Source organism: Eubalaena glacialis, chromosome 4 (genome assembly GCF_028564815.1).
Source record: "Eubalaena glacialis isolate mEubGla1 chromosome 4, mEubGla1.1.hap2.+ XY, whole genome shotgun sequence".
Classification (NCBI taxonomy): Eukaryota; Metazoa; Chordata; class Mammalia; order Artiodactyla; family Balaenidae; genus Eubalaena; species Eubalaena glacialis.
Window position 1 is genome coordinate 175,733,922 of NC_083719.1, and position 142,555 is coordinate 175,876,476.

General features: G+C 46.3%; 4 protein-coding genes and 4 pseudogenes across 7 annotated transcripts; 3 read left to right on the plus strand and 5 right to left on the minus strand.

Moving 5' to 3' along the window:
• The first annotated feature begins 733 nt into the window (after nt 1-733).
• On the plus strand, nt 734-6,500 carry CIB3 (calcium and integrin binding family member 3). 2 transcript variants are annotated; one of them, XM_061188691.1, is made up of 6 exons: nt 734-784; nt 1,000-1,034; nt 2,975-3,086; nt 4,083-4,230; nt 5,058-5,253; nt 6,479-6,500. In XM_061188691.1, exons 1-6 carry the CDS (start codon nt 734-736, stop codon nt 6,498-6,500), a joined length of 564 nt encoding a protein of 187 aa, XP_061044674.1. The 2 variants fall into 2 exon arrangements, with proteins under 2 accessions (XP_061044674.1, XP_061044675.1); XM_061188692.1 differs by lacking the exons at nt 1,000-1,034; nt 2,975-3,086.
• Nucleotides 6,501-8,301: 1,801 nt separating this feature from the next.
• HSH2D (hematopoietic SH2 domain containing) lies at nt 8,302-14,902 on the minus strand. Of its 2 annotated transcripts, none has more exons than XM_061188694.1 (5): nt 14,853-14,902; nt 12,940-13,029; nt 11,802-11,967; nt 11,137-11,271; nt 8,302-8,957 (listed from the first exon to the last, which is right to left on the minus strand). In XM_061188694.1, the coding sequence occupies exons 1-5, from the start codon at nt 14,900-14,902 to the stop codon at nt 8,391-8,393; spliced, it is 1,008 nt and encodes a 335-aa protein (XP_061044677.1). In that variant the 3' UTR covers nt 8,302-8,390. The 2 variants fall into 2 exon arrangements, with proteins under 2 accessions (XP_061044677.1, XP_061044676.1); XM_061188693.1 differs by having other exon boundaries at nt 14,778-14,902.
• A 5,598-nt stretch (nt 14,903-20,500) lies between these two features.
• Nucleotides 20,501-39,133, minus strand: RAB8A (RAB8A, member RAS oncogene family). Its single transcript, XM_061188696.1, has 8 exons — nt 38,797-39,133; nt 34,047-34,107; nt 32,098-32,158; nt 27,951-28,028; nt 26,352-26,441; nt 25,709-25,774; nt 24,132-24,182; nt 20,501-21,869 (listed from the first exon to the last, which is right to left on the minus strand). Exons 1-8 carry the CDS (start codon nt 39,131-39,133, stop codon nt 21,777-21,779), a joined length of 837 nt encoding a protein of 278 aa, XP_061044679.1. The 3' UTR covers nt 20,501-21,776.
• A 3,899-nt stretch (nt 39,134-43,032) lies between these two features.
• TPM4 (tropomyosin 4) lies at nt 43,033-65,014 on the minus strand. 2 transcript variants are annotated; one of them, XM_061190307.1, is made up of 9 exons: nt 64,832-65,014; nt 59,713-59,838; nt 54,954-55,087; nt 52,255-52,372; nt 51,620-51,690; nt 50,606-50,681; nt 48,741-48,803; nt 48,585-48,654; nt 43,033-44,473 (listed from the first exon to the last, which is right to left on the minus strand). In XM_061190307.1, the coding sequence occupies exons 1-9, from the start codon at nt 64,943-64,945 to the stop codon at nt 44,391-44,393; spliced, it is 855 nt and encodes a 284-aa protein (XP_061046290.1). In that variant the 5' UTR covers nt 64,946-65,014; the 3' UTR covers nt 43,033-44,390. The 2 variants fall into 2 exon arrangements, with proteins under 2 accessions (XP_061046290.1, XP_061046291.1); XM_061190308.1 differs by lacking the exons at nt 59,713-59,838; nt 64,832-65,014 and adding an exon at nt 59,172-59,463.
• Nucleotides 65,015-72,359: 7,345 nt separating this feature from the next.
• LOC133090672 (small nuclear ribonucleoprotein E-like) lies at nt 72,360-73,016 on the plus strand (annotated as a pseudogene).
• Nucleotides 73,017-81,752: 8,736 nt separating this feature from the next.
• Nucleotides 81,753-82,693, minus strand: LOC133090321 (olfactory receptor 1361-like; annotated as a pseudogene).
• Nucleotides 82,694-106,582: 23,889 nt separating this feature from the next.
• On the minus strand, nt 106,583-107,387 carry LOC133090322 (large ribosomal subunit protein uL18-like; annotated as a pseudogene).
• A 24,955-nt stretch (nt 107,388-132,342) lies between these two features.
• Nucleotides 132,343-133,273, plus strand: LOC133090323 (olfactory receptor 10H1-like; annotated as a pseudogene).
• The last annotated feature ends 9,282 nt before the right edge of the window (nt 133,274-142,555 follow it).

Here is a 142,555-nt window from a genome sequence, read left to right on the forward strand (position 1 = left end):
CATTGTATTTACCCCTTGAGGATGCATGGGGCACACTAACATATTAAAGCCTCTGACAAGTCCTGCAATAAAGAACTCTGGCGTTATTTAACCCAAACGTAGACATTGGATTGCTTTTCTCAAGCCATAGCATCATCCTCACCATCACCTCCAATGCAGACCTCATCTAGCTTGTTTACCATTATGTGCCTAGAACTTGCTTGTATCCAGTGGTCAAATATTTTTTGGGGGGTTGTATTAATGATCTCATTAGATCTTCAGAACAACTCTATGAGGTAGGTACTAATATAATTTCCATCTTACAAACAAGGCTCAGAGAGGCCAGATGACTTGCCGAAGGCCACACAACTAGTGGGTAAAGAGCTGGAATTTGACCTGGGGTGTGCTGGCAGCCTCTCCACCACCCTGCCCATCTCTCAAAGGTGCCCCATACCCCCGGTCTCACCTGGTGGTGGCAGGTGTGCTCTCCCCACTGAAGGCTACCCTGTGACCTCCCAAAGCCCTTCTCCTTGCTCTGGTGGCCGTGGACATACTCAGGCTGTTGCCCAGAGAGCTCGGCTGTAACTTGAGTCTCACCCAGGCTGGGGGTGATGAGGAGGGTGGGCAGGTGACAACCAGGGCAGGGAGATTTGCCCAGACACTGGTAAGCAGCAGCCTGCCCTGCCGACGTGTGGCCCCGAGGAGTTTGGGGGCTTTGGGAGCTTGTTCCAGAGTCCTGGCAGTGGTCTTCACCATGGGCAACAAGCAAACAGTCTTTACTCATGAGCAGCTGGAAGCATATCAGGTAGGGGTGATGGGCCGGGCCCTCGGTGGGTTTGGCAGCCTTGGTTTCCTGGCCCAAGAAATGGGAACAGCATCCCTTTGTCCTGGGTGTGCAGTCAGCAAGCGTTCTGGGGCGGCTCTGTGTGTGGCTTCAGGCAGCGATGGGCGCGGGCTTGTGGGAGAGGAAGGAGGCCCCCCCAGGCAGGGTCTGGGTCAAGCCAACATCTCTCTCCGCAGGACTGCACCTTCTTCACGAGGAAGGAAATCATGAGGTCAGTCTAGGGAGGAGGGAGGAAGAGCTGGAAACTTTCTATACGTTGCTTGATTTGCAATTTGACCACACTCAATGCTTCATAAGGGTTAAAGCACTAATGGGGGGATTGCGTGCATGGTCGGTGGATGCATGCAGAGACGGGAAGGCTGAGAAGTCACATCTGGTCCTGTTGTCATGTCTCTAGGCTGACAAGCTTGGGCTTTCTCCCAACGGTGGCGGGGAGCCATAGAGAGTGTGTGAGCGTGGGAGATGCAGATCAGCATGTTAGAAAGATCCCCCTGAGGCCAGTGTGAAGAGGCTGGGAGGCCAGGGGCAGAGTCTAGAGCCAGTTCTGGGCTGTGGGGTTGACATCAATGTTAGAGAGTGAGAAGGTGGCCCCAGGCTGCTGCAGGTCCCTGGTGTGAGCGAGACAGGCATAGATGGGTATTCTACATCATCACTCATCCCATGGAGCTGTTATCCAGAGGCCCCAACCCATGAGCTTGGAGCTGTGAAACCGAAGCTGGCTGGGGTTTGGCTGCAGAGTGATCGGGGCCAAGGCCCCAGCTGTGTGGGCACAGGACATCCATTATTGATGGACACACCTTTCACCAGTGAGCCCCATTGTCTGGGTGAGGACAGCTTGCAAGGTCACCCTGGTCATCACGATTGGATTACTGATGGGGAAACTGAGGCTCAGACAGGGGAGGTTGACCCCAGGCCCCTGGGTAGATGGGTAGAGCCTCAAGGAGTTCGAGACTAACATTTTGTCTGCCTCAAGCTTCTCGCTTGTCAGACACACCTACTGAGGGGAAAGGGGGTCGAGGGGAAGAGGGACTTACTCAAGGCCATACAGAAGCCCAAACCCAAGCCCAGGCTATTCTCTGAAGGAAGCCAGGACTGAAGTTCCAGATATCTCCTCCTTGAGTTCCTAGCCATTATGTGACCGAGGGGCTCCTGTCCCCCTCAGAGACAGTCCCTAGCAACTTGGGGACCTCTGACTCATCAAGGATGGTCTCTACAAGGCTACTGCTCAGCATGCTTCAATGATGGTATGGTGTCACCAGGTGAGGGCATTAGGGTGGAGAGCTGGCTCTACCATCTAGATAGTGTGTACGGCATTTGGTGTTTTGCAAAATGTCTTTCATTTACCCTTTTGAAAAACCTGAATATTAGATTTTTGTGTTTCCTCCGCCCCATTGAGAGAACCCTGCCCCCCCATTATGAAGGGAGAGAAGGAAAGTGTGAGGATGTGGGCCTTTAGAGACCTTGTCAATGATGTGATAATGTCCAGAGATACATAGATTGGCTCAGATTCTCTGAATGCTAAATGTGAATGCTATTTCTCTCCTAGCATGGAGCAACGCTGTTTAATTTTTTGTTCTTTCATCTGCTTACTTCTTATTGGCTTTCTCTCTGAGAAGACCCAAGGGCAGTGACAGTGTCTGTTTTGTTCACCATCTGTCTCTGTGCCTGGCACATAGTAGGTACTCAGTAAATACTTGTTGAATGAATGAATGAATGAATGAAAATTTATCACAGTGCCTGGCACACTGTAGGCACTCAATAAATACTTGTTGAAAGAGGGAATGAATGAATGACCTTGCCTTAAACACTTTCCCTTTGTCAACCCCATCTGCTTGGTAAGCTCCTACTCATGCTTCAAAACCCAGCATCAATGCCCCCTCCCCCAGGAAGAATTTCCTCCTCCCTGGCTTGCTTCCCGCACTCTAGTTTTCCCTAGCTCTGGAGTCCTCTCTTTACCTTGGCCTTGTCCCCAGGGCGATAGAGGCACCTGTGTCTGGCTTTGTGTGTGTGAGGCTTGGGCCCAGGGCTAATGGCTCTTGGGGACTCAGCATCTTTCAGTGTAGAGTAAGCAGCTGCAAGAGTGAGAGAGTAGGGACAAGGCCACACACACCCATCTCCCAGACCTTCTCGTTGTTTCTGTCCCCACACCAGGCTCTTCTATCGCTACCAGGACCTTGCCCCCCAGCTTGTCCCTCTCGACTATACCAGCTACCCTCATGTGAAGGTTCCCTACGAGCTCATTGGCAGCATGCCTGAGCTGAAGGTATGCCTGGGCCATGGGGCAGGCAGGGAAAAAATAGTAGGGATGTCCCTCGCTGCATTCCTATGAGGTGAGTACTGTGATGATTTCCATTTTACATATGAAGAAACTGAATTTCAGAGAGGTTAAGACACGTGTTCATAATCACACAGCTAGGACATGACATAGACAGGATTTAAACCCTGGGTTGTTGGGAAGATGAGATGAGATAATGCAGGTAAAGAGCTCTGTACAGGGCCTGTGACATGGCAAGTACTCAGGGAACATTAATTTTTCTTTTCATAGTAGGAGCTATTAAATGTGGGTTCTTCTCAGCTGGATGTTTGACCCATAGTTTGTGACTCTGGAGGGGACTTGTGGGGTGAGGGACTATGAATAGAGATTATTTTATCACAGGGGACAGAAACCTCATTCAAGAGGGACAGAATGGGTTGGATCACATGAACAAAAAATGCAGGGAGAGGCCTAGCATCACATACAGCTGGAACCAGGGTCTCTGAGGATATGCTTGGGAATCTCCCTCCATCTTTCAGCTTCTCCCAGGAAGAGGCTTCAGTCTCAGGCAGCCTGTTCTCTTGAGGTAGTGAAGGGAAACACCAGCTGCCTCAGATTTCCTCCCATAAGCTCTGCAACAAGCAGAAATAAGGTTCCTCCACCCCAACTTTTCAGCAACTCTCCCAGGGCAGCCTCTGATTGGCAAGTTTGAGTCATATGCTCATCCCAGAGGCAATCACGGTTGCCAGGTGAATGGAAATCCCTGACTGGCCTCATCCGGGTCACGTGACTGCCTCTGAAGCTGGAAATGGGGTTAACGACACCCAGACTACTGGGGTGGAGATTGGAGTTGCCTGAAGTCCTCTCCAGGGATCATGGGAGGAAGAGAGTCTTGGTGAGGGGTACTTGGAGGTTCCCAGGAAGGTGGATGTTGAGAGTGAAACCATGCGGAGCCCTCCCCCCAAGGTCCTGGTCAGGGATTGGCTCCCTGCTTCCTGTCTCTAGGACAACCCTTTCCGTCAGAGGATCGCCCAGGTCTTCTCCGAGGATGGGGATGGCCACATGACCTTGGACAACTTCTTGGACATGTTTTCTGTGATGAGTGAAATGGCTCCCCGCGACCTCAAAGCCTACTACGCTTTTAAAATTTATGGTGTGTGCAGGGCCCCCGGGGTGGGGAAGCGGGAATGAGACCGGGTCGGGCCAGGGGCTGCCCTGCCATCACAAATGTCTCCCCAAGGGCTCCGAGGCCCTGCGTGGCCCTGTCCTTCACCTCACCCTGGTACCTCCCCACCCCATCCGTTTACTGACTCCATTCCAGCCACAATGGCCTGGCTCTTTCCCCAACACACCAAACTCTTTCTGCCTCTAGGTCTTTGCCTCTGTTGTGCCCTCGTCTAGAATACCTTTCCCCTGGCTCCTTCTTACCTTGAAATTTTGGTGAAAAGTAACCCCTGCCCCCAAGTTACTCTCCATGCCACAGCCTATTTCTCTCCTTGCATGGAGCAATGCTGCTTAATTTCTTGTTCATTCATCTGTTCACTCCTTACTGACTTTCTCTCTGAGGAGACACAAGGGCAGTGACAGTGTCTTTTTGGTTCACCATCTGTCTCTGTGCCTGGCACATAGTAGGTACTCAGTAAATACTTGCTGAATGAATGAATGAATGAAAATTTATCACAGTGCCTGGCACACAGTAGGCACTCAATAAATACTTGTTGAAAGAGGGAATGAATAACAATTATCACACGTCTGACACATAGTAGGTGCTCAATAAATACTTGAGTGACTGAATGACCTCCCAGGAGTTCCAGGCCCAATTCCAAAGCAAGATCCAGCTATTACCCTAGGGTCTTGGGTTCCCTCCAGTGGCTCAGTTTCCTCCTCTGTAAGACAGGGACAAGATGTGCCCATGACTGGCCCAGCCTGCCTGCCCCTGTGTCCCCTCACCACCACATCCCCACCTGTTCTGCTGTGCAGACTTTAACAACGACGACTACATCTGTGTGTGGGACCTGGAGCAGACAGTGACCCAGCTAACGCGGGGAGAGCTGAGCGCTGAGGAGGTGAGCCTGGTGTGTGAGAAGGTGCTGGATGAGGCCGATGGGGACCACGACGGGCGACTGTCCCTGGAAGACTTCCAGAACATGATCCTGCGGGCGCCGGACTTCCTCAGGTGACATTCCTCTCCACCCTGCACAATCCATTCCCATGTATGAGAGAGGCTCTTATGGAACAGGTTCATAGACTCCCTTTGTGAAAATCCCCCTGTTCATTCATTTGTGACCTTGGGGAATTTTCCCGACCTCCCTAGCCTCAGTCCCTGTGTCTTTAAAATGGGGATAATTAGAGACCCTGTGAATACCTCCTCTGGGTGGACACAGCTCTTTGGGTGAGTGGAATATGGTTGGACTTCAGCCCTCAGTTGCTTGAACATTTTGTAGTGAACAGACTCTACAATAGCACTTGGCAGCCCTGGGGAGAATCAGTGCTCCCACCGTAGGGCGGATAGCATGGGTTAAATGAGTTAATACAGGGGGTGGCCCACCACCTGTTTTTGTACCTCCCGTGAGCTAAGAATGGTTTTTACATTTTTAAATGGTTGGGGGAGAAAATAAAAGAATAATCATACTCCGTGACACATGAAAGCCATATGAAATTCAAATTTCCGTGTCCATTGCTAGTTTTATTGGCACACAGCCATGCCTGTTTGTGTACATAGTGTCTACGGCTACTTTTGAGCTACATGGTGGCGCTGAGTCATTGTGAAAAGTTGAAAATATCAACTATTTGGCCCTTTGCAGAGAAAAGTTGAGTGACCTCTGAGCTAGTATATGGAAAGAATTTAGAGCAGTGCCTGGAATACAGTAGGTGCTCAATAACTGTGCTTTATGGTTGCTGTTGTGGCTGTTATCGTTGGTGGTATCCTTTCATGACCAGAGGGCCTCCTTCCTCTACCCTGGATAAGCAAAGCTGGTCTCCTGCCACAGAGACATGAATAATGACACCAGGATGAATCCCTTGCTACTAACTGAGCACCTACTGTATGTCCCGCGCTGTACATTCGCCTCTTTTTAGGCCTTATTACAGCACAGTGAAGGAGGGACAGCTATTATCCCCATTTTACAGGGGAGTAAACTGAGACCCAGAGAGGAGTAGCCACGCACTTAGAGTCTGGGGCAGAGTCAGGATGTAAACTCTGATCCAAAGTGATGTGCTCTCAACCCCTGTGGGGGTCAGGAGGGCCACGGCCTGGGGTTTATTGAGGGGGTCCATCTCCCCTGCACCCCGCACCGTGGCTCCTTGCATGCCTCGGGGACTCCCAGTGGGAGTGCTGGGGAGAAGGACGAAGGAAGGGTACCCTCTGCCTGCTGACAGACTCCTTTTCTCTTTGCACCCAGCACCTTCCACATCCGCATCTGAGGGTACCGCGGAGGAGGAGCCGGGCCAGAGGAAGGCAGGGCGACCCCTCATCTCACTGTAGAATCTGGTCTCCCTGGGCTCCGGGAATAAACACACATCACTGAGTCACAGCTGCTCCGAAAACATGTTTCCCAACTTAAACCTGGCACACAAGAGGGAGGCGGCCAAGGATCTAACCTCTGTCCTCACCATGTGATCCTGGGTGTGGCTGCACCCTCTCTGGGCCACAATCTCCGCATTTGTACAAGGAAAGGGGTGACTTCTGGATGTCTCTCCACTGAGAGGGCTGGAAGTGCCTCACTGCGGGTCTCGGTGGGCAGAGGCGAGGTGTGGAGATCAGGCCCGTGCTGTCCCAGCTCAGGGCCTCCCAAGGCCCAACCCTACCCTCGACTGCTCAAGTCGCCTTTTTCCCCCCTCAATCCCTGAATTCCTCAAGGGAACTAAAGCTTCACCTCCGCATTGATTCATTAGAACCGCCAGAGGAGGCCTCTGGAGAGGGTGTGGTGGCAGGAATGTCATTCACTGAGGCTGGCACAGTGCTTTACAGTTCATGAAACACCTGCCATTCTTTCATCACATTGGCTGCCTGTGACATCCCAGCAGGGTTGGCTGAGGAGAACTCACACTTCATTCAGAGGCAACGGGGTGACTTGCCCAAGGCCACTCCTGAAGTCATCTGCAGAGGTGGACTTGAACCCAGGCCCACTTCACTCCAGATCCCAGACCTCTACATCTTGCAGATTTGGGAAGCCCCATACCCAGCCCACCTATGGTCAGCCTGGGGGCCCATTCCATGCCCCCGGTCAATCCAAGGAGTGGTCATTCCTGCAACAGAGACCAGCCCCCCAGGGACCCTCCCAGACACCTCCACTGTGTATCATTTCTAGGGTGCCCACTCCCACCCTAACCCCCATTTATTAAGCACCTACTGTGCACTAAAGCCCTAGGTTTTATTCGAATTCTGCTGGTTCATCCTGAGAAAGAGGGACTGCTCTTCTCCCGGTTTTCCAGATGAGGAAACAGGCCCAGAGATGTCTAGTGACTCACCAAAGGTCACACAGCCCCACAACCCAAGATTCCCTCCAGAGCCCATCCCCATCCACAGCCCTAGGCTGCCTCTCCCTTTTTAAAGGAAAGGGCCTCTTATGCTTCTCCTAAAGCTGCCGTTGATGTCAGGAGTGCTTACTGTGTGCCAAGCCCTCCACAAGTTTCATCTCCTCCATTTGCACAAGAACCCTGAGAGGAAGGCATGAACAGCCCTGTTACAGACAAGGATGTACTCTATGAGTTGTGCCTAGGTTACGTGGGGAAAGGGCTCAAAACTGACCTGGCTTCGAATCCTGGTGCTGACACCCCAGCCATGTGACCTTGGCCACACCTCTTCTCCTCTCTGAACCTGGCTCTTCTTTATTTTTTTTAGTTTTAATTTAATTTAATTAATTTAATCGTTTTGGCCGCGTCGCGCAGCTTGTGGGATCTTAGTTCCCTGACGAGGGATCGAACCCAGGCCCTTGACAATGAGAGCACGGAGCCCTAACCACTGGACCGCCAGGGAAATTCCTGTCTCTTCTTTAAAATGTACAGAATGAGCCTACCCGATGGGCCTGCACAGAGGCACAAAAGAAATAATGAACATGGAGGGTCTGGTGTGAGGCCAGGCACAGAGTCGGTGTCCTAGACGCCACTGCTGTAACATTGTTATTATTATTAGTAGTATTACTAATTATTATTAAAATGACCAGGTCACCCTACTGGCAATCGCAGGACCAGACCCAAGCAATGTCTTTATTACATTCTTCAGGTCCCTGAGGGCTAGTGGGTCATGGCAGAGAGCAAAAGGTCCAGGTGTGAACGGCCCCCGGCAGAGAGGGTCCCAGAGCCGGGGCGCACCTAGCGGTACCCGGGGGCGAAGGGTGGCGGTGAGCGGTACTCTTCAGGGAGACAGTCCTGTGGTTCTTTCAAGCCCCTTGGCTCCGGTTTGGACGCCTGTGAGGACAGGGCCCTCACTACTGCCTGGCGCCAGTCCCTGACCCTCGAGGTTGTCTCGCTCCAGCTGGTCGACCTTGAGGCTTTCCTGGAGGGCTCATCTCTGTTTCTTGGAGCTTGGGGCTGTGAGGGGCTTGTGAGGGACGTGGCCACAAAGGGGTCTGTGTAGACGTTATTTTTCCAGGCTGAGTCTCCTGCTCCAGCTCCAGAGCCATGGGTCACCACCAATGGCCTGGGGTCCCAGAGCGATGAGGAGCTTGCAGCCACCAGCTGGGATTTCAGCTGCCGCTGGACCTTCTTGCCCATCTCGGGGAGCATCTTGAGATTCCTCCAGATTTTCTGGCGGGCCTCCTCAAGAGGAGCTTTCGAGGAAGCTTCCTCCGAAGTAGCTTCCTCCGTGGACGCCCCGTCCGGCTCTGCTAACGGCTTCCTTTCTTTTCGCCGATGTAGCAGGACTGGGTCTGTGAAGGCCTGAAACCGAGAGCAGGTGAGACCTGGGGCCACCCCGCCTACCACAGCTCTGAATCTGCCCCAGAAATTGGGATCTGGGTTCCACCCAGACGTCCTGGGGTCAAGAAGGTCCCAATGAAAACCCCCAAACCTGATCCCACGCCCCACCCTTCCTGTCTCAGTAAAGGGCTTCACTGTCTCCCTCAGTGGTTGGCAAACTTTTTCTGTACGGGGTCAGAGAGGAAATGTTTTCAGCTTTGCAGGTCAGTCTATGTTTCATTACTCATCTCTGCTGTTGTAGGGCCAAAGCAGCCAGAGATCATACGTCAGTGAGCGAGCGTGCCTGTGTCCCTATAATACTTTATGGACACGGAAATGTGGGTTTCATCTGATTTTCAAGGGTCATGAAATACTATTTTTCTTTTGATTTCTTTCAGCCATTCAAAAACATAAAAGTCATGCTTAGCTCACGGGCCATACAGAAGGAGGCAGTGGGCCAGATGTGGCCCTTGGGCAGTAGTTTGCCAACCCCTGATCTACCAGGTTGTTCAGGCCCCAAACTTGGGTGTCATTTGTGGTAGATGCTGTCAATGCCCCATCCACATCCCTTTGTCCTGAGCATTTTGGTGCCCCCAGCTCCACTCCCAAACGCCAGCAGTGGGGACTCCGCCTTGGGGACTTCTTTGGCCACTTTGCAGACCAGAGGTACCAGAGAATTAAAACCTCCCAGAGACAGCGCTTGACTAATGACTGATGGAAGGGAGGATCAGTACCACAGCTCCTTGCCCCTAAGGTGGGGTAACTGAAGTGCGTGTTCCACAGGGTCCACAGGGGTAACCTGCTCACTACAGCACCCTCCTTTGGTGGCCCTCTCTCTCCTGACCCACTTTCCTGCTCCCCTCATGGCACCTCCTGGGATCACCTCCCAAATAATGGATGACCGGGGGACTCAAACCATGACAATGACCCTCTTCCCCTCACCCTCCGCCTCCAAGCCATCAGCAAGATCCACCTTTAGGGCTCCCTTTCTAGTTTCTCCCATGTGGATACTGTCCCTGCCTCCTTCCCGCCCCCAGACAGCCCCTTCTGCAGCCGGCAGCCACAGGGAACACCATCAATCCCACCATGCTCAAGCTCTCTCATGGCTCCCCAGCACACCTGGAATAGATCCCAGATCCTCACCCTGGCCCCAAGACCCTGCATGATTGACCCCTGCCGACTCTGGCCCCTCACCTCCCAACAATGTCCCTTTTGCTCACTCCACTCTGTTCACACATTGGCTTTTGTTGTTCTTCTGTTTTTCACGCTGAGCCTCAGGACATTTGCATGTGCTGTTTCCTCTGTCTGGAATGCCCTCCCTGCATCTCTGTGTGTGGTTGGCTCCTCCTCATCCTGAATGTCCCAGCTCTATGCCACCTACTCCAGGAAGCCTTCCCTGACTGTTCCCCCACCCTCACCTGCAAACCCACTGATGTGCCAGGTCCTCTCTGAGGGACAGGAGAAGCAGTGGTGAACAAGCCAGATTCCCAGGCCTCCCAAAGCTCACAGTTTGATGGGAGAGGCAGGCAGGAAACATGAAAACTCATAAATAAACAAGACTTTTCAAATTTTACAGACTGCTCTGCTGCAAATAAACAGGATGATGTGATGGAGAAGGCAAAGGGGCTACTTTAGGTCTGGAGACTGGGGAGAGAGATACTTGAAGAAGTGATGAAAGAAACCAGGCATGGGAAATCTGGGGGCAGAGCACACAGCACATGCAAAGGCCCTGAGGTTAGCTTGATGTGTCAGAACAGCAGAAGGGTTGGCAGAGGGGCTGAAGTTGGGCTGGTGATGGGTAGTGGGACCGGAGATCATAGTTGGGATTTTAATCTCAGTGCCTTGGGAAATCACTGAAAAGTTTTTTGTTTGTTTGTTTGTTTTTGTTTTTTTGGGTTTTTTTTTGCCACACCCCACGTGGCATGTGGGATCTTTGTTCCCTGACCAGGGATCAAACCCATGCCCCGTGCATTGGAAGTACAGAGTCTTGACCACTGGACTGCCAGGGAAGTCTCCCTGAAAAGTTTTGAGCTTGGAGCTACGGGATCTAATCTTCATTCTAGAAAGTCTCCTCTGGCAGCTGTTGGCCACCTCTGCTCCTGCACCCCCCTGCCCCACCTCCCACCTTCCAGATTGAAGGTGCCAGTTTTCTGTCACATACCTCCTCAAGAGGGGCCATGGGACAAGAGGAGGGATTCTGATGTTTGCTGAGGCCAAGAGCAGAGCTGGTGGCTTCCTCAGCCAATGCGTTGGAGAAAAGGAAGAGATCCTTATAATCCGCATTCGCTGGATCCTTCTGCGGGGCAGAGGGGACATGCAGCTTAGTCCCAAGGAGGGTACAGGGATGGGGCTGTGGTCCCAGATGCTGGAAATGGGGGCTCAGAGGTTGCCCCATCCACAAACCTTGTAAGGAAGAATGCCCCTCCCACAGCAGCTCCTGAGGGCTAGGCCCTGCCCTCTGGGCCTTATAAGGAATATGCCACACTCACAGCCCCTTCTGAGGGCCTAGGCCATGCCCATCAATCCTTATAAGGAGATATGCCCCTCCCACAGCAGCTTGTGAGGGCTGGGCCCCACCCACTGAGTCTTATAAGGAAATATGCTATTCCTGTAGATCAGTCAAGGTTATACCTGGCACATGAATTCCTGTAAAAAAATCAGCCTGCGGGCCAGGGAACAAGGACCAGGAGGGGCGGGGCCACAAGGGAAACGGGGACCGCAAGAATGACAGAATCACAAGAGGCTGAGGGGGCTGAGGGAGCAAAAGAGTCTGGGGGGCTTGGCCCTTGGGAGGGCGCTATGGCCCTTGGGTGTCCCAACCCTCACCTGCTGGCTGGGCTGCGTCAGCAGATCCCCATGTGGCCGCAACGGCTGCTGCTGATGGAAGGTGACCAAGGCATGTAGAGAGGCATGGGCTCTCTCTTCCCCAGGGATGATGAAGCTCCCATCGTCCAAAAGTTTCACCATGAAGTGGCGGCAGCAGTTCTGAGCTCTGCGGAGACACTGCCATCGCATTCCCCATCATTCTGTCCCCACCCCCCAGCCCTTGACCTGGCAGCATCATGGCTACAGCCCAACTGCCTAGATTCCCTTGTAGGCTCCTCCACTCACTAGCCATGTGACACTTGGCAGGTGACTGCACTGTGCCTCAGTTTCCCCCTTTATAACATGGGGCTACTAAGGCTGACCTCAGGACTTCTTGTGAAGATGGAACAAGCTACTGCAGGTAAAAGCTTAGCTCCGTGCCTGGCAAGGGGTAAATGATCAATAGATATGACAACAATGAAAACTGGTACAGGTACTCAATAAATGCTCCATTATTAATGAACGGATGCATTTATTAATGGCCCACACTACGTGCTTACTACGTCTCATTTAATCCTCCCATCATGACTCTGAATTAATTTTAGCATTCTTATGTTAGAGATGAGGACTTTGAGGGAGGCACAGAAAGGGTGAGTAACTTGTCCAAGATCACACAGCGTCTTAAGTGGCAGAGCCAAGCCTTGGACTGTGTGACTAAAGGCCTAAGCTTTTCCCTCTATGGGTAACTCTGTAATAGGTCCATTTTAAAAATTCCTTTGGCCTGGAATCCTTTCGACAAGTAGTTTGTGCTGCTGAATCCTCTAACTGAGATGCTGGATCAGGCATCGAGAACTTAAGGAGCTGGGCTGCCCTGGTTTCCCCTAACATGTCCCCCTGGGTGAAGTCAGGGAGTTGACATTTAAATGGTGGGGGAGAGGGGTAGTAAGGGGAAATGCAGCTGCCACTCTTGGGTCCCCAGCAGTTCCTGTTCTCAGACACACAGTCTCAGTTACCGCCAGGCCCAAGTCTGCTGGTTACAGCCAGACCTGCAGCTGCCTACTCTTCAGTTAGATCTGGCCAGACCCTCGCACTGGTTGCTCACTGAGAAGTTGTTGTAGAGCCCTCCTGTCTCTGCCCTGGTCCCTAGCCCAGGCCTTACTTGTAAGACAGCGTGTAGCCCACGTGGCTGTGACTGACCCTGATGAGGAAGGATCCCAGTGGCTGTGACTCCAGCAAGTTCTCGGCATCCCTGGAAGGGCAAATACAGGAGAGAGATGGCTAAGCATACTGGCCAGACATCCGGTATACCAGTCATCCCAGTACTGGTGCCCCCTGAGCCAGAGAGGCCTGTACTTTTCTGTTTTCTAAGTGAACAAACAGCCTAAAACTCCTTCTTTTCTTGGTTATTTCAGACCTTGGGATATTCAGGGACAGGGGTGTTCTCCCAGAGGTGGCAGGAAGCCTCTGATGACCTTGACCATCTCTCAGAGCCCCTGCTTGCCTTCCCAATGCCTGGAAGGCACCCCCCAGAGGTACCTTTGGGTAGATCAAGGTGTCACAGGTAATAAAGCAGGAGCTGCTCTTAGATGCATTTGATTTGAAAATCCAGCACTGATTTTCATTAGCTGTGTGACCCCTGGTGAGGGTCAGTCCCTTTCTGACCTTCAGCTTCCTTAAGGCGAAAGTAAACTCTTACTCGCAGGGCCCCACTTGAGGACAGATGACGTGCATGCAGCGTGAGTGTGGGAACTGCCAGCTGGTAAGAACACACAAAGATGCTCACTACAGTAACTCCCCTACATACGAACCTTCAAGATGCGAACTTTCAAAGATGCGAACGTATCATAAACCTCTTACAGTACAGTACTGTTGGGTTGGCCAATAGTACTGTTGGGGTTGGCCAAAAAGTTCGTTCAGGTTTTCCATAACATCTTATGGAAAAACCCGAACGTACTTTTTGGCCAACCCAATATATAGCCAATTGTGTTAGCTGGGTACCTAGGCTAACTTTGTTGGACTTACGAACAAATTGGACTTCCGAACACGCTATCAGAATGGAACTCACTCGTATGTAGGGGACTTAGTGTATTCTTGTTACTATTATCCCGGGTTCACAAAGAGTAATGTGGCCTTCTAGGAGACAGAATGGGGATTTTGGACCCGAGCTGTCTAATACAAAGGCCACTGGCCATGTGTGGCTGCTGAGCCCTTGAAATGTGACTGGTGGGAATCGAGATGTGCTTTTAGCATATAATACGTGCTGGATTTTGAGGACTTAGTGCCGATTACATGTTGAAATGAGAATATCTTGGATATACTGGGTTAAATAAAAAATATGATAAAAATTAATTCCACCTGTTTCTTTTCACTTCTTTTAACAAAGCTACTAAAAAGATTTAAAATTGCAATGTGTGGCTCACATTGTATTTCTTTTGGTGCACCCCAGAACTCAGACACCATGCCCAGTTCCTCCTCTCTGTGGCTTTCACAGTTTCCTCAACTTCCTGCATGCAGAATGTAGCAATAAATGTTCTTTCCGCCATTTATTTAGAGCCAGCCCCTAGGGGTGACTAGGTGGATTTGTTCATGTCCTCAGAGCTCAGTCTGATGTAGGAAGTGCATGTTGGGAATGAGAGCAGCTGTTTGGGGAACTGTGTTAAGAAAGATTCTGAGGCTGCATTCCGCCATCATTGACTGGTGAGGTTGCATCCCCACCTGGGTGAGGTGGGGGGCGGGGGCCTGTCAGGTCCCTGGCAGTACTGGTCTGGTGGCCACTTGTATAGAGAAAGCTGAGAACCCGTAGCTTGCTCAAGGTCACGTAGTGAGTCCATGCAGGAGGCAGGATTCAAGTCTGGGACTCCAGAGCTCTTTTCACCCACCCTCTTAACACACTTAGCTGAGCTAAGCCCAGAATTCTGCAGTAAAAGCCTGCCTAGAGTTGGGGCAGACAAGGGAAGAGGGTGAAGGGCAGGGTGGAAGGTGTGGGTGTGTCCTTACTCTCTCGAGATAGCACCATGGAACCACTCAGGGACCCCTCCACAGGTCAGCTGGTCCACCTGAGTCTGCACGAACCAGTCCAGTCTTGGAGGCAGTGGTGGGGGCAGCTTTCTGGCCTCTGTCATGGCTTCCAGGGGTGAGGGGTGACCTGGGAATGGGAGGGAGGAAAGAGAGTCAAGCCTGGTCCACCTCGCACCTTTGCTCTATTCATGCAGCTCGTGGTGTTTCCTCCTTTAAGAAGTCCTCCAGGCTGGACAGAGCAACAGGATTGAAGTTGGCTTGAGTTTCTTGAGTACCTACTATGTGCTGGCACTTTATGCACATTCATTCATCGACTTGTCCCAAAACACCCCCCCGCAAGGATTTTTCCTTTTCCTTTTATTCTTATTATGTCATTACTACAAGTATTAGAAAGTCCCTTTTAAAAATATATGTATTTAAGAACTGAGTTTATTTAAATATTAAGTAAATATCACTGTCCTGGGAGGGACGTGGAGATGGCAAAATGATAAGTGAATGAATGAAACAGCAGGTACACAGTGGGTACCATAAAAGGTTGCCATGGTTTCATTAAACACTGCAGAGATGTGGCCCCAAACAGTTGCTTCTGCCACCATCGTCACCACAAGTGGTGGCTACAGATGGCACACCTATAACTTGTCAGGTGCATGGTTAATTCACACTCATTCTCAGCAGTTTTAAGCTCAGGTACCACAGGACTTTGTGAGCCAATACAGAGAAAACAGAGCTGGAAAACAGAAAGAAAACAGCAGCAATTTGCAAAACAGTATTAAGTCAGTGAAAAACCAGCAAAAGGGTTGTGCCCTGCTGGGTTGTCCACACGTGACCCCTCACTTTTACCCTTAATTCTGTCCCCAAACTGCAACTCGCCCCTTCTCCTCCCACCCACTGGTCTAACTTTTCAGTATCTCAGAAGGTCTTTGTTACCAAGCTGTTTCCACAGGGAGGGGATGTGTTTATCAACCCAGTCAATATTGACTTCCTCCTGCCAGAAGACAGACACCAAGCACACCCTCTGGGGAAGGACCCAAAGGAATTCTGCAGCAAGTGAAATTAAATAGATCCATTAAGAAATGTTAAATGAAGCAGGGTGACAAATCAGTTGAGCCCAATCAGAGGCAGACCACCTGGGTTCAAACCCCAGCTCCCTCACTTAGCTGCTGTGTGACCTTGAGCAAGTCACTTAACCTCTCTGTGCCTGAATTTTCATCTGCAATTTGGGGCTAATGATGGCAATTACCTGAGAGGGTACAGTTGGCACAGCGGTAAGCACTGTATGTATATAATGAACATTCATGAAACCAGTAGTGACCAAGCATGAAGTAATGTTTACAAGCTTGTTCCTTTTTTCTACCTGGAAGAACTCTTACTTATCCTTCAAGAGTCAGCAAAAATATCCCTCCTCCAGGCAGCTTTCTTGCCTCTTCTCTAAGACAAAGCCTTGGGCATCCCTCTCTGTCCCTCACCTTCCCCACCATTCTGGTCTAGCCTTGCCTCATGGAGCTGGAGTGTCTCTGTCTGGCTCTGTCTCCCCCATATTAGGAGCTCTTGAGGATTGGGTCCAGGGCTAGGTTCTTTTGGATTTTTCTGGGTCCCCAGCATCACCTGGCACTGGGTGGGCACAGAGGAGGGTGCAGGGCTGTTGGCTGATGAATGAAGTCATACTGTTTTAAACTTCTGACCCTGGCATTGAGGCCTCCCCCACCTCCTCATCCCCACATCCTTGCTCTACCCAAAACTGATCAAGCTGTCTCTCCTCTCCATGTCTTTGCCCATGCTGTGCCCCTGCCAGGAATGTTCTTTCCCTAATTCCAGCTCTATTTCCCAATGGTCACCTACCAGTGCCCCCAGAAAATTCCTCCTGCCTCTCTGGACCCCGCCAGCCCTGTCCCTCCTTCTGGCCCAGCCTGGCCCCCATGTGCTATCTTCTCAAGGGTGGAGATGAGGCTGAGGCTCTGGGGGCCCCAGTCTCACCCACCATGGGGTGGGCACAGAAATAGGCACGTACCTGGGAGAACCCTGGCGGGGGCCCGAGGCCCTCACTCTGGCTGTGCCCCGGCACCTGCAGGAGCCTGGGTTTCTGTTCAGGGACTGCACGTCAGCGGGGTGGGGCGTTGCCCCAAGTGGTTCCTGTTTCCTTAAGTAGGTGAGCCCTGGGCGGGGACTAGGACACCCCGACCCCCTCCCCGCCCCGTCTGCAGTCTGACCGAGCTGCTGAGCTGCATGCAGGTGGATAGACACCCTTGCTCCATCCAGACCTCGACAAGCCTTTATTGAGCACCTATTGTGTGCCAGATCCTCAGGGAACAAAAGAGGTGACCCCAAGACAGGCATAGGTCCTGCCCTCCCAGCATCTATAACCTGGTGAGAAACGAAGAGAAGTGAGAAATGATTAATGTCATTGTTTCAAAGTGGACAGCCTGTCAGGAAGGGGCAACTGGAGTTGCAAGAACCCCGCAGAGGGGGGCCTAACTGATCTGGAGGAAAGGGCTTGCTGGGGGGACAGGTAGGAGTCAACTTGATTGCCGGGTTGTTGCACAGAAAGAGTGCTCTAGGGGGAGGGAACAGCACGAGCAAAATCCCTGAGGCAGGATTGAGCCTGGACAGGCTGAGGCCCCACTGGGTGCCACAGGGCTACATTATGACTTGCTCTGTAAGAAAACAAACAAAAAAAAGAACACACCCATTTAAAATTATATTTTACAACCGCCTTGATATCAAGACCAGCGTACCCTGGGCTGGATTTATTTTATATATTCATTATTATTGTATCCATTTTTTTCTCCTGATTTTAAAACACTAAAACATTTTGGGGGCCCCTACACACATTGTGGGCCCTGAGCATGGGAACCCCTGCCTAACAGATCAGCTAGCCCCAGATGCGTGCTGGCTGCCTCACCCGTCCCCGGCACACAGGCAAAACCACTTCCTCCTCCCTTTTCAGAGAGAAACGGCCCAGATCCTTGTGGCTGAGCTGGGGGCCTCCCTGCGGACCTATCACCCTGGTGCAGCTGGTCTAGATAGCCCCCTCACTGCAGGCTCAAGCTGGATGCCATCACCATCCCCTGCTCCTGGGGCTGTTGACGGGGGTTGGGGGGGGTGGTGCTGGCCTTGTCTGGAGCCTGCGGGTCAGTAAGGCTCAAACAGGCGACACATGGAACCTGGTTTCTCACTCACTCACTGTGCGGCTTTGGGTGAGTCACTCAAACTCTTCTGGGCCTCAGTTTCCTCATCTGTGAAGTGGGCACGAAGATAGCCCTCCTTAGTCACTCGACAACGATTAGGCAAGACAACCTTCAAGCATGCAGCATGGGGCTCAGTTAAGAGCAATATTAGGACTCTTCCCTGTGACTTAAGCTGATACCTTTGTGCCTGGCTGGGGTAGATGCAAGTTTGGCCTCCAGATCTCACAAGCTGGGCTGCCTTGGGCAACTCATTTCACCTCTCTGATCCTCCATGCCTTCCACGGCCCAGTGGACCGGGTCCCAACCTCGAGGAGAGGAGCAATGCTTTGGGCAGGGGATCAGAATTGTCCAAGAGACCCTTGTCACTTAGAAAGTCTGGCCATCGGGGATCTCATTTACATAGAGTTCAGTCTCCAGAAACATGAGGTGTTTCAGTTCACCTCCAGCCCGTCCCCCTGAGTACCCATCACAGAGGGCACCGCCCTGATTACCCTGACCTGCCTGGGGGGGATGTGGTCTTTCCCAAACTAATGTCCTCCCCTGAGACTGTCACAACAGAATCATCCCCCATCTCTTGGTGGCCACAGTCTTTGAACATGGCCCTCAGAGGAACATTCCAGAAGGGGACCAGCAGGGAGATGGTGGGGCTGGGAGACTCCAAGGCCCCTGCCCCTCTGAAGTCAGCCCCTTACCCTTCCAAAGTCAGGTCTGGGCTTCTCATTGGAGGCCCCAGCTGGTGAGTGGGACATTCACTGGCCCCCCTGTGGGGTGGCTCTCGGGATAGGTGGCCACAGTGGTGTCTCAGCCCAGGGATATGCTGGGGCTGTCGATGTCAGGGGTGGGGAAGCCCTTAGGCTCTGTCAACTCTGGGCTTGACGCAATTTCACAGTTCTCTCATTCTCCAATGCCTCCATTCTATTCATTCATTCCACAAAAAATGACTGAGCCCCAACTGTGGGCACCATGTTAGGTGTTGGGGATGAAGCAGAAGACAAAACAGGCCCTGTCCATGTCATGCTGGAGCTCACACTCCACGGGGAGACTCACGCCACAGAAGTCCACATGCAGGAGAGGCTGGCAGAAGAGGAGACAGCAGGGGCAAAGGCCCTGGGATAGGAACAAACTTGGCACACTTGAGAAGCAGACAATAGGCAAAGTGTCCAAAAGGTGGAGACAACCCAAACGTCCATCAGTGGATGAACACATAAACGATATGGTCCATCCACACGATGGAATACTATGCAGCCATAAAAAGGGATGAAGCTCATGACTGATCTCTAAAACTTTATGCTGAGTGCAAGAAGCCAGATGCAAAAGGCCACATAGTGTGCGATTCTATTTATACGAAACGTCCAGAACAGGCAAATCCATAGACAGAAAGTAGATTAGTGGTTGCCAGGGACTGAGGGAGGGAGGATGGGGAGTGACCGCTAATGGGTATTGAGTGATAAAAATGTTCTAAAATTGACTCTGGTGATGGTTGCACAATGCTGTGACTATAGTAAAGACTACTGAATTGCACACTTCTGTGGGTGAATTGTATGGTGTGTGAATTACGTCTCAATAAATCTGTTATTAGAAAAAGAGCCAATGTGTCATCTGTCTCGGTACAAGAGGATGGTAGCTGAGGAGCCGCTTCCCCACCTGCCACCCCATCAAAGTCTTTAGACACAAGGAATAGTAATGATTCTCTGAGCAAGAGGTTGGTACAAGGTCGGACTGAGGAGTCCAAGGATGCCACCTGACCTGGTTGGGGGGGGGCACTGGTGGAAATTTGGGGCATTATGGGGCAAATACTTACAGCTCAAAAGCTGTAAGCTACTTGGATGACTTGTTCCCCATTAAAGACAGGGTGTAAAAAGAGGTGAGCTTTTCTCTTGGGGCACAAGACAAATAATGATGCTAATGATAATGGATATGAATATGATGACACAATGTGATAGCAGTTAGCTTGGGATGCGCCCTCTCGCGGGCTCTTCATAGTCATCCTATGAGGTGGGAGCTATGATCTTGCCCAACTGAGGTTCAGCCCCTGGTTGTGCCGCGGGTCTGAAGCACGATCATGGGGAGGAGACTTCCTGAGAGGTGGGGGGGGGGGGGGCTCAGAGTGGAGCGCTCAACTTGGCAAAACGGGTGCAGTAGGGACCAAGACGAGAGAAACTTGGTGGCATGATGGGGACTGATGTGGACCGAGCGGGTTAAGACGGGGGTGTGGTGTACGAAGTGGTGCTGCGGGGAGGGACACCTCCTCGTTTTCCTGTGCTGAGTGTGTTTGGGGAAGGGGGCAGGTTGGGAAGCTTATTTCCCCAAGTCAGTCTTTTGATAATGGTGTCACCTCCTCAGAGCTTGGGGTGACCTTCTCCTCCAGCCTGGGGTAACCTGCCACCTCTACTTTGATCTTGTCCAGACCTGAGGCCCCTGCTGACCTGGGCTGTGTTTTAAATAGCGGGCATCCTGTGAACCCAACATCTGGCCACATCTGTGTACCTACACAGAGAATGTGGACATAAAAATCCGTTAACTTTAAAATGAGCTTTAATTTGTTTTCCTTAAGTGCATTTATCGATGTAAACAGAGCATGTTAAGAGATACCAAGGGGAGAGCAGACGATTGCTGGTATGTTGGTTTTAATTCAAAAAAAAAGAAAAAGAAAGGCTCCCTGGTGACACCCCCCCCGACCTGGTTACCTGGTCCCGACTGCAGTCTCTACGGGAAGGCAGAGCTGTCAAAACAGAACTGAGCAACGGCAGTTAAAAACCCACCCAGACTGCTCTGCAGTCGGGCCCCGCAGGCCACCCGCACTCTCAGCCATGTCCCAGAGGTTGGGGGAGCGGGGGGGTGCGTGTGTTCCCGATCACCTGGGTCTGCTGTTGGAAATCAAGGACAGAATCACCTCCTGACACTACAGATCTGGAAAAATAAAAATCTCTAGAAAGAACGTCCGATTTGGAGACAGCGGGAGGACGAAGAGGAGTAGGTGCCCCAATCGAGGGTGGGCCGTGTGTGATTGCATTTTGGGCTCACCCGTGGCATGCACGGAGACCCCTCAGTGCTCAGGTGGGGACTGTGGAGGGACCTACTGGCCATGCCCAAGGCCCGGCTGGACCACAGGACCAAACCTGGCTGTAAACAGGAAAGGCCACTCCATGCTTCTTTCCTCAGGATTTCCTTAATTTGTGCTTCCCTTTGGTTTGACAGTTAACATGGGGGTGGCGGGGGGGGAGCCGGGGGGGAGCCGGGGGGGGGCAGGGAGTAGATAACGGTTTCTGTCACTTGTCCAAAAACTGAGAGAAGACGTGAAAGCGGGCGTTGGACTGGTTGGGCAGACGCTTCCTGGGCCTGACGTGAGTTGCCTCGCCCAGGGTGCAGAGCCCGGCTCCCCCGGAGCTATCACTGGCCTTTGGGGGCCTCGCTTCTGTCGCGGGGGACATGCACGGGCTTTCCGGCGGGGCTCTAGCTATGTCGAGGCCCAGAGATGGAGGCCTGCCGTGTGGGCTGCTACTGACGGCCGTGCCGCGGCGCCACCTCTCTCTCTAGCTTTACACGGTGCGTGGACCCATTCAGTGGATGTCGCAGGAAAGGTAGCAGATTCTTAGCTTCTTCCGTCTCCAGAGTTGAAAAAGATCAGTTACTAAAATAAACAATTTCTCGATTGTGTTCTGGCGGCCACAGGCCCGGTGGCCGCGGCGTGGCGGGGAGTGGTGAGGGGGGAGGGCCCCGGCTGAGTGAGGGGCTCACTCAGGACAGGCACAGTCAGCTCGGCTGAGCGAGGCTCAGGGTAAGGCGGCATTCCTCACAGAAGAACACATCGGAAAAAGCTGCTCCTCTTCTGCTGGTCCGGTGTGATTTTGACTCCCTGGTTGCTCCCCTGGGGGCTGTTGCCTTCCTGAAATCACAGGAGGTTTTCTGAGGTTATGGCTGAGCAACATGAGCTCTATGTCTCTTAACCAACCAGCCAGTCAACTAATGAACTAACCAACCAACCAACCGCCAGCCTATGTATCCATCTGTCACCTTCCAACCAACCATCCATCCATCCCCCTCCATCCAACCACCCATCCCCTCCCATCCATCATCCATCCATCCCCTTCCAACCATCCACCCATCCATCCAGCTGTCCCCTCCAACTAACAATTCATCTTTCACAGACCCATAGATCTGCTTTTTATCTACTACCCATCACTCCTTCCAACAATTCATTCCTTTAATCACTCATTCACGTACCTATCCACCCCTTTCCATTCACCCTTCTCAACATCTTTCCAACCACTTATTTACCCATCTCACTCTCTTCTTTCCCTATTTCCTTCTTTCCGTTCACCCACCCCTCCCTCTTTCCCATCCATCTACCCATCTGTGCCGAGCACCTATCAGCGAGGCAGCTGAGGGCAGCAGAAAGGCACTCTCTCTTGGGATTTGGAAGGGCTGGGTTCAAGGTCCCAGGGCCACTCACTCACCCGGCTGGTCTCCCTGCCCCTGTGCCAAGGCTCTGGCTCCCCACCTCTCCCCACAGTTCACCCTCCACCCTGCTGCAGGTGAGGTAAGCCCTAAACTCAGGCCCTGTTGAAAATCCATCAGTGCTGTCGCCCGGCATTTGAAGCCTCTTGTTCTGGTCCCTGCCTACCCTGGGAACTGAAATCCTATTTTCTCTCACGTCACCATGTTTGGAAAGGTTCAGCCCTGTTTCTTTGACTAATTCCTTCTCATCTTTCAGCTCTCGGATAAAACCTGAATTTATTCAACAGTAACTGCTGAATGCCTACACGGTGCCAAATTTACACAATGTCCTATGTCAATTACATTAAAAAAAAAAAAAGAAGACTGATAGAAGTGGTATGGGGTTGCAACTCTGAACATAAACAAAGGTGGTAGGAAATGAATAGAATTTAACTGTTGGTGATTTGCAACTTAGTTAAGAAAAAAAAAGAAACTGCAAGGATTATGGTGAACATCAGCACTTCACAATCTATGCCTTGGAAGGACATGGCACATTCTGGAAGCAATCAACAGGCTGGTATCAAAAGCACAGGCAAAGTGTTGCCGTGAGGCTCAGTGGAACTCCCGGTGGGCATGAGTGAGTCAGTAGGATCGTTAAAAATCAAAATTTTACTGTTATATTGAAGAGAAAAGAATTCTAAGAAAATTACAATTGTAAGAAAATTCTTCTCAAAGTACAGTGGTTTACACAGACTCTTTTCTGTTTTGGCTAAACAGCTGCTACTAAATTGATCGTGTGCCTTGCAATTCAATTCACAGCATCTTAGAATTATGGAAATGACACTCATTTTAAGTCAGATGTGAACTACTTGAATGGCGTTTTGTATTGTGTGTGCAGTCCTATATGCACAGACATAGAACAGGTCACAAATAGAGTGCGTCATGCTCTCGTATCAGACAACAGGGAGCATCACTTGGCGGGAAGAGTGGTCGCTGGGACAGAGGCTTTGGAGTAAGACTCACGACAGCGTTTAGCCGCTAACATGCCCAAAATATAGTTCAGCGTTCAGACCCTACCAAGAAAGCACTAGTTATGCTGCATGCTGGGGACTGTGAAACTGCTCATGCGCTAAACAGAAAAGCTAGAAATGAACGAAAGGGTGGATGCGGAGGGATTCAGGCAGGACCTCCTGGAGGCCTCAGGGCCCCGGCACCCACTGAAGGTGGTCACAACCTGCAGAATTTGGGGCTGGAAGGAGGAAAAAGGCTATCGACCTGCCGGACTCATCAGGATGGAAAGCCGGCAGCTGTCAGACACGAGCCTTGCTTGGGGGCCTTGTTACGGGGTGGACCGTGGTTCTGGGCCTGCCGGGGGGGCTTTTCTGCAGGAGGCCCTCTACCTTCGTGCAGGCTTGGCTCCCAAGAGGGACAGAAAGGGTTCGGTGTGCCCAGCTAGCCTGTGTGCTTAGTGAGCAGCGCCTGGTACTGAGCAGCTGCGGGCCACAGAGGAAAGATGAAGTTGAGAGGCATGTTCAGGGTGGACGTCCTCACCACACCTGATAACGCTACCCCCCTTCCTAGAGATGCCCTACTAGATGCACCTGGGCCCTGAGAAGCAGGATCTGCCCGGGGATGCATGACACCACTGAGAGCGATGCCAGCCAGCTCCAACAGGGATGCATGTGGGGATCCGGGGAGGACACACACTCACCAATTTTTTATCCATTTTTGCTTTGATGTCTCTGGCGAGAGTGAAAAATGCCTGTGGAATAAGCACGTAGTTAGTAGCCCAGGAGTGGGAAGCAGGTGGGGGCCTGCTGGTTCCTGGACGCTGCCACACAGAGGGCGTGGCTCAACAGCAGGGCCAGTGGGGGGAACAGTGTTAGGACAGAGACCTGGGCATGGGTCTCACCTGTTCAGCCCCATCTCCTGCCCCTACAGGGATACCCCCACCCACCTGGACCGCCACTTCCCCTAAACCAATGACCCTGGAAGGTGGGATCACCCTTGACGGGTCAGAGAGGAAGCTGAGGCTTGGAGAGGGGGTGCCCAAGCGACTTGTCTCAAGGCACTCAGTGGCTAACTGACTGATCGAGCTCTCCGTCCCCGACCCCTGTGCTGTATCTGCCCACTCTGCCCCGCTTCTAACAGTCAGGGGCAGGGCAGAAAGACAAGTGGCTCCTTGGCCAAATGAGCTTCATTCTGGGTCCTCGCCCAGTAAGAAGACCTGGTAGGTAGGGTGAAAGGTTCATCTTCCAAGGGTTGGCGAAGGCCTGACCCCAGGCTGCTGCCTCTGTCACAGGCTCCTGACCGTTTCTTCCCCTCCGCCATCTGGACAACACTTATAAACCCCACTCTGGCACCAACCCTGCTCCGGGCCTTATACAGAGATGAGTTGGCCTCAGCATTTGCAGTCGAGGGGCTCCTGGTTTGGTGAGAAGCAGAGTCCTAGCAAACAACCATGTGACGTGGAAAGTTCTGTCGCGGAGGGTGTCTCGGGGTGCTGGGGATGCCTAAAGTGGTGAGCCTCAGGGCCTGGGGAACGGCAGAGGCCTCCTCGGGAAGGGGCCACTTGGGCTGGTCCCTGATGGGAAGGGGGGGTGCGTGGGGACTGTGGCAAAGGCCTGGAGGAAGGTGAGGCACATGCGGCCAGGGATGGAGAGTGGTGGGCGAGGCCTGAGCTGTGGGTGGCACACACTGGCCGGGGCCAGCTAGGGAGGGCCTTCTGTGCCTCGCGCAGGGGCTGAGGTTGGGAGTGGCGTGGAAGATCCATTTTGGAAAGATCACAGGAGTGGCGGAACGGAGGAGAAGGCAGGTGAGCTGCAGGGCTGGCGTTGCTGGTGGACAGTAGAAGGAGGCCTGGGCCAAGGCTCGGTCAGGGTGCCCTACTCTGTATGGGCTTGTGACCCTGTCTGAGCGGGTGGTGTGAATGAAAGCACAAACCCGGAGGCAGGCCTGGGCGCCAGCCAGTGCAGAGACTCTCTGAGCCTCGGTTTCCCCACCTGCAAAACTGCGCCTGCTCCCCAGGGCTGCGCGAGAGCCAGTGAGATCATGTCCTAGGTGCCCAGCTGGGGCCGGCACCTGCTGATGTCAGAACATGGGGGCGGTTCCCCCAGGCCCCCTGGGCCTTGCAAGAGGCCTGGCACACGGTGCCGCCCAAGAAGTGCCTCTCAGCCGTCTGTCCAAGAGGCAGCCGAAGCTGTGACCAGTCCCTGTGACAGAGCCTCCCTGGAGGGTGCAGCCCGACCCTTAGCCCTAATGGGCCGGTGCTGTGGGCCCGGGACTCACGTTCTCCACGTTGATGTTGGCCTTCGCGCTGGTCTCCATAAACTTGATTCCATAGTCCAGGGCCAGCTGCGAGGGAGGGAGAAAAACATGCGAACATCAGCCACCAGGCACCCAGACCTCTGCACAGCGCCCTGAGGGGGGCCGAGACAGACAGACAGAGTGCGGCCTGCTCCCTCAAGCCACCAGTGGAGAGCAGGTGGTGAATGTCCCTGGCAAGAGGGTGGAGGGGGCCTGGCTCATACCACGGCTCTGTTCTCCGCCCCCTGTGGCCTCGACGGGTCCCACGAGGCGCTGTGCGGAAGCAAGCAGAGCACACCCAGAAGCCCTTGCTGCTTTCAGTCTTTAGCCTGAAGCTCGGCTGGGCGTGTGCTTTCCACCTTCCCTTCCCATGGCATGTGCCCCACTGGGACAACCGACTCATCTGTGTGCCCAGCCAAGCCCTGCATCCCAGAAGATGGGTCATCTTATGCTCAGAAAGATTGTAAGGGAGTCTCCCCAAAAGCCCAGGCTCGCCATCAGTGAGCAATCGGGGGCCCTCTGGGGCAGGGCAGGGCTGGCCTCCATGCAGGGAACCCCAGACGCTGAGGTCCCTCTGCCCCGAGGTGTCTGGCAGTGCCAGGCCCAAGCCGGCCACCATGCCCACCTTTTCTCCCCGTTCCTTGGAAACTTGTCTCTTGTCGTTCACGTCACACTTGTTCCCAAGTATCATCTTTTCGACGTCTGCAGAGGCGTGCTGGAGGGGAGGGGCAGATGGGGGAGGTGAGAGGTAAGGTCACACTGGACTACCAACCAACTGGTAGCCCATCCCCCAAGATCAGAGTGATGGGGTCAGGGCTGCTAGGCACACCCTGCACAGATGACAAACTGAAGCTCAGAGAGGCTGAGAGGCCTGTCCTATGTCACTGAGCCAGTGCCAGGACGGAGTTCAGGGTTCTGGCTGCTACCCTGACCAAGCGTACGCCTTCTGGCTGCCAAGGACAGCTTCTCTATGGGCCACGCCAACTAGGCTACCATGACTGTCCTTGGACTCCTGGCCAGGTCTGGCCTATGGGAGGCAAGTGGGGCTGGGGTATTGACCCCTGCTCGCCTCCCTCCTTCCCCGGCTCCTCTGCTGGAGACCCCAGCTGCTGTCCTGGGACCTTCTGCCCTGCTCCAGCGTTCCTGTTCTGGGCTCCAGAAACAGGCTGTGCCGGGGGTGGGCGCAGACCTCGGCTGCCACCAGCCCTTTGTGCTTTGCCATCCCCTGGAGTTCCCTTAACTCTGCCTTCATGCCTGAAAACGGTCCCTTCCTCCAACCCGCCCCCACATTCCAACCCAGTGGGCCTCGCTTCTTGAAGGACTGGACCATCAGAAAGACCCTTCTCGCTGCAGCTCAGATCTGGTCTCAGGGAAACGCGCTCCTGTGCTCCCTAACTTCCTGCTAACTGGAAGGCTCTCTCGCCTACCGGCCGGAACACAAAAGTTCCCCAGAGACCAGTGTGAGGCGCCCCTCCTCAGGCCAGGCGCAGCCTCCTGCCAGGAAATCCGGGGTCATCGGGAGGTGGCCCAGTGCAACCGCTCACAGGTGCCAGCTGTGATGTGACCTTCTGCCGTGTCTTCATGGGTGGGCAAAGTTCTCAGACCCGAACCCCACCTGGTGACTCATCACACGCCACAAGCACCTTGTCCAGGGAGGCTCTGGGGGTGAGGGTGAGCTCTGTGGAGAGCGGGGAGGTGACGACACTGGCTTTGGGACAGGGAGGCGGCGCTGGCCGCCTCCTCTTCCCTCGGGGCTCAAGGTCTCCTTCCACAGGCAGCTGCCTGCTGCTGGCCTGAGCATGGGCACAGAGAGCTCATACCAGCTCAATCCCTGCTCCGCTGCAGTTCAAAGTGCAACCTGACACATGCCCTCACCACACCCACCAAATACAAAGGTCATGCCAACTCTAGAACCTTCCTTCTCTAGAAAGCACCAAATGCTCACAGTGACTGGATATCCCTCTTCCTTGACCTCGATGTCGCCCAAACCCGACAGCCCGGCTGGGGAAATGGGCTCTCGGGGTTGCTCTGTGATGAGGCCGGGCCAGCGTGTTCTCCAGGGTTGACTGCGTGGGTTCCCGTCTCCCTGACTCTGTTCCCAGCGAGTTACTTCTAGGTGCCTCTGGGCTCAGTGATCTCATGTGTAAACCAGGAAGCTCCGGGGTGAGGGCTGAGGAGAGGACGCGGGAGGTTCCTGTGCATGGGAGGGGTCCCCAAGCCTTACCTCCTCAATGTTCCGAATCCAGTTCCGGATGTTGTCGAAGGACTTCTCGTTGGTGATGTCGTAGACCAGCATGATGCCCTAATAAGCAGGGGGAGACAGAGACACGCGCTCTGGACAAGCCGCGAGCACTCTGAGGGGGAGGCCCCAGCAAGGTGGGCAGCAGGGACCCCGCCAGGACACCATCCCCGGGACCCTTCCTTCTGCTGGGCTCCACCACTAGCCTCTCTCTGGTGTCCCAGGCTCCAGTCCCCTACTCCTCGGCCACTGATGTGACCCTTCACCGCGCAGACCAGATCCTACCACACCTGTGCTTACAAAGGAGCCCTGCTGTTTCCCCACTACTGGCAGGATGAGTACGGCCCGTGTGCCTCGGCAGCCAGCGAGGTCCCAGCGGCCAACCTCTCAGCCTCGCATCCTGCAGCCCCTGCTCTACAGTCTGTATTCCATGGCCCTGATGCCCACTGGGCTCCCCCTCTTGCCAACCCTTGGCTATGCTCAGCCTCTTCCACACCCTCACTCGTCCCCCATCCTGCCCTGAGTCAGCTCCTGGTCTCAGCCAGGGCCGCCTCCACTGGTTGCCCCAGCTTCACCCCTCATCTGGTGCCTACCATGAGCCAGGTACTGCGACTGGGTCTCCCTGAGCCTCACAGGCTTGGGTCGGGTGGTCCCACTGTCTGCACTGTGAGAACGAGGAACCTGAGCCTGGGGCGTGGGGGGCTAGGTCCCTGTCCCCAGTCACACGAGAGAGAGTAAAGGACGCAACTGGGGTCTAAGCCCGGGGGGACACACCCTAATGCCCACGTGCCTTCCAACAACCCCACCGGAGTCGGGGCTGGCTTCAAGCACTGGGGCAGGCAATGCTGAGGCCTCTGTGATTCCATAACCAATGCGTGAGCAGCTGGGAGACGGTCCATGGGTTCTGAAATAGCTGCAAAGTGAACCCGTCTCTGCTTGAGCCCACAATCTTGCCACTGCCGAGAAGAAAGGCAAATATCCCCACTTGAAAAAAGGGGAAACTGAGGTGCAGAAAGAGGTAACCTTTAAGATTCTAGCCCAGCTCTAAAGGAGCTGATGACACTGGCTCCCGTTAGGAATCTCCCTGGGTCCTCATCAGGATCAAGCAACGCTCAGGGCCACCCTGAGACAGTCCCCGTGTTGCCCTGGACATCCTCGCAGGGCACGCGTGGTGAGCCAGCCTGCAGCAATACTATCGCCAGCCCCCGTGCGGCTCAGCCCCGGGGTGCCAAGGCCCCAGCTGTCCTGCCCAGGCCCGGCTCACTCCATTCCCTCACTCTACTCCAAGGGCCTAGCCCTCCATCCACAAGCTCTGGTGCTGGCCAAGACGTCTCTGAGGCTGCCTGAATTTGCAGAGTAAGAACTCGGGCCCTGTGTGCTGGGCAGATAACCGCAGGGGCGAGGGTGTGTGACAAAACCACACAGACAGGGCAAGCGAGCCGCTGCAATTCCAAATCCCCGCTGTGACCTTGGGGATACGCACAGCGGCCTTAGAGCCTGCTACAGCCACAACCCCTCAAAAATGCCATCTGGGAACCCTCATTCAGTGGTCTCTTGGGGAGACTGAATAGAGACTGCTGACGGGAGGACATGGAGGAGCTTTTAGTGGCCGTGATGTGTGACATGCTCCAGCCAAGGCCAAAGTGAGTACAGACACTGGTGGATGGACTCTGTGAGCTGAGCATCACTGGGGCCTCTGCGCAGCAGCTGGCCTCCCACTGTCAGGGGCAAGAAATGCCACAGGGCTCCGAGGGCTTTTTGCCCCTTGATCCAGGGACCGGCCCTTTTGATGGCCCAGGATTCTGCCACCACCGCCACTAGGCTGGCACCACGTATGCAAGATTACAAGGTCCCAGATTTTTACCTATGCGGTGTCGGGGGCAGTGAATAGAGCTATCAGGAAAGAGCAGAAGTCCCTGGAAAACATAGTGTCACCCTATTCCAGGTTCTCCATGAAGCTCCCCTCGGGGCTCCAAGTGACCATTTTCCTGGCCCCAGTCTGGGCACAGCTCCCCATATCTGTTTGCAAGCTCACAACAGGACACCAGACATCCGATGCTCCCCAAATCTGGGATCCAAGGGTCCACTGCCACAAGGACAAAGATGATGACGGGGCTGCAACGTTGCCAATGTTCTCTGTGCTGTCCTATATGGTCTTCACTGGCTGCACATGGCTCCGGGGCACCTGAAATGCAGCCAGTGCGACCGAGGGGCTGGATTTCCTACTTTTACTGATTTGGATTCACATAGCCACACACAGCCAGCGGCTTCTGTATGGGTTAGCGCAGGTCTAGGAGGATACAATCATCTTGGGGCTGGACAAGGTCTTACAGATGGCTCAGTCCAGCCTCGTCAGGGGCTGGCTGAAATGTGGGGGCTGGAAAGGGCCAGTCACTACTGGCCCAGACATTTACCCTATGTGTGAATTTAAGCAGGGCCTGGAATGGTGCCGAGCCTCAGGCTCCTCATCTGTAAAATAGGGATAATATGGCACCCACACTCAGGGGTTTATGGCCAAGACCTGGGGCCACTGCCTGCTGGAGGGAAAGGCTTGGTGAATGGGGCAGGGGGTGCTATTTCAACCCAGAGAGGGATGGGGCCTACCTGAGGCCATACAGCAGAAGCTCCCCCAGGACCCCAGTGCCCCAAGGCCCCCCGCCCCACCAGAGCAAAGCAAGGTGAGGGGAAAATTAGTAAATTAATTTTAATGAGGAGCACTAAGGTTGCAACCCACATGATTGAGTTTCTATTATGTTCAGACGCTGTGTGGGATGCTCTAAATACTTAATGCCTCTATTCATTTCTGCCATTCACCAGTATTTCCTGAGCTCCTACCGCATACTCAGCATGGTCCCAGGCACCGTGCATGTGGCAGGGACCAAGAGGTGGCCCAGCCCTCCTGGAGCTAACGGCCTAGTGGAGGAAACGGGTCTATAGCTGATTGATGGGGTGCATCATGGAAAGGATGGGGTGCAGTGGGAGCTGGAAATGGGGAGCTGGCCATCTATCCTCACAGCTGCCTGAAACATACTCCTGTTCTGTGTTCCACTTTCCAAGTAAGGAGACCGAGCTCAGAGGGTGACCCAGGGGGCTGAACGAGGTCCTGGGGATCTGCCTCCCGCTCCCCACGGCCCCCAAGCACTCCGCTTTGTATACCCCTCGCAGGTGCATGACCAGCTCAGGGCTCTCGAGGACAGGACCCTGGCCCAATCCAGGTTGCCCTCTGCATCTAGTTCGGCCTGGCCTGGAGAAGGTGCTCAGTAAAAATATGAGGGATGGGCTTCCCTGGTGGCGCAGTGGTTAAGAATCCGCCTGCCAATGCAGGGGACACGGGTTTGAGCCCTGGTCTGGGGAGATCCCACATGCTGCGGAGCAACTAAGCCTGTGCGCCACAACTACTGAGCCTGCGCTCTAGAGCCCAAGAGCCACAACTACTGAGCCTGCGAGCCACAACTACTGAGCCCATGAGCCACAACTACTGAAGCCCGCGCACCTAGAGCCCGTGCTCCGCAAGAGAAGCCACAACAATGAGAAGCCCGCGCACAACGAAGAGTAGCCCCTGCTCGCCACAACTAGAGAAAGCCCACGTGCAGCAAAAAAGACCCAACATAGCCAAAAATAAATAAATTTATAAAAAAAAAACAACACATTTGAGGGATGATGAACGAGTCTTCCTATCACATGACCCCGCCTCAGGCGCAGGCAACAGATGTTAACGGCCAACAGCCCTGAGCAAGTCAGCTCCTGGATGATCTTCAAGTTTTCAGTAGCAAGTTCCACAGAGTCTGACACGGGCCACGTGAGCGCTCCTAAGTGTTGGGGCATGCTGGCTCTGATTTCTCTGACCTCACCTGGAAGAACCGGCTTCCTGTGTCTTTCTTCATTCCCGGAGAATTAGGTTTCCTTGAACCCTGCATTGTCTCTGGAGCCAGAAGGGGAGGTATGGAGGACGAGGGGGCAGAGGTGGGGCACACAGCCTTTTCCTAAAGCTAACCTGGGACCAAGTACCCCTGAGAAGCCAGAGCACGGGCTCCTCAGAAACATCCAGATTTTGGTATCCAAGGCACTGATGTTCATTTTGACTTAAAAAAAAAACAAAAGACAACCCCCCCCACGCCAAACCAATCCATACCATGGCGCCTCTGTAGTAGGCCGTTGTGATCGTCCGAAACCGTTCCTGACCAGCTGTGTCCCTAACGATGAGGAGAAAAAGGGATATTAGCGACACAGAAAGAGAACAATCGTCACAGTGAGAATGAGGGGCATTTACCCAGTATGGACGCCCAGCTTTCTCATGGGTCATCTCCTGATTCATCGTCCTGCTGTGGGGCAGCCCCCCATTATTACAGAGAAGGAAACTGTGGCTTGGGCAGGTGTCTGATGTCTCCTGGCTGGGGATGTGGCAGAATGACTCCTCTGCTACACCTTGTCGTCCTGGGGATTTTCCCCAGAGTTTCTGAGCCACAGAAGAGCCAAGGTTGGATGTTATTATTTGTGAAAATCTGGGGCCTTGTATGTGGAAGAGGCTGGTCACATGGCACGGGAACACAGCCCTTGCTGGTGGGCTGAGCTGGTCGAGCTCAGCGGAGCTTAGGAAGCACTTCCATGCTCGCCATCCTGGTGGAGGTCAGGGGGAAAGTCCTTCCTCGTGGGTACGGTGGAGACACCTGGGTAAGATGCACCCGTGTGTAGCCCAGCTCCTGGCACGGAGGGTATTCAATGTTTGGTTTAAAGGTGACAACTGGTCGGTGGCAGAGCCAGGGCAAGACCACGTCTTCTGTCTCTGGGCCCAGGGCTCCTCCTCTGGCCCTGCACCTCCCCCTGTGCAGGGCTCTGCACGTCTGGACTGTACAGACACACCTCACTTGGGGCTAAGGTGACTTTCTGCCGCCAATAGCAGGTGATGTTAGCGGTTATGATCAGTTACTTTATGACTGTTCTAGAAGAATTCTAAGAGAGTCATTAACCCCCCTGCGACTGCTAAGAGCAGAAGCAGGAGGACAGGAGGAAAAGAAATCAAAACTTCTGCTTGCTGGTACAGTGTCACTTTGGACTTGGGCACTGAGACTGCTGGGGAGCCAATGTGTTGTAAATAGAGGAACTTCTACGGCCCTGTAACTTACGAGGCGGCCAGAGACTGGCTGCTGGCGCTGCAGCTCAGTAGGATTGGTTAGGCCACACCCAGATTTTGATTCTGAAGTCAGGTTCAGAGGCGGATACCGCTGAAGTCAAGGGGACCTGCTGGGCAGGCGGGGCTGTGTTCAGGCTCTAAGACTTGAGTTGGGGAGACACGCTGCAGGGAGGGAGGCTTCACAGCCCATCTCACGGCACCCCTCCCACCCACAGGCACGTGCCTGGACCGGAAGGACCGAGCCACTCTCCCAAATGTGACTTCTCTCTCTTTTGCTCAGGGTTCGTGCTTCCCTGCAAGTGATGTGGCTGCAGGGTAGGACCCTCCTACCCTCTGACCATCTGAGCCCAGCCTTCCTAGCGCAGTGGGCTGCAGACCAGAGTCACCATCCGTGGCGGGGACTCACAAATTCCCTGACTTTATGTAGCATGGGAAGTCAGCCCCAGGTGAGCAGAACAGAAACAGGTCTGACTGCTGGGCCTGGCCTCAGCTTATTTTCAGTTCTGGGATTTCAGGTCTCTGTATTAGGAAGTGAGGCCTGGGCGTCCCCAGGAGACAAAAGAGGAAGCGATGTCAGGCCTTCTTCAGAGAGCTGATAGGCTTAGAAGGAAACGCCGGGCTGTGGTATCTTGCTATCCTGGCAGCCTTCACCGCCACCAGGAGGGCCCTCTCCGAGTTCCATGGGAGCAGGTGCCTCTGAAGCCCAGGCCCAGACTGTGCCCACATCGGAAGTGGGTCTGGGAGCTATGTCCTCAGAAGGGGCCGACACAGACTCTAAGCCCCAGCAGCCAGCAGGGCACCGTTCCTCGGGCTTCTGAAGAAAGCCCGATGTGTCCGGGCTGGGCACAGAGAGATGGAGGCCGCGGTCACAGGGAGGGGGACGGGGCACCAGGGGCTTCGGGCTCAAAGCACTCGCTGGGTGAGGGGCTGATGAAGGAAACGACTCTTACCATATCTGTAGTTTAATTCTCTTGCCATCGAGCTCTATGGTCCTAATTTTAAAGTCAATTCCTGAAAGAAAAGAAAAGAAAAGAAAAGAAAAGAAAAAAAAAGGCACATCATTTTCAGTCCATCTCCCAAGCTGTGTCTAGGACAGATGCTGACAACCTGTGCAGGTAACAGCTGCCATGGTTTCTGGAGCACCTGCCGGGCACGCGGGAATCTCGGAATCCCGCAAACCAATCTGGAGGCACCCGGCGAACTTTCTCCTCTCACAAAAGGGGAGGCTGAGGCTCAGAGGGCAGAAAGGAGCTGCACAGAGTGAAGCTGGTGAGGGGCAGAGCTGGTGGGCAACCCCAGGTAGCTCACGTGCCAAAGCCGTGTTCTCGTCCCTTTCCCGGGAGGCAGCCTCGTGAAGTAGGCTCCACAGCCCTTTTCGGGCCAGAGCCCCACGCTTCCCGCCACCCGCACCTGGCCTTCCAAGCACACGGGACGCTGGGCCCCGAGATGTACCCGATGTAGGTGGGCCTCTAGCATTTACACGTGCTGTTCCTTCTCTGTGGGTGGTCCCTACCCTGCCCGCCTGGCAAACTTCTCCTCCTTTAAGACCTGCTGGAAGGTCACCTTCCAAGAAGCCTTCCTGACCCTGCCCTCCTTCTCTCCCACCCTCTGGCTTTAGTCCCCTTTCCCCAGGACCAGGGTGACCTCTCAGCCTCCTCGGCTGCTCTCCAGGCTCCCACCGTTGTCCCCTCAGTCCCCTCCCCAGCTTCCAAAACACACACTCAACCATGTCACCAAGCTAAGCTCTGCTCCAAACCTTCCAGTGTGTTCACCAACAGATGAATGAATAAACAAAATGTGGTCTTTCCCTACAGTGGAATATTACTCAGCCGTAAAAAGGGATGAAGCATTGACACATGCTACAACGTGGATGAATCTCGAAAATATAATGCCGAGTGAGAGGAGCCAGACGTGAAAGGTCACACAGTATGTAATTCTATTCATATGAAATATCCAGAATGGCAAATCCAGAGAGACAGAAAAGAGATTAGTGGTTGCTGGGGTGAGGCGGGGGGGCGGGAGGGGGGTGCGGATGTGAGGAGATGAGGAGATGAATGAGATTGACCAAGGGGTGTGGAGTGTCTTTTTGACATAATGAAAATGCTCTGGAACTGACTGTGGTGATGGTTGCACAACTCTGTGAATATACCTGAAGCCACTGACTTGTACACTTTAAATGGGTGAGTTGAATTATATGTCAATAAAACTGTTTTGGGGTTTTTTTTGTAATTTTTTTTTTTGGCTGCGCCACGTGGCTTGTGCGATCTTAGTTCCCCGACCAGGGATTGAGCCCGGGCCACAGCAGTGAAAGCCCGGAATCCTAACCACGAGGCCACCTGGGAATTCCCAACAAAACCATTAAACAGTTAAAAACCTTTCCACCGCCTCCTGGGCCCCAGAATAAAGTGAAAACAGTTGCCTGAGTGCTCCTAACCTTGTCACCTCAGCACCCATGGCCCTTGCCCTCCTCTCCGGCCACAATGCCCAAGCGTGTTCCAGTCTCAGGGCTTTTACGCTTGCTCCTTCCCCTCCTGGAATGTTCTTTCATTCCATGGCCATCTGGCTCCCCTCTCCCTTCACTCAGGTCTCTGTTCAAGTCACCTCCTCAGGGGAGCCTTCCTAACCATCCTTTCTCCCCTCACCTGCTGCATCTTCTTCACGCACTATCCCTGACACTGTATATTTGCTTATTTGCTCCATGCAAATGGGAGCAAAACTTGCCAACTGGAATGGCCTGCGTGGAGGGGTAACAGCCAAATCCAGCCTTTGCCCCCAGGAGTTGGTTCTAAGTCTCCGCCTGTGAAGCCTTGAGACTGAGGCCTGGCTTGACCCCCCAGAACTCGGCATGGGGATGCTAATTCCATCCCTGCCCGCCTCAGGAGCTGTCCTGGGGACCACAGGGAATATAAGCCTGTATTTGAGTTTTGTCTCCTAGAACATAAGCTCCAGGAGGGCAGAGGCTCACACGTCTTATTCATGGTTGCATCTCCATGAATGCATGGCAGGGGCTGAGTACGTATTTGCTAGAAGCCGATCATCCCGTCCTGCACACACACTTTGACTACAGGCCTTGTTACAGTTCTGCTTCCCTCTGATTCACCCCAGTCATCTCTGCAGCCCCTGCACTGAGGCGGATGCCTGGTGCACAGCAGGCACTGGGGAAACATGGCTGGATGAAAAAATAAAGAGCAACGGGACCTACGTGGTGCCGCACAGTTTACCAAGTAAGCACCTTCACGTACATCAACCACTTCTCTGAAGGAATGAATGAATGAGGCCCTGAGGAGGAGCTGGGGGCTGAGCCAGGCTGGGGAGAGCCAATTCCAGGAGCCACGGGGCCAAGTTCACACCACAAATGATCGATTGACGGAGCTTATGAGAATAGGCTTCGGCAAAACGTAACCTGGGCAGACAGTGAACAGCCACTTAATCCCCGATCTATACAGAAAATACAGAGATACACTCAGTGCCAATACAGAATCACCTCTATGCATCAGGTTGTATTTCAGGACTAAGCCACCCAGTGTTAACTCTTCCTGAAACACATCCCCACTCCTCTCACAGATGCACAGGACATATGAAATCAAGAAGCACTGTTCAGTCCACAGAACCCAAAGCACCACTCTGTTCTATCTTCCTCCTGGGTTTTATTAACACACCAAATTTAATTAGGAAGTGTAAACTTTACGAGGCCTAAGAGTCATGAGGCCATAACTTCAAGGTCAGGGGGAATTAAACTTTCCTAGAAGACAGAGGCCTGCAGGAAGGCTACAAATGTAATGAGAATCCCGGGGTGGGAGGGAGGGAACCTGGGTTCGAGTGCCACGCCCACCTCCTTAGACGACCTTGCCCAAGTTACGTCCTCATTTGCAAGTGGAGGCTGGCCTCCTCAGAGCCCTAAAGGACTAGACTGGGTTTTCTGGTCAAGAATTAAAAAACAGACAAACCACTCAACCCCCGAACTGATCTCACTAGGAAGGTTCTGACTCTGGGAAACTGAGGTCTGGGTTGAGAGCGAGCCACAGTCTACCAGGAGTTAATATCACTTCCTGATTGGTGGGGACGCACGGGCTATCCCAAAGTTTGACCTTGGAGTTAGGGAAGGGGAGGAATCAGAAAGACATGGGCCTAGGGGAAGGATGCGGTCACTACAAGAGACATTCTGCTTCCTCTCCATGGTCTCTGGCAGTGGTGACAACCCCCTATTCATTGTACAGTTCTGATCCTCCACCATCCAGGCGATGGCCAAAGCAAAGACCACCACTCCTAAGCTGAAGAAACAGGGCTCGGGGAGGCGAAGTGCTTGTTCAAGGGCAAACAGCAGCTGGAACCCAGGCATGATGATTTCCAGTCCAATTCTCTTTACATCTGGCAGCTAAGTGTCTTGCAAAGTGCAGCTCCTGGAGGATGGCAAGGACGGCATCAGCAGCTCATTGTGGGGTTTAGGAAGATAAGGTACACAGGGGTAAAGCAAAGCCCATTCCCTAGGTTTTTTCCAGCTCTTGGGCTTGGGGACCATTCTCCTGCTTCCCCTCTCCAGAGCAAGACTGAGTAGCTTACAGGCCACTCTGCTTGATGGGTGTTACTTCCAGGTCAAACTTTTCATGTGGGCAATGGCTGTTTTTGTGGTGTGGGAAGAAGTCAGCTCCACTCTTGTGGATGTCAGAACTGGGTAGCAACGAGCCAATTCTGCTCAACCACAATGTGGGCTGGCCCTGCAGGAAAGGCTGTTCTGCAAAGTGACAACCGGTGTCCTGGGCCTAGCGATAGGGAAGTCAGGGCTGTCTGTGGCAGCCGCTGATTTTGGTTTCTCACTGAAGCTTTTATCTGGCATCTCCTCCGGATGACAGGTCCCAGGGCAGGCAGCTGTCACTCGCCATTTCTGCCACCCTCGAGTGAGATGGAAGTCCGCGCAGGGGAAGTGTCTGGACTCCCTCTCACCATTCCTTCCAGAAGAAATTCATTCATGGGGGAAACAGGGTCAGGGAGAGGGGCTCAACCCCTGAATATTCCAGAGGAAAGCGCAGGAGAGGTCTGGGTTGGAGTCCTGGCTTCGAAGTGGATCAGCTGTGCTCGCATCTCTCTGGGATGGTTGAGCCTTGAGTTTTGGGTCAGACACACCCAGGTACAAATACCATCCTTGCCACCTGTAGACCGAGTGACCTTGGGCAAGTCCAGTATCCTCCCTGAGCCTCAAATTCCTCCACTGTGAAACGAACTCATAACAGCACCTGACACAGAGGACTGGAAACTGTGGTAATGCACATAAAGCGCCTGGCACACAGTAAATGCTCAATAAGATCAGATGTCACTTGTCACTGTCCTTTCCCCATGGACAACTCTCCGCGCCTCAGTTTCCACTTCTGTAAGACGAGGACCCCAAAGAACTGCTTCAAGGTATGCTGCGAGGACAGAACAAAATGACGGGCGCCAAGACCTCGTCCAAGCCATACACTCCCTGAGTAGGCTGAGGATTGGTGCCTCAGTCTCTCCATCTGCGAAATGGGCACCTGGTGCCCACCCCGCCCATGGCCCGGGAACCGCCAAACGGCGGTGCAGGCGACTGCTCTTTTCTCCTCCGGCTCCCTCGACCCTCTGCTCTTTTCCCCATCCGGCCCGGCCGCTCCCTCAGCCCCAGCCCCTCAGGGGCGCGCCCGGCCCGGGCCTCCCGCACCCCCGGCCGCTCCCCGGCCCTGCTACCTATGGTGGAGATGAAAGTGGAGTTGAAGGCGTCCTCGGAGAAGCGGAACAGGACACAGGTCTTCCCCACCCCCGAGTCCCCGATCAGCAGCAGCTTGAACAGGTAATCGTAGGTCTTCGCCATATTACACTCTCTCCCCGACGGGAAGTGCTGCCAGCGCCTCGCCACTGGCCCCTGGGCCCGTCCATCAGCGCCGATCCCACCCCCCCATTGGCTCCCGGCCCGACGCGCGTCACCGCGGCCGCCGCCCGCCCCCGCGCCCCGCCTGTCTCGGGAAGACGTGGGGAAGGGGCGAGCTGGGCACGGAGCCGGAAGCAGCCCGAGCGTGCCGCTCATTGGCCGGCGCTCAGGACAGGGCGGACTGCGATTGGCCAGCGGTGAGGAGTCGAGGGGCTTCAAATGGGGACAGGGCAGAGGCGTGGCAGCCCGTGTTCCCTCCTTCTGCCCTCAACTCTGGGGCGGCCCCGCCCCCCGGTGGGAGGGGGAGTGCGGGGAGCTTGGCCAACGGCTCCGCGCGCCCTCAACCCGGGGGCGTGGTCTGGGGCGCGTACGCACGCGCGCCGGGAAGACCGTTGGGCGCCAGCAGAGGGCGCACGCGCGTGGGGGTCTGTGGCTCCCGCCCTTCAAGGCCCGCGCAGCCTCAGTTGGTACCGGGACGAGCGCGGGAAGGCGGCGTGGCTGTGTTGGTACTGTCTAGAGGTCTCCGCGTCCGGCCAGGGGGAACCAAAGAGAAAAGGAGAATACGGGCGCCGTCATAGTCGAAGCGAGGTCCCCTCGAGACGTGCTGCGGGACCTCGGCGCTGGCCAGGGGACCTACTTAGAGATAGCCAGGCCCCAGCCACCAAGCTGTGTACTGAGGCCCGCAGGACTCCCCTGGATGGGCCCTCGAACCTATTTAGAGGTTGTCCGGGTCTTACCCCGGAGCCTCGTCCGCCTCGGCCCTTTGAGGCGCGCCCCGGGGGCCTCGGAACCTGCCGAGGGAGTTAGCACTGAGAATTATAGGGAATACTTACGAGCGTTGGTTCTGTGCCTGCCAGTGTTGTTAGCACTTATAAAAAATACATGAAATACTTTATCCCCACCCCGACCCACTGAGGTCGGTATTATTGTCCTCCCCCGCTCCCCCCGTTTTATGGTGAGAAAACCGAGGCCAAATAGGTTAAGTGACTTTCCCAGGCTATTAACCAGGTAAGTTGGTTTTTGAACTCAAAGTGACCAGCTTCAGAGGCTGAGGTCTTGATCATGATGGTTTCCTGCATCGTAGAGACGGGCCACACACCACCAGCGTGGCGTCACCGCTATGTGTCACTCTGGAGTCAGTCCTGGAGACTTGCCCAACGATCTTACAAAAGATGGCCCCTGCCTCTCCTCCCTCCAACTGCAGCGCATTCTTCTGCTTATTTGGCTCTGGTTAGGAAAAGCTTCAACCAGAGCCATAGACCACTTGGTTGGCTTCAGCCTCTGTGGCATTTGATACTCTTGACCACCTTCTCTGGCAGTTCTCCTTTTCTTGGTACACTTCCCTTTTTTTTAGAAATTAATTAATTAATTTTATTTATTTTTGGCTGTGTTGGGTCTTCGTTTCTGTGCGAGGGCTTTCTCTAGTTGCGGCAAGCAGGGGCCACTCCTCATCGCGGTGCGCGGGCCTCTCACTATCGCGGCCTCTCTTGTTGCGGAGCACAGGCTCCAGATGCGCAGGCTCAGTAGTTGTGGCTCACGGGCCCAGTTGCTCTGCGGCATGTAGGATCTTCCCAGACCAGGGCTCGAACCCGTGTGCCCTGCATTGGCAGGCAGACTCTCAACCACTGCGCCACCAGGGAAGCCCGGTACCCTTCCCATTTTATTTGCCTGTTTCTTTTATTACCTATACTTCCCTTTCTCTGGGTGCTGCTTCTCAGATTCCATTGCAGTCTTTTGGGGGGGGTTTGCTTGGTGTTCCTCATGGTTCTTTCTATGTCTGTTCTTGCTTCCGGGGTGATCGTATTCACTTCTTGGCTCCTACTGTCTCCATGCTGGTGATTCTCAGTTCTTAGAGAACCCATAGCCCAGCCATCCCTCCATGTCCCAACTACTTCCTGGGCATCTACCTTTGGATCTGTCAAAGATGCTTCAAACTCATCATGTCCACAACTGAACTTGTCATCTTGTACTCACACTAGCTTGTCTTGAATTACTTTTCTGAGTGAGACCTAAGCCACCATACTTTTCTTTCATCCCTCACAGCCTGGTTTTTAAGGATGTTCTAAATACCTCTTAAACCTTGCTTTTCTATTTTTTAAAAAATTAATTAATTTTATTTTTGGCTGTATTGGGTCTTTGTTGCTGCGTGGGCCTTCTCTAGTTGCAGCGAGCAGGGGCTACTCTTCCTTGAGGTGCATGGGCTTCTCATTGTGGTGGCTTCTCTTGTTGTGGAGCATGGGCTCTAGGCACGCGGGCTTCAGTAGTTGTGGCATGCGGGCTCAGTAGTTGTGACTTGTGGGCTCTAGAGCGCAGGCTCAGTAGTGGCACGTGGGCTCAGTAGGTGTGGCACACGGGCTTAGTTGGTCTGTGGCATGTGAGATCTTCCCGGACCAGGGGTCAAACCCGTGTCCCCTGCCTTGGCAGGCGGATTCTTAAGCACTGCACCCCCGGGGAAGTCCCTTGCTCTTCTATTTCTTTTGCCTGTCGGATCATCACATCTCTCCACTGCTCTCCCTGATCGTTCTCTAATCCAGATTCCACCCTGCAGTGAGCTTAGTCTAAAACATTTATCCAATATCCATCCATGGTCTATTGGCAGGATATATTCCTCACAATCTGGTCCTAACCTCACCTTTTGTCCCACCCACCCTTCATGGGATTGGGAACTCCCCAAGAGCTGAGACATGTCAGTTTAACAAACGTTAAATACTTATAATAGGTGCTGAGGCACCAGGATGACTAAAACAGTATACTGACATTAGATTACAGCCCAAGGGGGTGGGGAGGAGGGAGAGGAGGAACTTCAATCTAGCAGTGGTAGGGCACTTAGAGGAGGGCATTATACTTTATTCATCGACATTCCCTGCCTCTCCCACCTAAACAAGCTCACAGTGTCAGCTAAATGTTGAATTAAAATGAAGGAAATGTTTTTAATTGTACTTGGTAACAAAAAAATTGTTTGCATACTGCATTCATGTCTTAAAGGCTTTCATTTCTTTTTGATTCCTTAACCCCCTTCCCCAAAATCAGATCTTAAGGCAGATCTCAAAGCAATTCAGGTAGTGAAACTGCAGTCACCTTTGACACTTTCTTCTTTAAGTTCCTGCCATCCAGTAAGCCAAGTCTAAAGATTACTTTCCTTCAGATCACTTCTTCTTATTCCAATCGGGCAAGCACTGTCCTGGATTAACTGAAATACCTTTCTAACTGATCTTCCTGCCTCTAGTCTACCCCCACTCTAGTCCTTCCTGGCAATGAATGCTAAGTGGATTTTCCTAATTTATTTCTTTTATTTTTTTATTTATTTTAAAATTTATTTATTTATTTTTGGCTGTGTTGGGTCTTCGTTTCTGTGCGAGGGCTTTCTCTAGTTGCGGCAAGCGGGGGCCACTCTTCATCGCGGTGCGTGGGCCTCTCACTGTCGCGGCCTCTCTTGTTGCGGGGCATAGGCTCCAGACGCGCAGGCTCAGTAGTTGTGGCTCACGGGCCTAGTTGCTCTGCGGCATGTAGGATCTTCCCAGACCTGGGCTCGAACCCGTGTCCCCTGCATTGGCAGGCAGATTCTCAACCACTGCGCCACCAGGGAAGCCCTCTTTTATTTATTGATTATTGATCAGTGGCTCTCCACTCCGGACCAAATTAAGTTCAGGCTCTCATCAATGTGGACCCCGCCTACCTTCCAGCTTTCCTACTTCTTTCCTTTATATATGTCACACAGAGAAAACCTTATCCAGGCAGGCCTTATGCTTTCCTGACTCAAGTGATAGGGACCATCTTTCCTGCTCCTATCTTGTCTATTAAAATCTTTCACATTCTTTTAGTCTGGCTCAGGCAGGATTGGGAATAACAAAGGACAGGAGCTTTGAGTTACTAAGGCAAAGAGCTCTCACCTGTAATATAGAGATCATAATCCTTATATCAGGTAGTCATGGTAGACAGCAAATAAATAACATTTGCTGAGTTCTTGGTACAGTTATCTTTCCTTTCTATCCCATTTACATTTGTCAAACCATAATGCTGTGTTATGTCCCCACACACTCTAAAATTCACACAAATTGTAGTTTATGTAAAAATTTATTTGACCAAAATGTAGAAAAAGTGATACTATTACATATGATACAGTTGCAAGAATCTAAATGAAAAGTGTGGGTTTTATTCAGTTGCACAGTTTGCTAGTGTATCTCCTGGGTAGTGTGATGCTTAATAAATAGGAGTGAGGGGCAGAGGATTTGGATAAACTAGAAGCAGGGTAATTTTTAGTCAGAATTGTAAACTTGAGTTGGCTCCCACACTGCTGGGGAACGTGGAATGTTTCAGCTCTGAGATGTTAACTGAGAAAGCAGAAATCTAACAAAGACAAAATGTGCAGCCCTGTCTACAAAGTACTCCATATCCAGTTTAATCAGGAGTTTCTTGGTCTTTGATTAACTTTGTCCTGAAGAAGGAATTAAAATTCCAGATAAGTAAATCTCCAATTTGCCAGTCCCTGGAGTATAGAGGAGATGAAGTTGGGCCGATCACCTTTTCATCTTTACTTTGCTGTCAGAGAGGGCCATTCTGCCCAATATTTGTTTATAGAAAAACAGTCTTACTCAACTATTGATGCTAGCAGTGTTTTTGATACCGCTTCTCTGAATAGGACTGCATTCTACAACATTCATTCCTGCTGAGTGGATGGCCTCATATCGGAGCAGATAAGCTTGGGTCATTATTGGAATAAGACATCAGCTCCTCAGAGAACAACTTTAGAGTGAAAGAAGCATATAGAAGAGCATATCAAGGATCTATTCCGAAAACATCTGGGTAATTATTATGGCTCTTTTCCAAGCATTCTCATGCTGACTGCTCAGAGGATGTTTGTCCTGCACGGTGGAGTGTGGAAAAGAGCCAGGATGATTAGGTTAACCTCTCTGGTTTATGACTTCCCATAGTAATCCCACCCCCACCCCCCTTTTTTGCTCTGGATGGAAAATCCCCACCCATTTTAATGTGACGGTCCCTGGCCTCCTATAGTGTGACCGATGGTGGATATTCTTCAACCTTTTAAAATTGACCCATGACTAGATATCGGAATCTGTGTTTTGAAAGTGTGAGGTTGTCTATTCTCCCAGGAACCAAATGCCCTCAGTCTTAAAAGAGTATGCTCAATATGAAATACCCTGCCTACCTTAGGAATAAATGCAATTTAAGGATAAAAATAGAGCTGAAAAAGCTGGTGCCATTTGGAAAAAGGAAGGAATAGATTTAACTGGTGCTCAAAGCTTCTCTGATACAAAATATTTGGTCATGTGTTCATAATTTGCTTGACATTTCCAGCAAAGCGAAGAGGCAATAACAAAAGAAACTTCTTACAAGAGAAGAGAAAGACACGGAGCTCTGGAGTTTCTTTTGGAACAAGACTCTTCTGTTTTGGTTATATACAGTTTAGTTCGTTTAGTGTCTGATCCAGTGTCTGATGTAAGCCCACATTCTCTTCTTTGGCCTGGGCAAGCTTTTCTGGTGAGAATTAAGAATGAGGGAAAAATAAATTAATAAGCATCTTTGTTAAAGGTAAAAAAAAAAAAAAAGGTTTCTAAAGTCCACATTGCCAGAGTGAAAGAGCAGAGAAAGTACTCTGCATTTTAATTATAGCAGAACACCAGGGACTAGTAGACACTAAATGCCAAGTTTGGGAGCCGGATAGGGTTGCAAAATAAAATACAGGTGCTCAGTTAAATTTGAAGTTCAGGTAAACAACGAATAAATTTTTTAACACAAGTGTATCCCAAATTTTGCTTGAGATATACTTATGCTAAAAATTTATTCATTGCCTATCTGATATTCAAATTTAACTGGGTGTCCTATATTTTAATATGATAAATCTGGCAATCTTAGAGTCAGAACACCTGGATTTAAGCCCCAGTTGGGCCAATGAAGTAAGCCATTTAACCTTTCTAGGTTTCAGTTTCCCCATCTATCAAATGGGGATAATAATACCATTGTGTGGCATGGGGGTTATTATGAGGAATAAATGAGAAATGCTTCAGAACTTATGAAATGCTACACAGGTTTTAGTCTAAGATATGGATGACTTAATACATTTTCTCCCTAGTGCTGGTTAATTAATCCTTGAGCTTATGGTAGGGAAAGATAATCCTGTAACCCATCTTTCCTTTGGAGCTTCTGGGAATGGCTGTTTAAATTCCAGGCATAATTGTGTTATTGTTTCTATGTGTCCATAACAGTGTAGTCAAACTGCAGGTAAATGCAACATGATTGAAATTTAAGCCAGACTATAGGTACATTATTAAGTAATTGAGCTGATGAAACAAATAAAAAAAAAAACCCAACAAAACCCAAAAATCTAAGATGCCATCTAGGGCTGGGCATGACAGAGCATGAGAGAGAACTGGTTTGCAGTGAGTGATGGCTGATAAGGACTAGCCCAAGACTTATTAAAATACCAGAGGAAAGCAAAATGCCTCATAAAATGTGATATGATCAGCTTGGAAATTTTCAGAAAGAATAAAAATGACTGCAAAAGATGGCAGCCTTTCAACTAAAACTACTGAACCTTTCATTTGATGTGGCACTTTTAAAAAATCTAATCTAGTGACTATGATCTGGGAGGATTCTCTCAGAGGACAGTTACTTGGGCCTGTCCAGTCTGGATTAACAGAAGTAACTAAGGGCCTACTATGTGTGAACCAATTTCTCCATTACCTCATTTAATCCTCAGCAACTGAGCTATCACTTTTGTTTTTGCAAAAAAGCTAAGCAGCTTGTTCAGGGTTGCACAGCTAAAATGGTAGAGCTGGGATGTAAACCCAGGTTTCCCAACTCCAAATCCCGACCTCACTTCACACCTTGCCACTTGGATTCCCTGGCATCTACTTTGTCATTAGGTCTGAGACTAACTTTCCCCTAAAGTGTTAATTGCCCTTGAGAATGTGACAGGCCCCCACGCTGTCAACAGGTAGAAGTAGATCTCCACAGCCCTAATCGCTAAATGAAGTTCCACCTAGGTGCTTAGTTATGCAGAATGACTGGATAGACAGGGCTGCAGTGATTTCAAAGGGTGGAGGCTACATATGTCTGGAAAAATCCCAGGAACAGATATGCAGAGAGAGCAAACAAAGAACACCTACCCCTACACAGTTTAATCTTTCCAGGGGCATATGTATAGCAATATGTGAGGGGAGTGGTTTATGCAGAAGTTCAGGGTGGACAGCAGTTAGGAACAGAGAAAGGTTGGAGGTAGAAGGGCATGAGTAGTTTAGGGAAGATGTATTTTGGAGGACTGAATATAAAGAATTGTGACAGAGGTTCCCACCTAAATAAAAAATTACTGGATGAGGAATAACAAGCTATAGTGACCAAAAATTAATGATCTAACTGGTGCTTTTCATGCCATTTTCAGGTTCAGGGGGCAGCCTGGAAGACGGCTTGGACATCAAAATGTCAGTGTTTCTGGGACAATTTAAGGTGGTGGCAGCAGTGGGGTGCAGGGGAGAACCAGACAGACTATTTAAAATTTGGATTCTCTTGGGAAAACTGATGAGCTTTTGGTCACCATAGGTGTGACCTTTTAACACCCACACGCAAACTTTATGAGCTCTCACTAAACCAAGGTTCCTGGTTCTAGTTAACTCAAGTATGAGGGGAGATAGATGTTAGCATCTCAGGCAACTTCGTTTGGAACTCAGGAAAGAGTCACCTCACTTCCTTTGTTTGGCATTCCAGCAGCCCTGTTCCATTCCCTGTTAATGGGATGCCCTTTAATCCCTTGTATAGTTGTTTTCTAAGGGCAGGGTATAGAGGTGAGCTTCACTGGTGAACTTCCTCCCAGGACTGGGAGCTGGAGAGGTGTTCCGTGAACAGTGAAGACATAGGGAACCCCAGGCACCACTGTCCGAGTACATCACAGAGAAAACATGAGAAAAGGAGGACTAAGGAGACCAAAATGCCATTGCCGCTATTTGAATCCACAGATGAAGCCCCATCCAAAGGTAGCCTCTTTTTAGCGATAAGCCTGCTGGTGTTTGCAAGTTCTGCCGACTCTGTTAAGCTGCTCAAGAGGTTGGATGAGTCTCCATTCAACATAATTTCTATTTAAGGAAAAACTGCTATTGGCATGCAGATACAGTTAGCTAATACATTTGAGAGCTCAGGCCAAGTTGGCTTTTGTTTTTACATTGTCAGAAAAGAATCATGTGGGCATAATTTTCTTTTTGAAACGAGCTCTTCATTTGAACCACTCACTTTTGGTTGCAGTCATGGTCAAGGGCCTCATAGCTACGGCTCAAAAGCGGCAAGTGGAGAAAATGAAAATGAGAGGGCATGAAGGTGAGGACTGCCTGTCTTTATTTCGGTCACAGTCACAGACACAGCAGAAGAAGGCTTGAAAGGTCAAACCAGGAGGCAGGAAACTGGAGCTTCTAGCTTCTAGAAGCCCACAGGGGTATAGGCACCACAGTGAGAAGGCAGACTTCAGTATTGCTAGGACAGAGGGCAGCACCCCAGCCGCCTCTTAGAGAGAGGTCATGTCATCGAGAGCATGGTCCAGCTCCTCGCTGATAGCTTTGTACTTGAGCTTCTGAGCATATAGCTCATCTAGAGGGCGGAGGTCCCCAGGGAGAGAGTTCAGAAGAAGAGGTACAGGGTACAGAACGCGAGGGTCGGAATGGAGTGCCACACATGAGCAATGAGAGGAAGAAAAAAAAAAGTGAGAAAACAAAGCATGAACTAGGAGAAAGTTGTGTCCTGTGTAACACAAAAGAGAAAACAAAAGATCTATGGAGTGATTTCTAAGTGGTGTGAAGTTCTGCAGGGGGTTAGCCATAATGAACCTTTAAAAAGAGTGGTGACTACAAATGGCTAGAGCTTCTCCCCACCAGTCTCCCACCCCAGGTTATTTCTGACTTTCAATGATGTCATCCAGTCCAAAGGCTATACTTTGGAATGGGGCATTTTCCCTTATATGGAAACCTCACTTCCTAAATCAAACACTGGGACACATGGTATGAGGAGTGAGTTCTGTACCCTTTCTGGGTGGGACAGGCAGTTTGGGAGATTTCGTTTGAACCCCAAGATTCTGGAATTTCTGGGTTATTTCATGAAGAACGTGGGACAATTTTTTTTAAAGATGGAACTCTTCAAGAAATTCTGGGATATGTGGGCACCAGACTCACAGACTGGAGTCTTAATTCAGGTCTCCGCGGTCTCTAAATTTCCATTTTCTCATACTGTGATAAGCTTTGCACTCTCTGGGAGAGAGCTTCTGTAAAAATGCAAGGCATTTAAAAAATGCAAGGCGTGTCAGAAATGAGCAAATTAAAGGAAATTCTAAAGACTTGAAAAGAATCAGCCATATTTGGGTCTCTATACTCACATGTGGAGCTAATTAAGCAGAAATATGTTAGTTCTTGAAAAATGGCGACCCTAGTCTGAATTTGATTTGCACCGTTCCATTCCAGGGCTCCAGACTTCCACATGTGACATCACTCTGCACTTTGCTATCCTAAAGTGGACAAAGCCCAAATCAGCCTTTCCAGATTCCCTCCAACTGTCTGGGGACGTGTCGTGTAGAGGGAGGCAGAGCAAACATAATTATATGGTAATTTCATACCTTCCAGGTCATCAATTGTCTTTTCCAGTTTTGCAACTGTTCTCTCTGCAAATTCGGCACGGGTCTCAGCCTAGGGCAGAAGAAAGGAGTCACTATGACTGCTTTAAGACCAGCCGCAGGAGAAACCTGAACTAGTTGGGTGGAAATCACACGTACCTCTTTCAGTTTGTCAGACAGAAGTTTAATTTCTTCTTCATATTTATCCTCCTTTTCAGAATACTGTGGGAGAGACCAAAACACTGCTTTTAAAAAAGGAAGGGAAAAAAGCACAGAAGAATGCATGTTCCCTCTTCCTCGGAGAAAAGTGTGTGCTTGAAGCTATGAACCTGCCTAAGAAGTGGAGACAGGCACCTTCCCAGGCAGAAGAAATGTGTGCAAAACTCAGAGAATCTGGGGGAGATCCCTCTGGAATGGTATTGATCTCAAGACCTGAGCTGATAACTCAGGATACACATGTGATGAAGATGGTGCAGATGACTGAATGGAAATAGGCTACTCAAGGCCCTCCACAGCAGCTGGCCTAACTTATGTTTCCAACCCCACTTCCCACCAGCTTCCCCAAGGTGCTGGCCACTTCCTAACCCTATTCTGAGTATTCTCTGGTCTCCAGCCCTTGACTACGACTGGGCCCCCCAGCATGGAATGTTCCATTCCTCATTACTATCTGTCAGAAGTTATGTTTGTCTTTCAGGGCTCGTCTCAGATGAATAGTAGCGAACCTTCATTAACTGCCTGCTATGTTGCTAGATATCATCAATCCCAATTTACAGAAGAGTAAAGAGTAACAGAGAGGTTAGCTAATTTGTCTAGGGTCACATGGCTACGAAGTGACCAAGCCATGACTGGAACCTGACTCTGGAATTTGAGCTCCTGGCCAGCATCCCGCTCTACGGTCTTTTCTAACGTCACCTCCTCGTGACACCTTTCCCAACTTTGCGAAGTCCCTCTGTTGAAGCCCCACAGCACTTTGTTACTTTTTCAACCCCTCTACTCAGCTAGACTTCGAGATCTTCAAGAGCAGAAGCTGTACCATCACTGTAGCATCTCTCCCCGTGACCAGGGCAGCATCTGGCATACACATGTGGTCTGCATTTATTCACCAACTATCCTAGTATGAGATATACGCCAGGCACAACGCTAGGACTAATGACACAGCTCTAAACAAGACATAGTCCCTGTCCTTAAAACCTACAATCTAGCAAGGAAGGCATGCAATTAATTTTGATAAATGTGATCAACCATCATGATAGGAAAAGAAGTAGGTGGGGCTACACAGCTGAGAAACACCTAACCTAGATGAGCAATCAAGGAGGGCCTCTCATGCAGGGGCCTAAAGGATGAATAGGGGGTTGCCAAGCAGAGAGCAAAGGGAAGGCCACCCCAGGCTGAGTGGACAGCAGGTTCAAAGCATTGAAGGTGACCAACATGGAATGTTTGTGAAACTGAAGTTCAATGCAACTGGAGGGGAGTAGGAGGAGGGAGAATGGGGAAGAGATGAGGATGCAGAACTCAGCCGCAGGGGTTGGCGGGGGGTGGGGTGGTGGGAAGAAGGCCGTGGAAGAGCGTGTACGTTGCTCCTAATGCTCTCTCCTGTAATGACTGCTTTGGGTACTGTTTCAACTAAAAAAGCCCAATTCCACCTCTGATTGTCGCTCGACCTTCTAGAAAGTATTTCTGGAGGAACCCAGGGATTCAGTTGAGAGTGAGGCTCTGTAGGCTCTGTATTTATGTGATGATGCTCAGATCTCCCTAAGAGGAGCCTGACCAGGTCCCAATCTCATTCCATCTCCACCTTCCGGGAGGTAGAGATAAAAGATGGTGCTAAGACCCCATCTTAAAAGGGGGAAATCTAGCCACTGGACACCTCTCTCTGTAGGGGAAAAACCTGGCTGCTGGGCACCAAAGCTACTGTTAGCAAATACAGGTCAGATCCCTGATATGCTAGCACGCTCCTGCGTACGTTGGGGGAAGAAAAGAAGAAAGTCCGGCAAATCACCCTCCAGCTCAAGCCAACCACCAACCTTTTCGGATGCAGCCTCTAGCGACTTCAGGTTGTTAGTGACATTCTTGAGTTCTTCTTCCAGGTCACCACATTTTCTGCCCAAAGACAAGGGATTTTTGTGTCTTATCTTACATCAGGCAATTCCCCTAAAAGAAGTTTTCAAAAGGAGGAATCGCACTTCCAGGGGCCCCCAGAAGGAATGCGGGGCCGGGGGGGGGGGAAATGTTAATGGCTTTTTCTGAGACACAGTGCTGTGTGTTTATCAAAACCCTATCATGCCAGGCAAAGGCGCGGCAGGCCGAGGAGTATTTGGAAGGTTTGTAAAGCACTCCTGGGCTCCTGCCAAGTCTGAGGCAACAGGGACTTGTGAAATCTATGATTGATGAGGCTGACTCCGGAAGGTGTTTAAGAATGAGATGGAGGCTGGGAGCAATCAGAGTTTACACCGGACACTCCAGGAAGCAAGCTTGGAGCGGATTTTCGAAACCAGATCTCTCTCAGCACAGCAGGAATGCTCCGGGGAGCTGGATTCCTCACCCAAGTCCGAGGGGGGAGGCTTTTTGGTTTTCTGGTGGGGAGGTTGTGGGGATTCTGGTCAAGCTTCTCACCTTTCCCCCCAGGAATGTGTCCCAATCAAACAATGACATCAAGAACAAGGCATTTAAACACCGACATGGCACCCTGCCCTGAGTGTTCCCTTAAGAAGGCACAGCCTCCTGAAGGATCCTCTCTGGGAAAATGGGACTTCTGGGTTTCTCTGCTACTGCCTGTCTCACTCATCTTTCCCAATACCTTTGTGGGAAGAGTCAACACATGGGCAGCACTGCCCAGGGCAGTAAGAACAAACAGTCGCCCATCATTCTTTGTCAGCCATGGAGGCAAAGAGGAGGCACTGAGCAATGAGTCTCAGATGCCTGTCCACTTGACCAGAGGCCCTGGCCGGTATCCATTCCCAACACAACCGACTCCCTCCCAGCTCCACCCCCGCCCCGGAGCTGAGCTGGGCGCCACTCAGCCTTGCTCTGCCACTCACAGTTCAGACACCTCGGCACGCTCCTCCGCCCTCTCCAGCTCGCCCTCCAGGATGACCAACTTACGAGCTACCTGCAGAGACAGGAAGGATCGACCAGGACTGACCCCTAAGAGCCACGTCTAGTTCGATGCCCTCCCCCGTGCAGACAGCAAGGCCACGCCCAGACCGTCTGCAACGTGGGGCTTTCTGCTGCACCGACCCAGACAGTCCCGGAGAAAATCTAAATTCTCTCCCTCAGGCCCCGGGAAGTGAAGGAAGAGATGGGACCATGAGGGCAGGCAGAAGGAGCAACTGAGCTTTCATGGTCTGAAGACCCACGACTGGGGACCACAATTCCCCATTTTAGCCTAACACCAAGCTGCAGGACAAAAAAGGGATCTGATCCCTTGGTTTCCCCATTAAGTCTAAGTCCCCACTTGTCTGAGTGTCACAGAATTTCCCAGGACTTTTGGCATCGTGGAAGATATGGTTTCCTAGCCAAGTGGCTGTCTTAGGAAAACAGATGTGGACACAGAAGGACAGCTGAGCTGACCAAGAACTTCCTTTAGGCGGCCCCAGGGTTCTCCCTATCACAGATCCATTTCCTCCCCACTTCCTGCTGCTGCCATCTACCAGCCCCACTCACCCCCACTCACCTCCTCGTATTTGCGGTCAGCCTCCTCAGCAATGTGCTTGGCCTCTTTGAGCTGCATCTCCTGAATCTCCATCTTCTCCTCATCTTTCATTGCCCGGTTTTCTATCACCTTCATTCCTCTGCAAGGAGCAAACCTCGTCATTACTTCCATACATTACCGCCTCATCACACACCTCCATGCATCTGCTCATCTGAACACTTCTCTGACATCTACCAAGAACCATACTCCAAACAGGAAATTGTACAGCTGCTCACATTCACTTCATCTTTGCCAAATGCCAGGCACTAAGTGCCTCAAACTTCACAACCCCCGCCCCCAAAGTAGGTACATTATCCCCATTTCATAGAGGAAGAAACAGGCATAGAGAGGCTCAGTTAAGCAAGTAACTTGCTTAAGGTTACACAGCCAGTAAGTGGCAGAGCTGGGATTCAAACTCTGGTGATGTGGCTCCAGAGTCCATGCTCCCATCCTATAGAGTCTCTCACTAACTAGTAACATGGGGGACTTGTACGCCAGCAGTTACCACGATGTGATCGGAGGTCTGGGCCCAGCTTGGCTGTTGGAATGATGAATTCTGCTGCAGCGAAGGGGTGTGTGTGTGTGTGTGTGTGTGTGTGTGTGTGTGTGTGTGAGACGAGGCACTTTCCAGAAGAGAGTCCACAAATGAACAAGAAGGAGAAAGGTATTCTTCAGTGAGACAGAGCTGTACAAGAAAGCCCCAGAGGAATGAAAGAATATGGCAGGGAGGTCAGGGTGGCTGGACCATAGGCTGCTTGAGTGACACACTAAGTGTTTTATGCCAAGGGGACGTGGAACCACAGGGAGCATTTCAAAAGCAGGAGTGAGTGGAAACCAGAATGATGGATGGACTGCAGTGGGAAGACCAGGTAAGAGGCAGGTACCCACAGAGTGATGGGTGAGGAAGGCCTGAACTGAAGTGGATACTGAACTGAAATCCACTTTGGAAAGGACAGCGTCCTGGGAACGGCTGGAAGTCTCCTACAACTTTTGACCATGAAATGGAGCTCACTCTAGCCTGCACTGCTTGGGGTGGACAAGGTAAGATCAGATACTTCCAAAGAAGAGGCCAGTGCAGGATAATGTATCGATGTGTGTCGTGCCTGCCCACAGCAGAGGACCATATACTTCTTTTTTTTTTTGAATTTTTGAATCATTTAATTTTTTTATACAGCAGGTTCTTATTGGTTATCCATTTAATACATATTAGTGTATATATGTCAATCCCAATCTCCCAATTCATCACACCACCCCCACCCCCACCATATACTTCTAATAAATACTTTCATTTGGACTATCACTACCATTCTCAGCTGACTATCAAAACACTCTCCATGCCTGTACCAATCCTCAAGATCATCAAGCTTGGAAAACCCTCTGCAGTAGTGGAGAGATCAAAGTGACTTGTCCAGGGCCACATAGTAAATGGCAGTGGCTTTTTGGAAGAACTTAAATCTAGATTCTCCATCTCCCAAGTATAAAATTCTTTCTACCTAAACAGCAGTCTCTAACAGGGGTGCCATCAAAGGCCTCTGGTAACGTGATACCAATAAGTGAGGGGCCTTCCCAGGCTCTCTTGGTTTGCCTTGGGGAGGTCACAGAAGTGAGACATCTGGCCAGGCTGGTCTGACTGTGAACAAGGGTAGCAGCTAATCTAGGCCCCAGGCACAGCCATGAGCAACTTGTGACTGGATCCTTCACACTTCCTTGTGACTGCCCTGAGCTGCCACCCTCTCCCTCTATTAAGTGGCTGAAGCAGGGACCTGTGCCCTGGGTAGGGCTATTCCACTGCACGGGAAGAAATTTCCCACTTGGGCAACTCGAAAAGTCAATCTCCAAGATTCCCCAGTTGGTTCTGCATCTCCAGTGTATGGTCACAACAGTACAATCGGGAATGAACCCTTGGGAGGAGTATATACCAGAAAACTATGGTGGATGGGTCCGGTGAGAATTCTGTTGTGATGTTGTGGCAGATACACGAGGACCAATGGGCCAGCCCACACCATGACCACACAAGGAACCCATTTACCACCACACAGAGACAGCTGCTTCTGTGAATTACACAATCTGCCCTCAGTCCTCCAGAGCCTGCGCCAAGGCGTGCCAGAGAACTTGCCCACTCCGGAGGACACAGTACCCTTCTGGAGGCAGCGTAGCTCTGTCAGTGGCAAATATATTAATGGGACTGGTTTGTGCATGTCCCTGACATACAGCTGTCCAGTAGCCCAAAGCCTGAAGCACTGCTAACGATCATCTATGTAGATGGCCCATTCCAAATTTTCATCCCCCGCCTTCTCACATCACCCTGGAAACTGATGTCTTGAGAACACTGATGATGAGATGCACAGGGACTTTCAGGGAGAATGTGAGAAGCACCGCTCTGCAAACTGATTGCCAATGACAGTTGCAGTTGCAATCTTATATGTGCCCATTTTTTGCCTTCTTCTGCCTGTTGTTAGTTTTCCTTTGGAACCACCACATCAAATGCCTCTACATACAGCATGATGGTTTACAAGGCGTTGCACCTACGTACAAACTATACGCATTTGTACGTATGTGCGCACGTGCATGTCTGTGTGATCTCATTTACTCTCACCCCAGCTCTGGGAGGTCCGCTCTACAACACGATCCCCGTTTTCCAGAAGCAAACGCTAATGCCACTGGGTTCAAAGCGTCCTTACCTCTCACTCTCATCTGCAGCCTTTTCTGCCTCCTCCAGCTTCTGCAGGGCTGTGGCCAGTCGTTCCTGAGCCCTGTCCAACTCCTCCTCAACGAGCTGGATGCGTCGATTGAGAGCTGCCACATCACCTTCAGCCTAGGGAGGTCAGAGGTGCAGCCAGGTTAAGAAGGAAACAGGTCAGCTAGCAGCAGGAGCCCTCCACTCACACAGTGCCCTTTCCCCCAGCTAACCCGCTTCCCCTGCCAAAGCCCACCCAGGAATCCAGGTGATAAGGAATTCACACTCTGTCTCATCTGGAGAATGTGAATTTTCCATATGATCTTTCCCCCAGATGTCAGCAAACATCCACCACAATAGGACAGTCTGTCAAGTCAATACAGGAGAGAGAGATAAGTAAGCGGTATGTTCCAAGAGGACGGTGCTGGCCTCTCCATGGTATTTCTAGAGAGCAAGGCCACCAGTGACCGGCTCACCCTGTCATATAAGGTCTGCTCCCAGCCACCTGAATGGCAAGACAAATGCAAGAATCTGGACGCCTCAGTTACATGTTGGCCATACAGTTGGGAGGCAGGCTGGGGGCAGCCCAGTTGGAACACCATCCTTAACCAAGCCTGGCTGAGAGATGTTGGGGCCAAAAGATACAAGAAAGGAAAGGAAAGAAAACTTGGTTACAGGCATGGGAGAGATGTCAGAATGTTGTTAGTGGCTTTTCAAGGTGTTTTCACCTACAAGGAAGGTAATATGGTGGCGTGCATAAAAGCAAGAACTCCAGGATCACAATGTGCTGGGTCAGAATCCCCGCTCTGCCAGTTTATAGCCATGTGGCATTGGGCAGGTCGTTTCACGGCTTGCTCTGAGCCTCCCTATCCCAGGGCCTGCTTGCCTCACACCTCTGTGGGGACTGTAAAGGAAGGGTATGGCATTGCATCTGGCATTTGGGAAGTCCCACAAAGTGCAGCTCTTACTGCCATGGTTTCACCTCATCTAATCCTCACATATCACCCATTTTACAGCTGGGGAAACTGAGAGATCCAGTGAGGTGAAGTAGTTTGGTTCAGTGTCACAGGGCTGGTAGGAAACGGCTTCTTGAGCCCCAGTCCAGGGTTCTTCCCTTGCCGAACCTGTGCTCTGAGTCCTGCGGGGGCTTCGAGGCCACACACTTAGGAATATTGAGAATTGGTAAAATGGAGCTCAACCGACGGGAGAAATATAAAGCTACCCTGGCTTCTTCATAACAAGATAAATAAAGAATCTCCGAATTGGGGAAGGCTGTAAAAATCAGTGGAGTAGGGCTTCCCTGGTGGCGCAGTAGATGAGAATCTGCCTGCCAATGCAGGGGACACGGGTTCGAGCCCTGGTCTGGGAAGATCCCACATGCCGCGGGGCAACTGGGCCCGTGAGCCACAATTACTGAGCCTGCGCGTCTGGAGCCTGTGCTCCGCAACAAGAGAGGCCGCGATAGTGAGAGGCCCGCGCACCGCGATGAAGAGTGGCCCCCGCTTGCCACAACTAGAGAAAGCCCTAGCACAGCAACGAAGACCCAACACAGCCATAAATAAATTAATTAATTAATTTAAAAAAAAAATCAGTGGAGTAATAGAATGAGGCCAGAGTTGCTGAAAAGCACAGAGTCAGGAAACTTTTCTTAGCTCCAGAGTCCTAGCAGCAGAGGCAGCAGAAGCTCCCACAGGTGTTTCTGATCGCAACTTCCTCTGAAACATCAGTTTGGAGAATCCATTTAAACCACTGATGAACCATTTTAAGAAATGTCACCCACTCCTTCCAACGAGTGGGTGCTTTGTATTCTTTTTAAATTATATGAATCTTAACTCCTTCAGCAACTGGGGCAGGAATTGACTTCCCCCCCCCGCCCCACGTTTTTTAGTACACTCACAAAATTGTGCAACCAACACCATTATCTAATTCCAAACGTTTTGTCACCCCAAAAAGAAACCTCATACCCATTAGTAGTCAAGGAACTGACGTTTTAGATCATGCAGAGGTGCTTGATTCATGAGTAGTCTTAAAAAAAAAAAAAAAGAGCGCCTCTTTACGTGGGGGATTCTGAATCCTGACAACCAAGCTTTTGGCACATTTTCAACTATCTGGAATCGAAACAGTTCTGAGATACATTCATATACGTACATACATACATACATATGTATTTTTGAAAAACTGCTAGTCACTGCTAGTCATTTTCGGTTCCACCCCTTCCTGCAATCAAAGCTTCTACATGCTACAAAGGATTTCCCTTATAAGGTAAAAGAGGCTTGCTAGATACATGTGGCAAAGGAACAGGAAGATGTCGGTTAATCACACAAAAATCTAAACGAAACCAGCTGTTGGGAGGCAGACCCAGAAGTCTGCCACACGCCGGCTCTTGGCTTTCTCTACAAGAGACTGAAAAAGTGGCCCCCCCCTTCCCCCCTGGGCTCAATTCCTTTTGCCCAGGAAACTTCTTAAGGCTTTTCCCCTTTTCGGATCAAGAGAAGCGTGCTTTGAAAAGTGAACTTTTTAAGAAGTTCGAAACTTTCCAAAAACATGTCTCCTCCCATACTGGACTGTCCCACTCCTAAGTCTTGGCTCACAGCTGAGGGCCATTTTTAAGCAGAAGTAATTGTCCTCCAGAGATGACTTGGGATGAGATCAGAGGGAGGGTTATGCAGGTTACGTGTGCGAAAGAGGCCAAACTGGCTACTGTTGGAGGCTTACACCAGGTTTCTGAGGCCTCTTCACGCCAGACCAGCCCTTACAGGATTAAACGCTTTGACTCTGGCCAGCGGGGAAACAGTCTGGGGGGCTCTTCCCCAGACCTGTCAGTACACATGGCAGTTCCATCTGGTTGGGCTCTTTTTCCACTTTTGGGGTTCCCACCCTGAGTCCCAGCACTCCAGCTTTCAGGGACCCTGGGCTTCCACCCTCTCCCCCAACTTTCTTTCCTCTGAGTCTTTGCACAGTCTCTTGTCCCAGAAAACTCTTATTTATTCTGTAAGACTGCTCAACCTCCATTTTGAAGCCTACCCCACTGGTTGTCTGCTTCTGTCATGCTCCCATAACAGAACGCAGACACACCCCGCCCGCAATGTTAATCAGCCTTATTTGTCTGACTCCCCTTGACCCCCCACTAGGCTGTGAGCTCCTCTAGGGGTAGAACGAGGGGAGAAAAAAGTCCAGGAATAGAGCTCGTACTATGTGCCAGTTGCCATGTAGGGAGGTTTTACTCCTGAGACCCTCCCAACTATCCTTGGGGTCAGCATTATTGTCATCCTTACTTTATAGATGGAGACACGCTCCTAGCAGTTAAGTACACCAAGTGGTATGAGATGGGATTGGAATACAGATCTCTCTCCAGCCCCACTGGTGGCCACCACCTGTCCCGTCCCAAGGGGCAATCAGGGGACGGAGAGAGGGCGGTGAGGCCCCCTCCTCATTCAGCGCCATTATCTGCCTCAAGCCCCGCAACTTGCAGCGGCCGCACACAAAACGATCTTGGGTCGGGGGCCCAGTGCTAACATTCCAAGGGTCTTCTAGGGGAAGGCGGGTTCCGTGGCCCGCGTTCCCGCAGGGACCAGCTGGGGAGGGAAAGGCCGGCGGCTCGGGACTGAACTTCCGCTCCCTGTCTGGAGCAGACACGTCGCCGCCGCGCCCCTGGGAACAGCTGGGAAAGTTCGGCAGGAATCGGGAAACCTCGGAAGAGGCGAGAAAGTGCGACGCCAGCTCCACTCCCGGTTTCGGCCTGTCCAACCCCAGACAATGGAAGCTCAACCTTTTCACTCTCACTTCCCGCTCCTAGGTGGAGTAGCAGCTCCCCGCCCTCCCCCGCCCGGACCCCGGCGCCAGCGGCGAGTCGGAAGGCAGCAGGGTGCCCCCTACCCCATCTCCCCACTCCAGGATCGCGTACACCCCCCTTCCGTCCCATCCCCCCATTTCCCGCTCGGCCGGCCCCGCCCGACCCGGATGCGGCGCCCCCTCCCCTGTCCCAGGCCAGGGAAGGAGCATGGCGATGGAGGAATGGGTCTCAGCAGAGGGTCCCAGGTTGCGGGTCCGCGATCGGGAGCGCCGGGGCCCGAGGGTGCAAAGGTGGGATAATGGGGGCGATAATGGGGGGGCGACAGCGGCGGGCGGGCAGGGAGCGCGGGAAGCGGGCGGCGCCGGGATAAGGGAAGAAAGGAGGGCGCGCCGGGGCCGGGGGTGCAGGAGCCGGCGCGCAGGCTCTCACTTTCTCTCGCCGCTCGCGCTCGCCGTCCAGCTCCCGCTGCAGGCCCTGCGCGCGGTCCTCCGCCTCATCCGCCTGCTGCTGCAGGGCCTGGATCTTGCGTTTCACCGCCTCCAGGGAGTTGAGGCCAGCCATGGCGCGGAGGCGCACGCAGCGGGCAGCGGGCGGCGGGCAGCGGCGGGCGCTTGTCTCGGCTCGGCTCTGGCGAGAGCTGCAGCAGCCGCACCCCGGCCCCAGAGCCTTTGCCTGCGCCAGGGCCGCCCCCGCCTCTCCCCGCCCCCGGCCCGGCCGCTGTCGGGGCGATGAGGTCACCCGGCCGGGCAGCCGACGTCAGCACCGCTGGGGGAGGGCCTGACGTCGGCACCGCTGGCCGCAGCTGCTGGAAAGTGCCCCCTTTCGGGACTTATTTGGAGAAAGCGCCGGGAGGCACCGCCTTCTCCTCTTCCTCTTCCTCCTCCTCCTCTTCCTCCAGCGCTTCCCGCCCGCCCGGCCCCGGGGCTCCTGTCCGGCCCTGCCGCGGGCGCCCCCATTACTGGGCACGTACGTCGGAGGCTTTCTTCTCCGTCAGCTCCAGCTTCTCCTGCGCGTCCTGCAGGTCCTCGGAGTATTTGTCCAGCTCATCCTCCGTCCCCTTCAGCTTCTTCTGGAGCTGCGTCAGCTCCTCCTCTACCTGGGGACAGATAGGGGGACACATCAGCCTGGGGGCCACGTCCCTGCGGCGCAGGGGCGTCCCCCGCATTCATAGGAGTCCAGGTTTCCTCATCTGTAAAACAGGGATAACAATGTCACGCACCACTCAATAAACGCACCACTCATACCTGTTAATACGACTTTCACATCCTTTCCTTATCCTGGGACCAGCTGTGCTTATCTTTTTTGGAGTCCCCCAATACTCTTGCAGAATGGATCACAGCTTTTGGGAAACAAGTCCCGACACGTTTCCTACAAACACGCGTTGAATTTTGCAGCCTGCTCAGGGGAGTCTCATACTCTGGGCCTGGACCATCCCCCTACCCTCAGCCTTCCCAACACTGGCAGCCAGAGGAGCTTCCTAAGTATGTTTACCCTCCCTCTGTCTAGAACCTGCCATGGTTCCCTATTGCCCAAGAGAGTGGGTCTCACAAAATACCCTGAAGGGTTGACAGGCTCAATCCCCACCCCCGCCCCCCACTCCTGGACTTTGGGGGCTTACTAGAAGAGAGCTACTCCTTAAAGATCACTTTCTTGGAAGACTCAGGTTAAATCTTTTAAATTCTTGCAATCTGGCTTGCGTTCGTTTTAATAAAAGTGTCCCCTGCATTCCCCACATTTTCAGTCCTCTTTTGTTTATCCCAAGAGTCTTGCCACCCTCCTGGCACCCCCAGTTTGAGAAGGTCAGGTCTATGGGGTACAAACCACAGACCCCTTCACCTCTCCATCACCCCCCACCACACCAGTCAAGGGTCAGCTCAGAAAGCTTTCTCTGTCACCCTCCCTCCCTCCCTCTGTGCGCCTCCCTCCCCTGCAGTAACTCTGGGCTGGGGCGGTCAGTCCAGATCAGGCTTTGATCTGACTTTATGTCTCAGGTGGTTTGACCCCTGGTCCTGTTCATGCTCCCAAGGTGGGCAAGCAGCCCCCATGGGCCCTGCATCCTCTTCCTGCTTCCTCCTCACAGCAGAAAGCCCAGAGAGGTGGAGTGACTTTCCCTGGATCACACAGAACAGGATTTGAACCCACATCTGAACAGGCCCTCATAACAGGCCTGCTTTTCTGCATCCCTCCCTGACTTGCTCATGTTCACTCCTGAGACAATGTGCAAAATGTGCCAGGTTCTGTGTGTGTGTGTGTGTGTGCATGCGTGCGTGTGTGCAAATTCTTAAAAGGGCTGCTATCCCAACCTCCCACGCAGCCTCTCATTTCCAGGGCTACTGAGTGTCCTACCGCTGAGCTGGGGAATGGAAAAGAGGGTGGGGGAATCAGAGGAGGAGGAGGGTGGCTGCAGCTCCGGCCTAAGACAGGGTCCACCAACCCTGACTTGACCTCTAGGCAAGGAGCCCGGAAGCCTGACTCCAAATCCCAGCTGTATGACCCCGTCCCCTTTTCTGGCCTCAGTCTCCTCATCTGCAAAATGGAAGCCTTGACGTGGTGGTCTCTGAGCGCCCTGGCAGCTGCTTTTGAACTTCCACTTTCACGGAGAAAATGAGCCAATTTCCTTAAAGACAGGTCAGCCTGACCCAGCGTCCACCTGACTTCCTTCCAGATCTGTGTGGTACAGCATTTCCTAGGTGCCAACTGTGTGCCAGGCACAATGCTCTTTTAACATGAAAAAGTGAGGGCAGGTTCTGCAGCATTGGGCTCATTTGGGTGTCAAGATTGTTTCTGACGACTTTTTCTGGCAATGTTTGGACAACAAGGAGTGGGGACTGTAATAAGGTAGGCAGAGGCCTATGAAGCAGTTAGAATGTGCCAGGCACATTACAAATACCGTCCCACTGAAGCCTCGTGTCACAGAAGGGTAAACTGAGTCCCTAAACAAGAAAGGGACCTGCCCAACGCCATACGGATAGGGCATTGGAACCCTTGTCAGACTGATTCCAAAACTGATTTGCTTGACTGGTAGGCTATACTGTGCCCACTGCCCATCACGCCCTCCTCCCACTGACCCTCCACACCCAGCCCCCTCCCCTGGGTGGCCTGCACTGCTGCCCTGGGCCCCCAGTCCCTGTCCCACCCTCTCGCCAAACCCTGACCCCTGAGGCAGGGGGTGTCCCTCCATGTTTGGCTCTGTCTCCCCCAGCCTGGGGCTCCTTGTGAGACAGGCCTGGGGCTGAGGTCACTCTGGGCTCCAGCATTATCCAGTATGGGACTGGGCCTGATGTTCACCACAGAACCCCAGGGGAAGTTTGCAGAATGAATCAATGACACAACTGCAAACCCCTCAGTGGTTGGAGCTGGGTCTGAAAAATAAATAAAATTGACACAGATCGGGTTCCTTTCCCTCTGTCTGAATTCCACACACAAAGTGTGTACGGGTGTGTGGTGCCTTGCCGGGGGGCTGAGCCTTGCACTGACTCTGCAAGGTCTCCCTCAAGTCGCTTCCTTCTTGGGCCCTCAGTTTCCCTGCCTGTAAAACTTTGGCTAGGAGGGTCAGGGGCTGCGTACCATAGTCCCTGCAAATGGGGCCTTTGGGCAGGGCTGAGGCAGGATGTGGGGTCAAAGGCCAGTTGGGGCGGATGTCACTGCCCTGGGAGGGGAGCGGGCAGGAAGTGGGCAGGCTGGGCCTCCTGGTCCCATTCCCATACTGGAGAGAGAGGGCTTGGAATTGGGACTTTGCTGCAGGTTCCCTGAGGGTCAGGCTGGCCTAGGACCCATGCTCTCTGGCCTCCTGAAGCACAAGGCAGTCCAGATAAGTTGAGTCTTTCACGATCTCCTGCCTTTGTCCCAGGCAGAACTGGCCATCTGCTCTATGGGGCTCAGGCTCCTGCTTTGGACCTCTGGAATCTTGGGTGCCCTGCCATCAGAAGGCATTGTTTGCCCCCATTTCTCAGATAAGAGCACTGAGGGCTCAGAGAGGGGCAGCAATGTGCCCTGAGTTACAGAGCTAGAAGATGATCTGGCCTGGATTTGAGCACAAGTCCACCCCAGTGGGCAGTTTTGTGGAAAAAAAAAAGAACAGAATGAAAATCCAGCTGGAGACCAGAGAACCTGTCCCTGCCTCCTTGGCCATGCAGCTGGCTGGATGCTTTGAGAAGCCTTCCCTTTTGAACTTGTGTGCGCCTTGGTAGAGTGTGCTTTATCAGTCACTCACACCTTAGTGCAAATTAGAGCCATAAAATTGCTTCTTTCTGAATTCCTAGCTAAGTCCCTCTTGGTAAGGGCTAAATGATGGATGGAAGCCGGCAGCTCAGGGCCGGCCCAGGATGGGTGTTTGTGTTTGCCAGGGAGGGAGGAGGAGAGTTTGTGGCAGGGAGAACTGGGGTGGGGCTGTCCTGTGCGGATGTGTCACAGGCGCCTAGGGCAGCCCCGGGACACTGGGGGATGGGGAGGCCCAAAGGGGAGGTAGGGCAGGGCAGGAAACAATCCAGTTTATTGAGTGCTTACACTCTGCCGGGTACCAGGCCAAGGGCTCCACCTGCCTAGTCACCCCTCGTCCTCCCATGGTGGTGGGGGAGGCGCCACTTTCACTTCCCCATTTCACACCTGTAGCCACCGAGGCACAGAGAGGTGAAGGTGTTTGCTCCAGGGTGCTCAGTGACTAAGCTATGAACAAGGCCAGCCTGAGCTCAGAGCCTGCACTGTTACCTGCTGAGCTGGGCTGACGCCTGGGATGGGCAGGGCTGGGCACTTGGTGGCACCGTCCTAAGCGCCTCCTGGGGCTTATTCGAGACCCTGATGCTCCTGAGGGCTTGGCAGTTGACCCCAAGGGTGCAGATGAGCCGTGTGGGGCAGGGCACTGCGGGAGGGCTCAGGACCCCCTTCCCTCCTCTCACTGGCGGCTCTGGCCACCCAGACACAGACAACTGACTTCTGCTCTGTCCCAAGCCACGACCTTGGGACTGCCCAGCCCAGGACACTTCCATTAGCTCTCTGATGTGTCCCGGTTGCCGGGGCCTCCTGGGAACCTTGTCCCCAAAGCTCTGGGTCCGGGGCCTCTGCCTTCCACAGGTACCCCCGCCTTCCCCTGCCAGGCTCACAGCAAGGGCTCCCCAGATGCATAGAGACACATTGAGATTCTCAGGTTCACCCTCAAATCTCTACCCACCCCAGCCCCCAGCCCCTCACTCAGCTGCTCCTGCAGTCGGTCACAGCCGGCCCCACCATGCACCCACACTTGGCCACTCTCCTCGGGCTGTCACGCACAGTCACACCTGAGTGTGCCCTGACACGGGCACCGGGTCACCCACACTCACACAGATACCCCAACAGGCACACACATACCCTGACACACACGCACACACGCCAGCCCAAACACACAGTCACCTTAACACACACACACACACACTCACCCTGACACCCGCACATTCCATTAATGTCATGTCAGCTTTTGCGCAAGCACACACACAGCTAGCCTCTCCCCCATACACCCAAACCCATGCTGATACCACCATCAACACACGCAGACTCACAAACATAGCCACACTCTTCCACACCCACTTTCCAACAATTGCACGCGCAGGCTTCCCTCTGCACACACATTCTCAGTCACCTTCACCCCTCCAGAGAGCTGAAACACACACGCAACACATGTGGACACACAAATGCTCAGACACACACAAATACCTTTCACACACACAGCATCCCCAAACCACCCCCTCTAGGATACCCCCCAACACTGATACCTTCACCCCAACACACATCCGCACACCCTCACATTTGCACACACACAACCAGCCCACACAAACACCGCTCTCTTTCTCACACGCTTTCTTAGTCTCTCTCTCATTCGCTTTGCTCCCACTGGCTTTGCTGGGAGTGGGTCCAGTTGGCCCCCTCTCTCCCAGCCCAGGGACCCCTCCAGGGAAGATGAGACATCACTCTTTCTCAGCCAGAGCATCACCCCATGTCTCTCCCCCAACCTCTGAGTACCAAGATTTCCCAGACCCCCACCGTCGGCCCCAGAATCTCGCCAGCTCAGAGAGGGTGCTGGGCTGCCCGGCGCAGCCCAGCAGAGGCACGTCCGTCACCTGCTTGCACTTCTCCTCAGCAGCTTTCTTATCCGACTCCGCCTGCTCGGCCCGGTCGATGGCGTTCTCCTTGTCCAGCTTCAGCATCTGCATCTTCTTCTTGATGGCCTCCATGGCTGGGCAGTGGGGGGCGTAGGCGCAGGAAGGGCTGCGGCTAGGGCTTTGGCTGCGGGATCGAGTGAGCGGCAAGGGCGGTGGAGAGGGCCTTATAGGCTCCCCGGGGTGCGCCGCCCTGCTGCGGGGCGAGTCTTGGAGGAGGCCCAAGCTCAGGCCGGCTGGGCCAGCCGCCACTTGCTTGCTTGCTCAGGAGGACTTGGCCAGCTCACCGGCCTCCCCACAGCCCTCGCCTTATTTGGGTCTAGGATTTTCTCAAAGGAAAAAAAAAAAAAAAAAAAAAAGGCCCGACCCGTTTCTGTTTTTAACCTGGTGACACAGGTCCTGCGTGGGCGAGCGGGTGCAGCACCGGCCCAGGAGGATGAGGGCGGCCTGCCGGCTGGTCTGTTTCCCCATCTGTGGTTGGGCGGGCTGAAGAGGGCTTGTGGGTGGGTGCAGAGTAGGGGTGTGGTGGGGTGAGGGGGCTCCTGTCCTCCCTTCTTCTCCCCTCTGGGTCCCTCCGGGTATTAGGGGGTTAGGACCCCATCCCATCTGCTACCACCCCTGGGGGACTCCCTGGATTACTCCCACCTGTCTGACCAGTGTCTGCCTCATCATCTCCCTCTGTCTCTCTTTCACTGACTGTCTCTGTCTCTCTCCATCTCTTTTGTCTCTGTATGTCTCTCCATCTCTTTTGTCTCTGTGTCTCTCTCTATCTCTTTTTTGTCTCTGTGTCTCTCTCATCTCTGTTGTCTCTGTGTCTCTCTCCATCTCTTTTGTCTCTGTGTCTCTCTCCATCTCTTTTTTGTTTCTGTGTCTCTCTCCATCTCTCTGTCTCTTTGTGTCTGTCTCCATTTCCCTCTCTCTGTCTCCCCATCTCTTAGGGTCTTTTTCTCTCAGACTTTCTCGGTATCCTTTTCTCTGTATCTCTCCCTCTCTCTCTATCTCCTCCTCTATGTCTCTGTTTCCCTCTGTCATCTCACCTGCCCCTGTGGATCCGGCTCACAGGGGCGAGGTGGATCCGGCTCACAGGGGCGAGATGGACCCGGGCTGTCTTTCTTTCGGAAACTCTGGGAGGCCAAGGCAGGCCCAGACCAGACCCTTGATGCCTTCCTTAGATCTTGCCCCCTCCCTCTCCCACTCCGAATCTGGCTACGGCTCCCCAGCACCGGCAGGAACAGCTCCTCAGCTTCTCACTCAAGATTCCCGTTCACGCCCACCCCCAGCTCTCCCCACACTCAGCTCAGCTCCTTCCACTGCTTCCCAGGCAGGGCTGCCATTTCCCCTCCTCCAGGCCTTTGCATGTTCGGTCCCTTCTGCCTGTTTTGCCTTCCCTCCAGCAACTGGAGCGGACTCACTGCCTTCAGAAAGATGTATTCAAAAAAAAAAAGAAAGAAAGAAAGATGTACTCACTCATTCATTCACTTGAGAAACACAGAATACCTCTCACGTGCTGAGCCCCAGAAGCACAGGCTTGGAATGTGGGAGCCATTACTATTTTTGTTATTATTTGATCATCTGTTTTGGACTGTCAGCAGCTTTGGGGCAGGCCTGTGCCTGGGTGTTATCTGTGGTGCCCTGAATGCACCCACCCCCCAGAGGATCAGAAAGTCCTTGTTAATTAAAATGAACAATTCGCTCTATACACTCACACACTCTCTCACACACATTCACATACAGACCCATCTCTCTAACTAGGAAACTTCTATTCGTCCTTCAAAGCTCAGATTAGATGCCTCCCTCCTCCAAGAAACCCTCTTGGACTCCTAGACAGAGCCCCAGACCCACCCCTGCATCAAGACTTCTGTGTGGTATACACGATGGAATATTACTCAGCCATAGAAAGGAATGAAATTGGGTCATTTGTAGAGACGTGGATGGACCTAGAGAGTGTCATATAGAGTGAAGTAAGTCAGAAAGAGAAAAACGAATATCGTATATTAACGCATATATGTGGAATCTAGAAAAATGGTACAGATGACTTTATTTGCAAAGCAGAACTAGACACACAGACGTAGAGAACAAATGTATGGATACCAAGGGGGAAAGGGGTGGGGTGGGAGAAATTGGGAGATTGGGATTGACACATATACACAATTGATACTATGTGTAAAATAGACAACTGATGGGAACATACTGTATAGCACAGGGAGCTCTACTTAATGCCCTGTGGTGTCCTAAATGGGAGCGAAATCCAAAAGGGAGGGGTTATATGTATAGGTATGGTGGATTCATTTTGCTGTGCAGTAGAAGTTAACACAACATTGTAAAGCAACTATACGCCAATAAAAATTAATTAATTTAAAAAACCCCAGACCTATATATATATATAAAAGACTTCTATGTGGGATGGAGTGCAGGTAGCGAGGCTTCTGTGTTTCCTGCCTGAGGCCTCAGAGGGAGTGAGATAAAGGGACTGGGCAGTGGGCAGCGCTGCTGGAGAGTGTGAGGGGTGAGATCTAGAGCTCCCAGCACCTCTCTGCCCCCTCCTGATTCCTTCACTGTCCCTTAAGCCAGCTTCCTTTTCTCTGTCATGGTGAGAACACCTCCCCTGCACCCCTGCCCCCAGCCCCATGCTCCAAGGACACTGGTTTCTCCCCATGTTCAGGAGCTAAGAAAGCTCAACCCAGGCCCCTCCCCAACTCAGTTCTCCGTCCGCCTTCCTTATTTCATCCCCGCCCCATGTCCTGGCTGTGCAGGCTGTTTCCTCTTATGATAAAAGTAGGGTATCATAATTGCATCTTGAAGAATGTCAGTGATGATTAAAGGACACTCGATAGATCATGGAATACTGTTCATTGATCGAGTACCACATGAGGGACACCACACTGAACACTGGGCACGCAGCATCTCACTTAAGCCTCCCTGGACCCTAAGAGGTAGCGGACTGTTTTTATTCTCATTTTATAGAAAAGGAACCTGAGGCCCAGAGTGACCCACACAGGGTCAGCCAGCTTGTGAGTGGCACAGCTGGCACTTGACCCTGCTGACTCTAGAACAGAGCTGGAGAGAAGTCCGAAGACCCCACCTCCCACCATGCTTTCCTGCCCCCCAACTCCCATCCTCTGACTACCTCAGGCTGAGGCATCAGAGGTCAGCTCTCTCCACTCCTGATGTCCCCCCGGGAGACCCTGGAATCAGCCTCATCGCAGGTGGTGTGGCTAATTCCACGCCTGACACCACCGGCTCCAAAAAGGGATCCCTCCCCCAGGAGATGCTGGCTCGCTCCATGGCCTTGCAGGGTAGACCCTTGTCCCTGGAATGGCCTCTTGCTCAGGGAGCTCCCGGAGGTGGAATGTGATGCCGGGAAGGGGAGAAGGCGGCTAGGAATGGTGTTAGAGCCCAGCTGTGCCCCCTGCCCTGTAGCCTTAGCACTGGAGTTACGCTCTCTCTGTGTATCTGCCCCAGGGACACCCCAGAATTCCTGGCCAGGACTGGAAGGGTCATCTGGGGTTCCTGGCCCCTGGGGACTCTGGTCCAGCTGTCCAGGCTGCGTGGCCTGGGGCATGAGGTAGATGAAGCCTGCCATTTATAGCTCAGAAGGAGTGAGCTGCCCTCCTGCACCGTCATTCTCCAACTGGGGACTTCTGAGGACCGGGGTGGGCGCAGAGCTCTGTGTTGCCATCAGGCCACCTTACAACCCTGAGACTCAGGGTCACTTATTGAGCACCTACTACATGCCAGGCACTGTGCAGGCTTTGGAGACATGATGCTGGACATGACTCAGCCCAGCGGGGAGAGACAACCAATACCTGCAAACCACTGTGGAATTTGTTAGGATAAGGCAAACTGCTGTCTTAGGTTGGGATCCCCCAGAAGCAGACCCTGAGACAAAAATTCGAGAGCAAGTAATTTATTTGGGAAGTTACCCAAAGAGACACAGGTAGGGGGTGGGGAAGTGAGAAGCGTTACCACTCTGGAAGCCTGGAGCACGGTGCCACCAGGGACCTCTGGGGGGCAGCAGAGAGCACGCTCTTCAGAGTTTGAGGACCTGAGGGTGAAGGAGCTGGGGTACTTATCTACCAATTCCCATCCTTGTCGGTTGAAGGCTGGTCCGGGGGGGGGGGTTGATATAGGGCCACCTCCAGCTTCAGCAGCTGGAGAAAGACACCCCCGCACCCCGCTATACATAGGTGCTGGAAGAAGGAAGCCCTTGGTATAGGAGGACCTGATTAATTTTGGGTGGAAGTCAGGGAAGGCTTCCCTGAGGAGGTGGCAATTGAGGTGAGGTCTGAAGGAGGACTGTAAGGGGGTTGCCCCTCCCCCCCCCATCTCTCCTGGAGTTTGAGGCACGCAGAGAGACCGAGGGGCCAGAGTGAATTTACCGAGTACTGGAGGAAAAGAGCAAAGATGTTCTCAGCTTGCATCCTATGGAGTCTTGCTCACTGAATAATAATATGACAAGGATGATAATCGAAATGGCACTGGCTAAAGAGGACCCAGAGCGGCAACAGATGTGCTGAGCCGGTCACGTGCAGCATGTGGGCACGGGGTGGGCGGGGATGGGGAACTCGACCCTTCACTGAGAACCTTGTGCAGTGTGTACTTGGAGTCCCCTCAGCAGGGAAGTTGCTCCTCAAGGTCACACAGCTGGCACTGTGCCAAAGGCAAGATTTGAACCTGAACCTGTCTGATTGCCCCGGACCCTGAAACCACCACTGCTCCAGCCCTGCTGCCCTGTTTATTAAGAATCACCAGGGAAGGTGCCAGTGTGGGGAGGCGGGAGCAAAGGGCCCTGTGTCCTCCTCAAATTCCCTGAGGCAGACTCCAAGGGAACTGTGGAGTACAGACCTTGCCCACAAATGCTGAAAAACAGGCATGACCACAAGCTTTATGGCACCATCATAATAATTAATAATAATTACGGTTAACACTGACATTTCCCTCAATCTGCCTGCACTGTTCTAAATGCCTCACATATATAAGCTCATATATTAATTTTCACAATAACCTTATGAGATGGGGCTATTATTATTCCCATTTTACAGCAGGAGAAACTGGAGCACAGAGAGGTCAAGAAACTTGCTCAAGGCCACACAGCTGAAAATGGCAAAATCAAGATTTGAACTCAGGCTGTCTGACTCCAGAGTTTGCACCCTGAACCACTGTACTATGCCCTGAACAGCCTCATATGCTTGACCTCCAGCCCAAATTACCTTTGCAGATGACAGCCGCTGCCCATTGGGTGTCAGAGCTACCACTACTGGGAGATGATTCTCTGTGAGTCCCATGTGTTTCCATACAACTCACAAGCAGGGATGTGGACAGCTTTCGTTCTGGCTGTCTTTTCAAGAATGTTTGTATAGCAAGCAGCCCCGGAAGATAGAGAGAATTTCTTGCTCTGGAGCAGAGGGCAGGTATGTTTGCTGTCCATGTAACAAAGTTAATGCTTCCCTCTGAGATAAAGGTAGAGCAGGTTTGTTCACAGTTCACTAGAAAAGACAGGAGTTTCTGAGCTCAGAGTTACTCAGCTGTGGTGCAAACCCAACGTGCACCTGCATTGTCCCTGTGGCACTTGGGAGGAACCAGCAAAAACATGAAGTTCATACTGCCTGCTGTGCTGTGAGTAGTAAAGTCCTTTGTCTCTGACCCTGGAGTCTCGTATCTTCTGCCAGCATCCATGAAACTGGCAGGTTAAATTGTCAGCTTACAAGTAAAGTCTCAGACCCTTCACAGTCCTAGATACCTATTTGCTCTCTCTATGACGCTACCTGTCACCAAGATGTCTCACCAGGGATCCTGGATTTAACCTAAGTTCCACCTCTGCTGCTGCCTTTCTGACCTGGTGCAGAGTGGGTCGTGAGGAGTTAAAGCATGTCATTCTTTAAGGTTGATTTCTCAACCTTGGCACTGTTGACATTTTGGGCTGGATCATTATAGTATAAGGCTGTCCTTTGCGCCGTAGGATGTTGAGCAGCATCCCCAGACACTACTCACTAGATGCCATTAGCACCCCACCCCCAGTCATGACAACGTAAAATGTTTCCATACATTGTCAATGCCCCCTGGTGTGTGCCCTAAATCATCCTCCTTGTTGAGAACCTTTTAGGAAGGACCAACAGCTTAGGCAACCAAAAAAGCTGCCTTCTTTGTCTTAGGGAGTCTATTTTTCAGAGAGATCCCTCTACACTCCCTAATTATCAATATATAGAAATGATTCCTACATTACCCTCAGTATGAACACTGGCATATTGGAAGTCTTGTGACTTTGGACAAATGAATGAGTTAACGAGCAAATGATAAAAAGTAACAGCAGCACTGTACACCCACATTCATGGCAGCATTATTCACAATAGCTAAAAGGTGGAAGCAAACCTAATGGCCATTGATGGACGAATGGATAAACAAAATGTGGTTCATCCACACAATGGAATATTATTCAGTCTTAAAAAGGAAGGAAATTCTGACACAAGCAGCAATGTGGATGAAACTTGAGGACATTATGCTAAATGAAATAAGCCAGTCACAAAAAGGACAAATATTGTATGATTCGTCTTATATGAGGTCCCTAGAGTAGTCAAATTCACAGACACAGAAGAAAGTAGAAAGGTGGCTGCAAGGGGCTGAAGGGTGGGAATGGGGAGTAAGTGTTTCATGGGGAAAGACTCCCCATTTTGCAAGATGAAAAGAGTTCTGGAGGTGGATGGTGGTGACGGCTGCACACTAATGTGAATGTCCTTAATGCTACTTAACTATATATACACTGAAACGAGATTAAGATGGTACATTTTATGTTATGTGTATTTAAACACAATTTTTAAAAAGTAACAACAGCAACAAAACAACTAACAGCATCTGTTGAGTATTTACTATGCACCAGGCACCGAGTGTTTTAGTTGCACTATCTCAGAGTTTACAAACTTCAGTTATCCCCACGTCACCTCTACCCTTTTGTCCATGTCTTATTTTGGGTTTCCCCAAAAGTAGACCCCAAAACAAGAGTTTGTGGGAGGTGGTTCCTGGAAGCCTGGTGAGAGAGTGGGGAAAGGAGACAGGGAGAGGGGGTACATTCATGAGTGGCTACCGCTGCGGGCAACCAGGGGTTGGTTCCACTAGGGATCTTCTGAACACTTCTGACGTCTACTCTGAAGTCATCTTAGAGTCATCCAACTGAAAGGTCAGGAGGCTGGGGGTATTTGCCCACCAACTCTTGACCCTCAGTGATTGATGGCTACACCCTGGGCATTAACACCCTGCTGCTTCTGGTCTGCCACACGCAGGGCCAAGAACACTGTATCAGAAGTCGTTGGCGTGTGATGGGAAGTGTCTGCAGGTGAACTATGGGTGTGTTGAAGGAATATGGGGAGGGGTCATCAACAGTGGCTGCTAAGGCCATGTCTGTGTACCAAAGGTACTATCATTTCCTTGATTTTTTTTTCTTTAAATCTATCATTTAAAAAAATCTCAGGTGGGTTAGTCATTGTAAGCACCCACCATGGGGTACCATGGTCAGAACCAAAAAGTGTAGAAGGTGACAGTGCACCCCATCATTTTCAGATACCTGCAAAAGAGATCTTGGATTCAAGTCCGGCTTTATTTTATTTATTTATTTTTTAGTATAAGTTTATTTTATTTATTTATTTTTGGCTGCGTTGGGTCTTCGTTGCTGCGCATGGGGTTTCTCTAGTTGTGGCGAGCCGGGGTTACTCTTCGTTGCGGTGCGCGGGCTTCTCCTTGCGGTGGCTTCTCTTGTTGCGGAGCAGGGCTCTAGGCACGCGGGTTTCAGTAGCTGCGGCATGTGGGCTCAGTAGTTGTGGCTCGGGGGCTCTAGAGTGCGGGCTCTGTAGTTGTGGCGCACGGGCTTAGTTGCTCTGCGGCATGTGGGATCTTCCCGGACCAGGGCTTGAACCCATGTCGCCTGCATTGACAGGTGGATTCTTAACAACTGTGCTACCAGGGAAGTCCCTGAAGTGTGGCTTTATGAGCAAGTGAGTATGCAGATAGAGGGCTATATCATTGGTTTTAATGAGTACAGAAACCTTATATCAGATGATGCTGAGGGATTCATTCTAAAACAAAGTCAAGAAAACACCTGGGGTAGATCATGCTCAAAGGAGGTAATATTACTCTGCTCCAAAGTGTCTCCAACTAAATATTACGCAGCCATAAAAGAGGATAAAATAATGCCATTTGCAGCAACAAGGGTGGATGTAGAGATGATCATACTAAGTGAAGTAAGTCAGAAAGAGAAAGACAAATGCCATATGATATCACTTATATGTGGAATCTAAAATATGACACAAATGAACTTATCAGAAACAGACTCACAGATGTAGAGAACAGACTGCTGGTTGCCAAGGGGGAAGAAGATGGGGGAGGGATAGATTGGGAGTTTCTTTTTTTTTTTTAACATCTTTATTGGAGTATAATTGCTTTACAATTGTGTGTTAGTTTCTGCTTTATAACAAAGTGAATCAGCTATACATATACATATATCCCCATATCTCCTCCCTCTTGCATCTGCCTCCCACCCTCCCTATCCCACCCCTCTAGGTGGTCACAAAGCACCCAGCTGATTTCCCTGTGCTATGTGGCTGCTTCCCACTAGCTATCTATTTTACATTTGGTAGTATATATAAGTCCATGCCATTCTCTCACTTCGTCTCAGCTTACCCTTCCCCCTCCCCATGTCCTCAAGTCCATTCTCTACATCTGTGTCTCTATTCCTGTCCTGCCCCTAGGTTCTTCAGGACCATTTTTTTAAAAATGCCATATATATATGTTAGCATACAGTATTTGTTTTTCTCTTTCTGACTTACTTCAACCTGTATGACAGACTCTAGGTCCATCCACCTCACTACAAATAACTCAATTTCGTTTCTTTTTATGGCTGAGTAATATTCCATTGTATATATGTGCCACATCTTCTTTATCCATTCATCTGTCGATGGACACATAGGTTGATTCCATGTCCTGGCTATTGTAAATAGAGCTGCAATGAACATTGTGGTACATGACTCTTTTTGAATTATGGTTTTCTCAGGGTATATGCCCAGTAGTGGGATTGCTGGGTCGTATGGTAGTTTTATTTTTAGTTTTTTAAGGAACCTCCATACTGTTCTCCATAGTGGTTGTATCAATTTACATTCCCACCAACAGTGCAAGAGAGTTCCTTTTTCTCCAGACCCTCTCCAGCATTTATTGTTTGTAGATTTTTGGATGATGGTGTGAGGTGATACCTCATTGTAGTTTTGATTTGCATTTTTCTAATGATTAGTGATGTTGAGCATTCTTTCATGTGTTTGTTGGCAATCTGTATATCTTCTTTGGAGAAATGTCTATTAGAATGGGAGTTTGGAGTTAGCAGATGCAAAGTATTATATAGAGAATGGATAAACAGCAAGCTGTATAGCACAGGGAACTATATTCAATATCCTGTGATAAACCATAATGGAAAAGAATATGAAGAAGAATATACATGTATAACTGAATCACTTTGCTGTACAGCAGAAATGAACACAACATTGTAAATCAACTATACTTCAATAAAATTAAAACGAAACAAAACAAAGTATCTTCAACTAGAACTTTTCGGCCATGGCACGTGACGGTTCGGTCTAGTTCAAGATGCTGACAAACTTCAGGGCTGGTGCTTGAAAGACAGAATTGTGGTGCTTGAAAGAAGCTTTTCAAGGAGTTAAAGTGTATTTGAACATGTAACGATTGATATTTATAGAATAAAAGTTTTTGCTTTCTTTGTCCCTTTCATGGTGGTAGCAGGGTAAACTTCTGAGAAGGTGCCAAATATCTAAGAACATATATCTGCCCCTGAGAGAACTTCTGTAGAATTCAATTCCATTAGTTAAAATAGTTTTTCTAGGGGACTTCCCTGGTGGTCCAGTGGTTAAGAATCCACCTTCCAATGCAGGGGATTGAGCACCATCTATCCCCGGTCAGGGAACTAAGATCCCACGTGCCTCGGGGCAACTAAGCCCACATGCCGCAACTACTGAGCCCACACATTCTAGAGCCCGTGCACCACAACTAGAGAGCCTGTGCTCTGCAACTAGGGAAGCCCGCATGCCACAACGAAGATCCCGAGTGCCGCAACTAAGACCTGACGGGGCCAAATAATAATAAAAAATGTTTTTAAAAAAATAAATAAAATAAAATAGTTTTTCTACTAACTGGCCCCAGCCTGAAGCTTGACACAGTAACTAGACTAGCTATTTATTCTACAACTATCTTAAGAGAACTGTCAACTGCTTTAATTTACAAAGATTATATTTAAATTCCATTCTTTTGACTACGTTAAAGATTGTATGTTTCAAAGCATCCTTTTAAAAACTTATTTCTTTGTGCTTACAATTTTTTTCTACAGTAGATCATTTTTTAAAAAATTTATTTATTTATTTATTTTTGGATGTGTTGGGTCTTAGTTTCTGTGCAAGGGCTTTCTCCAGTTGCGGCGAGCGGGGTCCACTCCTCATCGCGGTGCGCGGGCCTCTCACTGTCGCGGCCTCTCTTGTTGCGGAGCACAGGCTCCAGACGCGCAGGCTCAGTAGTTGTGGCTCACGGGCCCAGCCGCTCCGCGGCATGTGGGATCTTCCTGGACCGGGGCATGAACCCGTGTCCCCTGCATTGGCAGGCGGATTTCTAACCACTGCGCCACCAGGGAAGCCCTAGATCATTTTATTGATTAAATTTAACCCCTTCAACAGAAAACAGATCAGTGCATTTCTAAGGATCAGGGAAGAGTTTGTTGCATAGGATTTTGGGGTGGGGGCTCAGGGCTGATAAATGGAATATTGCCTGCCGTATCAGTAAACAAAGGATGTCACGGTCTTCAGTGCTTGCAGCCCTCCGATGTGAGCCGGTGAGCCCTGAGGGAACTAAGGAAGGAAAGAATACCTGCCATCTAGCAGCCATCAGACTGCAGCCCCTCCCTACGGTGAGCCCTGAGGAAACTCAGGATGTGAAAACACAGGATACTGGCCCCAGATAACGGAGGTGCATATCAAAGTAATGATTTCAGTGAGCCCAGACTCTTGTATCTTCCCATACGCAGAAAAGCACTAAATACCTTAACTTGACATATCTGGTTTTCTTTAATTAACAATAATCTTTCGATGTTCAGACTATCTGCCTTTTGTTGCAAAACTCCTATATAACCTGGCTTCCCCCTTGCCTCCCCAGAGCAGTTCTCTCAGGGTTACTTGAGATGCTGCTTCCCAGGCTTGAAGTCCTAAAAATTCCCGCCGAATAAAACATGACTCTCAACTTTTAGGTGTGAATATTTTTTAAGTCAACAGGGCTGAAGAACTGCTCTACTCTTTTGTTGTGGTGGTGGCATTTGTCAAATTTCAGAGTGAGTTTTACTGAATGTAAATTCTACTTCAATAAACATGACTTTAAAAACTTAAAACAAAAGTGTCTCCAGCTAGAAATGATCAATGAAGTGAGAAACTGTTGAGAAGGCAACGCAGTTTGTTTTTTTTAGGTGTTCTTTGTTTGGGAGTGTGGTTCTAAAACATTTCCTCATATTGTTACCCTTATGTTGTTATTACCAGCTGACAATTTAAAAAAAACTCAAATAACTTCTTTGGCCTCATCATAGTGCAGGCTCGAGGTACCAATTGTGTTTTCTACACATTTAAGTAAAATGTGTTTATCCATTTCACACTTTAAAAAAATTATTTTTAATTGTTTTGGCCCTGCCACATGGCATGTGGGATCTTAGGTCCCTGACCAGGGATGGAACCTGCGCCCCCGGCAGTGGAAGCACCGAGTCTTAGCCACTGGACTGCCAGGAGAGTCCTCATTTCACATCTACAATCATCTTGCTTGCCAGTCATTCATGAACAGTATTATCTCATTTAATCCTCCTAACATCCCTGTGCACTAGACGTTATTACCTTTATTTTACATATGTGAAAATGGGGACTCAGAGGGGTGAAATGACTTATCCCAGGCAGCACTCAGGTACACAACATAATGATTCCATATTTGTATATATTACCAAATGATCACCCCAATAAGTCTAGTGCACAGCCCTCACCATAAGCTATAATGGAATAAAAAAAAAAGAATATAGATATATACATACATGTGTATAACTGAATGACTTTGCTTCACACCTGAAATTAACACAATATTGTAAATCAACTATACTTTAATAAAAACAAACAAAAAAACCCAACCATCGCCACACATAGTTACAATTTTTTTTTCTTGTGACGAGAACTTTCAAGATCCCTCTTAACAACTTTCAAGATCTCTCTTAACAACTTTCAAATACACAGTACAGTATTATTAACTATACAAATCATGCTGTACATTACACTTCCTGACTTAATTATTTTATAACCTGAAGTTTGTCCTTTTTGACCACTTTCACCCACTTACCCTACCACTCACTCCCTGCCTCTGGTAACACCAATCTGTTCTCTGTATCTATGAATTCATTTTGTTGCTGTTGTTTTTTAAGATACTATATATAACTGTATAAACGACATCAAACGGTATTTGTCCTTTCTCTGTCTGACTTAATTCACTTAGCATAATGCCCTCAAGGTCCATATTGTCACAAATGGCAGGATTTTTTCTTTTTTATGGCCAAATAGTAATTCATCCATCTTGAATAAACATATTGGCAGCTGTAAGATACAACTACTAGATAAACAACCAGCTAAGGAACTAGGCTGCCCCACCCATGAGGCTCTCCTTTCAGAAAGCCCTGGGTAACCTAAATAACTGACCACTTGCGCGGCCCTACTTCTCCCTTCTTGTGCCCTAATTCTTGTTATTAGGCTTTAAATTAGCCAATAAAGAGTGAATCTGCAACACCCCAGGCAACCCACACTTGGACCCTAATAAAGGCAGAGCCCCAGGTCTGTGCTGTCTCTCTACCTGTGACCTCACTGTGTGGCCCTCTGTGTGTCCTGTACCCTCCAGGACCTGTAAGAAATCTTTTTTTCAAAGTTCCCCAATGGTTGCTGCTGAGGTGTCTTGCAATCATAAGAACCACAAGGGCTAGTCCAGCCACACCATTGGCTCTGGTTGGTTGCGGAAATGTCTGTGGGGGTCCCCACAAGTGTTACATGTCCAGATGGGTGACCCCAGGTGTTCCTAGCTGAGACTGACACACCTTCCCACCCAAGACCTTTGTTTCAAAGGACCTCAGGTAGCCACCATTCACATGACAAAGAGACCGGGGTAAATCAAGGAATGCAAAAACTTTGGCTGGGAAAAAGCTTCGGGTGTGGTTACTGACTGGGAACAAATAGCCTGTGAAGTGTTCCAGAGAATTATTTTTAAACCATGCACCCAGTCTGTGCCTGTTTGAGCCTTAAAACAATACCCAGGTCCCGGGCTTCCCTGGTGGCGCAGTGGTTAAGAATCCGCCTGCCAGTGCAGGGGACACGGGTTCAAGCCCTGGTCTGGGAGGATCCCACATGCCGCGGAGCAACTAAGCCTGTGCGCCACAACTACTGAGCCTGCGCTCTAGAGCCCATGAGCCACAACTACTGAGCCTGCGTGCTGCAACTACTGAAGCCTGCGTGCCTAGAGCCGGTGCTCCACAACAAGAGAAGCCACCGCAATGAGAAGCCTGCGCACCGCAACGAACAGTAGCCCCTGCTCGATGCAACTAGAGAGAGCCCGTGCGCAGCAACGAAGATCCAGTGCAGCTGAAAATAAAAATAAATAAATAAATTAAAAAAAAATACCCAGGTTCCCTAATTTGCATTAGAGGAATCAGGCGGTGATGGCTGTAGAATTCCCAAGAAGGGTATTTCCTTCTATGTTTACTTCAAATGTGGTGTGAAATAAAATTCGTACTTTATGGCAAGGCAAGCAAAATTTAACCGTAAAAATTTTCCTCTGCTTTTTGGCCTTGTCTCTCCCCCGAACTGTGCATTGTGTATGTGCATTATTCGTCATCAAACCTCCCCCACTGGCAGGAATATCTGCCGTAAAGAGCAACATTCTCCTAGCATCAACCAGAGAACTCCTTCAAAGATAGCATTTCTTCTTGAGCTTATCAGGGGTCACGTGACCCACCACAATGACACTTAGATCTGGATCATGTAAACTGTCTATAACACACCTTTTGATGCACAGCCTTCTGTCTCAAAAAAACCTATATAACTGTGCCTTGACTTCTAACAGGTGGAACAGTTCTCAGAGCTTTCTGAGATGCTCTTCCCGGGTTATAATCCTCAAATTTGGCTCAAATAAAATTTTCCATTTCTTTCTTAGATCAACTGATTAATTTTTCATTGACAGTGGCCACAGAGGGTAATGGACAAGGAAGAACATCCCAGATGGCAAAACCAGAGACTGCAGTGAACAACAAAGAGGTTTCCCTTCTAGAGCCAAAGAATTTATTCCACTTCATAAGCAGGGAATTCTTAAATAAATTCTGCCCTGTGGGATTTGATCATTTTGATGGACCAGTAGCTGGTCTCATATTGTACTTTGGGTGAGGGGAGGGCCAGATAAATAAACTTTTAGTTTAAAAATTATTAGATCATGGGATAAACATTCTGTTCTGCTGAAGAAGACTGTGTATCAGGCAGAGATTTTGAACTCTGAGCTGAAAGCATCACTGGATGGGACTTTAGGATATCTTCTTCAGGGCAGGGTATAAGTGGATTCTATGGGTGGGGAGAAGCATGCTTTCATGTATTTGGTGGCTGGAGGGATGGAATGTGGACTGCCAGCTCTCCACAAAAATCTACTCTCTCTTTTTTCTGTAATGACAGAGTCATAGCCTAGCAACATGGCTGACCACCTATGCCACATTTCCCAGCCTCTCTTGCAGCTAGGTATTATCCAGTGTGGAATGTGAAAAGTACATGACACTTCAAGATCAGGGACTTTCTTCCCCTGTGCTCGCTGATTTCTTTCTTCTTCTTTTTTTTAATCTAGAGTTCACAGCTTCAACCTCACAGACAATAATAATGTTCAGGGAAATAGACAAGAAATAAAACATTGGGAACCTAGGTTTTTGATTGATTGAAAGGAGCAGAGTCACCCTCTGATATAGAACTCTGACTGTTACATGAGAGGGGAATAAACTTCTACTTTGCTTGAGCCATTACTCTTTTGTTTTATTTTTTTTAAATTATTTATTTATTTTTAGCTGTGTTGGGTCTTCGTTGCGGCCTGCGGTCTTTCTCTAGTTGCGGCGAGCCAGGGCTACTCTTTGTTGCGGTGCGCAGGCTTCTCATTGCAATGGTTTCTCTTGTTGTGGAGCACGGGCTCTAGGTGCAAGGGCTTCAGTAGTTGTGGCATGCAGGCTCAGCTGCTCTATGGCATATGGGATCTTCCCAGACCAGGGCTCGAACCCATGTTCCCTGCATTGGCAGGCGGATTCTTAACCACTGTGCCACCAGGGGGTTCCCCATTATTCATTTAGTCTTTTTTTTTTTAGCAAATGTTGTGGATTGAATTACATCCCTTTCCCAAATCTATGTGTTGAAATCCTAACCCCTAGTATTCAGAATGTGCCTGAATTTTTGCATATAATAGTTAAGATGGGGCCATATTAGAGTAGGGTGAGTTCCTAATCCAAGGTAACTGGTTTCCTTATAAAAAGGGGACATTTGGAGATAGACATGCCCACAGGGAGGATGCCATGTAAAGATGAAGGCAGATATCTAAAAGTCAAGGGACACCAAAGATAGCCAGTAAACCACCAGGAGTGAGGGGAGAGGCATGGGACAGACTCTCCCTTATAGCCTCAGAAGAAACCAACCTGCTAATGCCTTGATTTCAGACTTGTCTCCAGAACTGTAAGACAATAAATTTCTGTTATTTAAGCCATATAGTTTGTGGTATTTTGTTATAGAAGCCCTAATACAGCAAGTAGGCTATTCATCCTACCTAATACAAAAATTAGTATCAGAAATGGGGTGTTGCAATCACAAAAATCAAAAATCAGTTGCATTAGCTTAGTGAACCTGCTGGTAAGGTCACAAATATTTCAGACTGGATAACTGACCCTCATTATGCCAAAGAACAACATTTGGTAATGTCATCACCTGTGATCACCTACCTGAAAGCTAGATCATATGTCTACTAAGCCTGTGTTTCTAGAAGTGATTGGAAAGAGTTAGAATGTCACTGTAAGTTGGCTGCTCCTTGCTGCTTTCAGCAAGGAATCACAAGAAAGAGATGCTCTTACACAAGAATTGGCCACTTTTCAAAGTCAGGAACATCACAAGTTTGGAAGAGCCAACAGCTTCCTCGCCCCCTAAACAGTATAAACAAGGATCTTGCCTCCTGCCCAAGGCTATTGTTTCAGATGACCATTAATGGAGAATGACAAAGATGTAGATAGTTCAATGAAGCACATACTGCAAATTAAATAGACACAAGAACTCTGGCTAGAAAAGAACACTGAATGTTCTAGCAATGGAACTAGCTAGAAGCAACTAGACCAGATGTCTACTAAGTTTTCCGAAGCAACTATGTTGCTAAAAAATCCGAGTTCAGTCTGCAAAATCTCATGACTTCTGAGCTTTTTCCTTGGGTCTCTTTCTTATAGCAGCTTAACCTGACTCTTAACCCAATGTGGGGCTTGAATCCTGGTCTCTCTGGTTTCCAGAGTACTTCCTTTTAACCATTATGTGTTCTTTAGGCTGCAGTTTAAGTGCCACAAGATCAGGGATTTTGTTTGTCCCCTGCCAGACTCTTGAAAGACTGTAAATAGTAAACAGTAAATAGTAAAATGTGACAGATGTTCAATAAATATCTGTTGGAAGGATGAGGTAATAAACAAATGAACCAAGAGTGATATGAAGGAACTATCTAAGACTGGGACTGTGCCCGGAAGTTCAGAACAGATGGGCGCTGTATTTGGACAGACATTCCAATGCTGTGGTCACCGAATAAAAACTGGCCTCCTGCTGATGAGGGCCCCCAAGGCGCCCTTCATGTCGTTGTTGCGTAGACTGTAGATGAAGGGGTTCAGCATGGGAGTGACCACGGTGTACATCACTGCAGCGGTTGTGTCCTTCTGGGCCGTGTGGGAGGACATGGGGCTGAAATAAACCCTGATGAGTGTGCCGTAGAACAGGGACACCACAGAGAGGTGAGAGCCACAGGTGGAGAAGTCCTTCCACTTGCCTCTGGTGGACGGGATCCTCAACGCAGCAGCAAAGATGTGCGTGTAGGACACCAAGATGCCCACAAAGGGGGTGATGATGGCCAGGGCGCCCACGGTGTACACCATTGCATTGTTGAGAAAGGTGTCAGAGCATGCGAGCTTCAGCAGAGGGCTGAGGTCACAGAAGAAATGGGGGACCTGGTTGTGGGTGCAGAATGAGAGGCGGGTCAATAATATCGTGTGGGTCAAGGCATTCCCAAAGGTTGCAGTACAGGATGCTGCCACTAGGAGGCTACAGAGCTGTGGTATCACAGACGTGGCATAGTGCAGAGGGTGACAGATGGCCACATGGCGGTCGTAGGTCATGGCGGTCAGCAGGAAGCTGCCGATGCCGGCGAACCACATGAAGAAGAACATCTGGGTCAGGCAGCCAGCCTAAGGAATACCTCTGTGTCCTGACACATGATTAGCCAGCATCTTGCAGATGGTGGTGGAGGTGAAGCAAATGTCCACAAAGTCCAGGTTGGCCAGGAAGAAGTACATGGGAGCTGGACGTCGATGGCGATGGCCAGGATAATGAGCAGGTTCCCCAGTTCTGTGACCAGGTACATGCTCGGGAAGAGTACGAACAGCAGCTGCCGTTGCTTGGGGTCCTCCGAGAAGCCCAGGAACAGGAACTCAGAGACCAGGGTGAGATTTGCCCCTTCAACTGCCATCCTGAATCAATCAGAAATGACACGGAGGAGCTGTCCAGGGTCCTGGCCAAGGCTAGCCTCTCCTTTGCACCCTGGATCTCATCCCCTCTTGTTAGTTCAGCCATCCATCAGTTCTTCCCACTCCCTCCTGCAACAGGACCCTCCCCCACCATTTGCTGCATCATTTCCATCAGTGAACACGCCATTCATTCCCCACAGCCCACCTGCAGGATGTCACCTGGAGCTTGGTGGACAGCTCCCAAGCACTCTGACCATTTCTCACCTCCATCACATGTATCTCTATGTCCCAAGGCTTCATCTGGTCACCAGAGCAGGCTCAGCCTGCACACAGGGTAACATGGAAGTGTTGGGGGTTGGCACCCCAAGAGTGACTTTTGGCCAGTAAGGGACAGGCCTTGTTGGGTGAACGTCCTGGCTTCATCAATTCTGAGTGAAGCAGTTCTGGGGTGTGTTCTCTCAAGGATCCCTAGAAAGATGATCCCTCAGTTGCCAAGAGTGGGAACCTACTTATCCACACCTCCTTTCTCCAAACACTCATTGGGTCTCCTGGGATTATTTCCCAAATAAACTATTTGCACTCAAGTTCTTGACTTAGAACATGCTTTGGGGAGATTTCAAACTAAAATGCAAGAATTCCAAAAAATCTTCTATTTTTGAAGGAATCCCTTCGTTGTCCCAAATACCCCTCCTGCTACAACTTCCCTTTCTCTGCTCCATTAGATCTCATACTCCTCAAAAACATTGCCTGTCCTTGCATGTCAAGAGCAACCTTGACCTCCTATTGCTAATCCAAGGCTAGTATACAGTCAGTATGCACCAGCACACTAGTCCCATTGCTAAAATCTAGAAAGATTTGGCAGAGGCTGGAATATACCCTTAAAGAACATCCAAAGAATAGTAAAATTAATTAACAATACAAATTATAATATAGACACACTTTCAAGTTTACTGTTGTTGAATGTTGTAATGAGCTTTGATACATGGACAACATCTGAGAAACATTTGCAAAACTTTTTGTCAGTTTGGCTACTGTCACTGTGAGCAGTGTGGTTGTGTGCTTATAAAATTATCTGTGCTATAGGAGAAGTACCAGTTTATCATTACCCTCAAATTTTGAGGTTGGTCCTGGTTTTAAATAGTTAAGATTTACTTTGGTTTTTTATTGTTCGTGCATTGCAGTTTCTGTCTAAGTTGTCAGTGTGCAATGTTCTCATAATTATAAAATCAAAAGTTTACAATAAACATGAAAAGAAAGCATCCAGAATGAAAAGGCAACAAAGCTTGGATAATGTTCCCTTTAAATATTGCTGTATTTGTGGAAGAATAGAAAAGAAATGATATTCACGGTGAATAGCAGTCCTGGAATATCTGATACTTGCAGAAGTTGAGCAACTTGGAACAGTTTTGCTACTGTGTAAGACTCACTGTAAAATGTAACACTTAATTTATAATTTTGGAATGAAAAACAATTTTTCAAAATAAAAATATGGGTAGTTTATGGTAACAGGTGATATAAATATTGGGTCCAAGTGGTATTCAAAACTATTCATTAAAGTTGGAAGTGCCCATACTTAAATATTTCATCTGAATAGCAATCATGTTTTGTTCATTTGGGGCTCAAATAAAGAAAATTTGTAGTGGTCAATGAGGAAAAATGAAAAGAACATCATTATTCAGTGAGACACTAAAAAGCGTTTGAACAACAGAAAGTTCTGGGAAAAATTTACGTCAAAGTATTATATGTTGGTAAAGCAGACAGAAAGCATTTAGAAAGGAATACAGGACTTTTAAAACACTCTAGTGTATGGTTAAAAGTAATTGAGACTTTTCAGATATGAAATAATTAATAGAATTTCAAAAAACGTAATTTTGGTGTAGGCATGACATTGCCATTCTGACTCACGCACCTGCTTATGGTAAAACCCATTTACTGGAAAGAGAAAATACCTTTTTGGAAGACTACATCAGGTCAGTAAAATTTCAGCCATTACCAATGAAGTTTCATCAGTGTCACTAACTTTTTTTCCCTGCAATTTATTTATAAAGTGAAATTCAAGACTTTGAAGGTAGTTTAAGTTTGTTGATCACATGAGGTTGTGATTTATTTCAGAACATTTGAAATAAAATTGGAAAAAGGTAAAAAACAGAATTACATTTACTGACTCTGAAACGTGGTCAAATGATGTCTGAGATGATCAGATGGTGTTTTAGAAATGCCTTCTCAATGAAAAATAGTCACATGAAGACCTCCTTGGCTTGTATACAGATATAATATAAATTTGGGGTTTCAAGCAAAAGTTACAAAACTTCCTGGATATTTTAATTTGGTTTCATTTAAGTCTCTTTGTTCAGTTATCTCTGGGTGATTCAAAAAAGATACAATTCAAATGAAACACTTTAAACGTTTTCTGTAAAATTTTATGTATGCCACCACGCATTCAATAAACACAGAGAGAATAAACCAACATATCTAAAAAGCTGGGGATTGAAATAGTGAAAACAGGAAGAGTATTTGGATCCAGATGGACAACCTGAGGGGCTGGAGCTGTAAGAGCAGCCTGAAAATCATGTCAAGTCTTGTAAATTCTTCTCAATGAAAATTACGAGAAAGGAGTTAACACTAGAAAATAACTATGTATGTGCTTTTTTTTTTTTTTTTAAGGATTTGGATTTAATAGATGCAGTCCTAACAGGGATATCAATACTTCATTCAGTCTTACAAGAAAGGAATGTTTCAGTTGTTAAAGCTGACAATAATTTGATATATAAAAAGTATTGGGGCTTCCCTGGTGGTGCAGTGGTTGAGAATCCGCCTACCAATGCAGGGGACACGGGTTCGAGCCCTGGTCTGGGAGGATCCCACATGCCGCGGAGCGACTAGGCCCGTGAGCCACAACTGCTGAGCCTTCGCGTCTGGAGCCTGTGCTCCACAACAAGAGAGGCCGCGATAGTGAGAGGCCCGCGCACCGCGATGAAGAGTGGCCCCCACTTGCCGCAACTAGAGAAAGCCCTCGCACAGAAACGAAGACCCAACACAGTCATAAATAATAAATAAATAAAATTAAAAAGAAAAAAAGTATTGTTACCAAAGGGGAGGAGGAGGGATAAATTAGGAAATTGGGGTTAACATATACATGCTACTGTATATAAAATAGATAATCGGGACTTCCCTGGTGGTCCAGTGGTTAAGACTCCGAGCTCCCAATGCAGGGGCTCCGGGTTCGATCAACGAACAAAGATCCCACATACCCAACTAATCCCACGCGATGCAGCTACTGAGCCTGTGCACTCTAGAGCCCACGCACCGCAATGAAGACCCAGCACAGCCAAAATAAATTAATTAAAAAAATAGATAACCAACAAGGACCTACTGTATAGCACAGGGAACTCTACTCAATACTCTGTAATAACGTACCTGGGAAAAGAATCTGAAAAAGAATGGATGTATGTATAACTGAATCACTTTGTTGTACACCTGAAATTAACACAACATTGTAAATCAACTATACTCTAATATAAAATAAAAAATTAAATTAAAAAAAAGAAAACAAATTTATACTTTCCAAAAAAAAAAAAGTATTGAACACTTGCAAATAAAGAAAATGATGAAAGAGAAATGTAAGATAATTATAGAAATGATATGCCATTTGAAAACCAACAAAATAAATATCAATCCCAGGTGTGGGATGGAAACTCTTAGGGGGTCCTCTACTAGCTCTTATGAAAATGAATTTGTTGTTTGAGGACAAGATAAACTTATTGAATCCTAGAAGTTTATCGAAGTATATCCATGAAGTTCTGTGGAATAAATATTAATAAAATTAAGCTGATCAAATAAATAGGACGATTAAACCATTCCTAGGACTTAATCATGCAGAGAGGTATTGAATATATAAAAATCTCAGACAGGGTTATGAGAGCTAGGACTTTGCTTTTAATTTTAATTCTGTTAGTTTAGTAGAAACTAAGAGAGGACTCAGCACCTTGTACAATGCTATTGACATTAAAAGAAAAGCGTTATTTTTTTTAAAGCTGCAAGAGACCTAGTGATGATCACCTTCAAATCTGTCCCTCCCTTCTCATTTCTGATCTCATCTCCTGTGCTCATTCTGGTTTCTTTGATGGTCCTTGAATAATCCAGAGATGCTCCTGCCGCAGGGCCTTTGCACTTGCTGTTCCCTCTGCTTAGAACACTCTTTTCCCCAGATATTCATATAGCTCTGATTTCTACTTCTGGCCCCTATGATAATATTTCCATTAATCAGGTAGGAGGAGCTTTTACAAAAGTAAATTAGATCTTGTCCTTCACATAGTACTTTCCTCCCGGTAATATTTGTAGTAAAATTCCAAATCCTGGTGCAACTGCTATGGAAAACAAATGGAGTTTCCTCAAATATTAAAAATAGAACTACCATATGATCTGGAAATTCCACTTCTTTTATTTCCTTATATCCAAAGGAAATAAAAATGGGACATTGAAGAGATACCTGCATCCTCATGTTCATTGCAACATTGTTTACAATAGATGAGATATGGAAACAATGGAAGAATGGATAAAGAAGATGTGGTTTTATATATATGCAATGAATGGATAAAGAAGATGTGGTTTTATATAATATTCATATAATATATATATGAATATTATTCAACCATGAGAAAGAAGGAAATCCTGCCATTTGCGACAACATGGATATACCTTGAGGGCCTTATGCTAAGTGAAATAAGCCAGACAGGGAAAGACAAATACTGCATGATATCAACTGTATATGGAATCTTAAAATTAAAAAAAAAAGTGAAAAAAAATTCCGAATTCTGCAAAGTCTAGGTCCTGCTCACCTCCCCCATCTCTATTTAGATCACTGTCTCCCAGCCACACAGGTCTCTTTGTCCAAGATTGGTTCTACCTCAGGACCTTTGCACTTGCTGTTTCCTCTGCCTCAAATGTTCTTCCTTCAGGACTTTGCTCCAGCTTTCAAGACCCATCTCAAATCCTTCCCTCTCCTATAGCTCAGCACACAGTGGCTGCTCAGTCCTCTGTCCTCTAATGACTTGTGTTCTCTGCACCTGGAGAGGAACCTTCTCTCTGGGTCCCTCTGCCTGCTGCCCTCTTTCTCTCCTCCCCTGCCCAGGAAGTCTACACTCCCTGTCTCACTTCCTTGTTGATTCATTGACCCCTTTTTGGGCATCTTCACTGAGGCATTCCCCAAGCTGTGGACAGGAATTCTGAGACGATGACAGAGTCCCCCTCCCAACCCAGCGATTCCACCACAGAGGAATTCTCTTGAAGGTGCACTGTGAGGCATGTTCAAGGAGGTCTGGAAAGAGAAGCATCCATCCACGATAGGGGTGCATCCATCAAATATGATGCTCCCATTTGGTGGATGCTTCTAGTCACAGAAATGGAACAAATGTGGAATGGCTTGCACCAACCTGGACGAATCTCAAAAGCTTGAGAAAACAGTCATAGAAGTATGTGTACAGAATATTGTCATTTATGTAAAGTTTAAAAACATGCAGCACAATTCTATACAGTATATTGTTGGTGGACACATCCTGTGTAGTAAAGATAAAAAATGTGCATGGGAGTGATAAACACTTGATGTAGGATGTTGGTTATCTCGGGGCGGGGGCTGGGGAGAGACGGAGGAAAACGAGGGCATGGGAGTGGGGAGTTGTACTTGACGTTTTACTTCTTAAGTTGAATGATGAATATAGCTGTGTTCCAACCTGAATTATGATCTGTGCTTTTTTGCGTGCCTGAAATATTGTGTGCACGCGCACACACACACACACACACACACACACACACACATCATCATCATCGTCCCCACCTATCCTCAAGGAACTCACTAGGAGAGAGAGGGCCGGATGGGTGGGCAAGTAAATGATGGATACCACCCCATTCTCTGGTCAGGATCACTGTGTCCCTCGAGCTTCCATCCTGAGGGTACAGATACACCTTTTGGGTGTTCATCTTTGCCGAGCCCCCCCCCCAGATTGGTTCTACCCTTTATCAAACCTAGCTCGGTGTCTACCCTCAATCCTGTTCCTCTGCTGTACCTGAGCTTAGCAGTGACCCTGCTGATTGCCTGGTCACCTGGGCCAGAGATTTGGTGGCAGCCAATCTCCTTCAGCCCCATTCGCTGTATCCTGACATTTTTACCTTGCCCCCTCACTTCTTCCTTACCACTCCTCTCCTTCCCAGCACCCTACCAGATTCTCATCTTGTCACTCTGAGATTTCAAACCCATCCCTTCTCTGGTCTCTCTGGCTCCAGGTTTGCTTTTCTGGTTCAACCTCTGCGATGGCCGCCACCAGGGTGAAATGACCAACCTTTCCTTTGCTTTAAATACTGCATTGGCTCCCTATCGCCCTGCTACTAACAGCTAACATTTCTTACATGCTTCCTGTGCACCTGACACCATGGCAAGGCGTTCTACATGCTTCCTCTTACTTAATCTTCTAAGATAGGCACTCTTACCTCCATTTACAGGATGAGGAGTCTTGGAGAGAATAATCCACTACCCAATATCTCACAGTCTTTCTTGTTCCAAAGCTCCTAAAATTCTGCCATGCAGGACCCAGAAGCTGGAACCTCTTAACAGGGCTTGCACAAACAGGGTGCTTCCCGTTTTATTTGTACTCGTTATACAGACAAATGAACTGAGGTTCAGAGAGGCAAAGTCACTTCCCCAAGGTCACACAGCAGGCCTGGCTGGCGATGCGCAGACCCCAGCTTGCTATTTTCTTCTCCTGTCTGCTTCCCTCTCTCCCCACTCACCTATGGAAGGTGTCCCCTCTGGCTTTGGAGATATTTGGCAGGAGGTGACACAGTTTTTGCTGGGAGAGTTTCCTGGGCTGCGTGCAACGTGGAGGGAGGTCTTTGGTCCCACAGAAGGGAGCACGAGAACCTGGCAGAGCCCAATTTACCTCTCCATCCTTGCACCTCAGGCTCAGTCCCTCATGTATTGTTAGGTCACCAGCTAATTGTCCGCTCCACACTCTGTCCCTGCTGGCTTGTCTCTTTGGGGAGAAGGGCGACCACATCTTGTTCTGGGCTTTTCCCTTTACTCCTGAGCTCAGGGTCATGGGGACTCTGGGCCTCTTTGGGGGACCTCTCTGCAGGGCCTGGCCCGGAGGAATTCCCCAGCTCTGGGGGACCTGCCTAACCACTGGATTGTGTCTCTGGATCCTCACTGCTGGGAGCCATGTTTTGCAAACATTACTTCTTAATTGAGGTGAGATTCACATGACATAAAATTAACCATGTAAAAGTGAACAATTCAGTGGCATTTAGCACATTCACAATGTAGGGCAGCCACCACCTCTGTTCCAAAGCATTTTCACCCTCCTACAAGGAAACATCATGCCCATTAGCAGTCACTCCCCAGTTCCCGTCCCCCAGCCTCGAATCCGTCTCTATGAATTTATCTATTCTGGACATTTCATATAAAAGGAATCATACAATGTGTGACCTTCTGCAACTGACTTCCTTCACTCAACATAATGATTTTGAGGTTCATCTACATTGTAGCATGTGCCAATGCTTCATTTCTTTTTTTTTTTTTTTTTAACATCTTTATTGGAGTATAATTGCTTTACAGTGTTGTGTTAGTTTCTGCTGTATAACAAAGTGAATCAGCTATATGTATACATATATCCCCATATCCCCTCCCTCTTGCATCTCCCTTACAGCCTCCTTATCCCATCCCCCTTGGTGGTCACAAAGCACCAAGCTGATCTCCCTGTGCTATGCGGCTGCTTCCCACTAGCTATCTATTTTACATTTGGTAGTGTATATATGTCCATGCCACTCTTTCACTTCGTCCCAGCTTCCCCTTCCCCTTCCCCGTGTCCTCAAGTCCATTCTCTACGTCTGCATCTTTATTCCTGTCCTGTCCTTAGGTTCTTCAGAACCTTTTTTTTTTTTTTTTAGATTCCATATATATGTGTTAGCATATGGTATTTGTTTTTCTCTTTCTGACTTACTTCACTCTGTATGACAGACTCTAGGTCCATCCACCTCACTACAAATAACTCAATTTCATTCCTTTTTATGGCTGAGTAATATTCCATTGTATATATGTGCCACATCTTCTTTATCCATTCATCTGTCGATGGACATTTCCATGTCCTGGCTATTGTAAATAGTGCTGCAATGAACATTGTGGTACATGTCTCTTTTTGAATTATGGTTTTCTCAGGGTATATGCCCAGTAGTGGGATTGCTGGGTCATATGGTAGTTTTATTTTTAGTTTTTTAAGGAACTTCCATACTGTTCTCCATAGTGGCTGTATCAACTTACATTCCCACCAACAGTGCAAGAGAGTTCCCTTTTATCCAGACCCTCTCCAGCATTTATTGTTTGTAGATTTTTTGATGATGGCCATTCTGACCAGTGTGAGGTGATACCTCATTGTAGTTTTGATTTGCATTTCTCTAATGATTAGTGATGTTGAGCATCCTTTCATGTGTGTGTTGGCAATCTGTATATCTTCTTTGGAGAAATGTCTATTTAGGTCTTCTGCCCATTTTTGGATTGGGTTGTTTGTTTTTTTGATATTGAGCTGCATGAGCTGCTTGTATATTTTGAAGATTAATCCTTTGCCAGTTGCTTCATTTGCAAATATTTTCTCCCATTCTGAGGGCTGTCTTTTCATCTTGTTTATGGTTTCCTTTGTTGTGCAAAAGCTTTTAAGTTTCATTAGGTCCCATTTGTTTATTTTTGTTTTTATTTCCATTTCCCTAGGAAGTGGGTCAAAAACAACCTTGTTGTGATTTATGTCATAGAGTTTTCTGCCTATGTTTTCCTCTAAGAGTTTTATAGTGTCTGGCCTTACAATTAGGTCTTTAATCCATTTGGAGTTCACTTTTGTGTATGGTGTTAGGTAGTCTTCTAATTTCATTCTTTTACATGTAGCTGTCCAGTTTTCCCAGCACCACTTATTGAAGAGGCTGTCTTTTCTCCATTGTATACTCTTGCCTCCTTTATCAAAGATAAGGTGACCATATGTGCATGGATTTATCTCTGGGCTTTCTATCCTGTTCCATTGATCTATATTTCTGTTTTTGTGCCAGTACCATACTGTCTTGATGACTGTAGTTTTGACGTATAGTCTGAAGTCAGGGAGCCTGATTCTCCAGCTCCATTTTTCTTTCTCAAGATTGCTTTGGCTACTCAGGGTCTTTTGTGTTTCCATACAAATTGTGAAATTTTTTGTTCTAGTTCTCTGAAAAATGACATTGGTAGTTTGTTAGGGATTGCATTGAGTCTGTAGATTGCTTTGGGTAGTACAGTCATTTTCACAACATTGATTCTTCCAATCCAAGAACATGGTATATCTCTCCACCTGTTTGTATCATCTTTAATTTCTTTCATCAGTGTCTTATAGTTTTCAGCATACAGGTCTTTTGTCTCCTTAGGTAGGTTTATTCCCAGGTATTTTATTCTTTTTGTTGCAATGGTAAATGGGAGTGTTTCCTTAATTTCTCTTTCAGATTTTTCATCATTAGTGTATAGGAATGCAAGAGATTTCTGTGCATTAATTTTGTTTCCTGTTACTTTACCAAATTCATTGATTAGCTCTAGTAGTTTTCTGATAACATCTTTAGGATTCTCTATGTATAGTATCGTGTCATCTGCAAACAGTGACAGTTTTACTTCTTTTCTAATTTGGATTCCTTTTATTTCTTTTTTTTCTCTGATTGCTGTGGCTAAAACTTCCAAAACTATGTTGAATAATAGTGGTGAGAGTGGGCAACCTTGTCTTGTTCCTGATCTTAGAGGAAATGGTTTCAGTTTTTCACCATAGAGAACGATGTTGGCTGTGGGTTTGTCATATATGGCCTTTACTATGTTGAGGTAGGTTTCCTCTATGCCTACTTTCTGGGGAGTTTTTATCATAAATGGGTGTTGAATTTTGTCAAAAGTTTTTTCTGCATCTATTGAGATGATCATATAGTTTTTCTCCTTCAATTTGTTAATATGGTTTATCACATTGATTGATTTGTGTATATTGAAGAATCCTTGCATTCCTGGGATAAACTCTACTTGGTCATGGTGTATGATCCTTTTAATGTGCTGTTGGATTCTGTTTGCTAGTATTTTGTTGAGGATTTTTGCATCTATGTTCATCAGTGATATTGGCCTGTAGTTTTCTTTTTTGTGACATCTTTGTCTGGTTTTGGTATCAGGGTGATGGTGGCCTCGTAGAATGAGTTTGGGAGTGTTCCTCCCTCTGTTACATTTTGGAAGAGTTTGAGAAGGATGGGTGTTAGCTCTTCTCTAAATGTTTGATAGAATTTGCCTGTGAAGTCATCTGGTCCTGGGCTTTTGTTTGTTGGCAGATTTTTAATCACAGTCTCAATTTCAGTGCTTGTGATTGGTCTGTTTATATTTTCTATTTCTTCCTGGTTCAGTCTCAGAAGTTTGTGCTTTTCTAAGCATTTATCCATTTCTTCCATATTGTCCATTTTCTTGGCATATAGTTGCTTGTAGTAGTATCTTATGATCCTTTGTATTTCTGTGGTGTCAGCTGTAACTTCTCCTTTTTCATTTCTTATACTGTTGATTTGAGTCTTCTCCCTTTTTTTTTTTTTTTTTTTTGGATGAGTCTGGCTAACGGTTTATCAATTTTGTTTATTTTCTCGAAGAAGCAGCTTTTAGTTTTATTGATCTTTGCTATTGTTTCCTTCATTTCTTTTTCATTTATTTCTGATCTGATCTTTATGATTTGTTTCCTTCTGCTAACTTTGGGTTTTTTTTGGTTCTTGTTTCTCTAATTGCTTTAGGTGTAAGCTTAGGTTGTTTATTTGAGATTTTTCTTGTTTCTTGAGGTAGGATTGTATTGCTATAAACTTCCTTCTTAGAGCTGCTTTTGCTGAATCCCATAGGTTTTGTGTCGTCGTGTTTTATTGTCATTTGTTTCTAGGTATTTTTTGATTTCCTTGTTGATTTCTTCAGTGATCTCTTGGTTATTTAGTAGTATATTGTTTAGCCTCCATGTGTTTGTATTTTTCACAGTTTTTTTCCTTGTATTGATATCTAGTCTCATAGTGTTGTGGACAGGAAATATACTTGTTACAATTTCAATTTTCTTAAATTTACCAAAGCTTGATATGTGACCCAAGGTATGATCTATCCTGGATAATGTTCCATGAGCACTTGAGAAGACAGTGTATTCTGTTGTTTTTAGATGGAATGTCCTATAAATATCAATTAAGTCCATCTTTTCTAATGTGTCATTTAAAGCTTGTGTTTCCTTATTTATTTTCATTTTGGATGATCTGTCCATTGGTGAAAGTGGGGTGTTAAAGTCCCCTACTATGATTGTGTTACTGTCGATTTCCTCTTTTATAGCTGTTAGCATTTGCCTTATGTATTGAGCTGCTCCTATGTTGGGTGCATATATAGTTATAATTGTTATATCTTCTTCTTAGATTGATCCCTTGATCATTATGTAGTGTCCTTCTTTGTCTCTTGTAATTGTCTTTATGTCTGATATGAGAATTGCTACTCCAGCTTTCTTTTGATTTCCACTTGCACGGAATATCTTTTTCCGTCCCCTCACTTTCAGTCTGTATGTGTCCCTAGGTCTGAAGTGGGTCTCTTGTAGACAGCATATATATAGGTCTTGTTTCTGTATCCATTACGCCGGTCTATGTCTTTTGGTTGGAGCATTTAATCCATTTACATTTAAGGTAATTATCTATATGTATGTTCCTATTACCATTTTCTTAATTGTTTTGGGTTTGTTATTGTAGGTCTTTTTCTTCTCTTGTGTTTCCTGCCTAGAGAAGTTCCTTTAGCATTTGTTGCAAAGCTGGTTTTGTGGTGCTGAATTCTCTTAGCTTTTGCTTGTCTGTAAAGTTTTAATTTCTCCATCGAATCTGAATGAGATCCTTACTGGGTAGAGTAATCTTGGTTGTAGGTTTTTCGCTTTCATCACTTTAGTTATGTCCTGCCATTCCCTTCTGGCTTGCAGAGTTTCTGCTGAAAGATCAGTTGTTAACCTTATGGGGATTCCCTTGTATGTTATTTGTTGCTTTTCCCTTGCTGCTTTTAATATTTTTTCTTTGTATTTAATTTTTGATAGTTTAATTAATATGTGTCTTGGTGTGTTTCTCCTTGGATTTATCCTGTATGGGACTCTCTGCACTTCCTGGACTTGATTGACTATTTCCTCTCCCATGTTAGGGAAGTTTTCAACTATAATCTCTTCAAATATTTTCTCAGACCCTTTCTTTTTCTCTTCTTCTTCTGGGACCCCTATAATTCAAATGTTGGTGCGTTTAATGTTGTCCCAGAGGTCTCTGAGACTGTCCTCAATTCTTTTCATTCTTTTTTCTTTATTTTGCTCTGCAGTAGTTATTTCCACTATTTTTTCTTCTAGGTCACTTATCCGTTCTTCTGCCTCAGTTATTCTGCTATTGATTCCTTCTAGAGAATTTTTAATTTCATTTATTGTGTTGTTCATCATTGTTTGTTTGCTCTTTAGTTCTTCTAGGTCCTTGTTAAACTTTTCTTGTATTTTCTCTTTTTTATATCCAAGATTTTGGATCATCTTTACTATCATTACTCTGAATTCTTTTTTCAGGTAGACTGCTTATTTCCTCTTCATTTGTTTGGTCTGGTGGGTTTTTACCTTGCTGCTTCGTCTGCTGCATGTTTCTCTGTCTTCTCATTTTGTTTAACTTACTGTGTTTGGGGGCTCCTTTTCACAGGCTGCATCTTTGTAGTTCCTGTTGTTTTGGGTGTTTGTCTCCAGGGGGTGAGGCTTGTTCAGTGGGTTGTGTAGGCTTCCTGGTGGAGGGGACTGGTGCCTGTGTTCTGGTGGATGAGGCTGGATCTTGTCTTTCTGGTGGGCGGAACTGCATCTGGTGTGTGTTTTGGAGTGTCTGTGAACTTAGTATGATTTTAGGTAGCCTGTCTGCTAATGTGTAGGGTTGTGTTCCTGTCTTGCTAGTTGTTTGGCATGGGGTGTCCAGCACTGGAACTTGATGGCCATTGAGTGGAGCTGGGTCTTAGTGTTGAGATGGAGATCTCTGGGAGAGCTCTCACCAATTGATATTACTTGGGCCAGGAGGTCTCTGGTGGTCCAATGTCCTGAACTTGGCTCTCACACCTCAGAGGCTGAGGCCTGACACCAGGCCGGAGCACCAAGATCCTGTCAGCCACATGGCTCAGAAGAAAAGGGAGTAAAAAAGAAAGAAAAAAAATTAAAATATTTAAAAAAATTATCAAAATAAAAAAAATAAAAAAAGAAGAGTGCAACCAAACCAATAAACAAATCCACCAATGATAACAAGCACTAAAAACTAAACAAAGATAAACATAAAAATCAGAAACAAGTCATTCGCAGATAGCACACCCCAAGTCTGCATTTGCTCCCAAAGTCCATGGCCTCAATTTTGGGATGATTTGGTGTCTAGTCAGGTATTTCACAGATGCAGGTACATCAAGTTTATTGTGGGGATTTAATCCTCTGCTCCTGAGGCTGCACGGAGAAATTTCCCTTTCTCTTCTTTGTTTGCACAACTCCTGGGGTTCAGCTTTGGATTTGACTTCACCTCTGCATGTAGGTTGCCTTCAGGCATCTGTTCCCCACCTAGACAGGCGGGGGTTAAAGAAGCGGCTGATTAGGGTACTCTTGCCCACTCAGGCTGGGGGTTGGGGGGGTACGGTAGTCATAACTGGAATGCGGGGCGAGCCTGCAGCAGCAGAGGCTGGCATGACGTTGAAACAGCCTGAGGCGCGCCGTGCGCTCTCCCGGGGAGGTTGTCCCTGGATCACGGGAGCCTGGCAGTGGCGGGCTGCACAGGCTCCCGGGAGGGGCGGTGTGGAGAGTGACCTGTGTTCGGACACAGGCTCCTTGGTGGCGGCAGCAGCAGCGTTAGCGTCTCATGCCCGTCTCTGGGGTCCGCGCTGATAGCCGCGGCTCGCGCCCGTCTCTGGAGCTCGCTTAGGCGGCGCTCTGAATCCCCTCTCCTCGCGTACCACCGAAACAAAGAGGCAAGAAAAAGTCTTTTGCCTCTTGGCAGGTCCAGACTTTTTCCCGGACTCCCTCCCGGCTAGCTGTGGTGCGCTAACCCCTTCAGTCTGTGTTCACACAGCCAACCCTGGTCCTCTCCCTGCGATCCGACCTCCGAAGCCCGAGCCTCAGCTCCCAGCCCCCGCGCGCCCCGGCGGGGGGGGGAGCAGACAAACCTCTCGGGCTGGTGAGTGCTGCTCGGCGCCGAGCCTCTGTGTGGGAATCTCTCCGCTTTGCTCTCCGCACCCCTGTGGCTGCGCTCTCCTCCGTGGCTCCAAAGCTCCCCCCCTCCGCCACCCGCAGTCTCTGCCCGCGAAGGGGCTCCTAGTGTGTGGAAACCTTTCATCCTTTACAACTCCCTCCCAGAGGTGCAGGTCCCGTCCCTATTCTTTTGTCTCTGTTTTTTCTTTTGCCCTACCCAAGTACGTGGGGAGTTTCTTGCCTTTTGGGAGGTCTGAGGTCTTCTGCCAGCGTTCAGTAGGTGTTCCGTAGGAGTTGTTCCACATGTAGATGTACTTTTGATGTATTTGTGGGGAGAAAGGTGATCTCCACGTCTTACTCCTCCACCGTCTTGAAGGTTCCCTTCATTCCTTTTTATGGCTGAGTAGTATTCCATTGTATGAATGGACCACACTTCGTTTATCCGTTCACCCATTGATGGATGTTGGGTAGTTTTGTTACAGCAGAGAGTTAGCTAGTTATGAGCAGAGAAATGGGGGCAGGGGCCAGGTGGCAGGAAATCACATATCTTGTAAACATCGGGGATCCATATCCAGACAAAGGAAAGCAGGAACCTCCAGACTGACAGGAAAGCACACATTTTGGGTGATAAGTGTCTGGGTAGCAGACAAAGAAAGGGGGAAAGAGGGAACCTCCTGCGTCCAAATGTAACCTTTTGCTCAGTATGCTTTCATTACAATAAAATTAGCCTTATGGATAAGAAGTACTCATCCTGCACCAACACCACAACACTTCTGATCTAAGCTAAATAAGGGACCAAAATCCCTCCTCCCCTCGGGAAGATGGAGTTGGGATGAAAATCAGGGAATACGACCCCCAAACTCCTCCTTCCCTAGTGAATATTCTGCCCCTTCATTTGTAAGCCCCTCATAACTGGCTTGCCAAAGAAACCCAGCTCCTCACCTGTCTGCCCGCTCTCCCTCTGAGAGCGTATCCTTGCTTAAATAAACTCTCACTTAACTTTCTTTACCTTTCTGCTTTGTCTCCGAATTCTTTTGCGATGAAGAAAGAACCTTAAATTCACCGGGAACGGTTTCCACCTTTGGGCTACTGTGAATTGTGCTGCTATGAACACTGGCTTACAAGTATCTGTTGGAGCCCCTGTTTTCAGTTCTTTTGGGTACATTCCTAGGACCAGGATTGCTGGGTCAGGTAGCAATTTCTTCCACATTTTAGCTATTGTAAATAATGCTGCTATGAAATAGAGACAGACGTAGAGAACAAACGTATGGACACCAAGGGAGGAAAAGGGGGTGGGATGAATTGGGAGATTGGGATTGACGTATATACACTAACTAATATGTATAAAATCGATAACTAATGAGAACCTGCTCTATAGCACAGGAAACTCGACTTTGCTGTACAGTAGAAACTAACACAACATTGTAAAAAACTACACCCCATTTAAAAAAAAAATAATGCTGCTGTGAACATGGGTGTACAAATATCTCTTCAAGACACTGCTTTCACTTCCTTTGGGTATATATACGCAGAAGTAGAATTGCTGGGTCATATGTTAATTCTATTTTTAATTCTGTTTGCCACAGTGGCTGTACCAATTTCCATTTCCACCAGCCGTGCACAAGGGTTCCAATTTCTCCATATTCTCACTAACACTTGTCATCTGTCTTTTTTATTATGGCCATCTTAATGGGGGTGAAGTTGTATCTCACTGTGGTTTTGACTTGCATTTCCATGACGGATAATCATTTTGAGCATCTTTTATGTTCCAAATATTTTAGAACTTGCATATCTATTGGTAAAATATATTTGAGCACATACCCCCACTATACATATATTTATTTAAAAGCTAAATATCGCACCATGGTAGTAGCATTATCAACATAAAACATGTCTCCCAAATGTAAATTAAAAGGAGAAGCTATTAGGATGAAATAAACTTTTGGTTGTTTCCAAACCACCCTAACAGTAACACTAATAGTAGCTAATACTTCAAGTTACCCTGAGGCAGAGTTCATGATTAAGGGTCATGGATAGAAATTCTTATCACAAATATGCTTTTTGACAGTTGAAGAATGTTTGACTATTTCTAATCACAACTGATTTCTTTGTCTAACATAGAGGATAGACATTTTAGGGGTCATTGTGTCTCCACCAACATTTTTTGATTGGCATTAGGGTCAACCTGTGGTCTTTTATGTCACAGGAGTTATTTTTGATGACTGATTGAGAGAAACATAGATAATACAACCTGTAGGTCTACCAATCTTGGCACATGGAAACTGCGTTATGCATACCAAAATCAGCTGAAAGCTTAGAGTCACTCTAGCAAAATAGAAAATGTTAGTAAAGTTCATATTATTTTTTAAAATATTTATTTATTTATTTTGGCTGCATTGGGTCTTCGTTGCTGCGCGTGGGCTTTCTCTAGTTGGGGCGAGCGGGGGCTACTCTTTGTTGCAGTGCCCAGGCTTCTCATTGATGTGGCTTCTCTTTTTGAGGAGCACGAGCTCTAGGTGCACGGGCTTCAGAAGTTGCACAGGCTCAGTAGCTGCGGCTTGCGGGCTCTAGAGCGCAGGCTTAGTAGTTGTGGCGCAAGGGCTTAATTGCTCCGTGGCATGTGGGATCTTCCCGGACCAGGGATCGAACCCGTGTCCCCTGCATTGGCAGGCAGATTCTTAACCACTGTGCCACCAGGGAAGCCCTATTTTTATTTTTTAAAACCTTTTTATTTTGAAATAATTTTAGACCCACATGAAGTGGAAAGCATAATACAGAGAGGTCCAGTGTATCCTTCACTCAGCTTCCTCCAATAAAAACTTCTTACAATTATATGATTATATATATTTATATATAATGTATTTAAATATAATTTGCATTATGTATTTATATATAAATATTATGTGTAGTTACATGATTATAGACAATTATAAAAACCAGGACATTAACATCGACACTATTAACTAAAAACCTTATTTGGAGTTCACCAATTATAATAGTCTCTCAATTGCTTTGAAACACTCTATGAAATTTTGTTGCTTGTGTAGGTTCATGTAACCACACCACAGTCAGGATACAGAACAGTTCCATCACCCAGAGAAACTCCTTCATGCTGCCCCTTTGTAGTCAACACTCCCACCCTTTCCTAACTCTTGGCAACCATAATCTGGCAATCATAACCCCCACAATTCTGTCATTCTGAGAATGTTATGTAAATAATATTATACGGCATGCGACCTTTTGAGATTGGTTTCTTTTACTCAGCAAATACCCTAGAGAACCATCCAGGCTGTCATATGTTATCAATAGTCCGTTCCTTTTTAGTACTGAGTAGTATTCCATTGTATGGATGAACTGCTGTTTGTACAGACATTCACCAGTTTAAGGACATTTAAGTTGTTTCCAGCTTTTGGCTATTACAAATAAAGCTGCTCTGAATATTCATGTACACAGGTATTCATTTCTCCAGGGTAAATACCTAGGAGTAAGATTGCTGGGTTATATGGTAAGTGTAAGTCTATAAGAAGCTGTCAAACTCTTTTCCGTACCATTTTGCATTCCCGCCAGTAATGTATGAGAGTTCTGGTTACTCTGCATCCTTGTTAACACTTGGTCTTATCAGTGTTTTTATTTTAGCCATTCTGATAGGTGTGTAGTGGCATCTTATTGTGGCCTTAATTTTTATTTCCCTAATGGCTAATAATGTTGAACATCTTTCAGGTCCTTCTTTGTATATCCTCTTTGGTGAAGTGTACAAGTGTTCATGTCTTTTGTCCATTCTCTAATTACTGTTATTTAAAAAGTTTTTGGAAGATAAAAATGAATGTAAATGGAAGCTCTTCAGTTTTCCTACATTCAGGGCCACTATACAGCACAATTCCCCAGCATTATCGTACATCTGCAGGAATTCTTGCAAACGCAGCCCTCCGAACCCACAAATAATTTTCCAACTTAATGACATTTTGCAGGAATGTTAAAGACAAGAATGAATGAAGTTGACATCCTGCTAGTTTAAAAGACAGTTCATTCAAATATTTATTGATTTTGATTTTTCAGCCTTGCTTTTATGTTTTCCATCATCAAACTGTGCGGTTTAAAATTTTTTCTTCCAGTTCTTGGAGCATTTTCCAAGACTTCTGGAAAACGTACATGCGCAGCAGTGTACTGGCGCCCCCCAGCGTCCGAACTGGGAAACACACCCTGTGAGGGTGCAGGTCATCCCCTACGTGGTGCTGCAGAAAAGTGAACCTACAGCCATGATGGCTTCCCAGCTACCCTGACTCTTCTCCCATAGTTGTTCCATCTCCATGAAACCCAAACTCTATCTAGAAGGAAGTGTCCTTCCCTCGCGACACTGCCTTCCTTTCACACGCCTGTCTGCCTTTGCGGAAGTTCCCTCTGCATTCTTTTATTTATTCATTTAATTTTATTTCTAAACGGGTTTGACTGAGGTATCATCTACGTACAATAAATGACACAAATTTAGAGTGTACAATTAGATAAGTTTTGACATACAAATACATTCACGAAATGATCACTTTTAAAATAATAATTTAAAATATGTAAAATATAAATAATATAAAATTAAAATAATTTCAACCTGCAGAACAGTTGTGAGAATATTACACAGAAACTCTTTGCATCCTTTTTCCGGTTTCTCCAATTGTTAACCTTTTTTTTTTCTTCACATTTTAAAATTGCTCCATCTCTCTCTATATATATACATTTTTTCCCCCTTGAACCACTTGAGGGTGTTTCAGACATAATGCCCCTTTACCCCTAAATACTTTTACTGCGTATTTCCAAAGAACAAGGGTATTCTCTTGAAAACTACAGTAAATTTATCAAGTCCTAAAAATTAATCACTGACACAATTTTTTTGTCTAATAGATAATCTAGATTCCAATGTCTCCAACTGTCCCCCAAATGTCTATAATTTATAGCAATATTTTTTTCTCTGATCCAAGATCTGGTCCAGGATCAGGTGCATCTAGTTGTCATGTTTCTTTTGTCTCCTTTCATCCAAACCTTTTCTTGGTTCCTCAACTTTTCTTAGTCTTTCATGACATTGAACATTTAAAAATATATTTAATTTTTTATTACAAAACTTTCTAATGGATACAAACACTGAGAGAGTTTTACAATGAGCCTCGATATGCCTATCACTCAAATTCAACAGTTCTCAAAATTTTAAGGACACTTTTGATTACATTTGGGTCCATTTGGATAATCCAGGATAATCTCCTTATTTTAAGGTCAGCTGGTTCGCAAACAATTTCATCTTCAATCTTAATTCCTCTTTGTCATGTAACCTAGTATATTCACAGGCTTTGGGGATTACAATGTGGGCATCTTTCGGGGAGGGCATTATTCCGCTTATCCAAGACTCAGAAACTCAATAGATTCTGATACCATGGTGTTTTTTGATTTCCAAAGTCACACCAAAACTCTCTCTACTGAAACACAGAAACCAAATAGATATGGATAACAAGAGACATCTTACTGATGTCTCTGATCTGGGAGAATACGGTTTCACACCAAAATAGTCACAAACTTCCACGAATTTATATTACAGAAACCTGGGGAATATGTGTAGGGAGCAAGTCTAAATGTTCTGTATCAAGGAAGAAGAGAGAAGATAGTGTTGGATGAGCCTGCATTTATTTATATGAATGCAATTATCAGAAATTCTGAGTTCAAGTAGCTAGGAATCATTCTAATAGTTTGGTTAACAGAAACTTGGACACCACTGTGATGTACATTTAATAAGACTGAAATTCAGGAACTTGGTATGACATAAAGGTAAGAATCAAAGAACATAGGGAAACAGAAAAGTTAAAGTATGTTTATTATGTTCAACCTTCCCACTCCGCATCATTGCTCTAAGCCCCCAGGAGGTTTCATAGAATACCCCCACCATTAGGAATTGAGAAATGCCTTGGTAATGATGGCATGAGCATCTTTGAAAGGCTCTGTGGGTTGGGAGTATGCTTTCATTGCAAAGTGATTACTGATTTTAATGTTGTATTAAATATTTCCTGTACATGCATTTAGAACCGCATTAGACAGTGTCATAATTTTTGCATCGACCATCAAACAACTTAGATGACCCATGGGGAGAAGGAAAGTATATTATATTTCCTCATATTATTCTTACCAGGTTCTTTTTTTTTTTTTTTTGAATATTTATTTATTTGGCTGTGCTGGGTCTTAGTTGCAGCACACGGAAGCTTCATCGCCCCATTCAGGATCTTCGTTGCGGCATGCAAACTCTTAGTTGTGGCATGTGGGATCTAGTTCCCTGACCAGGGATCGAATCTGGGCCCCCTGCATTGGGAGTGTGGAGTCTTAGCCACTAGACCACCAGGGAGGTCCCTCTTACCAGGTTCTTTCTTTTTGATGTTCCAAGTTTCCTTTAACAAAGTCATTTCCTTTGTTTTTTCATTTACATATTTTCTAATTTGCTATTTTCTTTTCTCTAGGCTGGGGAAGCAGGTAACAATGGGCATCATAATAATGCTATTATGTATTGTGTGTTTTATGTGTGCTGTACAATGTTAGGGACTTTTATATCTGATCTCTAACTTTGGAGCTTTTATACAAACACACTCACTTTACAAACGAGGAGACTGAGGCTCCAGGAATATCAGTAACTTGTTTAAGAGAACTACAATTGTTAGAATCATAATTAAAATAAGAACTGATGCCCTGAGTGAAAGTTGGGAATCCTACCCGTAAAAAGTTTGCATGATTTTCATTACAAAGACCTTGTAGCATCTATCTTTTTTTTTTTGGCCATGCCGCAAGTGGCTTGCGGGATCTTAGTTCCCCAACCAGGGATTGAACCTGGGCTCATGGCAGTGAAAGAACCGAGTCTTAGAGTCCCAACCACTGGACTGCCAGGGAATTCCCTTGTCTTTTAAAATTTTTATTGAAGTATAGTTGATTTACAATGTTGTGTTCATTTCTCATGTACCACAGAGTGATTCAGTTATACATATATATATACATTCTTTTTAATATTATTTTCCATTATGGTTTATCTCAGGATATTGAATATAGTTCTCTGTGCTATACAACAGGACTTTGTTGTTTATCCATTCTATATGTAATAGTTTGCATCTGCTAATCCCCAAACTCCCAGTCCTTCCCTCCCCCTACACCAGCAACCACAAGTCTGTTCTCTCTGTCTGTGAGTCTGTTTCTCTTTCATAGGTATGTTCATTTGTGTCATATTTTAGATTCCACATATAAGTGATATCATATGGTATTTGTCTTTCTCTTTCTGACTTACTTCACTTAGTATGATAATCTCTAGTTCCATCCATGTTGCTGCAAATGACATTATTTTGTTCTTTTTTATGGCTGAGTAGTATTCCATTGTATACATGTACAACGTCTTCTTTCTCCATTCATCTGCTGATGGACATTTAGGTTGTTTCCATGTCTTAGTTATTGTGAATAGTGCTGCTATGAACATAGGGGTGCATGTATCTTTTTGAACTATAGTTTTGTCTGGCTATATGCCCAGGAGTGGGATTGCTGTGTCATATGGTAATTATATTTCTAGTTTTTTTCGGAACGTACATGTTGTTTTCCATAGTGGTGCAGCATCTATCTTAACTACTTAGCAGCATGTCATTTTTTCATTCTTGCTGGTGCAAACAAGTGGGGTTGGTACCCTTTGATGAGGGTACTCAGATGAAGTATGCTCATCTGAGGGTACATCTGTCTAAATGTATCTCTGTGAATACACGTGTACAGCATGCACACATATACAGAATGCATTTTCCTTTAGGTTCAGAGAACTTCATTTAGATATTCTTTTAGAGTAGGTCTGCTAGATATAAATTTTCTTAGTTTTCCTTCGTCTGAGAATGTCTTAATTTCCCCTTTATTCCTGAAGGATATTTTGCTGGATTGACAGTTCTTTTTTTTCAGCATCTGAACAAATATTGTGCCATTTCCTTGAGTGTTGCCTCATGGTTTCTGATGAGAAATCCACTCTCACTCTAATTGCTTTCCCCCTATAGATAAGGCATACTTTTTCTGACTAGTCTCAAGATTTTTTCTTTATCTTTAGTTTCCAGAAGTTTAATTATGATGTATCTTGGCTTGAATTTCTTTAGGTTTATTCTATTTGGGGTTCACTGAGCTTCAGTTTCTAGGCTTTGTCTCTTGCCATATTTGGGAAGATTTTAGCTGTTATTTCCTCAAGTGTTTTTTTTAAGTCCTGCTGGACTAAAATCTGGCAGACTCCAGAACTCCTGCTCTTTCTTTATGTTTCCTCCTGTTCTACGTCTCTCCCCACTTACCTGGCAGGTGAGCTGTGATATCAGGCACTAAGCTGAAGGTGGAACATATATCTCTGCCTTCTGGATCTGGAGATATCTGCTGAGTGGCAAGCTGGGTTGCATGGAGAATGGGGTCTTGGGCTTTGAGTGATGGGAAAGCAGGTCTGAGGTCTCTCAGGAAAGACCTTTAGCATTTATACCCCAGCCCCTCCATGCTGGGCTGAGCCCCCAAATGCCTTGTTAGGGTTACAGATGCCAAATAATGTTTGCTGCAAATGAAACCACTCCTGGATGTTGCCTCTTGGGGAAAGAGAGCAACACTCATTCTTTCTTTCTTTTTTCTTTTCCTCCACTTCTGCTAACCCTGCAGCAGTGAGAGACCCTTATCTCTGAGGCACTTATCTTGGGGACAAGCTGCCTCAAGAGCCCTAGAAATGGCAGAATTCCTTTGGTGCTTCTGGGTCATTGGTGGCAAATCAATAATGTCCTTCTCCTGGTCAAAATCCCACCATGGCTCCCATCCTTAGATAGGGTCTCTACAATTTTTTGACACAGACTTTTACAAGTAAAAGCATTTGAACCACATATTTATGCTTACTCATAAGTTATGTACCTCTACTACAGAGATCATATTAAATATTTTATAAACCATATCCTGTAAATATTAATTTACAAAAGGAAGAATGAAATAAATCTTATTTAGATGGATTTATAATTATGGGGGCTTCATAGTATTCTTAGCTTATACCTCAAGGCATATATCATGGCTAATGTACTGCATAAAAACCTGCATATCTGATTGTCTTTTTGATGTTTTTGAGGTTTTTTTGGGAGTGGGGTGGGGGCTGACTTCTGTCCCAGCTGTTTCAGTTACCAATTGCTGTGTAACAAATAACCCCAAAAGTTAGTGGATTAAAACAACAACAACATTTATTTTACTTATTTTTTAATTTTTATTTTATTTATTTATTTTTGGCATGTTGGGTCTTTGTTGCTGTGCGCAGGCTTTCTTCAGCTGCGGTGAGTGGGGGCTACTCTTTGTTGTGGTGCATGGGCTTCTCACTGCGGTGGCTTCTCTTGCTGCGGAGCACGGACTCTAGGTGCATGGGCTTCAGTAATTGTGGCACAAGGGCTCAGTAGTTGTGGTGCACGGGCTTAGTTGCTCCGTGGCATGTGGGATCTTCCTGGACCAGGGCTGGAAACCATGTCCCCTGCATTGGCACGTGGATTCTTAACCACTGTGCCACCAGGGAAGTCCCCAACATTTATTTTACTTATGAATCTCTTTCTTATTTTTATTTATTTATTTTTTTCTCTTTCTTATTTTTTTTTTCACTTGTTCAATAAGTTTATTACTGTCTTTATCTGAAAAATCTTCATAAAATTGTGGTTTGGTTTATTAACTCTCAGCAGCCCGTTCCTGAGCTCTAAGGAAGCTTGCCTTCTTCTGAGCTACCCGATCGTTCTCCTGTGCAAGTGACATTTTGGGACGGTTCCACCTCTTCTTTTTAACTTCTTTCTTAGGCTTCGTCTCATACACTGGATTCTCTCATATTGCAGCATGAGCTTTCTTATACATCTCCTCCATCATGTCTGGAGTTACGTTTTTCTTTATGAATTGAGACAATTGTTTTTTGTAAGCATCTTCATCTTCCTCAATCAGGTAACACATATAATCTGCAACGTTTGGCCCCATGATGTGCTTTTGTTGTACGTCAGCATTGAATTCTTTGCTTTCTGAATCATAACCAGGGAACCGTTTGGTGCTGTGAGGGATAGACAAGCCTCCATCGACAGCTCCCTTCAGGGCCCCAAAAACTTCATTCCCAGTAGTAGTCCTGGCAAGCCCTGCATCCAAGTAACAGGTGAAGGCACCTGGTTGACCATCAATGCTTTCCACATTGTATTCATCTCCAGTCACCTCGACTTGGCCTTCATAAATTTTGTCCATACCAAACCTATTAAGAAGCCTGCATGCCAGCAGCAGGCCAGAACAATATGCTGCAGCATAATTTGTCAGGCCAACCTTCACACCATAAGCTGCACAAACTATCATATCTCCTTCTATACGGGCATAAGCAATCTGACAAATGATATCTCTGTTAGTTACACGAACTATCATTCTGTATTTGGGTGTGTTGTGCTTACTTTTATCTTGGATTACCAATCATTTCCAAGCATAGTAGTCAGTTTTGCCCTGTCGTCGTCTTCTAAATTTTACTTGGTATCTCCTAAAGTAGGCCTTACTCTTGACAACTTTAACAAACCCATCCTGTAGAACAGAAGCCCTAGCCGCCACTCCTCTTTCTTATTTTTAAAGCTAGAATTCTTTCCCTTCCAGCTTTATTGACGTATACTTGACAAGTAAAATTGTATATGTTTAGGGTGTACAACAGGATGATTTGATAAATGTATACATTGTGAAATGATTACCACAAGCAAGTTAATTAACACTTTCATCACTTCACATAGTTACCTTTTTTTTTGGTGGTGAGAACGCTTAAGACCTATTCTTTTAGCAAATTGCAGGTATATAGTACAGTAGTATTAACTACAACCACACTGGAACTTATTCATCTTATAACTGAAAGTTGTACCCTTTGACCAACATCTCCTCTTTCCTCCCCCTTCTAATCTGGCAACCACCATTCCACTCTATTTCTATGAGTATGATTTTTTTTAGATTCCACATATGATTGAAATCATACAGTATTTGTCTTTCTCCATCTGGTTTATTGCACTTAGCATAATGTTCTCCAGGTTCATCTATGTTGTCACAAATGGCAGGATTTTCTTTTATGGCTGAGTAATATTCCAACTATCCCTGATGAATATAGATGCAGAAATCTTCAACAAAATACTAGCAAACCGAAGTCAACAGCACATTAAAAAGATCATATACCATAATGAAGCGGGATTTATCCCTAAGATGCAAGGAAGTTTTAACATATGCAAATCAGTAAATGTGGTAAATGACTTCAAAAGAATGAAGGATAAAAATCACATGATCATCTCAATAGATGCAGAAAAAGCATTTGACAAAAAACAATATCCTTTCATGATAAAAACCCTCAACAAGTTAGGTAATAGAAGGAATGTACCTTGATATAATAAAGGCCATATATGACAAGCCCATGGCTAATATCATTCTCAACAGTGAAAAGTTGAAAACATTTCCTCTAAGATCAGAAACAAAACAAGGGTGCCCACTCTCACCACTCCTTTTCAACATAGTACTGGAAGTCCTTGTCAGAGCAATTAGGCAAGAAAAAGAAATAAAAGGCACTCAAATAAAAAAGGAAGAAATAAAATTGTCTTTGTTTGCTTTTGGATTTCAACTTGAGCAGGGCTTGTCATGGTTAGTTCATCTCTTCCACTCAAAAGCTGCGAGCTAGAATCATTTGAAGGTGCAGTTTATTCTGGTTATTGGCTGGACCTCAGCTGAGGCTGGGCTGGAACACCTATAGGTGGTGCCTCCGTGTGACAGCTTTACTTCTTCACATCATAGCGGCTGGGTTCCAAGACTGTGCATCCCAACAAGACCAGGTGGAAGCTGTACTACTTTTAGTGACCCAGCCTTGGAAGTCACATAGTACCTCTCTGAATAGTCATAGGCTCCCACAGATTCAAGACAAGGGAACTTAGACCTCTCTTCTCGATGAGGGATTGTCCACATCATACTGTAGGAAAGACATGTGGGATGGCAGGTATTGGTAGAGTCATTCCTAGAATATGAAATTTGCCAAAGCAGTTGATTGCATTAATTTTCCTTCACATTTTTCCCAGTGAAGGGTCCTAGCTCAGTCGTTTTCTTTTCTTTTTTAAAAAAAATTAATTTATTTATTTTTGGCTGCATTGGGTCTTCGTTGCTGTGCACGGGCTTTCTCTAGTTGTGGTGAGTGGGGACTGCTCTTTGTTGCGGTGTGCAGGTTTCTCATTGCGGTGGCTTCTCTTGTTGTGGAACACGGGCTCTAGGCACTCAGGCTTCAGTAGTTGTGGCACGAGGGCTCAGTAGTTGTGGCTCGTGGGCTCTAGAGCGCAGGCTCAGTAGTTGTGGTGCACGGGCTTAGTTGCTCCGCGGCGTGTGGGATCTTCCCAGACCAGGGCTCGAACCCGTTTCCCCTGCATTGGCAGGTGGATTCTTAAACATTGCACCACCAGGGAAGTCCCTCAGTCATTTTCTTAAGCATGGTGTTTGCATTGTTAAAATTAATTTCATTCTGTGGATTTTTTTCAAGAATTTTTTAAAGCCACTTGTCCATTACATAAAGGTTGGTTTAGTTAAATATGGGTAATGCACTCCACCAGGCATGCCACCTCCTATAAGGCAAATTAAAATGCACTTACATTAAATGTATCTATTTTCTCTATAAAAGAGGAAATGATCATTATAATTTTTCTCTTGAAATCGTTTTCTATCATGAGTAGATTACTTATTTAACCCTCAGCTGGATACTTTGAGCATCCATAGATTTTCACATGAAGTTGAAAAACAAAAAACAAATAATTTTCACTATAATAATTTTTTTAACCTGAGAAGGAGTCTTTATTACTAAAGTGAGTTAAAAAAACTTTTTATTTTGAAATAGCTATAGACGCACAAGAAGTTTCAAAAATAGTGCATAAAATCCTGTGTACCCTTTACTCAGATTCACTCAGTATTCACTCTTACATACGTATGGTGTAAGATTGAAACCAGGAAATTCACAGTGGTACAATGTGTGTGTATAGTTGTATGTAATTTTACCACATGTGGATTTGTGTAGCCACCACCACAACCAAGATACAGAACTGTTCCCCTGTGTAGTCACACCTACCACCCTCCCCACAAATCTCTAAAAATCACTAATCTGTTCTCCATCTCTATAATTTTTGTCATTTTGAAGGTGTCATAGAAATGGAATCATACAGTATGTAACCTTCTGTGATTAGCTTTTAGCACTCAGCATAATGCCTTGAAGATCCGTCCAAGTTGTTGCATGTATCATGGTATTTCGTTCTTTTTTTAAATTACTGGATGTGTTATGGGTTGAATTTTGTCATTTCCCTTACCCCCACTCCCCCGCCCAATTCATATGTTGGTGTCATAACCTCCATCACCTCAGAATATGACCTTATTTGGAGATAAGGTCGCTACTGAAGTAATCGAGTTACAGTGAGGTCATTAGGATGGGTCTTAATCCAATATGACTGGTGGTCCTTATAAGAAGAGGAAATTTGGACACAGAGGTACACACTGAAGGAAGATGATGTGAAGATGCAGGGAGAAGACATCTACAGACCAAGGTTAGAGGCCTGGAACAGGTACTTCCCTCATGGCCCTTGAAAGAAACCAACCCTGCCAACACTTTGATCGCAGACTTCTGGCCTTCAGAACTCTGAGAAAATAAATTTATATTGTTTAAGCCACCCACTGTGTGGTACTTTGTTAAGGCAGCCCTAGCAAACTAATACAGGGTAGTATCCCATTGTATGGATATACCAGAATTTGTTTGCCCATTCACCTGTTGAAGGGCATTTGGCTTATTTCCAGTTTTTGACTGTTACAGATAAAGCTGCTGTGAATATTTGTGTGCAGGTTTTTATATGAGTGGGCTGTAATGGAATTTTTATAAATACTATAGCCAACAATGAATGAAGTTGATACATTTCACTTGGTAGTCCTTTCTTTAAATGTTTATTGATTTCAATTTTGTGGTTTTCCATTTGTGTTTTGGAGCAAAACTCTGCTTCATTTTTTTTTTTTCCATCCCTTGATTGCAATTATTTTCAGATTCTCCTGGGAAGCTTCAGTGTGTGGGTGGGCACTGCCCAGCTCTAATGCTTGAGGAAAGAAATAGCTGGGCCTGGCTAGATGCCCAGTGGGGAAATATGCCCCAGAGAATCTTCCCAAATGACCTACTGTAATTGATTTTGAAACACTATCGCCCCCTAGTCATTGCTTTGGAATACACATTATGGAAGAGTCGGGAATCATTGTGAATGGGGTTGAGGAATGAATTGATCTACTATATTTGAAAGACTTCTCAGTGATGGGATCCATCACTGCTGGTGCTTGTCTCATAGCCACCTCATCCTCACTCCTTCCCCAGGCAGCTCCAGACACTTTGAACAAAGTTTGTTCAAGTACAAATGTGTTATTTTGTTTTATGTTTCTTTGTCTTTGACCTGCCGTTCCCATTGTCCTTTCCTCCATCTTTTAAATTTCTTTTTATCGAGGTAAAATTTATATACAGTAAAATGAACAGCACTTAAGTTTGATAAGATTAGACAAATGCATTTACCTATGTTATTATCACCCCAATCGAGATATAGAACATTCCTATCACCCCAGAAACTTCCCTCTTGTCTCTTTCCAGTCAACCCTACCCTACCATCACCAGAACAACAACTGTCATGGTTTTTACCATTGTAGATCAGATTTTTGCTTTTTTTTGGAACTTAAATAAATGGAATTGTTATGTATTTTTTTGTGTCTGGTTTCTTTCAAAGTCTAGCCACTTTGTTGAAAAGACTTTCCTTTCCTCTTAACCACAGAGCCTTTGTAGAAGAACAATTGACCATACATGTGTGGGGCTATCTCTGGACTCTCTATTCTGTTGTTTGCTATATCTGTCCATCCTAATATTTTTGAGACACAGTCTTAACTTTTGTAAATTTGTAGTAAGCCTTGCAATTAGGTAGTGTGTTTTCACAGTTCCTTGGGGAAAAAAAAACTTTGTTCCTTTTTTCAAGATTGTCTCAGCTTATTCAAGCTCATTGGAATTTCTATACACATTTTAGGTTCAGTTTGTGAATTTCTATTAAAATCCTGGTGGGATTTAGGTTGGGGTTGCTTTGGCTCTATAAATTAATTTTGAGAGAATTGTCATTTTAACCACTTTGAGTCTTCTTATCCATGAACATGTTATATCTCCTCATTTATTTTAAAAATACTTTATTCAAAAAAGCTTTGTAGTTTTCAATGTAGTGGTCTTGCGCATATTTCATTAGATTTATTGCTAGTATTTTATATTTTTGATGTTAAGTAGTGTTCTTTTTACAATGTCATATTGTGTCTTTTGATAAGCAAAGTTTTTTCCCCCCAATTGTTTGCTGCCAGAGGAGGACATACAATTGATGTTTTAATATATTAACCTTGTCTCCTACAACTTTGCTATATTCACTTATTAGTTCCGGTAGTTTGTAGATTTTTTTGTTTTGTTTTCTATATAAACAATCAGGTTGTCTGCAAACTAAGACAGTTAAAAATTTTTAATGACTATATTTCTTTTTCATTTCTATTGCACTGTCTAGAACCTCCAGAACAATGTTAAAATATAAATGATGAGAGCAGACATTCTTGCCTTCTTCTCAATCTTAAGGGTAAATTTTTCACCATTAATTTTGATGTTAGTTATGTTTTATAAAAAATCTATCCCTTATCAGATTGAAGAAGTTCCCTTCTATTCCTAGTTTGTTGAGATTTGTTTGTTTTTGTTTTCTTTTGTTTTTTAAAGAAGAATGGGTATTGAATTTTGTCAAATACTTTCCCTACATCTGTTGAGATAATCACATGTGTTTCTCATTCATTCTTTCAATGTGGTGAATTATAGAGATTAATTTTCAAATATCAAACCAAACTTTCATTCCTGAAATAAACCTCACATGGTCATGGTATATTAGTCTTTTAATATACGACTAGATTGTGCTTCTTATTATTTTCTTAAAATTTTTATCTATGTTCATGAGAAATATTGATTTTTAAATTTTATTTTCTTGTAATGTCCTTGTCAGGTTTTGGTATCAGGGTTTTTCTGGTTTCAAAAAATGAGTAAGTAATTGTTACTTTTTTTAATCATCACTGGATGAATTTGTGTCAGATTGGTATTGTTTCTTCCTCATATATTTGGAAGAATTTACTGGCAAAACTATCTTGGTCTGGAGTATTTGTGGAGTGGTTTTAAATTATAAATTCAATTTCTCTAGTAGATATAGAGCAATTCAAATTTTCTATTTCTTCTTATGTCAGTTTCAGAAAAAAGTTTTAAAATAAATTTTACCAAAAACATACAGATAACCAATAGGCACATGAAAAGATGCTCAACATCGCTAATTATTAGAGAAATGCAAATCAAAACTACAATGAGGTACCACCTCATACTGGTTAGAATGGCCATCATTAAAAAGTCTACAAATAACAAATACTGGAGAAGGTGTGGCAAAAAGTGGACCCTCCTACATTGTTGGTAGGAACGTAAATTGGTGCAGCCACTATGGAAAACAGTATGGAAGTTCCTTAAAAAACTAAAAATAAAACTGCCATATGATCCAGCAATCCCACTCCTGGGCATATATCCAGAGAAAACCATAATCTGAAAAGATACATGCACCACAATGTTCATAGCAGCACTATTTACAATAGCCAAGACATGGAAGCAACCTAAATGCCCATCAACAGATGAATGGATAAAAAAGATATGGCACATATACATAGTGGAATATTACTCAGCCATAAAAAGAATGAAATAATGGCATTTGCAGCTACATGGATGGACCTAGAGATTATTATACTAAGTGAAGTAAGTCAGAAAGAGAAAGACAAATGCCATATGATATCACTTATATGTGGGATATAAATATGACACCAATGAACTTACTTACAAAACAGAAACAGATTCACAGACATACAAAACAAACTTATGGTTACCAAAGAGGAAAGGGGGTAGGGGAGGGATAATTAGAAGTTTGGGATTAACAGATACAAACTATTATATACAAAATAGATAAACAACAAGGTCCTACTGTATAACACAGGAAATTATGCTCAATATCCTGAAATAAACCATGATGGAAAAGAATCTGAAAAATGAATATATATAACTGAATCACTTTGCTGTACACCAGAAACTAACACAACATTGTAAATCAACTATACTTCAATATAAATAAATAAACAAACAAACAAATAAATAAATAAATTTTATCTACTTGTCAATGTTATTGGCAGATAGTTGTTAATATTATACAGCCTCTACACTTTTTAATGTCTTCAGGATCTGTAATGATGGCCTCTCTTTCATTACTATTATTGGTAATTTGTGTTTTCTCTTTTTTTTCTTGGTCGGTATATTGTTGAGTTATTTATCTTACTAATCTTTTAAAGAAACCAATTTTGGGGACTTCCTTGGTGGTCCTGTGCTAAAGAATCCGCCTTCCAATACAGGGGCCATGGGTTCGATCCCTGGTCAGGGAACTAAGATACCATATGCCGGGGGTGTGGGGCAACTAAGCCTGCTCACCATAACTAGGGAGCTCGTGCACCTCGATGAGAGAGACCCATGCTGCAAACTACAGAGCCCAGGCACCCTGGAGCCCACGCGCCACAACTAGAGAGAGAAAACTCACATGCCATAACTAGAGAGAAGCCTGTGCAGTGTAACAAAGAGCCTGCACTGCAAGGAAAGGTCCAGCACACCTCAATGAAGACCTTGCGTGCCGCAACTAAGACGCCATGCAGCCCAGAAAAAAAAAAGAAAAGAAACCAATTTTTAGCTTTATAGATTTTCTTTATTGTTTGTCTCCTACATACTTTATTGATTTGTGCTCTTATCTTTCCTATTTACTGCCTCTACTTACTTTAAGCTTAATTTGATCTATTTTTTTTTAATGTGGGAACTTAGATCGTTATTTTTAAATCTTTCTTATTTTTCCATGTATTCATTTAAAGCTATAAATTTCCATATAAGCACTGCTTTAATGGGAATCTAACAAAGTTTGATATATTGTGTTTTCATTGTAATTAAATTAAAAATTATTTTTCTTATGATTCTTTTTCTGACACATGGGTTGTTTCTGTTTGTTTTGTTTTTAAACAATGTGTTATTTAATTTCCACAGATTTGGAGATTTTTCTAATTATCCATTTTATTAATTTCTAATTTAATTCTGTCATAGAGATCATACTATGAGTGATTTCAATCATTTGGAATTTATTGAGACTTGATTTATGACCCATCATATGGATCCATTTTACTGAATACTCATGTAAACCTGCAAAAACTATGCATTAGGTCGAACATTTTGCTCTTTGTTTTCTATTTGTGTCATCTATTATTATTTCCTTTCATGCTTTTTTTCAATTAATTAAACATGTTTAAAGTTTTCTATTTTATCTCCTCTTTTGAGTTTTGAACTGCATCTCTTGGATTTATTATTTATTTATTTAAATGTTCTTTTATAAAAATTTAATTTAATTTAATTTTTTATACAGCAGGTTCTTATTAGTTATCTATTTTATACATATTAGTGTATATATGTCGATCCCAATCTTCCAGTTCATCCCACCACTACCGCCCCCCCCCACTTCCCTCCTCTTGGATTTATTTTTGAAGAGATTGCTATTGTGAATACAATAGGTATCCTTCATTTATCACATTAGTCCTTAGATTAATTTTATACCACACATTGTATAAAGTTAATATCTTAAAACAGTATAATTTAATTTATATCCCTCTCAGCTATTGCGTTATTGTTGTCAAAGATTCTATTTCTTTGTATGAGAAAACCCCCATAATAACATTATTATTATTTCTGCTTTGAACAGACATGGTCTTTTTTTCTTGAGGAAAAAAATACTTTTATTGTTCATTTTAAACGTATACATATACACACACACATATATATCCACATTTAGAGAAAAGGCACAGTTCATATTCAAGACAATGTTGAAGGTTTAGAATACCTGAAACACATAGTAACCCAGGAATTCTCAATATTAAAGTCTTCAAAGCTGTGATAACTTAAAAAGGAAAACAAAACTATGCTTTCTTTAAATTTTGCTTGACTTTTCTTTTCTATGTCGTTATCTTTCAAGGATGTATTTAGAGGGACTTCCCTGGTGGCACAGTGGTTAAGAATCCACCTGCCAATGCAGGGGACACCCGTTCGATCCCTGGTCTGGGAAGATCCCACATGCCATGGAGTAACTAAGCCTGTGCACCACAACTACTGAGCCTGTGCTCCAGAACCTGCGAGCCACAACTACTGGGCCCACATGCCACAACTACTGAAGCCCACACGCCTAGAGCTGGTGCTCCACAACAAGAGAAGCCACTGCAATGCGAAGCCTGTGCACTGCAACGAAGAGTAGCCCCTGCTTACCACAACTAGAGAAAGCCCATGTGCAGCAATGAAGACCCAACGCAGCCAAAAAAAAAGAATGTGTTTAGATATTTTTCACTCCATGAGGTGAGGCATTTGCTTCCTTCACCTTCACATCAGGGAGGTTATCTTTTTTTTTTTTTTTTAAATTAATTAATTAATTAATTTATTTTGGCTGTGTTGGGTCTTCGTTTCTGTGCGAGGGCTTTCTCTAGTTGCGGCAAGCGGGGGCCACTCTTCATCGCGGTGCACGGTCCTCTCACTATCGCGGCCTCTCTTGTTGCGGAGCAGGCTCCAGACACGCAGGCTCAGTAGTTGTGGCGCACAGGCTTAGTTGCTCCACGGCATGTGGGATCTTCCCAGACCAGGGCTCGAACCCGTGTCCCCTGCATTGGCAGGCAGATTCTCAACCACTGCGCCACCAGGGAAGCCCAGGGAGGTTATCTTCGAGTCAGTTGCACTATTGTTTCCTAAGACAAATAAGTTTAGGTTGAAACGAAGGCAACAAAATTCTTGGATGAAAAGATTTTCTGACAAATTTTTATAAGTGATTGATTGGAATACATAAGTAGAAATTTGATTTTCAAAAACACAAAATAACGATCAAATGGAAATTATTACAAACGCCAAATAAAAGTTACATGAAAACACTACCGTGCTGCCGCTTCAGAAATCTTTTGTATTACTTCTCTTTTGTCACTAAAAGAATATTTAGCACAACTCTTAGATGCTAAGGGAGAAAATACATATTTCTCCTAGTATTTTCCTTCTGGCTTTTGCTAAAAGGACAGAAGTTCTGATATAATGCAGAATTTAAAATTAAAATAAAAAATACCTGGAGAGTCAGCTCTACCCACCACCAGAGCCTCCCATCAAGCCTCTTGATAGCCTCAACCACCAGAGGGCAGACAGCAGAAGCAATAAAGACTACAATCCTGCAGCCTGTGGAACAAAAACCACATTCACAGAAAGATAGACAAGATGAAAAGGCAGAGGGCTATATACCAGATGAAGGAACAAGATAAAACCCCAGAAAAACAACTAAATGAAGTGGAGATAGGCAACCTTCCAAAAAAGAATTCAGAATAATGATAGTGGAGATGATCCAGGACCTCGGAATAAGAATGGAGGCAAAGATCGAGAAGATGCAAGAAATGTTTAACAAAGACCTAGAAGAATTAAAGAACAAACAGAGATGAACAATACAATAACTGAAATGAAAACTACACTAGAAGGAATCAATAGCAGAATAACTGAGGCAGAAGAACGGATAAGTGACCTGGAAGACAGAATGGTGGAATTCACTGCTGCAGAACAGACTAAAGAAAAAAGAATGAAAAGAAATGAAGACAGCCTAAGAGACCTCTGGGACAACATTAAACGCAACAACATTCACATTATAGGGGTCCCAGAAGGAGAAGAGAGAGAGAAAGGACCAGAGAAAATATTTGAAGAGATTAGAGTCGAAAACTTCCCCAACATGGGAAAGGAAATAGCCACCCAAGTCCAGGAAGCGCAGAGAGTCCCATACAGGATAAACCCAAGGAGAAACACGCCGAGACACATATTAATCAAATTGGTAAAAATTAAAGACAAAGAAAAATTATTGAAAGCAGCAAGGGAAAAATGACAAATAACATACAAGGGAACTCCCATAAGGTTAACAGCTGATTTCTCAGCAGAAACTCTACAAGCAAGAAGGGAGTGGCATGATATACTTAAAGTGATGAAAGGGAAGAACCTACAAACAAGATTACTCTACCCGGCAAGGATCTCCTTTAGATTTGATGGAGAAATCAAAAGCTTTACAGACAAGCAAAAGCTAAGAGAATTCAGCACCACCAAACCAGCTCTACAACAAATGCTAAAGGAACTTCTCTAACTGGGAAACATGAGAGAAGAAAAGGACCTACAAAAACAAACCCAAAACAATTAAGAAAATGGTCATAGGAACATACATATCAATAATTACCTTAAACATGAATGGATTGAATGCTCCAGCCAAAAGACACAGGCTTGCTGAATGGATACAGAAACAAGACCCATATATATGCTGTCTACAAGAGACCCACTTCAGACCTAGGGACACATACAGAAAGTGAGGGAATGGAAAAAGATATTCCATGCAAATGGAAATCAAAAGAAAGCTGGAGTAGCTATACTCATATCAGATAAAATAGACTTTAAAATAAAGAATGTTACAAGAGACAAGAAAGGACACTACATAATGATCAAGGGATCAATCCAAGAGGAAGATATAACAATTATAAATATATATGCACCCAACATAGGAGCACCTCAATACATAAGGCAACTGCTAACAGCTATAAAAGAGGAAATCGACAGTAACACAATAATAGTGGGGGACTTTAACACCTCACTTACACCAATGGACAGATCATCCAAAATGAAAATAAATAAGGAAACAGAAGCTTTAAATGACACAAAAGACCAGATATATTTAATTGATATTTATAGGACATTCCACCCAAAAACAGCAGATTACACTTTCTTCTCAAGTGTGCATGGAACATTCTCCAGGATAGATCACATCTTGGGTCACAAATCAAGCCTCAGTACATTTAAGAAAATTGAAATCATATCAAGCATCTTTTCTGACCACAACGCTATGAGATTAGAAATGAATTACAGGGAAAAAAACGTAAAAAACACAAACACATGGAGGCTAAACCATACGTTACTAAATAACCAAGAGATCACTGAAGAAATCAAAGTGGAAATCAAAAGAAACCTAGAGACAAATGACAATGAAAACACGACGATCCAAAATCTATGCGATGCAGCAAAAGCAGTTCTAAGAGGGAAGTTTATAGCTATACAAGCCTACCTCAAGAAACAAGAAAAATCTCAAGTAAACAATCTAACCTTACACCTAAAGGAACTAGAGAAAGAAGAACAAATAAAACCCAAAGTTAGCAGAAGGAAAGAAATCATAAAGATCAGAGCAGAAATAAATGAAATAGAAACAAAGAAAACAATAGCAAAGATCAATAAAACTAAAAGCTGGTTCTTTGAGAAGATAAACAAAATTGATAAACCGTTAGCCAGACTCATCAAGAAAAAGAGGGAGAGGACTCAAATCAATAAAATTAGAAATGAAAAAGGAGAAGTTACAACAGACACCGCAGAAATACAAAGCATCCTAAGAGACTACTACAAGCAACTCTATGCCAAAAAAATGGACAACCTGGAAGAAATGGAAAAATTCTTAGAAAGGTATAACCTTCCATTACTGAACCAGGAAGAAATAGAAAATATGAACAGACCAATCACAAGGAATGAAATTGAAACTGTGATTAAAAATCTTCCAACAAACAAAAGTCCAGGACCAGATGGCTTCACAGGTGAATTCTATCAAACATTTAGAGAAGAGCTAACACCCATCCTTCTCAAACTCTTCCAGAACATTGCAGAGGAAGGAACACTCCCAAATTCATTCAATGAGGCCACCATCACCCTGATACCAAAACCAGACAAGGATACTACAAAAAAAGAAAATTACAGACCAATATCACTGATGAACATAGATGCAAAAATCCTCAACAAAATACTAGCAAACAGAATCCAACAACACATTAAAAGGATCATACACCACGATCAAGTGGGATTTATCCCAGGGATGCAAGAATTCTTCAATATATGCAAATCAATCAATGTGATACACCATATTAACAAATTGAAGAATAAAAACCATATGATCATCTCAATAGATGCAGAAAAAGCTTTTGACAAAATTCAACACCCATTTATGATAAAAACTCTCCAGAAAGTGGGCATAGAGGGAACCTACCTCAACATAATAAAGGCCATATACAACAAACCCACAGCAAACATCATTCTCAACAGTGAAAAACTGGAAGCATTTCCTCTAAAATCAGGAATGAGACAAGGATGTCCACTCTCACCACTAATATTCAACATAGTTTTGGAAGTCCTAGCCACAGCAATCAGAGAAGAAAAAGAAATAAAAGGAATACAAATTGGAAAAGAAGAAGTAAAACTGTCACTGTTTGCAGATGACATGATACTATACATAGAGAATCCTAAAAATGCCACCAGAAAACTACTGGAGCTAATCAATGAATTTGGTAAAGTTGCAGGATACAAAATTAATGCACAGAAATCTCCTGCATTCCTATACACTAATGATGAAAAATCTGAAAGAGAGATTAAGGAAACACTCCCATTTACCATTGCAACAAAAAGAATAAAATACCTGGGAATAAACCTACCTAGGGAGACAAAAGACCTGTATGCAGAAAACTATAAGACACTGATGAAAGAAATTAAAGATGATACCAACAGATGGAGAGATATACCATTTTCTTGGATTGGAAGAATCAATATTGTGAAAATGACTATACTACCCAAAGCAATCTACAGATTCAATGCAATCCCTATCAAATTACCAATGGCATTTTTTACGGAACTAGAACAAACCATCTTACATTTTGTATGGAGACACAAAAGACCCAGAATAGCCAAAGCAGTCTTGAGGGAATAAAACGGAGCAGGAGGAATCAGACTCCCTGACTTCAGACTATACTACAAAGCTACAGTAATCAAGACAATATGGTACTGGCACAAAAACAGAAACATAGATCAATGGAACAAGATAGAAAGCCCAGAGATAAACCCACGCACCTATGGTCAACTAATCTATGACAAAGGAGGCAAAGATATACAATGGAGAAAAGACAGTCTCTTCAATAAATGGCGCTGGGAAACCTGGACAGCTACATATAAAAGAATGAAATTAGAATACTCCTTAACACCATATACAAAAATAAACTCAAAATGGATTCGAGACCTAAATGTAAGACCGGACACTATAAAATTCTTAGAGGAAAACATAGGAAGAACACTCTTTGACATAAATCACAGCAAGACCTTTTTTGATCCACCTCCTAGAGTAATGGAAATAAAAACAAAAATAAACAAATGGGACCTAATGAAACTTCAAAGCTTTTGCACAGCAAAGGAAACCATAAACAAGATGAAAAGACAACCCTCAGAATGGGAGAAAATATTTGCAAACGAATCAATGGACAAAGGATTAATCTCCAAAATATATAAACAGCTCATTCAGCTCAATATTAAAGAAACAAACAACCCAATCCAAAAATGGGCAGAAGACCTAAATAGACATTTCTCCAAAGAAGACATACAGATGGCCAAGAAGCACATGAAAAGATGCTCAACATCACTAATTATAAGAGAAATGCAAATCAAAACTACAATGAGGTATCACCTCACACCAGTAAGAATGGGCATCATCAGAAAATCTACAAACAACAAATGCTGGAGAGGGTGTGGAGAAAAGGGAACCCTCTTGCACTGTTGGTGGGAATGTAAATTGATACAGCCACTATGGAGAACAGTATGGAGGTTCCTTAAGAAACTAAAAATAGAATTACCATATGACCCAGCAATCCCACTACTGGGCATATACCCAGAGAAAACCATGATTCAAAAAGACACATGCACCCCAATGTTCATCGCAGCACTATTTACAATAGCCAGGGCATGGAAGCAACCTAAATGCCCATCGACAGACGAATGGATAAAGAAGTTGTGGTACATATATACAATGGAATATTGCTCAGCCTTAAAAAGGAACGAAATTGAGTCATTTGTTGAGACGTGGATGGATCTAGAGACTGTCATACAGAGTGAAGTAAGTCAGAAAGAGAAAAACAAATATCGTATATTAAGGCATGTATGTGGAACCTAGAAAAATGGTACAGATGAACCGGTTTGCAGGGCAGAAGTTGAGACACAGATGTAGAGAACAAACGTATGGACACCAAGGGGGGAAAACTGCGGTGGGGTAGGGATGGTGGTGTGCTGAATTGGGCGATTGAGATTGACATGTATACACTGATGTGTATGAAATTGATGACTGATTAAAAAAAAAATATGAAAAAAAAATACCTGGAAGAAAGGGGCATGAAAGGGAGTAATTTGAATGATTATGCTCTCCCAATGCTTCTGGAAGCCTCCTTATTTTCCCAAATGAACAGACATGGTCTTTTAATTAATTAAGAAAAAACAGTACTTTTTATTTAATGAATCATTTACTCTTGAATATTCTTCATTCTTTCCTGAAGATCTGGGCTTTCATCTGCTGTCTTTTTTTTTTTTTTTATTCAGCCTGAAGAATTCTGTTTAGTATTTATTGAGTGCTGGTCTGCTAGAGATGAATTTTCTCTGTATTTACTTGCCTGGAAATGTCTTTCTTTTTCTTTCTTTCTTTCTTTCTTTCTTTCTTTCTTTCTTTCTTTCTTTCTTTCTTTCTTTCTTTCTTTCTTTCTTTCTTTCTTTCTTTCTTTCTTTCTTTCTTTCTTTCTTTCTTTCTTTCTTTCTTTCTTTCTTTCTTTCTTTCTTTCTTTCTTTCTTTCTTTCTTTCTTTCTTTCTTTCTTTCTTTCTTTCTTTCTTTCTTTCTTTCTTTCTTTCTTTCTTTCTTTCTTTCTTTCTTTCTTTCTTTCTTTCTTTCTTCCTTCCTTCCTTCCTTCCTTCCTTCCTTCCTTCCTTCCTTCCTTTCTTCCTTTCTTCCTTCCTTTCTTTTCTTTCTTTCTTTCTTTTTTGGCCACACCATGCATGGCATGTGGGATCTTAGTTCCCTGACCAGGGATCGAGTCCACATCCCCTGTAGTGGAAGCACGGAATCTTAACCACTGTACCACCAGGGAAGTCCCTTACTTTCATTTTTGAAGGCTATTTTTTGCTGGAATAGAATTCTAGGTAGACAGTTATTTTTTCTTTCAGTACATCAAATATTTCATTGTCTTCTGACTTTCATTGATTCTGATGAGAGGTTGGTCATTCTTATGATTATTTTCTTCAATGTAATGTATCTTTTTTCTTTGGCCACTTTCAAGATTTTCTCTTCATCTGTTTTTCCAGCATCTTGATTATAACTTGTCTAATGTGGCTTTCCATGCATTTATTCTGCTTGGGTTTCACTGAGATTCTTCTGTCTGTGGGTTGTCTTTCATCAGTTCTGGACCTATTTCTTTCAATATCTCATCAAATATTGCTTCTGCCCTATTATCTCTCTGTCATCCTTCTGGAGCTTCAGTTACATGTATGTTAAACTGTTTTTTAATGTTCCAAATGTCTGTGGTTCTCTGCTCAGTTTTATTTTTTATCTCTCTCCTTTAGGTTAGATATTTTCTCTTGACTTTTAAGTTTGTTGATTATTTCTTCTGCTGCTAAGTTCATTCAATAAATTATTTCAGATACTGCAGTTTTTTTTCCTACTAGAATTTCCATTTGGTTCATTTTCAGAGCTTTAATTTCTCTGCTGAAATCCACCATCTCTTTACTCATTTTGTCCATTTTACTTCTAAATTCTTTAACATTTATGGGATTATCCTTGTCTGCTAATTCCAACATCTCAGTCATATATAGATCTGTCTTACTGACTTCTTCTTTCTTGATTACGGGTCATGTTTTCCTGCTTCATTGTCTCATACATTTTATTCCATGCTGGATATTTATAATAAAAGAGAAGTAGAAAGTGAACTATACAGTATTTCTTCTAACTTTGTTTTTTTTTTTCTAGAGATGATGCCTTTTTCCCTCTATCAGGGAGCTAGCATAGAAGGCTAATCCACTGAATCTAACAAAACTGTGCTGGGCCAGTTTTATTTAGTTTCATTTCACCTGTGTTTTTTTCTTTTATTTAAGTATATCTGCTGTACAATTTATATAAGTTACAGGTTACAATATAGTGATTCACAATTTTTAAAGATTGTACTCCATTTATAGTTATTATAAAATATTGGCTATATTTCCTGTGTTGTACAATATATCCTTGTAGCTTATTTTATACCTAATGGTATGTCCTCTTAATCACCTACCCTTATATTCCTCTTCCCCACTTCCCTCTCCCCACTGGTAACCACTAGTTTGTTCTCTATATCTGTGACTCTGTTTCTTTTTTGTTATGTTTACTATTTTGTTGTAGTTTTTAGGTAAAACATATAAGTGATGTCATACAGTATTTGTCTTTCTCTGTCTGACTTATTTTCACTTAGCATAATGCCCTCCAAGTCCATCCATGTTGCTGCCAATGGCAGAATTTCATTCTTTTTTATGGCTGAGTAGTATTCCATTGTATGTATACACAGTATCAGATCCATCCATCTGTTGATGGACACTTAGGTTGCTTCCATATCTTGGCAATTGTAAATAATGCTGCTATGAACATTTCACCTGTGTTTTAAAATAAGGCCATGAGAGATCTCTATACTGTTTATCTTGACTCCAAACTTTCCAGCTACTTCTGAGCAGATGATCCATTTGATCCTATGAGGATTTGAGGTGTCAGGGGGTTGGGTTAAAATGTTAATTGATTTCAGCTCACTTTCAGATTCATCTCCACTGTGAGTTTGTGTTTGCTTTTCATCTCCACTCTCACTGTTCCTTACTCAGCAAAATTTTCTTGGGAGAAAATTGCCATACTGAGGGACTTGTTTTTGTGTTTGTGTTTATCCCAGATTCCAATCAATAGTAACAGTCATGACAGCACACACATTACCTTTAAACATTGGAAAATTTTCTCTTGTCTCAGCAAAATCTCTCCACCTATAGCAAACCAAATTCTCTACCTGATTACTCCTGCCAGTCTTAGGTATAAAAGTGGCTGCTAGTCTTTGCTCACCTATGAAAGGATTATCCCTCTTTGTAATTTAGTTTAAACTTTTTGCACCCACCACTTTTCAATAGCTTTAAATAAATGATGATTTTTAGTTTATCTAGTTTTTTTTTTGTTGTGTTGTGGAGCTTCTAAGAACTTCAGGAACCCATTACTCAGCATGAATATCCATGCTCAAAAGTTCTGATGTTCAGAAACTTTTGTGTAAACAAAGAAGTAGTAATGACAGAGGAAAAATAAGGAGTTATATAGTCACCCCTGAAAGAAAGAATTGCAGGGTAGGGATTCACAGTAATAGGTAAGGGCTGCTTATTGTGTCATTACAAAGCCAGGCTGAAGCCATGCTCCTCAAGATGGGAAGTCATTTCCACAAGCCACTCTACAAAGAGACCATCACAGTGCTGAATGAATCTATGAGATTCCCATCCCCAAAATGAGTGACCAACCCAGAATTATAAAACAAGTAAAAAGGCAACTTCATGAGTGAAAACCAATCCAACAAATGGAAAAAATTACATTCAAGAGATAGTGATAATAGATAATCTGAAAATGATCTTAAAATAGGTACATTTAATAGCTTCAGAGTGATAAAGGACAAGGTCATATCCATGAAACAAGAATAGTTATTTATGATAAAAGAACCAACAACAAGTAATGCAAATGAAAAATCTACAATTGATTGATGGGAGCAATAGCAAGCTGAACACAAGAGAGAATCGGTAAGCTGGAAGATCAATTCTGCCAGAATATAGCATGATGAAGTGAGAAAATGAAAAATATAAAGCTAAGACTCATGGCAGATTACAGGGACACTGGAAGGCCACATGGGAAAAATTATGCCTCACACTATATCCGCAAAATATATCCTAAAATAATCAGAGCACAGTATAGGAAAATATTGTTATAATGTTGGGAAAAGAGAGAATTTTTAAAGTAAGACATAAAAATAAATAAAAAGATTTATGATTTTGAAGTCATTAAAAAAACTTGATGAGTCTGGCTAATGGTTTATCAATTTTGTTTATCTTCTCAAAGAACCAGCTTTTAGTTTTGTTGATCTTTGCTATTGTTTCCTTCATTTCTTTTTCATTTATTTCTGATCTGATCTTTATGATTTCTTTCCTTCTGCTAACTTTGGGGTTTTTTTGTTCTTCTTTCTCTAATTGCTTTAGGTGCAAGGTTAGGTTGTTTATTCGAGATGTTTCCTGTTTCTTGAGGTAGGCTTGTATTGCTATAAACTTCCCTCTTAGAACTGTTTTTGCTGCATCCCATAGGTTTTGGGTCGGCGTGTCTCCATCGTCACTTGTTTCTAGGTATTTTTTGATTTCCCCTTTGATTTCTTCAGTGATCACTTCGTTATTAAGTAGTGTATTGTGTAGCCTCCATGTGTTTGTATTTTTTACAGATCTTTTCCTGTAATTGAAATCTAGTCTCATAGCGTTGAGGTCGGAAAAGATACTTGATATGATTTCAATTTTCTTAAATTTACCAAGGCTTGATTTGTGACCCAAGATATGATCTATCCTGGAGAATGTTCCATGAGCACTTGAGAAAAATGTGTATTCTGTTGTTTTTGGGTGGAATGTCCTATAAATATCAATTAAGTCCATCTTGTTTAATGTATCATTTAAAGCTTGTGTTTCCTTATTTATTTTCATTTTGGATGATCTGTCCATTGGTGAAAGTGGGGTGTTAAAGTCCCCTACTATGATTGTGTTACTGTCGATTTCCCCTTTTATGGCTGTTAGTATTTGCCTTATGTATTGAGGTGCTCCTATGTTGGGTGCACAAATATTTATAATTGTTATATCTTCCTCTTGAATCGATCCCTTGATCATTATATAGTGTCCTTCTTTGTCTCTTGTAATAGTCTTTATTTTAAAGTCTATTTTGTCTGATATGAGAATTGCTACTCTAGCTTTCTTTTGATTTCCATTTGCATGGAATATCTTTTTCCATCCCCTCACTTTCAGTCTGTATGTGTCCCTAGGTCTGAAGTGGGTGTCTTGTAGACAGCATATATATGGGTCTTGTTTTTGTATCCATTCAGCCAGTCTGTGTCTTTTGGTGGGAGCATTTAATCCATTTACATTTAAGGTAATTATTGATATTTATGTTCCTATTCCCATTTTCTTAAATGTTTTGGGTTTGTTATTGTAGGTGTTTTCCTTCTCTTGTGTTTCTTGCCTAGAGAAGTTCCTTTAGCATTTGTTGTAAAGCTGGTTTGGTGGTGCTGAACTCTCTCAGCTTTTGCTTGTCTGTAAAGGTTTTAATTTCTCCATCAAATCTGAATGAGATCCTTGCTGGGTAGAGTAATCTTGGTTGTAGGTTTTTCTCCTTCATCACTTTAAATATGTCCTGCCACTCCCTTATGGCTTGCAGAGTTTCTGCTGAAAGATCAGCTGTTAACCTTATGGGGATTCCCTTGTGTGTTATTTGTTGTTTTTCCCTTGCTGCTTTTAATATGTTTTCTTTATATTTAATTTTTGATAGTTTGATTCATATGTGTCTTGGCATGCTTCTCCTTGGATTTATCCTATATGGGACTCTCTGTGCTTCCTGGACTTGATTAACTATTTCCTTTCCCATATTAGGGAAGTTTTCAACTATAATCTCTTCAAATATTTTCTCAGTCCCTTTCTTTTTCTCTTCTTCTTCTGGGACCCCTATAATTCAAATGTTGGTGCGTTTAATGTTGTCCCAGAGGTCTCTGAGACTGTCCTCAATTCTTTTCATTCTTTTTTCTTTATTCTGCGCTGCAGTAGTTATTTCCACTATTTTATCTTCCAGGTCACTTATCCCTTCTTCTGCCTCAGTTATTCGGCTATTGATCCCTTCTAGAGTATTTTGAATTTCATTTATTGTGTTTTTCATCGTTGCTTGGTTCCTGTTTAGTTCTTCTAGGTCCTTGTTAAATGTTTCTTGCATTTTGTCTATTCTATTTCCAAGATTTTGGATCATCTTTACTATCATTATTCTGAATTCTTTTTCAGGTAGACTGCCTATTTCCTCTTCATTTGTTAGGTTTGGTGTGTTTTTACCTTGCTCCTTCATCTGCTGTGTGTTTTTCTGTCTTCTCATTTTGCTTATCTTACTGTGTTTGGGGTCTCCTTTTTGCAGGCTGCAGGTTCGTGGTTCCTGTTGTTTTTGGTATCTGTCCCCAGTGGCTAAGGTTGGTTCCGTGGCTTGTGTAGGCTTCCTGGTGGAGGGGACTAGCGCCTGTGTTCTGGTGGATGAGGCTGGATCTTGTCTTTCTGGTGGGCAGGTCCACATTTGGTGGTGTGTTTTGGGTTGTCTGTGGCCTTACTATGATTTTAGGCAGCCTCTCTGCTAATGGATGGGGCTGTGTTCCTGTCTTGCTAGTTGTTTGGCATAGGGTGTCCAGCACTGTAGCTTGCTGGTCGTTGAGTGAAGCTGGGTCTTGGTGTTGAGATGGAGATCTCTGGGAGATTTTCGTCGTTTGGTATTATGTGGAGCTGGGAGGTCTCTTGTGGACCAGTGTCCTGAACTTGGCTCTCACACCTCAGAGGCACAGCCCTGATGCCTGGCTGGAGCACCAAGAACCTTTCATCCACACGGCTCAGAATAAAAGGGAGAAAAAATAGAAAGAAAAAAAGAAAGAGGATAAAATAAAATAATTAAAATAAAAAAATAAAAAATAATTATTAAGAAAAAAAAGAAAAACAAAATTTTTTTTAAAGTAAAAAAAAAAAAACCAAACAGACGGACAGAACTCTAGGACAAATGGTGAAAGCAAAGCTATACAGACAAAATCTCACCCAGAAGCATACACATACACACTCACAAAAAGAGGAAAAGGGGAAAAAATAAATATATCTTGCTCCCAAAGTCCACCTCCTCAATTTGGGATGATTCGTTGTCTATTCAGGTATTCCACAGATGCAGGTACATCAAGTTGTTTGTGGAGCTTTAATCCGCTGCTTCTGAGGCTGCTGGGAGAAATTTCCCTTTCTCTTCTTTGTTCGCGCAGCTCCCGGGGTTCAGCTTTGGATTTGGACCCGCCTCTGCGTGTAGGTCGCCTGAGGGCCTCTGTTCTTCGCTCAGACAGGTCGGGGTTAAAGGAGCAGCTGCTTCGGGGGCTCTGGCTCACTCAGGCCGGGGGGAGGGAGGGGTGCGGATGCGGGGCGAGCCTGCGGCGGCAGAGGCCGGCGTGAGGTTGCACCAGCCCGAGGCGCACCGTGCGTTCTCCCGGGGAAGCTGTCCCTGGATCACGAGACCCTGGCAGTGGTGGGCTGCACCGGCTCCCGGGAGGGGCGGTGTGGAGAGTGACCTGTGCTCGCACACAGGCTTCTTGGCGGCAGCAGCAGCCTTAGCGTCTCATGCCCGTCTCTGGGGTCCGCGCTGATAGCCGCGGCTCGCGCCCGTCTCTGGAGTTCGTTTAGGCGGCGCTCTGAATCCCCTCTCCTTGCGCGCCGCGAGACAAAGAGGCAAGAAAAAGTCTCTTGCCTGTTCGGCAGCTCCAGACCTTTTCCCGGACTCCCTTCCAGCTAGCTGTGGTGCACTAGCCCCCTTCAGGCTGTGTTCATGCAGCCAACCCCAGTCCTCTCCCTGCGATCCTACCGAAGCCGGAGCCTCAGCTCCCAGCCCCCGCCCGCCCCGGCGGGTGAGCAGACAAGCCTCTCGGGCTGGTGAGTGCTGCTCGGCGCCGAGCCTCTGTGCGGGAATCTCTCCACTCTGCCCTCTGCACCCCTGTGGCTGCGCTCTCCTCCATGGCTCCGAAGCTTCCCCCCTCCACCACTCGCAGTCTCTGCCCGAGAAGGGGCTTCCTAGTGTGTGGAAACCTTTCCTCCTTCACAGCTCCCTCCCACTGGTGCAGGTCCCATCCCTATTCTTTTGTCTCTGTTATTTCTTTTTTCTTTTGCCCTAGCCAGGTACGTGGGGAGTTTCTTGCCTTTTGGGAGGTCTGAGGTCTTCTGCCAGCCTTCAGTGGGTGTTCTATAGGAGCAGTTCCACGTGTAGATGTATTTCTGATGTATCTGTGGGGAGGAAGGTGATCTCCACGTCTTACTCTTCCGCCATCTTCCCAATTCCAACTTTAACTCTTAAGACCATCACGCTTTCTCCTTCTCCTTTCCGGGGCTTGGAGATCTGGCTGGGCTACAACTTTAGCAGCCTTGACCTGCCCAGCAGCCAGGGCAGTGGGCCCAGGAGAGAACTCAAAAGCCCTCCTCAGCCCCTCTTTCCAGCAGGGCAAGCTCACCATCACTTCCTCCAGTGAGATGCGGGTACCTGCCAGAGCTACCCTGGGTCTTTGCAATATTGGCACTTGGGAATTTACCTAGACTTCCTTTATGGCCTTACACAAGGTCCTTTTCAATAACAATTCCATGTTTTTAGGTGTTTTTTTTGTTTGTTTGTTTTTTTGCCTTTGGGTGTATTTGGTGTAATGAATAGGACTGTGTGCATGTTTTTGTGTGTTTGTGTATGTTAAATATACATATATAAGTATACGTATATATTAGCTAGGTATATTAACATATATGTTAGCTCAGGTATTAAATAAAGTGACACAATTAAGTCTGAAAACAACAGTAATTACCAAAAGGTAAATGCATTAAGTTCCTCAATTAAAAGAGACATACAACCATAGGTTGCTATATTGTAAGAGAATCTGATTCTGGTCATTTATACCTGTCATCAATCTTTTTTTTTTTTTTAATTTGTGTATTTGTTTACTGACTGTTTTCCTCCAATAGAATGTAATCTTTTTTTTTTTTTAACATCTTTATTGGAGTATAATTGCTTTACAACGGTGTGTTAGTTTCTGCTTTATAACAAAGTGAATCAGCTAAACATATACATATATCCCCATATCTCCTCCTTCTTGCGTCTCCCTCCCATCCTCCCTATCCCACCCTTCTAGGTGGTCAGTCTTAACTTCTTGATTTCAGATGCCATGGAAGACACATTATGTGCATAATCTTGAATGCTTGTCAGCTAGGGATTATTAGGATCAATTTCCTTTTAGGGATGAGAAAACAAAGGCTCAAAAAGATTGAGGGACCAACGTAATGCAGGGTTTTTTTTAAAAACACTGTTTTAAAACAACTTCTCAAATTTTTTGAATTCATGTGGATAACATGGTAGCGTTTTGTATAAAAATGGGGAAAAAGCCTCCACTTAATACTAAGCCTTGCAGATAGCCCAGAGTATAGGCAGCATACTGAGTGTGGTGAGCACAGGATTTGCAAAGATGGAATTCCAATAAGCAAGAGATTTTTCCAATTAAAAATTTTTATTAGGGATCCCAACACAATAATTTCTTTCAAAAGATTGGATTGTTGCCTTTTTCTTTAATTTTACATTTCTTTTTGGAAAAATGCCTAGAGGCAATGGTGAGCTCTGAAGTGGGGAGTCAGTCCACATGTGGAGAAGGGAGACCATCACTGCCTATCACTGGGATTTAAAAATAGTACTAGGGCTTCCCTGGTGGCGCAGTGGTTGAGAATCTGCCTGCCAATGCAGGGGACACGGGTTCGAGCCCTGGTCTGGGAAGATCCCACATGCCGCGGAGCAACTAGGCCCGTGAGCCACAATTACTGAGCCTGCGCGTCTGGAACCTGTGCTCCGCCACAAGAGAGGCCGCGATAGTGAGAGGCCCGCGCACCGCGATGAAGAGTGGCCCCCGCTTGCCACAGCTAGAGAAAGCCCTCGCACAGAAACGAAGACCCAACACAGCCATAAATAAATAAATTAATTAATTTAAAAAAATAGTAATAATAAAAATAATCTATGTAATTCACACTATGTACCAGGACCTGTGCTAAGCACCTTAGATGCATGATCCTAGTTAAACTTCAAGGCACACTATTATTATGAACACTATTTATTTATTTATTTTGGCTGCATTGGGTCTTCGTTGCTGCATGTGGGCTTTCTCTAGTTACGGCGAGCAGGGGCTACTCTTCCTTGCCGCCCGCGGGCTTCTCATTGTGGTGGCTTCTCTTGTTTCGGAGCACAGGCTCTAGGGTGTGCCGCCTTCAGTAGTTGTGACTCGTGGGCTCTAGAGAACAGGCTCAGTAGTTGTGGCGCACAGGCTTAGTTGCTCCACAGCATGTTGGATCTTCCCGGACCAGGGATCGAACCCGCGTCCCCTGCATTGGCAGGCAGAGTCTTACCCATTGCGCCACCAGGGAAATTCCTTGAACACTATTTTGCAGATGGACTAACCATGGCTTGAAGTGGTGAAGGAGCCTCTCCAGGAAGTCCTGAAGAGGGCTCATTAGAGACTCTGAGCTCCTACCCATGGGAATCCCTCCCTCTCTCTCTCAACAGGTATGGCTGCTATTTTGAGGCTAAACTATACGTCAGTGTCTGAATTCATCCTCATCGGCTTCTCCACCTTCCCCCACCTTCAGCTGATGTTCTTCCTGCTGTTCCTGCTGATGTACCTGTTCACGCTGCTGGGGAACCTGCTTATCATGGCCACCATCTGGAGGGAGCCCAGCCTCCACACGTCCATGTACCTCTTCCTGTGTGCCCTCTCCATCTCCGAGGTCCTCTACACCTTTGCCATCATCCCATGCATGCTGGCCGACCTGCTCTCCACCGACCGCTCCATCGCCCTCATGGCTTGTGCTAGCCAGATGTTCTTCTCCTTCACGTTTGGCTTCACCCACTCCTTCCTGCTCACCGTCATGGGCTACGACCGCTACGTGGCCATCTGCCACCCCCTGAGCTACAATGTGCTCATGAGTCCCCATGACTGTGCCTGCCTGGTGGCCTGGTCCTGGGTTGGTGGCTCAGTCGTTGGGCTAGTGGTGACATCAGCCATTTTCCAACTCATTTTCTGTGGGTTTAATGAGATCCACTATTTTGGCTGCCATGTGCCACCTCTTCTGAAGTTGGCCTATGGGAACTTCTCCACCGTGGCCACGGGCGTAGGCCTGGTGTGTGTCATTGTCCTGCTGGGCTGCTGTCTTCTCATCCTCCTCTCTTATGCCTTCATCGTGGTCTGTGGGCCACCAAAAAGCCTTCTCCACGTGTGCATCCCACCTCACCATGGTGGTCGTGCACTATGGCTTTGCCTCTCTCATCTACCTCAAGCCCAAGGGTCCCCAGTCTCTGGAAGGAGACACCCTGATGGGCATCACCTACACAGTCCTCACTCCCTTCCTCAGCCCCATCATCTTCAGCCTCAGGAACAAGGAGCTGAAGAACGCCATGAAGAAGACCTTCCTCAGCAAACTCTATCCCTCCAGCATCTGAGTGGCCAGTGTGGAGGTGGTTTCAGAAATATGTTAGAAGTATGACCATACCCTCATCTGTACAATGGGGTTAATAAAATCTACCTTGTAAGACTGGTGTAAAGATTTGTGGGTGTGTGCAACAACACTTATCACATATTAGGTGCTTAATAAATGTTAATTTTCCTTTCTTCTTCCTCTCATCATCTGTGCGTTTGACAGTAGTTTTATTTTTTAACTAAATAGCTTTATTGAGATATAATTCACATATCATAAAATTCACCCAATAAAGTACTTGCCTAAGGACACACAGCACCCCACACCCACTCCAACAGTATTAAAAAACCTGAAAAATTTTTGCTCATCCAATTGGATGAACAAAAATTGAACCTCACAGTTACTTTCATTTACCATCATTCTTCTAAATTAATTAGTTCAACAGATATTTGGGGGCCTACCATATGCTGTGTAGGAATACCACAGTGAACAATATGGACCAAGAGTCCCTGACCTCCCCAAAGCAACGTTCTAGTGGGCAGAGACAGACAATATCCAACAAACAGATATATGTCAGTTTGTAATAAGCACGTGGGAGTCAAGTAAAGCAAATCAAGAGAGAAAGGACATTGCCAAGGGTGTTCTATTTGTGTAGTATGTTTAGGGAAGGGCTTTATGATATTTGAGCAGCTAAGACTCCAAGAGATTGACATTTGAGTTGCTGTTTTCTGAGATAAAACAATACTGTGGGAGAATGAAGTGTGTGTGTGTGTGTGTGTGTGTGTGTGTGAGAGAGAGAGAGAGAGAGAGAGAGAGAGGAGAGGTAGAGAAAGGATAATAATGCCAACAAGAACATCCAAGGTTTTTATACGTTAAGTTTGAGATGCCTCCTAGATATACACTTGGAGATATTCAGTAGTCAGTTGGATAAGGATAAAGATAAGAATTTGAGGATCACCTGTGTGCCCAAAGTACATAAAGCCATGATACTAGATGGGATCCCCAGGGAAAAAGGATGCTGATGAAGTTCAAGGATTGAATGGCTTAAATAGTTGTCTTGTGTTCCATGTATAAATGAACCAAGGTTTGTCTAACAGTTCTTTATTAATGGATATATCTAATGTTTTCCAATCTTAAATGTCACCAGTCTGAACATTCTATTAGTTACAGAAATGTGGAATATATCTATAAGATATCCATTTAATTAGGTGGGAAAATGGGAGGCAAGACTTAAACCCAGGTCCTTCTGACTTCAAACACAGCTTTTCACAAACTGTTTCCCTCTGCTTTGGAGGGCAATGAGGCTTCTCACAGTAAACTTTATAGCCAACATTCTGGCTTCTTCAGTATTGTGGGGATTACATTGGTCCACCTAAGAAATACCTGTTAATAAATTGTATCTTTCAAGTACCATGTTGGTGCTGGATGTGATGGTGAGCAAGATGGACAGACTTCCTGACCTCAGGAAGCTGATAGCCTAAGGAATATAATAAGTTTGCAGAGGACATTGGGTGCCTGACTCCTTGTTGGTACCAAATCGCTTTCCAGGTTCTTTTTCCATTTGGATACCAGTTGGATCAGAGGCCAAGTTGGCCTTTAATGAAGAAAATGAAAGAGCCTAGCTTGTATTCTTGTCCAGATTGGTTTTGCTGCCAAGGGAGCAGAGTATCCTGGCTCAATGTGCATGAGTTATTCAGGAATTCCTTCAAGACCAAAACTTATTTTGAAATCATGAAGTAGTCCTGAATCTACAGAGATATGACATCAATGTCCCAAGGATGCATGGGTCAGTATATGGCGGGTTGCAGTACCCACCTGTGGTTTAAAAGGCTCTCAAGGTGCTGGAGTGTTTGATTTGAAACTGGGCTAGTCCTCCCTGGATGATGGATCCACAAAACCCATTGTAGGAAAATGTTGTGTGGAGCTTTGGGTGGAGAGACCTGAGAATCAGAAAAGACCTACATTGGAAGTCTGGTTCTACTAAATTTTGTGATTTGGATGAGTCTGCAACTATTTTGAGCTTCGGTTTCCGTTCTGTCAAATAGAGTGGATGTGAGTTTATTTGTCCTGATACTCTGTTGTAGGCTGTAATGAGATAACGTATGTGAGGGGTAGCAGGAAACATGCAGTATAGTATGCAAAGGAGGATGCTCTGGGCTCCCCAGTTTTGACTGAAATTGTTTCCGTGTTCTCACACTTCACGTTAACACGAGATGTTTTACTGCTCAATTTATAGAGAAAGACTGGATTCAACTTTAGGACAAATGATGTATAGTTACTACTCAAACATGAATACACATATTTTCATTTTTTAAAACTTTGCCTAATTTGAATAATTTATTGCTGTGCATTTTAATTAGATATGTTGTTGCATACAACAATATCACCATAAACTAATGTCCATGAAGTATTATAAATTGCTATTTTAAAATAACTGTGTCGAAACAATTCAAATTTATCAAGGAAACTTTAAAAAAATGAGTTATAATTGACATATAACATTGTGTAAATTTAAGGTGTACAATGTGCTGATGTGATACCTTTATGTATTGCAGTATGATTACCATTGTAGGGTTAGCTCACACCTCTATCATATCACATAATTATGTTTTTTGTGGTGGGAACAATTAAGATCTGGTGTCTTATCAGCTTTGAAGTTTATAATACAGCATTATTGTCTATAATTACTGGCTCTGCATTAGACCTGCAGGTCTTATTTATGTACTGGTTACAAATCTGTGCTCTTAAAAAATATCTCCTCAATTCCCCCACCCCTCAGTCCTGGTGATCACCATTCTACTCTCTGTTCTTATGAGTTTACCTTTTTTAGATTCTACATATAAGTGATGTTACAATATTTGTCATTCTCTTGAATACACATATTTTCAACAAATTATAAGTACTCTGAAGTATAGTCAACCTTAAATCCCCCCTCATGCCTATGGAGGATCATGAAGCCAGAAGGACCATGGGATACACCTTCATCCTAGGCTCTGCACTCATTATCGTGGTTCATCAAAGAGTCCCCCAATGGCGCATGTGCCATGTCAGTCTCTGATACAGCAGCTGATTTCTCATGGTGAGACTTCGTTCCTTGACCTAACTATAGAGACTTCTCTGTCTCTCTGCAGCTGCTCAAGATTCACACTTGAAACGTGGAGGTTTCCTTGACTTTTTCTGAGTCTGCTTATTAGCGTTTCTAACTGCTATTGCACAGATTTGTGCAATGCTGAAATTTAGGGTTCTTTGCTCTCCTCTGCTGTAATCTGGCTTAGTCTTTTGTAGCCTCACAAAAGTTGTGTTGTAGCTACCTGTTGCTGCCTAGAGGAGGGTGGAGGCCTTACGTCTTCTATTTCTCTTTGCCGTATGCATTTATGGTGATGGGAGTAATTCGACCACCCTGGTTTCTGGTAGGAGAACAGATTCCAGGTTTAATGTTACCTGACAAAGTGTCCTGTAACAGATAGGAATCATTGAATCGTATTTTCTCTATGTGATTATCTCATACATGTTTCCACCCTGAATACATTTAGGTAAAGGGCTTGTCCCTGGAATAGAGCTATCACCAGATATAGCTGCAAAGAATATGGGCCAGGTGTGGTGGGGGAAACAAAAAAGGGCCTAGAGATCAGAGTTCACCTTGGGTCCCATTGTCTCTGCTTGGCCCAGCAAATATTTGTTTACCCAACATTTGCTTTTCCAACTTCATGTGAATTGCCTTCTTTCCCTTTGAAGTTCCAAAACGCTACCCCCAACATTCTCTTTATCTTGAGCTGAAGTTGGTATTTAAGGTGAGGTACTGTTAGTATTAGACTCCCCGTTTGAGATAGAGGTTCAGAGTAGTTAATTCGCTTCACGAATATCACATAACAAGAAATTGGATGTGCCAGGATTTGAACCTGCATCTCTCTGAAGTGAGTCATTGCCCTGAAGCACCAAGTTATCCATGTCTTGGCTATTAATCTCTTTTAAGATTGTGGAGAGAAATTAACAATTCTCACTGGCAGTCAGCTTGTCTCTGTTTAAGAAAACAAACCAAAAAAAAAAAAAAAAAAAAAACCAAAAAAGAAATCCCTAGAAATTGAGTTGAAACGATGTAACGGGTCTCCCATAGCAGGCACTTGATAGATCTCAACTGAACCTGCCACATCCAGCCTCACCCCAGTGCTCTCATCAACCAAGGCCCCTGAGCATCCTTCTAGGGGACACAGAGAGATGAAAACACCTGCCCTGCACAGCCTGCCAAACTCCACCAACATGACATTCCCTGGGAGCCAATTCCAAGTTTCATTAGTGAATAAGCCAAGGGATATTCTGTGACACCAGGGGGCTCATTAAAAGTTTAAACAATTCCCATCCCCACTTCATTTGTGGAAATGTTTTTAAAAGTCCCTAAGGTTTGGGCACAGAGCTGAGGCAGATGAGGTCAGATGCATAGTTCAGGACCAAGGCACAGACAGAGCCACAGGTCCACCCCACTCTGGAGCAATGGTCCCCAGATAGTTTCTTGCTTACTTTTAAGCCCAAACTTTGATTGGCAGCAAGAGGTATAAGTGGGAATTGGAGGTGGCCTTGTCTTCCCCCAAGCACAGGATTTCCAGAGCTCCAAACAAACAAATGCTGTAACATGCACCTTGGTGCCCTGGGCTGCCGAACTCAAGGCACACGAAGCAGCTAGTGTTGCATACTCCCGGGAGCTGCAGCTTCTACCTCCTCAATCATAATGCTCAGTGCAGTTTGTGATATAAATTCCTGTTCAACACCTCCCCTCTTCCCCCACTACACTGGCAGCTCCAAAAGGGTAGGACCACTCTGGACTTGCTCACCATTGTGTTTCTACAGCCTGGCAACTAATAGGTGCTCAATAATACTTGCTAAAGAAACAAGCAAATTACTCTCTCATTATAACCCTATGGAAAGTCTGTGAGCTGAAAAATCCTTCTGAAATGTGAATGGCTGTTTCCTATTTTCTCTGAAATTCATTTTCAGGTGCGAGTGGCATCACGGGAACTCCCCTGCCCTTGTGTGTGTATCATAGCCAGCATCCCCTGTGCAAGTGAGTGTCATTTTGTGGCTGTTGGGTTTATGGAGTAAGGTCCTTTTTTTTCCAGACCCCTGCCTGTCTCCCTAGGCCACCATGAGTCACTCCCCCCTCCTTGCTGCCCAAGTGCCTTGTCACATTGACTGGTATTCTTCTGTTCCTGAAATGGGCACAGACCTACCTCAGGTCCTTTGCACATGCTGTTCCCTTTGCTTAGTGTACTCTTTCCTCTCCTTTTCCCTCTAGAGCAGAAAGACTTACTGAAATGCCACCTTCTCCATGAAGCCTCCCCCTAGTCTTCCCCACACTCTGTGGATTTGGTCATTGGGCTTCACAGCCCTCTGCTTTCCCTTCCTCCCACTTCTCACTCTTGTCTAAATGCAGTTACTCATCATCTGCTGCTCTCCTCCCCTGTAATGTGCACGAGCACAGGTATCTCTGTCCTAGTCACTGTGGTCTCCTGAGAGATGGGCTCAGATGTTCCATACACATCTGTTGAAGACATGGTTGCTGGGGCTGAAGATGAGTTATCCTCTGAGCTGGAGATAAGAGTTACCTCATGCACCGTCTTTAGGCACTGAGGCTGGTCACACTTACCAAACTAACCAGCTAGTGTGCCCAGTTCTGACTTTTCCTAGTTATTAAAGAGCAGATCAAGTGTGAGGTTTCCTTTTTCTGTTCACCATTGCACAGCCTCAGAAAGGAGGGCACCTCCTGAGCAAGCTGATGACCAAGGAATTGCAGAGCCCTTCACCTCCACTTAACTGTTCAATCCTTGGCGGGAATTTTATCCTATAAATATTTATGGTATACCTAGTATGTGCTATAGGTAAAAGGTCACTGGGACTCAGATTCCATTTCTAAGAGGTTCTGGAAGAGGGATGGAGAAGGCAAGTACATATGTCATTCAGATACTGCAAGATGAATGCAATGAAGGTGTGACAAACTCAAGAAAAAGATCCCCCAAAGGAAATCCATCTACAATTAAATAATCATAAACACTAAAGGGTGTCTGTCAGATTCATATATTAGGGATTGGGTTGAATACACACGGGAAGCTGCCAGCACAGCCATTAACTCAAGGGCTTGGTGCAGTGGAGGAAAGTCGGTGGAGAACATTATTCTTGAGGGGGGGATGGGGTCTGATCTACCACCTAATCCCTAGTCCTGAGCACAGGTTCTGGCACACACCAGGGGCTGAGGAATGTTTGGGAAGTTAAACAACTTGAACTAATATTTACTGGTCATCCCGTAGGTCAAACCCAGTGGAGAGACCCAGAAATGCATGGGTCCTGCATAGGAGAAAAGCTCAAGAAAGCTACAAAGCTGTGGTTCAAAGGGACTTTGGTTAATTGTCATTGCTTCTCCAGTGGCCACACACTGCTAGGCACATAGTAGGTGCTCAAAAAATATCTGTGGAGCAAATGAGAGAATAGCGTCTACTGTTAAAGAAAAAGTTTGATATGAGAGTAGAGTGAGGGGAGTTCACCTTGACCAAGCACCTAGTCTCTGTCAGTCTCCTTACATGCATGGTGTCTCTTATCTGTGTAATTCAGCCCCATTTTACAAAAGAGAAAATGAGGCCCAAAGAGGCCTAGCCACGTGTCCTAGTCACAGCGCTCCCTCCAGGCAAGACTGCAAGATGCAGCTTAATGGTGACCCTGGTTTCCCGTACTGTCTCCAGACTTAGTATTGACCCCATTGTGTACTCCAGTCCCATTTCTTGACCTCTGGCCACACAGAAGCAGCACTAAAAGATCTTTTTCTAAGTACTGGCTCCATTTCTTGGCTGGATGTCTGTTTCTCTGATGTCCTTTAGTGTTATGTGCTGTGTCAGGGAAATTCCCTCAAATCCTGGGTCTTCTTGCTGTCCCAAGGGATATAGCTTAGTGGAAAGTATTGGCATAACCCTCAGTCCAGGCTGGCATCTGCCCTTGTCATCTGGCTGCCCCAGTCCCTTCCTGACCCCTCCTTCCAGCCCACTCTCCGCCTGGGGGCCGGAAGCATTGTTCTAAGTTGCTGTCAAGCCCTTTCACAATTTGGCTCCAGCCCAACTTCCCCACCTCCCGTAACCCGATTCTGGACAACTCTCCATGCCTTTGCTTGTGCTAGTTCCTGTGCCTGGTATTCCTTCCCTCAGAGCGTGTGCCCAAGGACCCTTCTTCATCCTTCAAAGTTCAGTACAGATGGCACCTCCCCATCCCCCAGCATGCATTATAAAGTCCCAAGGGCACCATGCTGTCCTTCATTCATTATTTGCTTAAATGCATATTTATTGAATGTTTACTATGTGCAGGTTCCCAGTGCTGGGAACACAGCATGAAACAAGTGAGACATCATCCCTGCCCTCAGAAATTCACAATCTCTCAGGAGACTCTGACCCATAACCAGGCAATGATAACACATTATGATAGGGATCTCCAGGGAAAGCTAGGAAACAGGCACCTGATCTGGCCAGATTTGGGGATATCACAGAAGGCTTCCTGGAAGAGGTGACATGTGATCTGAGACAATAGACCTGTGATCTATTTATTTATCTTTTAACATCTTTATTGGAGAATAATTGCTTTACAATGGTGTGCTAGTTTCTGCTTTATAACAAAGTGAATCAGTTATACATATACATATATCCCCATATCCCTTCCCTCTTGCGTCTCCCTCCCTCCCACCCTCCCTATCCCACGCCTCTAGGTGGTCACAAAGCACCGAGGTGATCTCACTGTGCTGTGCGGCTGCTTCCCACTAGCTATCTACTTTACATTTGGTAGTGTATATAGGTCCATGCTACTCTCTCACTTTGTCTCAGCTTACCCTTCCCCCACCCCGTGTCCTTAAGTCCATTCTCTATTCCTGTCTTGCCCCTAGGTTCTTCACGACCTTTTTTTTTTTTTTTAGATTCCATATATATGTGTTAGCATACGGTATTTGTTTTTCTCTTTCTGACTTACTTCACTCTGTATGACAGACTCTAGGTCCATCCACCTCACTACAAATAACTCAATTTCGTTTCTTTTTATGGCTGAGTAATATTCCATTGTATATATGTGCCACATCTTCTTTATCCATTCATCTGTCGTTGGGCACTTAGGTTGCTTCCATGTCCTGGTTATTGTAAATAGAGCTGCAATGAACATTGTGGTACATGACTCTTTTTGAATTATGGTTTTCTCAGGGTATATGACCAGTAGTGGGATTGCTGGGTCGTACAGTAGTCCTATTTTTAGTTTTTTAAGGAACCTCCATACCCTTCTCCATAGTGGCTGTATCAATTTACATTCCCACCAGCAGTGCAAGAGGGTTCCCTTTTCTCCACACCCTCTCCAGCATTTATTGTTTGTAGAGTTTTTGATGATGGCCATTCTGACCGGTGTGAGGTGATACCTCATTGTAGTTTTGATTTGCATTTCTCTAATGATTAATGATGTTGAGCATTCTTTCATGTGTTTGTTGGCAATCTGTATATCTTCTTTGGAGAAATGTCTATTTAGGTCTTCTGCCCATTTTTGGATTGGGTTGTTTTTTTTATTGCTATTGAGCTGCATAAGCTGCTTGTAAATTTTGGAGATTAATCCTTTGTCAGTTGCTTCATTTGCAAATATTTTCTCCCATTCTGAGGGTTGTCTTTTCGTCTTGTTTATGGTTTCCTTTGCTGTGCAAAAGCTTTTAAGTTTCATTAGGTCCCACTTGTTTATTTTTGTTTTTATTTCCATTTCTCTAGGAGGTGGGTCAAAAATATCTTGCTGTGATTTATGTCATAGAGTGTTCTGCCTATGTTTTCCTCTAAGAGTTTTACAGTGTCTGGCCTTACATTTAGGTCTTTAATCCATTTTGAGTTTACTTTTGTGTATGGTGTTAGAGAGTGTTCTAATTTCATTCTCTTACATGTAGCTGTCCAGTTTTCCCAGCACCACTTATTGAAGAGGCTATCTTTTTTCGATTGTATATTCTTGCCTCCTTTATCAAAAATAAGGTGACCATCTGTGCTTAGGTTTATGTCTGGGCTTTCTATCCTGTTCCATTGATCCGTATTTCTGTTTCTGTGCCAATACAATACTGTCTTGATTAACGTAGGTTTGTAGTATAGTCTGAAGTCAGGGACCCTGATTCCTCCAACTCCGTTTTTCTTTCTCAAGATTGCTTTGGCTATTCGCGGTCTTTTGTGTTTCCATACAAATTGTGAAATTTTTTGTTCTAGTTCTGTGAAAAATGCCATTGGTAGTTTGATAGGGATTGCATTGAATCTGTAGATTGCCTTGGGTAGTATAA

Coding starts and splice junctions, on each gene's coding strand:
- CIB3 (XM_061188691.1), top strand. CDS start 734: ATGGGCAACAAGCAAACAGTCTTTACTCATGAGCAGCTGGAAGCATAT. Junction 785..999: donor AGCAGCTGGAAGCATATCAG/GTAGGGGTGATG, acceptor CTCTCTCCGCAG/GACTGCACCTTCTTCACGAG. Junction 3,087..4,082: donor GCAGCATGCCTGAGCTGAAG/GTATGCCTGGGC, acceptor TCCTGTCTCTAG/GACAACCCTTTCCGTCAGAG.
- HSH2D (XM_061188693.1), bottom strand. CDS start 14,902: ATGACAGAGGCCAGAAAGCTGCCCCCACCACTGCCTCCAAGACTGGAC. Junction 11,968..12,939: donor GGCTACACGCTGTCTTACAA/GTAAGGCCTGGG, acceptor GTGTCTCCGCAG/AGCTCAGAACTGCTGCCGCC. Junction 8,958..11,136: donor CCATGGCCCCTCTTGAGGAG/GTATGTGACAGA, acceptor TCTCGGTTTCAG/GCCTTCACAGACCCAGTCCT.
- RAB8A (XM_061188696.1), bottom strand. CDS start 39,133: ATGAGCGGCACGCTCGGGCTGCTTCCGGCTCCGTGCCCAGCTCGCCCC. Junction 32,159..34,046: donor AGAATTAAACTACAGATATG/GTAAGAGTCGTT, acceptor CCTCATCGTTAG/GGACACAGCTGGTCAGGAAC. Junction 21,870..24,131: donor CAAAAATGGATAAAAAATTG/GTGAGTGTGTGT, acceptor CTGTGATTTCAG/GAAGGCAACAGCCCCCAGGG.
- TPM4 (XM_061190307.1), bottom strand. CDS start 64,945: ATGGAGGCCATCAAGAAGAAGATGCAGATGCTGAAGCTGGACAAGGAG. Junction 52,373..54,953: donor GCTGCAGATGAGAGTGAGAG/GTAAGGACGCTT, acceptor TGCTCCTTGCAG/AGGAATGAAGGTGATAGAAA. Junction 48,655..48,740: donor TGTCTGACAAACTGAAAGAG/GTACGTGTGATT, acceptor CTTCTGCCCTAG/GCTGAGACCCGTGCCGAATT.